The 144,179-nt window shown below is 41.2% G+C and overlaps 1 long non-coding RNA gene and 3 pseudogenes across 4 annotated transcripts; all 4 read left to right on the top strand.

Annotated features, from left to right (window-relative positions):
- The first annotated feature begins 16,162 nt into the window (after positions 1-16,162).
- Positions 16,163-39,325, top strand: LOC149124639 (uncharacterized). Of its 4 annotated transcripts, none has more exons than XR_016213347.1 (5): positions 16,163-16,681; positions 24,342-24,571; positions 26,842-26,917; positions 38,570-38,633; positions 39,140-39,325. It is a non-coding gene; the product is annotated as an uncharacterized LOC149124639 (long non-coding RNA). The 4 variants fall into 4 exon arrangements; XR_016213344.1 differs by lacking the exons at positions 38,570-38,633; positions 39,140-39,325 and adding exons at positions 28,621-28,731; positions 30,372-30,785 and having other exon boundaries at positions 16,173-16,681; XR_016213345.1 differs by lacking the exons at positions 24,342-24,571; positions 38,570-38,633; positions 39,140-39,325 and adding exons at positions 28,621-28,731; positions 30,372-30,785 and having other exon boundaries at positions 16,167-16,681.
- A 32,794-nt stretch (positions 39,326-72,119) lies between these two features.
- LOC138843830 (zinc finger CCHC-type and RNA-binding motif-containing protein 1 pseudogene) lies at positions 72,120-73,953 on the top strand (annotated as a pseudogene).
- A 4,927-nt stretch (positions 73,954-78,880) lies between these two features.
- Positions 78,881-87,628, top strand: LOC100354319 (pre-rRNA 2'-O-ribose RNA methyltransferase FTSJ3-like; annotated as a pseudogene).
- A 120-nt stretch (positions 87,629-87,748) lies between these two features.
- On the top strand, positions 87,749-134,569 carry LOC149124638 (M-phase-specific PLK1-interacting protein pseudogene; annotated as a pseudogene).
- The last annotated feature ends 9,610 nt before the right edge of the window (positions 134,570-144,179 follow it).

Raw genomic sequence — 144,179 nt, 5'->3', positions numbered from 1 at the left:
ATGGTCATCTTGCTCTGTGGACACATACCCAGAATGAGGCTTTAAAAGCTGAGGGTAGGCCATGCTCAGTAGGCGGCTGAGTGATAACCTCCATTTTCTTCCAGTTCACGTCCAGTACCACATGTCTTGTTGGGCAGGGGCACGTTGGAGAAGACATAATTTGGTATTTCCAACATGGAACTTTTAGTGTCCTCAGAATTTTTCAGGCGCTTGAAGGGCCGTGTCCTTCAGTCTCACAGGGGTAGCAATCACACAGCTGAGGCAAGTTACCCAGCCACCCAGTCCAGCGGTGTGCTGGTGTGTGCTGGGACTGGCTCACTGTGCCTCTCTCAACTCCACATTAGAACAAAACCTGGGGTCCGGCCTAGGGCACTGTGGGTTAAGCTGCAGCTTGTGACATTGGCATCCCATGTCGGAGTCCTGGCTACTCTGCTTCTGATCCAGATTCCTACTGAAGCACCTGGGAAGGCAGCGGAGGATGGCCAAGTGGTTGGGCCTCTGCCACCCACGTGGAAGGCCAGCCAGGATGGAGCTCCTGGCTCTGGGCTCTGGCCTCATCCAGACCTGGATGTTGTGGCCACTTGGGGGAGAGCGAATCAGCACATGGAAGAGCTCTCTCTCTCTCTCTCTCTCTCTGATTTTCAAATGAATAAATAAATTTTAAAAACAGAAAAAAGAACAACATTGTGAAGGAGAGATGAGAATGAGCGGTTCAGGCATCTGGCAGGAACTAGTCCAGTAGAGGAGACACATATGCGCCTGGCGGGGTTAAGTGACATTGAGGAGGTTGGCAGGCCTGCAGAAGAGTGAGCAAGGAAGATCTGAGGCTGAAGGGTAATAAGGCCGATTGAACATGCTGGCTTTTTGTCTGAGTGAAATGGAAAGCAGGGTTTGAGTAGAGGAGTGAGTTGGCATGTTTACCAGGATTCTCTGCTTCTGTGTTAAGATGAGGCTGTGTAGGGCAGTGGGTGTAGAATCTCGGAAAAGAACAGGGATTTAGTACAGCAGGGATTTAAGCATGCTGCTTAGGCTATCAGAGTGCCTGGGTCACTATCCTCCCTCCACTTCCAATCCGGCTTCTTGTTAATGCACACCCTGGAAGGCAGCAGATGATGGCTCAAATGCTTGGGCCTCTGCCATCTATAAGGGAGAACTGGATTGAGTTTCAGGCTCTTGGCTTCAGCCTGGCCTACCATGGTTGTTCCAGGCATTTGGGTGAGTGAACAAGTCTGTGTGTCTGTTGTGTCTCTCTTCCTTTTAAATAAATAACATTTAAAAGAAGGAAGAAGAGGAGAAGGAGCAGTTAAGAATTCTTGCAATTTTCCAAGTAAGAGATACTTAGAAAATGGCATGGAAAAGTTCGGCAGTGGCAAAGAAGATCAGACCCAAGGTATAATGTGATGGGAAAACCTAAGATTTTCTGATAGGTTTTTTTGCAGGGCATGAGAAAAAGATGAGTCAAAATTGAGTCTACGTACTTTGTCCTGAGCAACTTAAGGATCAAGTTGCTGTTACTGAGATGTGAAGACTATGGGAAGATCTCTGTGGGGAAGATAGGAGTTGAATTTTGGACAGATTGATTTTGAGATGCTTAATAGTTGTGTAAGAGGGGCTATCAATCTGATGTGTGGTTATATGAACTAGAGTTAAGAGAAATAGTTAGACATGAGATAAACTATAAAAGTTCTTCCGCATATATATGATATTCAAAGTGAAGACGTTAGATGAGCTCACCAAGGAGGTGATTCTAGGTCCAAGTACTAAGTTCTGAGTTACTCTAATGTTTAGAGGTAGTGGTGTAAGAAAACATCATCGAGAGAAACAGACAGGAATGCAGATGGCAAATGAAGTCAAACTAAGGAAGAACATGTTATGAAAATAAGGAATCATCAGCTGTTCTAAATGGTGTTGATAGGTCGAGGAGAATGAGGGTATAGAATTGAGTGCCTTAGCAGCATTCAGGTCACTCCTGATCTTGATAGATCCAATTTAATAGTGTCATATCCAGGTTATAAAGTTAGTTTTGTAGCTTTGTCTTTTTATGAACTTCTTAAACAGAGCAAATATGATGTCTCACTCATTTCTATGTTTCAGTAAACTCGACTGATATTTGTAAAATGAATGTGTAGGAGCCAGTGTGGTGGCATAGTGGGTTGGGCCACTGCCTGCAATGCTGGCATCCCATATGGATGCCAGTTCAGGCCCTGGCTGCTCCACTTCCAGTCCAGCTCCTGCTAATGCACCTAAGAAGGTAGCAGAGGATAGTCCAAGTGCTTGGGACCCTGAATCCACATGAGAGACCTTGAGGAAGCTCCTGGCTCCTGATCTCTCCCTGCCAGGACTTGAACTAGCACCCATATAGGATGCCAATGCTGTAGGCCACAGCTGTAAGCCACTGAGCCACAGCACCAGCCCCTGTCTAATGCAATTTTGTGGTAAAGACTAAATAAGAAATTACAAGGAGGTTTGATAAAGGTAAGAGAAGGTAAAGATCCCCTTTGGCAGTGTTTCCCAGGGTTCTATCCTAGATCCTGCTTTCTCCAGCCTCAATGTGTTCCCCGTCATTTAATGCACTCTTTTTTTTTTTTTTTTGACAGGCAGAGTTAGACAGTGAGAGAGAGAGAGAGAGACAGAGAGAAGGGTCTTCCTTTTCCGTTGGTTCACCCCCCAGATGGCTGCTACAGCCAGCGCGCTGTGCTGATCTGAAGCCAGGATCCAGGAGCTTCCTCCTGGTCTTCCATGTGGGTGTAGGGCCCAAGCACTTGGGCCATCCTACACTGCCTTCCTGGGCCACAGCAGAGAACTGGACTGGAAGAGGAGCAACCGGGACAGAATCTGGCGCCCCAACCGGGACTAGAACCCGGGGTGCCAGCTCCGCAGGCAGAGGATTAGCCAAGTGAACCACGGCACAAGCCTTAATGCACTCTTTTGGGTTCAATTAATGAGCCTTAAATAGAAATCTCCAGGTCAAGTCCCTCTAAACGGCATGTACTAGATTTCTCCTTTGAGGGATCTTGCAATCACCTTTATGGTCAACCTGTCAAAAACAGAATCATTAACTCCCCATACTCCAGCACACACCCACACCCTGGTTTTGGTGTTTTGGGCCACTGTTTCCTGTGGCACCATTGAGCCACCGATTCACCCAGAAACCAGAGCTTTAGCCTGGGCTTCTTACTGGACCTCACCCAATTTTTAGCAACATGTCATTTGTTTTATTATTGTCGTCTCCTAAATATCTCATGAATCCCATCAATTACCTCTCTTACCACTGAAATAACCACTAAATAACAACTGTTAAAATGTATTAGATTTCTGTTATGCACCAGTCCCTATAAAGTGTGCTTTAAATGTGCTTTATCGTTCCATCCTTAGAACAGTGTGATTGGGTAAGCTCGAAGGACCTCAAGTGTTATTCCCATCCTTACAGACAAGGAAGTTGAGATATAGAAAGGCTAAGAGCTTCATAGAAGTTCTCATGGATGGCAGGTGAACCAGCTTTGTGGTATAGAGCTGGATCATTGACCATTCACTGAGCCATTAGTGTCGACAGATATAGTCTTTCTGGATGTTTACAACAGCATCCAACCATACCCTTCTCTAAGCTTCCCTTCATCCCAGAACACAACATTCTTTCCACTTAAAATCCTTAGCTGCTCTGCATTATTTGCAGGATAAATCTGAAGTGTGTAAGGCTGCTTTGGACATCATTCTTCAGGACTTCACTTCTTAAGACTTCTTAGGGTCTTTCCTCCCTTCCCCACCCACCAGAAAGCCCTAGATAATCTTTTTGTTCAAAATAAAAATTTTTTAATAATAAAATAATTTTTCTTATTTAATATACCTCACTCTCTAAACTTTCCCCTCCTCAAGCTTCTCTACTGTGGATATTTTTTTCTCTCTACTCTTTAATTAGCAAATGATAATTACATACATGTTTATGGAATATGATATTTTGATACATGTATATAATGACACAAAATTAAATCAAGCTTAAAATATTTATCAACTCATACTTACTTTTTTGTGCTGGGAACAATTAAAATCTACTCTATTATGGATCTTCAAGTATGCAATACATTGCCATCAATTATAGTCACTGTGCTGTACATCTCCTGGCTAACTGAAACTTTGGACTGCTTGATCAATGTCTTCCCATCCATAATCCTTAGGTCCTGGTAACCATCATTGTATTCTCTCCAAATTCAGTTTCTTAGATTCCACATAAAACTGAGATCACTTGATATTTATCTTCCTGTGTCTGGATTATTTTATTTAGCATAGTGTCTTCCAAGTTCACCTATGTTATCACAAATGACTGGATTTCCTTTTTTTTTTCTAAAAAGATTTATTTGTTAACTTGATAAGCAGAGTTACAGACAGAGAGAGGGAGAGACAGAGAGAGAGAGATCTTTCATCTGCTGGTTCACTCCCCAAATGGCCACACCAACCAGAGCTGGGCCAATCCGAAGCCAGGAGCCATGAGCTTCTTCTGGGTCTCCCACATGGGTGCAGGGGCCCAAGCATTTCCACCATCTTCTACTGCTTTCCCAGGCCATCATCAGGGATTTTGATGGGAAGCTCGAACCAGCACCCATATGGGATACCAACGCCACAGGCAGATGCTTAACCTACTATGGCACAGTACTGGCCCCAGGATTTTCTTCTTTTTACAGGCAGTATAGTGTTCCATTGTCTATTGTACATTTTCCTTCTTCATCTCCGTTCATGTTGACGGATGTTTGGGTTGAATCCGTATCTTGGCAATATGCTATAATGAGCATGGTTGTGCAGATATCTCTTTGAGAGTCTGATTTCATTTCCTTTGGATGTATTTTCAGTAGTGGGATAGTTGGATCATATGGTATTCCTATTTTGAGTTTTGTATTGTTTTCCATAGTAGCTACACAAATTCACACTCTCACCAATGCTGTGCAAGGTTTTTCTTTTTTCGACATCCTTGCCAATACTTGCTATCTTTCATCTTTTTTTTTTTTTTACAGGCAGAGTGGACAGTGAGAGAGAGAGACAGCGAGAAAGGTCTTCCTTTGCCGTTGGTTCACCCTCCAATGGCTGCTGCGGCCGGTGCGCTGTGGCTGGTGTACCACGCTGATCTGATGGCAGGAGCCAGGTACTTATCCTGGTCTCCCATGGGGTGCAGGGCCCAAGTATTTGGGCCATCCTCCACTGCACTCCCTGGCCACAGCAGAGAGCTGGCCTGGAAGAGGGGCAAGCGGGACAGAATCCGGCGCCCTGACCGGGACTAGAACCCGGTGTGCCGGCGCCGCAAGGCGGAGGATTAGCCTAGTGAGCCGCGGCGCCGGCCATCTTTCATCTTTTTGATACTAGCCAATTACAATGAGTGTGAGGTGAAACCTTATTGTGGTTTAAATTTGCATTTCCCTGATAATTAGTGATGTTGCAGGCTTCCCATATACCTGTTGATCATTTGTATGTCTTCTTTTGAGAAATACCTTTTTCCAGTTTTTATGTTGAATCACTTTCTTCTTACTGTTGATTTAATCAAGTTTCTTTCGTATTTTGGTTATTAACCCATTGTCAGATATACAATTTGTAAATACATTCTCCCCATTCAGAAACCATCTCTTCACTGTATAGTTCCTTTTGCTATGAGGAAGCAGTTTCATTCAATGCCAATCTGTTTATCTATTTTTGCTTTTGTTGCCTGTGCTTTTGGAGTCATATTTAAAAAATATTGCCCAAGCTAATGTCTTAGAGTTTTTCCGATGATTATCTTCTAGTAGAACTAGAGTTTCAGTTCTCACATTCCAGTATTTATTTGAGTCATTTTTTATATATTTTATGAAATAAGAGTATAGTTTCATTCTTTTGCATGTAGATTTCCAGTGTGCCCAGCACCATTTATTGAAGAGACTGTCTTTCTTTTGTATGTTCTTGGCACCTTTATGGAAAATCAGTTGACCATGACTCTGCTGGTTTATTTCTGGCTGAAACTGTTTCCACAAACACGTGTTATGTTATCTCTGGGTCTTCTCACAGGTTTCCTCTGTCTGAGAAATCTCCACATGACTGACCCACCTCTGTCGCTTCTCCTACCTTCCTCCTCCGTCTCTCCCCCCAGGATTATCACACGTCATCAGCTAAGTCTCCATTCAGGTGTCCCATCTTCTCAGGAGGCTCCTTGGTTCCCCAGTCTCGGTGAGATGTGTGGTAGGCAGAATAATGGCTCCCCAACATGGCCGTGTAGTAAGGCTCAACGCCTGTGGATATAGTACCTTACTTGGTGAAAAGGACTTCGCACGTGTGATTAAACTGAGGATACTGAGGTAGGGAGATCTTTTGGAATTATCTGGATTGACCCAGTAGTGACAAGAATCCCGGTAAGGAGGAGTCAGGTAGTCAGACTCAGAGAAGGAAATTGATGATGGAAGTCTCTGAAAGCTGGAAAAGGCAAGAAAACGTGTTCTTTCCCAGAGCCTCCGAAGGAACACAGCCCTGCAGACATCCTGATTTAGCGCCTGTAAGAGCCATTTTTGAGTTCTAAATTCCAACATATAAGATAATATGCTCATGTGGCTTTAAGCCACCGAATTCATTGCAGAAGCATCAGGAAACTCACACAGAGGGCTTTCTCTGCACGTCCACACTCTCCTCTCCCTTTTATGTGCTGACACTCTGCAGAGTCTGTTTAATAACTTCCTTACTTGTTCATCTCCAGTAGCCCATAAGGTTTGTAAAAGAATTTACAGAATCAATCTTACGTTTATTCCCTGCTTTAAACATTTATTTGCTTATTTATATTTGAAAGAGAGAGAGAGGGAAAGAGAGACAGGGGGAAGGAAGGAGGGAGGAAGGGAGAGAGAGAGACAGAGAGACAGAGAGAGAAACTGACTGATTTTGCACCACTGGTTCTCTCCCCAAATGCCTTCAACAGCCAGGGCTAGGCCAGGACAAAGTTAAGACCCAGTAACTCCATCTGGATCTCCTATGGCAGTAGCAGGGACCCAAGCACCTGAGTTACCATCTGTTGTTGCCCAGGGTGGATATTAGCAGGAAGCTAATAGTGAGTCTCCAACTAGACACACTAATTTGGGATGAAGGCATCCCAAGCAGTAGCTTAACCTACTGCACTGCAATGCAACTTACGTTCTCAAGAAGCACCTTTACTCTTTTTTTTTTCTGTTAAGCCATTTTATTTATGTTTCGCTGCACCTCTACATTTTTAAACTTTTATTAAATAAATATAAATTTCCAAAGTACAACTTTTGGATTATAGCGGCTTTTTCCCCCCATAACTACCCTCCCACCCACAAACCATCCCATCTCCCACTCCCTCTCCCATCCCATTCTTCAAGATTCATTTTCAATTATCTTTATGTACAGAAGATCAATTTAGTATATACTAAGTGAAGATTTCAACAGTTTGCAGCCACACAGAAACACAAAGTATAAAGTACTGTTTGAGTACTAGTTACACCATTAATTCACATAGTACAACACATTAAGGACAGAGATCCTACATGGGGAACAGGTGCACAGTGATCCCATTGTTGATTTAACAATTACACTCTTATTTATGATGTCAGTAATCACCTGAGGCTCTTGTCATGAGCCTGCCAAGGCTATGGAAGCCTCTTGAGTTTGCCAACTCCGATCTTATTTAGACAAGGCCATAGTCAAAGTGGAGGTTCTCTCCTCTCTTCAGAGAAAGTCACCTCCTTCTTTGATGGCCTGTTCTTTTCTGTGGGATCTCACTCACAGAGATCTTTCATTTAGGTCATTTTTTTTGCCAGAGTGTCTTGATTTTCCATGCCTGAAATATTCTCATGGGCTTTTTAGCCAGATCCGAATGCCTTAAGGGCTGATTCTGAGGCCAGAGTGCTGTTTAGGACATCTGCCATTCCATGAGACTGCTGTGTGTCCTGCTTATGTTGGATTATTCTCTCCTTTTTAATTCTATCAGTTAACAACTTTACTCTAAGAATTAGCTTAATATCTGTTGGATAAATCCTTGTCGCATGTGTGGAAATGCTGTAATTGATTTTCTGTGTTTCTCAGAGAATACATTGTGAAAAGGGTAAGAACAGTATTTTTTTTGGTCTGCCTTGATCTTAGGTATACACAATTATTTCCCAAAGGTCATGGAAAAAAATGGAATTAAAAGCTAAGTTTCTTTGAGAGCAAACATTTTTGAAATTCATGTGTAATCTTTTTGTAAATGTGCATTTCTATGAACTTTTTGAAGACCCCTTGTATTTATTGTATGAAGATCTGCATTATTGCTTTTTTCCCCATGGGACAGTTAGATTTGCTTGGCTTTGAGTGCCTGAAAATGGCCTGTAACAAAGCCATTTCTTGTCTTTGCATCCCTGGAGGCATAGATCCATTTTTATAAGAAGCTTAAAATAAAGACTTTTCTTTCCTTCTAGCCTCTTCTCTCAGAGCCCTTAGGTGAGTGCCCACTAGTTGTGACCGGCTGCCATGATGGGAGCATTTTGGATGTTTCTTAAAGATCAGACAGTCCCAGTTGTTAGCAGGGACCTGCAGCGTCAGAATCTCCAGGAGAGGCTGGTGGTCCCTGGATGCAGATTCAGGAGTCTCAACCCCGCAGCCACATGTGGTGCAGCTATCGCTTTCACCACTAGATGTCAGGCTTGACACTCTACCTTGGAGTTGCCACAGGGAAAATTTGGTAATTACCACTCACCCCCTCCCACACCAAGGAAAATTCAGTATGGTTGGGGTCAAGTGATAGGATGGGTACTTTCAATGCATTATCCCATTAGATCTCACAAACCTACTGCAAGTTAGGAATCGTTAACCCCAATTTACAGATAGAGAAACTGAGACCTAGTGGGATACCGGTAAGGGTTGAAGTGGGATAGCTGCAAAATTTTGTCCTTCCTTTTCACTGTGCTGCCTTCCTCTGGTTTGTTTTGACAACCAGCTACTTGCATGGTGGAAGAGTTTGGTAAATATTGCAGTGTTCGTTTGATACATCAGCACACAAACAACTTGAGCTTAGAAAGCGCAGAACCAGGTGAAATATTTAGATTCTATTCAAAGTGATTTTATTATAATAATTTATCACTGTTTTGATTTTAGTTTTCATTTGTGAGCAGGAGAAATAAAAAAAGGGTGGCCAGCAGCGCGGCTCACTAGGCTAATCCTCCACCTGCAGTGCTGGCACCCCGGGTTCTAGTCCCGGTTGGGCGCCGTTTCCGTCCCAGTTGCTCCTCTTCCAGTCCAGCTCTCTGCTGTGGCCTGGGAAGGCAGTGGAGGATGGCCCAAGTGCTTTGGAGGAAGCACCTGGCTCCTGGCTTTGGATCGGTGCAGCGCGTCGGCCATGGCAGCCATTTGGGGGGTGAACCAGTGGTAGGAAGACCTTTCTCTCTCTGTCTCTCTCACTGACTAACTCTGCCTGTCAAAAAAAAATTTAAAAAAGGGTAAAAGTGGTGTCTTTAAATTTTTATAGTCTTTGGAGATGAATGGGGAAAGTCTGATGATGGACTTACTGAAAAGATCATCATATTCAGGATAACTGCAGTGGCCATCTGTAGAGTGTGACCTTGTGAGACCAGAGGAATAAGGCCTCTTGAGAGCTGTGGATCTAAAATCGTATTCCTCCAAAGCCAGGAATGTCATCGGCATGAGGTGCCTATGTCTCTCTTGTGTGGGGGAAGATTTTGAAGCCTGTACATAGTTTTATTTACTTATTTACTTATTTTTTAAAGATTTATTTATTTATTTGTAAGAGTTACACACAGAGAGAAGGAGAGGCAGAAAGAGAGAGAGAAAGACAGAGAGAGAGAGAGAGAGAGGTCTTCCATCTGCTGGTTCACTCCCCAACTGGCTGCAACAGCTGGAGCTGCGCCGATCTGAAGCCAGGAGCCAGGAGCTTCTTCCAGGTCTTCCACGCGGGTGCAGGGGCCCAAGGCCTTGGGCCACCCTCTACTGCTTTCCCAGGCCATAGCAGAGAGCTGGATCGGAAGTGGAGCAGCCAGATGTTGAACTGGTGCCCATATGGGATACTGGCACTGCAGGTGGCGGCTTTACCCACTATGCCACAGTGCCAGCCCCTAATTCTATTTTGTACCACCGTTTTGACATGCCTATATGTATGGTGTATATGTGTGAAATGAAAGGAGCCAAGGAAAGATTGAAGAGAGAGGCTGTTAGGCCTGTTGGCCAGCTTCAGTGGAGGACACCAAAATGGGATTGACTTTGGATAAATGGTTCCTGCCATCATTAAATACCAGTCCCTATCAAGGAGTTGTACAGTTTGGCACACGTTCCCTCGGACTTACTGCTAAGGGTAAAGCTAAAAACTTGCCATGGGATTCAAAATCCCATTAAGTTGGCAGGTACCAATGCCATCTTACTAGTTAAAGTGATCAGTTTAAGTTCATAGCTGATCATAAAGATAGGATTAAATGTCAAAGGGATCACATAAACAAGACTAGTGTCTGCTAATAATAACTGATAGAATTAAAAAGGAGAGAACGATCCAACATGGGAAGCAGGACACACAGCAGACTCAGAATGACAAATGCCCTAAAAAGCACTCTGGCCTAAGCCGGCGCCGCGGCTCACTAGGCTAATCCTCCGCCTAGCGGCGCCGGCACACCAGGTTCTAGTCCTGGTCGGGGCGCCGGATTCTGTCCCGGTTGCCCCTCTTCCAGGCCAGCCCTCTGCTGTGGCCAGGGAGTGCAGTGGAGGATGGCCCAAGTGCTTGGGCCCTGCACCCCATGGGAGACCAGGAAAAGCACCTGGCTCCTGGCTCCTGCCATTGGATCAGCGCGGTGCGCCGGTGCGCCGGCCGCAGCGGACCAGCCGCGGCGGCCATTGGAGGGTGAACCAACGGCAAAGGAAGACCTTTCTCTCTGTCTCTCTCTCTCTCACTGTCCACTCTGCCTGTCAAAAAAACCAAAACAACAACAACAACAAAAAAACCACTCTGGCCTCAGAATCAGCCCTTCACGCATTTGGATCTGGCTAAAAAGCCCATGAGAGCATTTCAGGCATGGAAAGCCAAGAAACTGGGCAATAAATGACCTACATGAAAGATCTCTGTGAGTGAGATCCCGGTTGGAAGAAGGGGCCATCAAAGAAGGAGGTGCCTTTCTCTGAAGGGAGGAGAGAACTTCTTCTTTTTTTTTGACAGGCAGAGTTAGAGAGAGAGAAACAGAGAGAAAGGTCTTCCTTCCATTGGTTCACCCCCCAAATGGCCGCCACGGCCGGCACGCTGCGCCAGTCCAAAGCCAGGAGCCAGGTGCTTCCTCCTGGTCTCCCATGGGGTGCAGGGCCCAAGCACTTGGGCCATCCTCCACTGCCTTCCTGGGCCACAGCAGAGAGCTGGACTAGAGGAGAAGCAATTGGGACAGAACCAGCACAGAACCTGGGGTACCGGCACTGCAGGTGGAGGATTAGCCTAGTGAGCTGTGGCACCGACCAGAGTGTCAATTGTTAAATCAACAACAGGAGTCATTGTGTACTTGCTCCCCATGTAGGACCTCTGTCCTTAATGTGTTATACTATGAGAATTAAGGGTAAAACTAGTATTCGAACAGTACTTTATACTTTGTGTGTCTGTGTGGGTGCAATCTGTTGAAATCTTTACTTTGTATAGAGTTGATCTTCTGTATATAAAGATAATTTCAATGAATCTTTTTTAAAAATTTATTTTTATTTTTATTTTTTTTTGACAGGCAGAGTGGACAGTGAGAGAGAAAGACAGAGAGAAAGGTCTTCCTTTGCTGTTGGTTCACCCTCCAATGGCCGCTGCGGCCAGCATGCTGCGGCCGGCGCACCACACCGATCCGATGGCAGGAGCCAGGTACTTCTCCTGGTCTCCCATGGGGTGCAGGGCCCAAGCACTTGGGCCATCCTCCACTGCACTCCCTGGCCACAGCAGAGAGCTGGCCTGGAAGAGGGGCAACCGGGACAGAATCCAGCGCCCCGACCGGGACTAGAACCTGGTGTGCCGGCGCCGCAAGGCGGAGGATTAGCCTAGTGAGCCATGGCGCCGGCTTCAATGAATCTTAATGAAGAATGGAATGGGAGAGGGAGTAGGAGGTGGGACAGTTTGGGATTGGGAGAGTGGGTATGGAGGGTAGAACTGCTATAATCCAAAAGTTGTACATATGAAATTTACATTCATTAAATAGAATCTTTCTATTAAAAATTTACATATTATCTTTTTTTTCTAATTTACAAGGATAATGTGTTATAGCTACACACTATAGGATTTTTTTAACCATGGGATATAATATCTACTGGTCTCATTTTTTCCTATTGTAACAGTCTGTTATATATTCTAAAACTCTGGGCAAATTTCATAACCTTTTGTAATATTGTTGTTTCATTTCATAAAATAAAGAGTTTAATCCAGAAAAAAAAAAAAAAACAGATCCTATCGACCTAGGGGTAGTCCCAGACTGATAATCAACTGTAGGATTTTGAGGATTTCCACCTGCATTAGCAGTATACATAGATTAAACCAAGCACTTCAAATTTATTCTTTTTTTAAGATTTTATTTATTTGAAAGTCAGAGTTACAGAGAGACAGAGGCAGAGAGAGAGAGAGAGAGAGAGAGAGAAAGTCTTCCATTCGCTGGTTCACTCCCCAATTGTCTCCCATGGCTGGAGCTGTGCCAATCCGAAGCCAGGAGCTAGGAGCTTCTTCCGGGTCTCCCATGCAGGTGCAGGGGCCCACAGGCTTGGGCCATCTTCTACTGTCTTCCCAGACCATAGCATGAGCTGGATCAAAAGTGGAGCAGCCGGGACTCCAACCGGCACCCTTATGGGATGCCGGCACTGCAGGCGATGGCTTTACCTGCTATACCACAGCACCGGCTCCCAAATTTATTCTTAAGACATTTCAGTTAAGGACAAAATGTTTATGTTTCTCAAGAAAGAAAACAAGGGTCTGGCGTGGTGGCGTAGCGGGTAAAGCTGCCGCCTGCAATGCCAGCATCCCGTATGGGCACCAGTTCAAATCCCAGCTGCTCCACTTCCAATTCAGCTCTCTGTTATAGCCTGGGAAAGCAGTGGAAGATGGCACAAGTCTGTGGGCCCCTGTGCCCGCAAGGGAGACCCGGAAGAAGCTCCTGGCTTCGAGTCGGCCCAGCTCTGGCCGTTGTGGCCATTTGGGGGAGTGAACCAGTGGATGGAGCATCTCTCTGTCTCTCTCTGCCTCTCCATCTCTCCGTGTAACTGACTTTCAAATAAATAAATAAATCTTTTAAAAAAATGAAAACAAAACACCAAAGCAGTTACCTTGAAAATGCAAACACTGTTGAAGTAAGAGAGATCCAGGTAGAAGTAGTCTCTCACCTATTCCATTCCTGTTCTTCCTGTTAAAAGCCAACGGGAGGTGTTAACACAAACGATGGGCTAAAAATGAAGAATTCTTCCTTTGTAGCAAGCCCATCCTAAGGGATGTGATTATGTGACACAGGACACCCCTAGGCTCCAGATTGTGGCTGGTGGGTTTATGTGCTCCGTGCTCTACATTCCCTAAATCTCCCTCCTGCCACTCTACCCAGATTTTAGAGATTTTAGGACTGAGTTTCTGTAATGAGTAACTTGTTACTCCAGGTAGTTGGTTCCAGAAAGAAGAGCAATGTCCAGTCCACCTTAATCCTAGCGGAATTTTTTAAACTGCTCAGGATCAAATGGTTAAAAAGAAAAAAAAAAAAAAGAAAAAACTCTATGTCAAGTATAATATAAGACTAGAAACACAGTCACAGTTGGAACAAATTAGAACCACATTTTCACCACCAGGCTCCAATAACCAAAATAAATAACCATTCTCCTCTTCCATGACCATGTTTCTCTCTGGAGTATTTGAAAGCCCCCTCCCCTGCTGCAGTGTTCCTGTTATTTGGCCTCCAAGGGAGGCCATGACAAGGTTCCATGGAGCTCTGCTGGTCCCTCCGCCCCTTTCTCCCTGTAAACCCCCCAGCTCCAGCTCACCCCTTCTTGGGGTATCGTGCCTCTGAGGGGCTAAAGGTGATGATAGCACCTCCAGCACATCAGCCACCTGTGAGCAAAGTTTATAGCTTCCTTGAAGGCCTTAGGGCAAAGCGGGGCAGAACCAAGGCCTTTGTATCTTAAACCATGGAATCTCACCAACAGTTCTGTTCATGTTTTCCAGCATCTTCATGTTTTGGAGTGTTTCCGTTCTGCGTGTGCATGTTCTTGCCTATTTGGCTGTTTCTTCTAACAGGGTCGAGGCCTGTTCTGGCCGCTGATGTGTGCCATGCAGGGGCTGACGGGCCTTCCCTGCGTGTTCTTTCTCCTCCTCTGGAAAGTTGCTGTCTTCACAACACCTTGTTCTCCTTTTATTTATGGAACTTGCCTCTAAGGATAATGAAAGGTCCCTGTTTCTCTGCCCCCACCCCCACCCTTGCCCTGAATATGCATTCCACAGAGGCCCAGAGCTACAACACTGCCTGGCATGTAACAGGCACTCAATAAACACTTCTTGAAAATTGAGGAAGTTGCCTATTCCAGCTGTGGTGGGGTTGGAGGCAGGAGGGACGCAGGCTCTCCTCCAGGCCATAGGGGCCGCACAACCACAGCCCTGACATATAAATTCTTCTGGAGGGTTTGCTATTCCAGTTCCCAGAGTCACCCAGGGTGGTCACTGGGTCAGTAGGTTAACCAGCACCCTTCTCTCTCCGAGGGCCAGAAGCCCTGCAGAGGAACTGGAAACACTCAGCTTGCCGAGTTGGGGGCTGCAGAAGCTTTAATGAATGAAAGCTGTTAGCCCATTTTCACCCAAGACCCCAGTTGTTAGATATCTGTTTACTCTTCCTCCCCAAGACTTTTGGAAAAGGGAAGAAACTCTTTAACACATATAGGTGGGATAAAAAGGAGAGGCCAAGATGTAGGTCTTTTGAAAGTAAGGTGGATTTTCTAAGTAGTAAATAAACAGGACTAATCATTTCTAGTTTAAAAGCACTGAGTTCAAGGAGAATGGAGCACATAGAAGTCTCACTATTTGAACTCAGAAAGTGCTACCTCATTGACTTATCAAGTTTTAAACCCAACAGATTTGCCTTTGAAGAAACAAGCTATTACTGTCTCATGACAAATGTTTTCATTCCACCTCATTTTTTTTCTCATAAGCTGCAAAGTTTCTTTGTATTTAGATGGGTTTCTGGATACAGATTTTTGGGTGAATGTAGGGAATTCTTAAATTTTTTTTATCCAAACTGCTGTTCAGTGTTTCTTTTGTAAGCATGTCTTGAGCTAGGCCACTGAGTTTTCTTTGTTAAGCTAAAGCAGTTTCACTGACTACCTAATTAGCTTTACAGTAGTGGGAATACCAAAGGTTACCATGATACCAAGGGACAAAGAGCTCAGAAAGTCCTGACAGACCTCTTGCCTGGTTACCATTTGGGCTAGAGCCAGCCCTGACTGTGATCAACGAGTAAATCAACAGTAAATCTGCAACTTATTTAGGATTGCTTCTGTGAAGATGATCTGTGCAAATCTCAGAAGTTCCTTTGTACCAAAGTTCTACACAGGTCGCCCCTGTCTTCCTAGCCAGGTTGTTTTCTTGCCAGGAGGTGGTCAAGATCCCAGTAATCCCTGGGGGATGCCCAAGGAAACCTTGAAAAACCTTGGGAGGGTGGTTGACCAGATAGATGTGCTGGCGTCACAGTTTGTAGGGTGGGAAAATCAACTGTGTATTTCTGTAGGCTGTATTGGGTTTGAGGACAACCCCATGATACACACCTTTCTGCAGTATTTTGTTTACATGCCAATGACACTGTTCGAAATATCCATAACCAGAGCCACCAGGAGACTGAAGGACAAGTTTAAATTTTGTATCACACAGTCGGAGTGTCCTGGAGGGAAGAGACTTTATTTCTGAGTGCATGTTTTTCTGTGTCCTGCATCTGGATGTTAATCCTTACTGTGCTTAAGCAAACCCTGTCTGACTCTAATTAATGCCTTATGTTTATTTGAGGCTTTTTCCCTTGAGGAGATACAATTATTGTATTTGATATGTTCATGCACTGATAATATTGGTATCTGTCCAACTGCCCTCTTCCAAAACAAGCAGCTGTAGTTTTTACTGTGTTTTACCATCCATAAGAAAAAGACAGGATCCCGTGTCTACCTTTGCCATTAGATGCCTGTGTCCTAACTCAGAGCACCTGGGTTCCGGTCCTTGCTCTTTCTCTGACTCCAGCTTTCTGCTACTGCGGATCCTGGGAAGTAACCAGTGATGGATCAAAAAATTGGTTCTGCCATCTACATGGGAGACCTTGATTGAATTCCTAGCTCCTTTTGGCCCCAGCCCACCATTGGCCACTGGGGGCATTTGGAGAGGGAGACAGCAGATAGGAGCACTTCCTGTCTTTTTGTCTCTTAAATAGGCAAACAAACAAACAAATAAAAAACAAGAACAGGAAGGAGAAGGGAAATATTTTTATGTAATGAAACAGGTGCCAGACAGGAGTTAGGAAAAAATGACATGACTCCTGCAAGCCAGGAGCAGCACAACTTGGGAAGCAGGAGTTCACATCTTGAATTCACGGTTTCCTCACCTGTAAGCTATGAAGGGTAAGCCAGGTGGTCACAGTCTCCTTAAACTCAGCGTCGAGGCTTTGCACAGCTGCAGTGAGAGCGTAGCATTCCACACATAAGGATTTTGTGCTTACTGTGATAGTGCTTCCAAAAGGTAAGGGGTAGAGAAAGAGAACTGAGAGACTAAAACAATAAAAATAGCTTGTAATGACATAAATAAGCTGAAGGAAATTAATGTTGAATTGAAAAAGTGAGCTTTTTTGTTCTTAGCCCTTGTTCATACTCCTGTGGAACTGTGGTCTTCCTGCTTTTTACTTGTTGAATGATACAGTTATGGTGAATTAAGCCCGTGATTAATGAGTAGGTTAAAGTTATGTCTTTGCAAAAGTTAATGAAAAGAAAAGAAAGGAGGGAAGAAGGGGCTTGGGAAATAGAGAGGGAGAGGAGGAGGGAAGAAAGTATGGTTATTGAAACTACACCTATGAAATCCATGAAATCCATTCTCTTTATATTAATAATAAAAAAAGCCTGCTGGTGTATGGATAGGCAAAAAAGTGAAGGAGGACAAATGCTTTTTGAAATGAAGACAATATTTACATAAAACACAAATCTAGCCAGTGTTTTCTTTAAATTGTTCCGTGATCCAGAGGGCTTCAGCAATGAGAGCTGCATGGCCAGATTCATCTCCATACTTAAAGGCTAATAAGCTGTTTACATTTGTAATTAATTTGTAATGGGAAACTTTCTACAGTGTACATTTTTCTGTCTTAGGCCACAGAATAGACTAAGTGGAATATGACTTCTCATTGTGATTACTATTCTGGGAATAGAAGTGTCAGTCACTTCCCAGTTTGTGTCCCAGTTCTTCATTGTGGTCCACGTTTAGCTACCATATAGACCCAGATGTCGACAGAGTGTATTGCACTGTGGGCTGGTGTAGGACACAACTGTGGCCCTGAAATGTGTGAGGTGGTTGTTGTTGGATACCAGCTTGTATCACAGTCATTACCTCCATCTTGTACAGGTGGCCTGAGGCTCCAACAGCTGGGTGAAGTCCTGAGGATTTCAACAGAATTGCCTCTGGACCACTAATGACCTAATTAAAGCAATCTTTCCAATAACTGATATTAGGCTCCTTTATCTGCAAGCATTGCTCAAAACACTGTTAATCAGATCCTGGCTTATAGGCTGCTTCTCAGTGTGGCCAGCCCTTCTCTCTCATTGTGGCTCAGAGTGACTGTTAGCACTGTCTGCTCTGGGGGCAAAAAATGCCCCAACACAATGGGCAATCAGCAGCCTCCTTTGCTCTGGTCAGTAACTCGACCAGTAGTAATGCGTTAGTCTAATCTTCAGGTATTTGGCTCAAAAACTGAGTTTATCTGCCACCGTCTTTTCAAGAGCCTTTTTGCTAAAAATGGAATTAAAATGATTGCAAAAACACATCTCTAACATGTCAGGCATTACTGTAGTCTTCTATATATTCTGGATGTGTTGGCTTATGAAATAGTCATACAACAGTTGCTCCACAGACCCCAGCACCCCAAATACAGAAACACTTCCCCTGTATCTAATGGGCTCCGATTACAATTGTTGGGCCAGGCCGGGAAGGTGCAAAGAGTAATGGACAACAGCACAATACCACAGTGCCTCTCCTTATGGTGGAGCCTGGTACCCATGGGAACTGTTTGCTGCTCTGCTTAAGAAACCAAGAAACCAACCAGCAAAAATAGCAAGCACAAGTCAGAGTTTATTAGAAGCAGATTTGGGGTTATTTCATAACATCTTAGATCTAGGTCTGCTTCAACTTTGACATAAGACCAATAGACTCATTATATTAATAACAAGTTCAAGGAAATATTGATTAGAATAGGAATGCTTCTCTTTGACTTTGTTGATTTCTATTGTGCATGCATCAGTACAATACTGGAGTTCTTTCAAATTTGTTGTTTAAATCTTTCTATCATTGTTATTTGGTGTGTGTATGTGTACCTCAGCATTATCTCTATGAATTAATTTCAAATTTATTGCATCTTCCTTCTTGCTGTTTTCCATTTTTATTGATCTATTTATTTGTCCAGAGTACTGTATAAGAATCTATTCACATATATTTTATATTATAGCTGCCTTTTTCAGGTGCTAGCATTTTCTGAGAAGATTGCTATTTGCATTTATAGGATCACATAAAAGATGCAGGCTCTTATTCATGAGTAAATTTGCTGTACTTTATAATTATTAATGTCAGTGTATTTCTTTTTTAACCACAGGGTTTTATTCCTTTTGCCCAGAATGTGAATATGACCGCATGTACAGATTATGATTTTTGTATTGGTTCCAATAAGAAGTATACCATATTTAATGAGTAAAATGTTTCAATACCTATGTGTGATAATAAGAATTTAATTCCTTCCCCCCTCAAATTCTTCATAAGATCTAGAAGTATCTTGTATTTAGTCATGTGTTATATGTGTTGGTCAGTATGTGTAAGGATAAGTGTTACTGCCTTGGCTTTCATTTCTTCAAGCTTGTTTAGCATCTTCTGAGGAGTCTTCTGTGAGATATACCTGCACGTCACCAGCAGAGTCATTCCTAGCTCCAGCTGGCACACCTTGACAACTAATACCCAAATGAGCTTATAAACCATATGGTTGTGTGGGTTTTCCCAGCCTACAAAGGGCAGCTTCCCCTTTTTTGCCACCAGGTTTCTGTCAGTTTTTCCTTAACTAGGTATCTTACAAGGATGATACCCTTGGGTTGGTGTCGTGGTACAGCAGGTTAAACCTCTGTCTGCGATACCAGCATCCTATATATGAGTATTGGTTCAAGTCCTGGCTGCTATGTTTCTCATCCAGCTTTCTAGTAATGTTCCTGAGAAAACAGCAGAAGATGACCCAAGTACTTGAGACCCTGCCACCGACATGGGAGACCAGAATGGAGTTTCTGGCTTCTGGCTTTGGCCTGGCCCAGCCCTGGCCATTGCGGCCATTTGGGGGAGTGAACCAGCAGATGGGAAGATCTCTCTATCTCTCCTTCTCCCTTTGTCACTCTGCCTTTCAAATAAATAAATAAATAGCCACTTTTTAAAAAAGAAAAGAATGATATCCTTGTAAGCTTAGCATCTCAAGTGAATTCGCATTTGAACTATGACCCAAAAAAGTGAAAGAGGGCCATTCATCCTGGACATTTTTGACACAGCAGCTGCAATACGTGATGACTATTTGCACTTAGTGCTGTGAGATTCCTGGTTCAGGACAGGTGTTTGATCTGGTGGTTGAGATAGCCACGCCCCACATCCAAGTGCCTGGCTCTGCTGTTAACAGGCTGCTGTTAACGTGTGCCTTGGGAGCCAGCAGGTGATGGCTCAGGTGGCAGAGGCCATACCACCCATGTGGGAGATCCGGGTTTGGTTTCCAGTTTCTGGATGCCCCTTATTCAGCTCTGACCATTGTGCTTATTTGGGGAATGAACCAGCAAATGAGTGCATTCGCTCTCTTTTTGCCTAGTAAATCAATCAATTGATAAATAAGAACAATTTTTAAATTCTGGTTTAGACTCACTCTCATTTAGCACGTTTTTGTGTTTTCCTTTAAAACCATTTTTAGTTCAGATTCAAATTCAGGAACACTCAGAAATGGGAAGCAGTGGTTTGTTTTGATGATGTTCGTATAACACAGTGCAGCAATGTCTTATTTATGACTTGAGATTTACACCACCATCTAATTCCAAAAGAGATTTGATGTGGTACACGGAGACATTGACTTTGCTCTTATCTGAGGGCCTTACAATCTAATTTATGGTGGTTGTTTTGCCTCATACATCTGCCTTTTCTTGGCGTCTGGTGATTAATGTCTGTAAGTGTGAGAAAACTTATACCGAAGGTATAAAACATCCTCTCATCTGTGAGATCTTGGCAGGTGCTGAGAAAATTGCAAGAAGAAATCATTGGAAATTGCACACTAGGCGCAAAATTGTCAAATGGCTATTTTAATTTTAAAGAGGAGCTCCAGTGGAAAGATTACTTCTAAGAAGGCATTTCCACAGAGAGTTGTCAGTGCCTCCCACTTTGCATTCTCTGTGTTTGTGACCCCTAATTGCTGGTGTCACTTTGAGGACAGGACGTACTGTTGGCACCAAAAAGGCAGGTGACACCATTCCGTGTCTGCTTTAGGGACAAGGTGGCTTGTTTGCATATTTGTGTTGATTGCACAGTGCCACATGGAAAACTCTGTACAAAAAGAAGGCACACAGGGTAGGCATTGGTTCACAAGGCTACTTGTATGTTAATCTTGCTTTCCAATTTGGTTTCTCACCTCCCACATAGGAAAGAAACTAAGGAAGAGAAGTGGGGGGAGGGACAGGAAGCCGGAGGGAGACCAGGCTGGGAGAAGCAAGAGCTGAAGCAGACATCAGTGTTGTATTTTATTAGGTGTGCGAGGAACACACACGAGTAAGCAGTTGGCTGATGATTGCTTTTTCAATGCAATTGACTGGCTGTCTTGGCTCAGTCATTTCCTTTGACAAATTGTGAAGCAATTGAATCTGTCTTCAGTAGTCAATTCCCTTCATGTGCACCCCCACCCCCATCGTCAGTGCTGTTCTGCTTTCTCCAGATACTCTTCGAGGGACTTCTCCCCGAGCCAGGGTGGGAGGCGCAGAGTAAGAGCCCTAGAAACAAAGAGAAGTGGGCTGTGCCGGGTGTGGGGTCTGCTAGAGGCTGCTGTCCCAGGTAGAGGTTGGGGAAGCACAGCCTTCAGCTCCTTGCTGGAGGGGCAGCTGGTGCTGGGTTCCGGGGCACTGCTACAGCCTCCTTCTGTGCAGTACTGGGAAGTGTGCATTAACTGGGGATTCCCAATCAGATTCATGTACGTCATTTTCCTGGCTCCGCAGTGCCCTAAGTACATTGTGATCTCTCTGGGTAAGGCCCAGGAACCTGAATTTTTAACAATCTCCTGAAGTGATGCAGGTGGATCTTAAGGCTGACCCCCCTGGACATTCTTCTTTCTTCCTTTCCTTCTTTTGTCCCCAGCTTCCTTTATTTTTTTTTTTCCCCAGAAACCTTTTAGGAATACAAACTTCACGCATTTCATAAATACAATTTTAGGAATATAGTGATTCTTTTAATTGTATCCGCCCTCCCACCCACACTCTCACCCCTCTTCCTCCTCTCTCCCCTGTTCCTGTTCTTATTTTTTACTAAGATCTATTTTCAATTAACTTTATACACATACAGTTAACTCTATTCTAAGTAAAGAGTTCAACAAATTGTATGGAAAAAAACTGTTCCTCAACAGTTGAGACAAGGGCTGTTCAAAGTCATTGCATCTTGAAGTATTCATTTCACTTCTATACATTATCTTTTGGGTGCTCTATTAGTTATCACAGATCAGGGAGAACATATGGTATCTGCCCTTGTAGGACTGGCTTACTTCACCAAGTATGATGTTTTCCAGATTCATCCATTTTGTCGCAAATGAAAGGATTTTTTTACAGCTGTGTAGTATTCCATGGTGTACGTGTCCCATAATTTCTTTATCCAGTGTTCAGCTGACAGGCATTAGGGTTGATTCTATATCTTAGCTGTTGTAAACTGAGCTGCAGCTTTCATATGCTGATTTCATTTCCCTTGGGCAAATTCCCAGGAGTGGGTTGGTTGGGTCACGTGGTGGGTCTATGTTCTGATTTCTGAGGAATCTCCGTTCTGTCTTCCACAATGGCTGTAGCAGTTTACTTTCCCACCAACAGTGGATTAGTGTACTTTTATCCCCCACATCCTTACCAGCATTTGTTGTTTGCTGATTTCTGTATGAAAGTCATTCTAACGGGGGTGAGATGAAACCGCATTGTGGTTTTGATTTGCATTTCCCTGATGGCTAGTGGCCCTGAGCATTTTTTCATGTTGAACATTCATCTTGATTCCCTGTTACTTATCATTCCACACTAACATTCTGCTGTTTGAAGGCCACATGGTCTGTCTCAGTTTGTTCCCCCTAAAGAGGAGCCCTGGGCCGCAGGTGTCCAACAGGAACTCTCCGAGGGCCGCATCCTCATCAGCCCTGAAATCCACAGGCGTCTTCCTCAGCACACTGTGTTTTGGCAGGCGCTGTGTGCAGGTGTGGAGGGGTCACGTCTCAATCCCTGCAGAGCTGGGAGCAAGGCCGTGAGGCTCCACTGTCGGCCAGTCCAAACGCAGCCTAACATGGGTCCCTGCTGCTGGGCACCAAGCAGCACCACAGACACGTGGGAAGGGGAGAACGAGGCTCCCCACTGCTGGACCAGCAGGCACATTCCTTGGCCAGGGACCCGCATGAGACAGGCAGTAAGATGAAGAATCAGGTCAGCCTGCTGCAGGGAGAACATTCTGGATGTCATCAACATTGCCAGGCAGCTAGGGAAGGAGCGGGCTTGGTCAGATCACGCCAGGAGTCTGAAAGGACCTGCGGCAGAGGGAGTGCAGAAACTCTCACAGTGACCTGTGCTTCTGGACACCTGGAGCATTCTAGGGGCACAGGAATCATCTGCCACCCTGAGAAAGCCTGTTGACATCAAGTGCTGGAAACGTGGCCAGCTGTCTGGGAAGCGTCAGGTCCTTCTTTGACGATCTCTCCTTTCCTATGACTCACTAAAAGCAAGATGTAAACAGATCTCTGTGGGCCTCGGTTTTCTCGTCTGTACCATGTGGGCGTTGAACTTGGTCATTCCTACAGTATTTTCCAGCTCCTTGTTTCTATGGAAACAAAACAAAATAAGTAACAGGGGAAAAAAACGAAAAGACATTGTCAAACAAGATAGTTACAAGAGGAGATAGAATTTTCCAGTGTGTGTGTGGGGGGGTGTTAAAAGTTGCTAAGGGGTGGAAGGAAGGCTTGGCCACAGAGGGAATGAGTGCAGCAGATCAGATATGGGACAAGAAGGGGAAGATGCCTCCAGGGTCCAGGGCACACATTTCTGTTTGGCATCATGGGGAGCCAGGAGGAAGTGGGTGCCCTGCTTGAGAGCCTTGGAGGTCAAAGTACAAACAAACCTACTCAATGCAACCAGCGCTACGAATATCCTCCCTGTAAAATGCCTGAAACTCCTCAATCTACCTTCATAGGCCCACGATTGCTTAAGTAGTTCTGTGAAAATGGTGCCCATGTAGGAGTGGATTAAGGAATAGTCTCTTTGCTCAAACCCCCAGCAACACCGAGCATCAGCATGACAAATGGCAAGTACACTGTTGGCAGTATTTTCAAAGATCTGAGTAGTTTGAAAGAAGCTTCAACACGCATGTTCTGTCTGGCAGCCTCAAGTCCCACCTTGTCCCCTTGGTTCCCCCACATGCTTCTAGCATCTTAGCAGAGAGCTCCTTTCAGGGGGAGCCACTGCTGTGAGGCCTGCCAGGTGGGAGGGTGGTGGCTTCAGCACACAGAACCAGCTGAGATGCCGTTTTGCTGGGTCCTGTTTCCCACAGACCCAGCTGCTGAGTCAGAAATGGAGCAGCCTCCCAAGGTGGTCTGTACAACCTGTCCTTTGGGGCTTGGGCTGGAGAAAGCGGATCAGCACTGCCCGGGGCTGGGGACTTTGTAAAGAAAGGAGGTGCATTGGACAGCCCCACTGGTCTGGCACCCTGGTGGAGCCTTCTGGCAGCATCACAACATGCTGGATGGCACCCACCCATGTGAGGACAGGTCATATGGTGAGACCAGGAGAGTCAGGAGCCATGCATGCTCTTCATTTTTAACCACCTGCTTTCAGGGGAACCAGCTGGGGTCCTCTGAGAACTGCATGAACAGCACCCTATGACCTAATCAGCTCACACTAGGTCCCTCCTCTTAAAGGTCCCAACCTCAACATCACCACACTGGGAACCAAGATTCCAGCACGTGAAGCTCTAGAGGACACACTCAGACCATCTCCAAACCACAGGAAGCACCAACACTCTCTTCACACAAAGTGGTGAAAATCCTCGTCATTCTCAAGCTCACTTCTCTACAACTGACTCAGAGTGAATGCTCCTTCACTGAGAGATTTGCTCCTTTCTATGTTGGTGTTGAAGATCTTCGAACAGGTGATGCCATTGGAACACAAGGGTGTGGTCATGGAGTTGCTCAGAGCTGCAGTCCTCGTCCCAGATGTTTTCTTCCTGTCTTCTGACTGTGGTCTCTAAAATGGGTGTGAGCAGAGGGGGATGGGCCCATCGCTTCTTCTCACTGGCTTAGAATCCTTCGTCTAGAATAGTGGGGCTACAGAATTACACTTTTACAGACTGTTTACACCTTAATGTACAGAAAACGGGACACTTTTCTCTTGGAAAGCTTTGAGCAGAGATGGTTGTTAAACTATGGTGGGGAGGGCTTATGTAAACTCAGATGCACCTGTCACAGACGTTAGACTGTCTTGGAGAGGAAAAGCTAAGATCTAGAACTTACCTTCTCCCTGATGTGACCTGAAAACCAGGCAGTGAGCTTTCTACTACTGTCCACAGGCTTCTTTTCATCTTTCTATCCTGTCTGGAATAAATCTAGTCTATTTTGATGATTACATTTTTCATCCCCAAGTTTGTAGTTGACTCTTTTGAATGGCTGCTGTACTCATTTCTGCTCGTGTTTGTTTTATGGATTCTTTCTGCTATAAAGGAACTTTGCTTCATTTATCTTTTTTGAACACAGCCTACTTATTTAAAGGTTTTCCCAAAACTATTCTGTGACATTAAGTCTGGAGTAAATCTGCATGTTGATCTCTGATTTTGTGGCTGTCTCTTTTAGTGCTAGGTTTTTGTGACACATCTGTCTCTCTCAGTCAAGCAGATTTGCAGTTGCTTCCTGCAGGTGCTGTAAGCCTCTGAAATCACAGGGTTTCAGAGCATTCTTGGGCTGCCTGCTGCACTGTGCTATGGGGACAGTAGATCCCCTCCCCCTGCAGGTCACTTGGTCCACTGTCTCACACTCAGATGAAGCTCGGGGCTGCTTCCTTAGATCCTCAGCTCCCACAAAACCATAGCTCCAGAGGGACCTTTGCTGTGCTGTTTCTTCTTTGTTGTTTAGTCTCTTTTCAGCATGGGAGAGAGCCCCTCCTCAGTGTTTATCTATGAACCATCCTGTTATGCCTTCTTGCATTTCACAAACTGTGTTAGTTCTTGGTGTGTGCAGTTATTGTTCTCAGTTCATCGTGAGCAGGTGTGTATAGCAGGGGCAGGGGAGAGGGCAGAGCTCCTGATTTTTAGGTCCTTTTAATTTAATCAAAGTTTTTTTATATTCAAATGACTGTAATGTAGATAGTGCACATGTCTTCTGATCCAAAAATCAGGAGTCATGGGCTGATTGTAATCAAGCAACTAAAACATTTTAGTGTGTTTTGCTCTTTGTAAAATTGTGACAGTAATAGCATCTGCCACTCTGAGCCATTTTGAGGATTACATCATATAATCCGAGTCAAGCACTTAGCTCAGTGTCTGACACAGAGTCTTCAATGACATTAGCTACCATTATCTAAAAAAGCACTATGCCAGCTTCAGGCAGCACGCACACACACACACACACTGTAAAATAATCATAGAAAAATGGAATTAAAAGGTTATTTTGGTGCAAAAATTTTACATGAACTTTGTGTATGTATATATGTGTGTGAGTGCGTGCATGGGTGTGAGCTTGTGTGCTTGTGTGTGTGTTCATTCATACCAGGATCCTGGAAGCAAATTTCTTTTTTTTCCTTCAGAAAAACTTTTTATTGTAATTTTGTAGAAAAATAATATTTATTGTTTTGAAAGGCAGAGTTACAGAGAAGTAGAGGGAGAGAGAGACAGAGAGAGAGAGAGAGAGAGAGAGAGAGAGAGGTCTTCCATCCGCTGGTTCACTCCCCAGATGGCTGCAGTGGCCGGAGTTGTGCCAATCCAAAGCCAGGGGCCAGGAGCTTCTTCTGGGTCTCCCATGCGAGTGCAGGGGCCCAAGGATTTGGGCCATCTTCTATCGCTTTCCCAGGACATAGCAGAGAGCTGGATCAGAAGTGGAGCAGCTGAGACTCGAACCAGCACCCATATGGGATGCCGGCACTGCAGGCGGCGGCTCTACCTGCTACGTCACAGTGCCAGCCCTTTTATTGTTCTTTATTTGCTTGGTTGTTACTTCTATTATATTAGATAGCAAATAAAGGGGAGAGCATATTGACTCTTATAGTTCAATACATAGACCCACTTGTAATTAATCCATTGTGTAAATATGCTCCCTTTGAGGCAAAATGTTTTTATTAAGGATTTTTTGCTCCCTAACTTCTTGTTACTGCACTCTGGTCTAATGGGCTTCTCTGTTTCCTTTTGCCACCGCTGTCCCTGGGCATCCTCAGCCCTGCCCTGGAGGGATTTTTCTGGCAGAAGGATGTGTCCATGTTATGCCCGAGGGATGATTCTGCTCTGAAGAAGGTAAGAACTTATCATGCCGTTTCGAATGCAACCAGAGGTGGGTTTGCCAGGGCTCAGATACAGGTGACAAAGGGGGTGACAGAGGGTAGAAAAGGGAGGAAGGAAGAAAACCAAGGGAGAGGGACTTGTGGATGCCCATCCAAGAAGGCCCCCATATGTCTGAAAAGTGACTCAGTGAGAAATGTGGAGAGATTTTGTCCCATCTGTTGGACTCTGAGAATACTCCTGGTTGACATAAGCATAGCAGGGATCTTTCTGGAATGGACTACACTTGGATCCCCTGCTGAAATGGCTGAATTGGGCCCATTGTTATCAGGATAGAAACCTGGTTCAAAGTGTGATGTTCGGGGGTACCAGATGTGCTAGATCACAGTTGACAAAGCTAATTGTGAAGCCTGTAGAGAAAGCAGCACCTATCCCAACAATTCCGTGACCTACACATGGATTTTTTGGTCCAAGCAGTGTCCCAGGGATGACTTTATCCATGATTAAAGGCAACAGAAAGACAGGACAGGCTGCATATCCCATGTCTGGAATGCTTGAGGCCTGGAGGTTTCAGATTTTGGAATATTTGCATATATAAAAACAGATGTTCCACCTAACAATGTTTTGGTTAATAATGAATAGAATTTACCATGGTGGTCCCCTTCAATTATATGGCCTGATGCTTTCACAGTCAACTTAGTTTGTGTAAGCACTCTCTGTGATTTTCACAACATGGCAACATTGCAGACACATTTCCCAGAATGTATCCCTATTATTAAATGATGGGTGAGTCTTCATAATGAGATACACTGGGCATAGAATTCAAATATAAGCATGAAATTCTTTTGTGTTTCACATGTACCTTATGCACATAACCTGAAGATAATTTCATATAATATTTTAAGTATTTGTGCATGAAACAGTTTCATGGTGTGGAATTTTCCACTTGTAGAGTTAGATTGGCACTAAAACTTTTGGATTTGGAGAATTTTGGCTTTTTGGATCAGTGATGTTCAACTTGTACTTAAAACTGAGTCTTTTCTGGAAAAACCAAAGATGAGTGGAGGTAAATGCCAGGTAAATTCTAGGCAAGTCATTGAATGTGAGAAAGCTTAAGGGTTATTCTCTCCTAACCATAGAGGTCCTAGAGTGGTTGTGCTAAAGAGATTTTTTAAAGTAAATTCAGCATAAAGTTGGAATGACATTGCATCAAATAGTGGGAAACATTACTTACACATTCCTGTTTTCATAACCACAAGCAGGATGTTGACTGGTGGCTCATTTTGGTGATTATTTGGGAAAGCATTGATGTGCACATATAGCCAGGTGCCACTGGGATCATATCTAACATGTCAGGATCATTTGGGTAACACAGGGAAAAATAAAACAAAACAAAACCTTGAACACAGTCAAAGATTTGGAATGGATTTAAAGAGGAAGATGTCAGCAGCCACCTTCGTTGGTTCGTAACCCCAAAGCCACAGCACACTTTTTTTGTTTTTTTGTTTTTAATGTGCTGAAACTTGTGTAAGTGGAAACAGTGCTCCTGAGCGGCCCCTTTATTTCAGCAGAAGCCAGGCAGTGCTGAGATTCACTTTTCTTTTCTTGTTTCTGTTTGATGGTGGGAAATGCAGTTTAATGTTTCTCAGGTCTTTTTCTCAGCAACTTAAAATAATTATTGAATTGTATTTGAGACACTGAAATCTTTTCATACTTAGGTTCGGTTTAATAATTGGATTCCGGGACCATCTAGCCTGCACATTCCACTATCTTTACAATAATATCTCTGTCATAAGACATTATGCAGAAAATATATTTATGCCTAAAATGTAAGTACAACTAGTATGAGTTGTTCAGCAAAACTATTAATTCAACAGTGTGTGTTATAATATTCTCAGCTAAAACATTTTGCTTCCCTACAATAATATGTACTTGATGTTGTAAGCTTATTTTCTAGCTTTAAAATTTAACATTTTTAACATTTGTATATATTATAATATATACATATAGACTATTTTTTCTTGAAAACAGAAATATTCATATCACAAAGTGAGGGATTCATGTTAATGATTATAACATGGGGAAAGAAGGACATATTGCCATTGTACGTGGCATGATTGTGAAGCAATATTTATAGCAATATACCAAATGATATGACATCTATACAGTTTTTATACTCTCTGTATAGTTACTTCCACACAAGAGAAAATGTGATATTTTTCAATATTCCTCTTAGGTGTGGTGTGGGGTAGATGGGAGGTTTAACAACTCTGGGTTTTACTGAATGACCAACTTGAGTAGTTTTTGAGTACACTCAACCTCCGAGCATCAGGCTCTTCCCAAGACTGCCCCAGGTGTGCAGTGGTTTCCTTGTTCCCCAAATACTGAAGTGGGGAGTTTATTATTGGTCATTGTGTTGGGATCTGGAAAAAATTTCATTTCCTCCAAAACCTGTCTTTTTCACCACACTACAAATCCGAAAATCTAGAAGGTGGTTGATTGCTTTCTAAGTGTTGAGTGGGTGACACCTCCTTGCCTGGGTAGATCTGGGTTCTTCTTGATAGCGGGTGGCCCAGGCTCACTGGGGGTAGGGGTGGGGTGGTGGTCTGGGCAGTTCATGTGTTCAGTGTTATGTTTCTCTGCAGCAGTCTTTAAGTAATTTAAGACTCGCTCAAAATGAAGCATGGCCATTTCACGTAGTCTGAAATGATGGAGGGAAACTGGAGAATCATTGAAGTTCATGTTTAGAGAAATGGACCTGAGGTCAAGAAATTCCTGGCTTTTCCAAACCCAAACCCAAATGCCAACCCAAACCCAAACCCCAACCCAAACCCAACCTGAGAACAACATTGAGACACTTTTGGCCAAAACCAGGCCAAGAACACCCATATCTGGCATGGCTTAGATTTTGCTGTCAAATTCAGTCTGTTTTTTCCATATTACCTCAAATGCTGATGCAATGTCAATGTTGAACCAAATTTTTAAATAGGATGTCAAAGGCTTCCTGTGGGAAAGAAAATAATTTTCTACTTAATACCATGTGGTTCAAATTACAAAATTCATTGAATGAGGATTTGTTTACTTTTCACTATCCAAGTGCCATGATCCACTCAAAACTGCAATTTGCTTTCTTAATTTCCTCAGTCTTCCCCTCACAGCTCCATTTTACATCCACTGTTCTTGTTCCTAGTTTTTCAGTGATTCCCTAAATTCTTACTGTCTGTCAGTTTTTGAATATTAGGACGTTTTGATAGTCACTTTCTCCTTGGTTTGTTGGATTCTTCGTTCCTTGTCTTGTCCCTGTGTTGAATGCTCCATGCCCTTCTTTCATAATATATCATTGGGATCTATTGCGTTTTAATATTTTCCAACTCTTTTTGAGACACTGTTTGCTATCTCATGTTTTCAGAATGCTATTTTTACCAGTTCTCAAGTATTGCCAAAGTGAATCAATTAACATTTTCTCTAGACTTCATCTTGGAAATAAAAAGATAAACAAATTTCTCCATGCTTAAAAAAAATGGAACAGAAGATCATCCTCATGTTCATCTTGTCAGTTCAGATTTGGGAGTTGAAATAATGTCTGTTGAGGAAACTTATGGACCAAAGAAGACTATTAAGAAAAAACCTCAAGAGAGACTTTTATAATGAGAACAATCTTGGATAGGCAGATTATTAGAGAAATATTTCTTTACTGACTTAGACTAAATGAAAACCCTGACTTCAAGTAATATTGTCTTGTCTCAATGGGTGAAAGTGGAAGATTCTTGAATGCATTTGAACAAGCATGCATTTTTATGCTCCTATGTGAACATCTCGTGTCTGCTTGCAAATGTCATTGAACATAATTATTAAAATGTATGTTGAAAGAATGGAGATCACATTTCATGAAGATCCCACATGTTCCTCTGTGATAAGATCTCCCTTGCTTTTGTATCCTTGGAAAATCCTCTGCCTTAGAGCAATTAACCAAGCCATATATAGCAACTAACCCAAGAATAAATGCTGAAATGAAATAAAAATACTGCAAAGTAACAACATTAATGAGACTATGAAACATGGTATGCTATTTTTTTCTCTAGAGTATTCTCATTTTAATAACAGGAGTTCCAAATCAATTTCTTTTTCCACTGAGAGTACCTGGAACCTATGAAGTTAGATACTGGAAATGGGGATGATCTTTTTCAAAAGTTATGTTTTGTATTATCTATTCAAAGAGACTCAACAGAGTCAGATACTATGGTGAAATTCTTATTTTTAAGGTTTATTTATTTATTTGAAAGTCAGAGTTACAGAGGGAGAAGGAGGCAGAGAGAGATAGAGAGCAAGAGGTCTTCCATCTGCCGGTTCACTCCCCAAATGGCAGCAATGGCTAGAGCTGAGCCGATCCAAAGCCAGGAGCCAGGAGCTTCTTTCAGGTCTCCCACACGGGTGCAGGGGCCCACGGACTTGGGCCATCTTCCACTGCTCTCTCAGGTGACAGCAGAGAGTTGGATCAAAGTGGAGCAGCCGAGACTTGAACCAGTGCCCATATGGAATGCCAGCACTACAGACAGTGGCTTTACCCACTATGCCACAGCACAGGCCCCTGTGGTGAAATTCTTCCAGTTATTTTGGAGATATTTTGTTTGCTTTCTTGTAAGACTAGTACCATTTCATCTGTCTAAATACAATACTTCCTGGAAAAAATGGGCTTAGAGATATTTCCATAATTAAAAACACCTATAGGTATTTGAAAATCCTTAGTACATATTATATCCCCCATCCCAGTTTTTTTTTTTTATTTCATTTTAAAAAAATATTAAATCCTCCTTTAAGATGAATTTTTAAAGTAATTAAGGGGCTGACATTGTGGCGCAGCAGGTTAAGCTGCCACCTGCTGCCATTGGCCTCCCATATCAGAGCATGGGTTCAAGTCCCAGCTGCTCCACTTCTGATCCAGCTCTTTGCTAATGTGCCTGGGAAGGCAGCAGAGGTTGGCCCAAATGCCTGAACCCCTGATACTCGTGTGGGAGACCTGGATGGTGTTCCTGGCTCCTGGCTTTGGCCTGGCCCAGCCCTGGCCATTGGGGAGCTATGGGGAGTAAACTAGTGGATGGAAAGACTCTCCTCTCCTCCGTTACTCTGCTTTTCAAATAAATAAATCTAAAAAAAATAATTAAGACATGGATTCTCTTTGTGACAAATTCATACATTATGGATTAAAGTTGTGTCTGTTAACCTTCCACTTCCAGCTCTCACCCTTTCTAGAGCTAACAGCTGTTACCAGATAGAATTTCATATCTTTTACTTCTCCTGTGCATTTCCATCCACATCTAAGTTTGTATTTGCAGCCACATAGTCATTTGATCCATTGGACCCTCTAAGCATAATGGCTAATGCCCACACATGTTTTCACTGCCTATTAGATATTTAAATCCTAAACCTTTTTATTGCCTCTAAAGTAAGGAAAGAAAGCTATACATTAAAAAATAATGCTTAAAACTCTACTAAATTTAATAATTTTAAATTTAGTATTCATAAACAAGTCATTCTATTTGCAAATAATGGGTGGGTTAGATTTTTTTCTTATTTCTCAAAGTAAATAACTTATTTGTAATCAAATCTTTTCAAAAACAGAAGTACAACAAGCACTCCTAACTTTTACAACAAAAATTTATGAAAGAGGTCCTAAATTAGGTGGATTAGTGCCTTCAAAATATAAGATTGTATAGAGTCTACAACCTTTCAAAATAGCTCTAGGGAAATATACAATACACTTTTGTATAAGTGTTTTTTTAATTTAGTTGCTCAAATGTCTTACAGATTTTCAATGTGAGTGGATACATATATACCTCCTTGCTTTATAACTGAGTGTTAATATTTCATAATATTATTGAGAAGTATGGGGACTACTGGTATAGTTATCAGTGGGAATTAGTGGTGTATCAGTCATTTTCATCACTATAATTAAATACTTGAGGCTTAACTTTACAAATAAACCTATTTTTATTTTGGCTTCTGGTTCTGGAGGCTCACAGTCAAAGATTGGACAGACCCCATTGGTTGTTCTCCAGTGATGGTACTCTTGCTGTCAGAGTCCCAAGGTGGTAAATGGTCTCTATGGTGAGAGACATGGCCTCCCTCTCCTTACAAAGCAATCCGGATACAATCATGGATGCTCCGCCCAAATGACTTAATCCAACTGCTTTCCAAAGGTTGCACCTTTTATTATCCAAAGGCTTCTTCCCTTTTATTATCATTAACATGATATTTTGGATTTTAAAGATTTGCATGAACTCAGGGGCCAAATCATATTTAGACCACAGCAAGTGAATCATTGGTATTTAATGCTTATTGAGCAGAAGCCAAAACTGAGGACTATTTAGTTTACAAATAAAAGCTTTGAAAAATGAAGCAGGTATCATAGCACACAACAGAAATCCTGGGGGAAAGTGAAATGGAATATTAAGTCACTCAGTCACACACTTACACTATCAGTTCATCTTGCTGAGATTCTAATACATGCTTTCCATTATTCTAGGCATTGGGCATATAGTGATGTAGAGGTGGCTCCCATCTTCATGGAATTTATATTCTAGTGAGAGGACAGACACTATGCACTAATGCATAATGGATATTGTTATCATTAAAAATTTTAAAAAAAATTTAAAAGGCAGAGAGACACACACAGACAGATGAGAGAGATCGCAGATTGGCTGTTTCACTCCCCATGTGCCTGGTAAGACCAGGAGCCAGGAACTCGATCCAGGTCATCTATGTGGATAGTGGAAGTCATCACCTGTTGCCTCTGTGCGTAAGCTGGAAGGTGGAATCTGGAGCAGAGCCAGGACTCCGATCCAGGTACTCCAATAGTCAATGCATGCAGGTTTCCCACTGGTGTCGTCACTGCTGCACCAAATGCTCATCCCCGTGAAGGTTATTATTACAGGAAAACAGAGGATGCACTGATCCATTTTAGAAGATTATTTATTTATTTAATTTATTTGAAAGGCAGAGAGAGAGATAGAGAGAGAGAGAGAGAGAGAGAGAGATTCCATCTGTTGATTCAAACCCCAAATGCCTAAAGCAGGCCAAGCCAGGAGTCCATAACTCAATTTGGATCTCCTGTGTGGGTCACAAGTGAAAAAATGTTAAAATGGACTTGGGGGCTTAGAAGGATTTTGCCCTCCAACGTGGAGGTGTGAGTCTGTATTGGGTAAAATACAGCATCACACACTGAGGGACTAGCCCAGTGCAAGTCTTAGAAGCAAGAGGAAGTGTGGCCAAATACTTCAGAGGGTAACCAGGAAAAAATAGAAGCAGGAGAGATGGGCAGACATCAGAGGCTGAAGCTTTGAAATCCAGAGGCTTGTTTTTACTTCAAAAACTAGTGCGAACTCATTGCAGTGTTTTGAAGGAGGCCGTGGAGTGATCAACTTTGCCTCTTAGGGAGCAACTGGGGTGGTTGTGTGGTGGATACACTGGCGAAGAGCCAGCCTGGAGTCAGGGACATCAGAGTGGGGGTTGTTGTAATAAGTTAGACGAAAAGAGGGCCGGCGCCGCGGCTCACTAGGCTAATCCTCCGCCTTGCGGCGCCGGCACACCGGGTTCTAGTCCCGGTTGGGGTGCCGGATTCTGTCCCAGTTGCCCCTCTTCCAGGCCAGCTCTCTGCTGTGGCCAGGGAGTGCAGTGGAGGATGGCCCAAGTGCTTGGGCCCTGCACCCCATGGGAGACCAGGATAAGTACCTGGCTCCTGCCATCGGATCAGCGTGGTGCGCTGGCCACAGCGCGCCAGCCGCAGTGGCCACTGGAGGATGAACCAAAGGCAAAGGAAGACCTTTCTCTCTGTCTCTCTCTCTCACTGTCCACTCTGCCTGTCAAAAAAATAAATAAATAAATAAATAAGTTAGACGAAAAGAGAAAACCTGGGCTAGGGTGATGGAGAGAAACTCACTGATTCAAGAGACAATAAAGAGGCAGAGTGGAAGACTGGTTATGGAGAATGAGAGATGCCTGAATCTAGCCCTGTTGGTTAAGGTTGTCATCTATTTCACAGTAGGTATACGTTAGAGAATAGTATAGGAACCCAGACCTTTGTATTTAAGTAAGAATAGTAAAGAACATGTGCTTTTATTTCATGGACATTTGATCATTTTCAATAATTTTTGTCACTTATTTTATTTATTAATTTTTAAATATTTATTTATTTGAAAGGCAGAATAACAGAGAGGCAGAGGTCGAGAGAAAGAGAGGTGTTCCATCCACTGGCTCACTGTCCAGATGGCCACAATGGCCAGAGCTGAGCTGATCCAAACCCAGGAGCCAGGAGCTTCTTATGGGTCTCTACACAGGTGCAGGGGCCCAAGGACTTGGACCATCTACCACTGCTTTCCCAGGCCATAGCAGAGAGCTGGATTGGAAATGGAGCAGCCAGGACTCAAACTGGTGCTCATATGGGATGCACTGCAGGCAGTGGCTTTACCCATAAGACCATAGTGCCGGACCCGAAAATGTTTTAATGTAGGAATCTAAATCAAGGATTCTGAGATATTTTGTAAAGGTATAGAACAATTATTTTTAAGTTTAAGATCTATTAAGGAGTGAGCATTTTATGTACTCACTAAAAGGTTATGAGGCCTTAAAGTTAGCTGTTCTGTGTATATTTTCAGAAAAATCAATGTTTTAATTTATATTTTATTATGAATGGGACATACGGTTTTAACAAAGTTTTGAAAATAATGATGTTTTCATGAAAACTAAAAATTCCCATAAGCAGTTTCTGAATTCTGTACGATTTTAGTGTGAAGTTATGGTAAATTTTTGGCTTTTGTTTATAAAAAGATAGTCCAACAGAGTGTTACAAACAAAGGGAAATCTTTAAGCCTCAAGACAAAACAATTAAGGAGAGAACCAACAATGTTGTCCATAACAGTCACAGAAGCCTACAACTGACCAGATTCAGCCTCTATGTGGTTACTTTTCTGTCCTGTAACATCTAGAGTAGAAGTTTCATGAATCTTTGTTTTTTCATTACAACTTCTGAAATTTTAGTTAATTCTCTTTGTCAGGAACCTGTGTTTATAAATATTTGTTAAAGCTGTTTTGGATTGTAAATGGTTGTAGTCTGGAACCAGGGCTGTGGATGACAAAAGACTTAAAATCACCCTAATGAAAATTTGAATAACAGTTCAGTGATTAACAAGGAGGCTTAATTATATCTATAACTATATTTAATTTTGTAAGAAAGTACTATAGTGTTTGATAATAGCTTCCCCTACCCCTGCCACCCAGGTGATTATGGGAGCCTTCAGATAATAGTGACTTAGAGCCAAGCCCTTATGTAACAAAGTTGTGGGTAGCTAGTCAAGCAGTTGGGCCTGTTGCTTATGAGGAAATTGGTTGCCACTGAAGCATTACAGATATGTCATTTATCATTTTAAATTAAAAAATTTATATAGCTAGATTTGAATTTCTCACTTCATAATTGTGAAATCCTTCTTAAATATATTTTTAATTTTTGAAAATTTATTTGAAAGGCAGAGTTAGAAAGGGGCAGACACACACACAGACATACATGCACACAGAGACAGAGAGAGAGAGGGTGGGAGCTTAATCTTCCATCTCCTGGTTCACTCCCTAAATGGCTACAACAACCAGGTCAGGGCAGGCCAAACGCAAGAGCCAGGAACTCCATCTGGGTCTCCACATGGGTGGCAGGGGCCTACACATGTGGGCCATCTTCTGCTTTCTTCCCTAGTTATTAGCAGGGAGCTGGATCAGAAGTGGAGGCGTCAGGACTCAAAAACAGTGCTCATTGGGATCCTAGTGTCATGGGTGGCAGCTTAACCTGGTAAGCTACAATGACGGCCCCAATAGTTCAGTTCTTTGAACAAAATTCTGTGTTAAGGGAGTTTATCACTATGTGGGTAAGTTACATATTTTGACATCACATATGTAAAGTTACCTGATTCCATTATAGTCCTCTGAGTTTGAAAGGGCAAAAGAGAGATCTAGTCCAAGAAACGTTTGGTGACCTGCATAGCATGATGTGGAATCAGGGCATCTGGCTTGTGTTTGGAGAATCCTTTCTAGCTCAGTGCTCTTGTGTCTCCGGTTACCTACAAAGCTACGTGAGTGTCGGTGATGTCAACGGCCAGACAGAGCGGCTAGGAGGGCATCCGAGAGCACTCAGGTCAGCAGAGAGAAACCAGGATGCTGAAAGTGCACGTTGGTCATTCATCGAAAGACACCAAATAGGATCATAGAAACCTCGATGTGTCTGAAATGGTCACGTTTCACTCTGAGATGCTGTGTACCCAAACTGCTTGATCTCAAGAAAGGGCAAGAATCAGCGAGAGAGGAGTCTCTGTGCACACAGTGCCTTGGCCCAGAGCAGGATCTCACAGGTAGGGGAGCAGGAGACGTCAGCACACTGGACCAGCCAGTCAAATAGGAACATGGTCAACTTCTAAACTCCCTTCTGGGGAAGGCTGCTTCTGACAGCCAGCTTTCTCCATTCCACACTGGGCCAACGAGAGACCTTGCCGATGAATGTCCTTCTGGGGCAATGTGTGACGAATCAGGCAGTTTGACAAAATTCGGTTTTTACAAAACAGTTCTATCCACATAGTTGGGTGTGTGTGGGGGCTGGTTGAGGGAGGAGAGATGATTGAATATTTTTGGTCATTTTGATTTTTTTAGAGGTAAGAAATGCAGGTAAGATATTTGACTGAATTTCTTCTCTTTAGAACAGACTGACTCTAGCACAAGAAATAGGTGATATACTACATGTTCTGAACAAAATAATTTTTGTGAAAAAGTCCTTTTTCATATACATGCTTCTTAGTATTACTTACAAAAATTTCTAATTATATACTACTCTTTCTTTTTAAAATATTCATTGATTTGAGAGAGAGAGATTTCCCATCTGATGGTTCACTCCCCAGATATCCACAATGACTAAGGTTGGGCCAGGCCCAAACCAGGAACCAGGAGCCCAGTGGGGGTTTCCCACAAGGAAGACAGGGGCCCAAGTACTTGTACTATCACCTGCTGCCTCCCAGCGGGCACATTAAAGGGAAGCTGGCGTTGGGAGCAGAACTGCAAGTGTGCCAAGTGATATCTTAAATGCTATGCTGAACAACCACCACTACACACTGCCATCTTAAGAATTATCTCAAACATGCAGGCAAAATAGGACATGGAAGTTTGAGGGAAGGAACTTCCTTCTGCTTGCCTCCCCCTTCCTGTTGTCCTGGGAAGATGCTTCAGATAAGCTTGGTGGTAATTTTGATTAGAGAGCATTTCACGGTCAATTTAGAGTACATGAGCAAATTTGCTTTTTGGATTTTAAAAATACCAAACCAATTATACAGGCTTTTAAAGCTGCCAGTACACGTATCTGCCAGCAGCACACATGTGCATTTTCTCTCCTTCACCCTGGTAGGTCCTGGATTAAAATATAGGGTTCCGCCCATTTGGCTCTGAGGTGATTTAGCATTTGGTGCTACACAGCAAAGGGGGCCCCATGTTGCACAGGAAAGATGGGGAGACTGTGTTCAGTTAATTCACACAGAGCTTCTAGAAGTGTTCCTTTGAGCCTGGTCATGAGCTTCCCACAGCAAGATTTGTTTTCAAAATAAATTAATTTTCACCATTTTAATATTGGGCTATTTTATATTAAAGTCTAGATGCCCAGCCTCGAGAAAAATCGTAAGACCTGGTTACATTGGATTTCCATTCCTGCCAGGTAATATTGAATATATTTGGGTAAGGCCTGTGCTCTTTGCTTTGCCCATAGTCCTCCTCATTCTGGGTTGCCTCCCTGGGTATTCTTTATTAACAGTGGTACTCGTACAATTGTGTTGCAATTCTCACACCCAGCCTGCCTCTTCTCTTTTATGTTCCCTGCTTATATCTATCGGCATTTAAATTTGTGAACCTTGTTGTAGTGTTTCTAATTTTAAAACCATGATTTGTCTTTAACTGATCCACTTTTACCTACAAAGCATTAAGTCTGCGTCCTATAGACTTTGCATTTGAGTTTGAAAGGAAGGCATGATTATTCATTCATTCATTCAGTGCTTCTTGAGTACCTGCCTTGTTTGAAGCATTGTGCCAGACGCTGGGGTACAATGATACTTAGAACAATCCCGGGGCCGGTGCTGTGGCGCAGTGGGTTAAAGCCCTGGTTTGAAGTGCCAGCATCCCATATGGGTGCTGGTTCAAGTTCTGGCTGCTCCGCTTTCAATCCAGCTCTCTGCTATGGCCTGAGGAAGCAGTAGAAGATGGCCCAAGTCCTTGGGCCCCTGCACCTATGTGGGAGACCCAGAAAAAACTCCTGGCTCCTGGCTTCGGATCAGCACAGCTCTGGCCATTGCGGCCATCTGGGGAGTGAACCAGCAGATGGAAGACCTCTCTCTTTGTCTTGACCTCTCTCTGTAACTCTTTCTTTCAAATAAATAAAATAAATATTAAAAAAAAATCTCAGACCTGCCTTCATGATTTTACAGTCTGGTGTGGTACAGAAATAATATCATCATCATCATCATCATCATCATTTATACTAATGTTATAACTAAGGACCAATGCAAGCATAACAATAGTGAAATTTGCCATGACAGAAACAGATATTTGGTATAACAGTTAAGATGCTCATGGGTACCTTGATGCTCATGGGTATCTTAGTCTGATTTTGACTGCTGGCTCTGGCTCCTGACTCCATCTGAGTGCTGATGTAGACCCTGGGAAGTAGTAGTGATGGCTCAAGTCATCAGGTTCCTGCCTCCAATGTGGGAGACCTAGACCAAGTTCCCAGCTCCCAACTTTGGTCCTCTGGCTAGTGTGGGCCTCTGGGGGAATGAATCAGAGAATGGAAGTATTCCCTGTCTCATTCTCTCTCTTTCTCTGTCTCTCAAAAATAAAAATAGTAGCAGGCATGTAGCACAGTAGGTTAAGTCATTGAAACACCTACCTGATTTAAGCCTCAGCTTCTCTGTGCTTCAAATGCAGCTTCCTGATAACTGCCTGGGTGGCAGCAAATGGTTTACCAAGTACTTGGGTTAGATCTGGTGGGAGTTCCAGGCTCCTGGCTTCAGCCTGGGTCAGTCCTGGCTATTATGAGCATTTGGAGAGTAATCCAGCAGATGGAAGATTGATCTCTCTCGTATTTCAGGCATAGAAAGCCAATACACTCTGGTAAAAAAAAAAATCTAAATGAAAGATCTCTATGAGTGAGATCCCAGTGGAAAGAACAGGTCTTCAAAGAAGGAGGTACCTTTCTCTGAAGGGAGGAGAGAACTTCCACTTTGACTATGACCTTGTCTAAATAAGATAAGAGTCGGAGAACTCAAGGGGCTTCCATAGCCTTGGCAACTCATGACTGGTGCATAGGGAGATTACTGATGCCATAGACAGGAGTGTCAATTTGTAAAGTCAACAACAGGAGTCACTGTGCACTTACTCCTCATGTAGGATCTCTGTCCTTAATGTGCTGTACATCGAGATTTAATGCTATAACGAGTACTCAAACAGTATTTTTCACTTTGTGTTTCTATGTGGGTGCAAACTGTTGAAATCTTTACTTAATGTATACTAAACTGATCTTCTGTATATATAGAAAATTGAAAATGAATCGTGATATGAATGGAAGGGAAGAGAGAGCGGGAAAGGGGAGGGTTGCGGGTGGGAGGGAAGTCATCAGGGGGTGGGAGGAAGCCAATGTAGTCCATAAGCTGTACTTTGGAAATCTATATTCATTAAATAAAAGTTAAAAAAAAAGATTGATCTCTCTCTCCATCTTTCCATCTTTCTCTGTTACTCTGCCTTTCAAAGAAAATAAATTACTCTTCTAAAAAATAGAAAGATTTTTCTATGAGAAAGTAAATGGTCACAATGAGAAAATAGAAGATGCCTTAATTTATATACCAAAATCAAAGAATTTTTTATATTTCTAAAATGTAACAGGTATTCCCTGTTCTTGGGATGGGTGGGCAATATAATGTTCTGAAGTGTATCTTTGTTGCAACCACCACATAAGAATTCCAAGGGAGCAATTGCTGTCTGAGATTAGATTCAACTCTGAACTGTGGACCACCGTTTGATGACTGTGAAGTTATACCATGACGTCACTGAGCTTTGAGACTATAGGAGCATCAGTCACTGAGACATTGGGTACGTCCATCAGTCCCCCTGGGCCTCACCTAGGTTCCCATCCAGGTCTCAATTCTTACCACCCAGGAATGAAAGGGCTAATAGTGCATGACAAAGTGTTCAGCATATCACACGGTGTGATCTTAGCTGCCTTTGTGGGTATGAGTTTGTCTTTGATAGATGGGTTAAGTCTGGTCAAGTGAGCTTTACAACTCTAGGTCTTGAAGGAATCTGAGGATTTAGTTTAAGAGACCTAAGAAAGTATTCTAGGTTGGGGATGCACAACAAAGACAGGGGTATAAAACATAGGCCATGGTAATTAAAGGAGTAGGCAGATCATAGGGGACCATATGGTGAGAAGGTTGGCACGAGAGAAGCCAGAGAGATCAAGGGAAACCCAGAGGTGGAAGCGATTGGCTCCAGAGCAGAGAGAAGGATCAAAGTAATGTGTTAGGTAGATTAGTTAGGTCATTATGCAGATCCCACTCCTGTTTCCCAACAACTACCTCTAATGCCATAGACTAACAGTTTTCAAAGCAACCACTTGGCATCTGAGCAGAGGGAACAAATCCCTAGTAGCCTTCTAGTCTTAAAGGCATTAGTCACAGCCTAGAGGGCATTGAGCTGTGATAAATAAAATGGTGACTGAAATAATGCTATGAGTACAAGGAGCTTTATAGACTTTTTAAAAAGTCAGTGGCTGAAAATTTTTCATCCAGTCTACAGTCCGAGTTGATCCAAGGCAATTTGTCATTGTCAGCTGTTCTTCTCTTTGTTGTCTAAGGAAACACAGAGTCAGCCAGGCACAGATTAGGGAAGACAGTAGAAGTAGGGTGAATTGCTTTTCATGCTCTCTGACCTACAATAAAATTTACTGGACTGCTTGCAAATGGTGAGTTGGGCATCCTTTTCCAGGATCGTTTGGTTCAAGAAATTTGAGATTGAGTTTGCTAAAGTCTCTCAATCTCTCTCTCTCGTTTAAAAAAATGAGAACTAGAGTCTTAATCACTATGCTGGCAGAGTAGAATTGGATTTCTGGGTTAAGATGATTGAAAGCGGCTGGTGCCGCGGCTCACTTGGCTAATCCTCCGCCTGCGGCGCCGGCACCCCAGGTTCTAGCCATGGTTGGGACGCTGGATTCTGTCCTGGTTGCTCCTCTTCCAGTCCAGCTCTCTGCTGTGGCCCGGGAAGGTAGTGGAGGATGACCCAAGTGCTTGGGCCCTGCACCCACATGGGAGACCAGGAGAAGCACCTGGCTCCTGGCTTCGGATCGGTGCAGCGTGCCGGCCATAGCGGCCATTTGGGGGGTGAACCAGCAGAAGGAAGACCTTTCTCTCTGTTTCTCTCTCTCTCTCATTGTCTAACTCTGCCTGTCAAAAAAAAAAAAAAAAAAAGATGATTGAAAGCATGAGGCTGAAGCCACTGCCTGCCAGGCTCCCCAGCTACATCCCCGAGTGTTCCAAAGCATGAACCTGGACAGCCATGGCTTTTATCAGATTCTCCCAGTATTTGCAGAAGCAGGTTGTGAAAATTATCTATGTTTTCTAGATTTGAAAATTATTAACTCATTGGGTTGCTAGCTATCAGACTCCCGATGCAATATAGAAATTCCTTGGAAAATTAGTGAGGGCCTATCCCATGCCTTGTTGTGCTCCTTTTGAGAAATTCCTTCCCAGCCTTTCCTTGTTTGTCTTAACGAACAAAGTGAGTCCTGTCCCAGCTTTGTAGATGGTCCAGAGAGTGCTGACTTCATGGTGACCTCCGAAAGCAAAGGAAAATGCAGGTCACTCTAAGGTTCCAAAGAACCTATAGATATTTTTGCCAGGAAAATGTGAGATAAATGACCATACATCTGAATTGTTTAGAGCAATTGTTTTGAACTTTGAAAATACTTATGATGTGGGTGGTAGAAAATCAATTGCAGTTTATCAAGTTAAAGTGGGGGAATTGCTCTAAGCAGAAATGCTTGGTGCCTCTAAAAAATGAAATTGGATTCCACCTACACATTGGAGGTGTGTCCCACCTGCCATGGCACACAGGATAAATGTTTGTCCTGTGAAGGTAGAATTTTTGTAGATAAAATCACATTTTAAATGGAACAGGGGAGATCCTATTTAGAAAGCTCAACCATTCAGTCTACCATCTATTATTAACTCTGAAGTGATCGTTTTATACAAAAAGAAACCGATCCAAATCAGACATGCTGCTCCTGGTCTTGCTGAAAGTGTATGTCTGTTTTTTATTGCCTTTGCTTAACCTGTCTGCAGCGACTCCCATTTCCCTGTTTCGGTTAGGACAACAGCGGCAACAGACTTCTCACCCCTGTAACAGAAAGCGAGAATTGCCACTAAATGCACGCGAGTCCTTCATTTATTGTATCTGAGTGGTCTTCTAGATTGGAAGACCACGAACACTGTGGAAACCATGGTAACACATTGATTTTTTTTTTCTAAATACTCACTTCCCTTTCTACTTCACCATCTTTGAGGAAAGCTATCTCTTTATGTCTAATGAAGTCATTTCTATTCGCTGGAAGCATCACCTCCTTTTTGTAAATTTGCCCAATGCCTGGGCTGGTTAACTGTTCTGATCTGTAATCCTAAGGTATTAGCACTTCATTGTAGCAACTGCTGTAGTTACACTAGAACATCTTGGTCCCCTCCACTATACTTTGAGATCCATGGGGGCAGTGGGCCTTGTTTTATTCACCTTGTGTCTATAGTGCCTGAAATATAGTCAAAACTTAACAAATGTCTATTGAAAGAAATGATTTTATAAATGCAGTAGTTAATCCTTTTATAAAATGAAGGGCTATTTTGGTTTTGCAAATATCCATAGCCTGATCCATTTGGCTTATGAGTCAACTTTTTTTTAAAATATTCATTTTATTTATTCATTTATTTATTTGAAAGGCAGAGTGACAGAGGCAGAGACAGAAAGATATGAGTGGATATTTGTCTCTTAGGTTTTCATTAATTGTGGTGTAGCACCGTGTCAAATGTAGTTTCAGGGAGAGCAATAGGAAAACCATCTCAGATACTGCATGCCTGACACAGTGATTTATCCATCACAATGTCAAACTACTATGGAAAGTGCTGGTAAGGAAAATGAAAACCCCAGGCTCCAACCTATTTTGTGATTAATTTTCCACCTCTGTCTTGTGAAGACTGTGCAGATAACAATAAAATTGTCTGGTTTGAGGATGTGTGCTTGGCCCTGTGTGTGTGAGGGAGGGGGGCACAGTGGTTAAGATGGTGCTTGTGACGGCTGCATCCTTACTAGAGTGCCTGGGTTTCGGTCGCAGCTGCATTTCCAGCTCCCTGGTGATGCACACCCTGGGAGGCGGCAGATGGGGACTCAAGTACCTGGGCCCCCCCCACCTGCACAGGAGACCCAGATTGGGTTCTGGGCTCCTGGCTTCAGCCAGGCCCAGCCCTCGCTGTTGTGGAAATTTGGGGAATGAACCGGAATATGGAAGATTAGATTTCTCTTTTTTTCTCTCACTTTCAAATAAAATAAACAAGTTAAAAATATTTTAAAAAATTCTCTAAATTTGTCCTCCCCACCCCTAGAGGACATGCCATTATTCAGAGCACTGTGCAGAAGGTTGGAGGTACTTCCGAGAAGGATGAGGTTACTATTATTTGGGTAAACATTCTTAAGTCTTTCCTATGTCCCTTCGGAATTCCTAATCATAATGCAGTCTTCCTCAGGGGAAAGAGTCCATGTTCCATTGTTTTAATAGCCTCCTTTCACATCCGAAGACAGCCAACACAGGCTTCATTTCATGTTGACAAATATCTACATTCACAGGAAATCTTTACCACATTTTCAGCTTTCTCTCCATTCTCCCTCCCACCCTTCCCAAAGTGATATATGGATAGTACTTAACCTAAAGACCTTTCTTTTCTTGTTCCTTCCCTCCTCCTCCCTCCTCCCTCCCTTCCTTGCTTCCACACTTTCTTCTCTCTCTCTCTTCAAAAAAATTTAAAATTTATTTTCATTTTATTTGAAAGGCAGAGAGAGAGAGAAAGAGAGAGAGACAGAGAGAGAAAGAAGAGACCAGTCTTCCATTTGCTGGTTACTCTGCTAATGCCTTCATTAGCCAGGGCTTGGCAGGTCTGAAACCAGACCTCAGTATGGGTCTCCCATCTGGGTGGGAGGGACCAAGCACTTGAGTCATCACCACTGCCTCCCACATGTGCGTAGGCAGGAAGATGGAGTCAGGAACTGAACCCAGACACTCTGATTTGAGGTATGGATGCCCCATCCAGTGTCTTAACCACTGCACTAAATACATTCCCCTCTATATATCCTTTTATTTAGAAAATGTTATAGCACCTCTTAAAATTAATTCTGTGTCCCACATTGTCACAAATAGAGTCCTGTGATGCTGTAGCTCAAATCCAGGTGCTGCTTGGGGTCAGGTTGTGGGGCAATGTGTTAAGCACCACCTGTGATGTTAGTATCCCACATGGGCTCCAGTTCATGTCCCAGCTGCCCCACTTTTCATCCAATTCCCTGCTGGTGTGCCTGGGAAAAGTAGTGGAAGATGACCCAGGTGCCTGGGCTCTTACACTCACATAGGAGACCTGGAAGAAAATTCTGGGTTTGGCCTGGTCATTGTGGCCATTTGGGGAGTGAACCAGTAGATGGAAAATCTGTCTGTCTCTTATTCCCTCTCTTTATCTGTAACTTTGCCTTTCAAATAATTTTTTTTGACAGGCAGAGTGGACAATGAGAGAGAGAGACAGAGAGAAAGGTCTTCCTTTTTCTGTTGGGTCACCCTCCAATGGCCTCCGCGGCTGGCGTGCTGAGGCCGGGGCCACCGCACTGATCCGAAGCCAGGAGCCAGGTGCTTCTCCTGGTCTCCCAAGTGGGTGCAGGGCCCAAGCACTTGGGCCATCCTCCACTGCACTCCAGGCCACAGCAGAGAGCTGGACTGGAAGAGGAGCAACTGGGACAGAATCCGGTGCCCCGACCGGGACTAGAACCCAGTGTGCCAGCACCGCAGGTGGAGGATTAGCCTATTGAGCCACGGCGCCGGCCTCAAATACATTTTTAAAATCTTAAAAAGAATCCTACTTATGCAAGTGTTATGGTAAGTCAGGACTTTGAATTTCTTGAACTGACTCTGCCCTGACCATGCTGTTTTGTTCATTACTTTGCATCTTTGCTTCAGTTTCCTAGTAGATAAAATGGGAAAAATAAGAGTGCTCTGCCACCATCATGAAGATCATTAGCTGGGATGGAAACACATTTTGGGAAGAACAAGGTACTACTCTGGAAATGTGCTTCCTTCCTTCCACATGTACAGAATCAAGATACTCAGCCTGTAGTGGATCAGGTGTCTGGAGAAAAGGGGCCTTGATTTTTAGTGTTTGCTGATTTGCTATGTGTAAATACTCTCACCATAGTTGTTCAAGCCATCAATGGCTTACCATTTCATTCAAAAAATCCATAGATATTTAAGAATATATTCTTGAGACAAGTTGACTTCAGCACACTAGTGCACAATATTTCAGATTCTGAAGTCAGATACTTCAAGAACTTCATGGAAATATTAAAAGGTTAGTTTGTTTGAAAACCATGCATAGCTTTTTCATATTAATTTTCAGTGGAAATTTAGAAAAACTCCTTCATATGTATGATGTCAATGTTGTTTGTGACCAAAATAAATGTCTTCTAACTCTATTTTCCATGTCTTTGAAGTCCTCTTGCATTAGATTAAATCATTGTAAAATAGCATAACAAAACAGCACATCAGCCATTTGCTAGGTGATATGTGAAGAGGCCTCCTGAACCCTACAGAAATCCTTTCATTACTATAACTAAACAACCTTCTTGATTTGCATGCCATGGTTATGGAAAAAAACATGGCCACACATTAAGCTTTAAAAATACGCACATATCTTTCTATTTTATAGTCAACACAATGAGAATTCTTGTGGCCATCCAATTAGAACTAAGAGGCTGCAGCACTGCCTCCTCAGTTAATTATTTTACATCTTAAATGAAGTGCAGAAAAAGTGATCACAATGATCACTATAGCTAATGTTTAATGAATGCTGCTCTTCTCTTCCTCACATAAAAATTGCCCATGACACACAGCAGAAAAGCCAAGGTCAGGTGCTCAGGAGCAAGGGGAAGAGTGGAGATGCAATCTTGGGCAGGCTTGTATCAGCCTGGGCTCTTTGCCACCAAAGGTAGGTAGCTCTGATTTCCCTGGGAGTTATCCTCAGCATTGCATGGATGTGAGTTCATTTTTTCCATGTTTTTAAGCCTGTTCTACAAAAGGGAACAGCCAGTTGCATTCACTGCAATTCAGTTACATCCAATTTCCATTCTTGAGGTTACAACAGGAAGAAGCCCTCTTGTAAAATTTTGTTCATTAACAGAGGAAGCTAAATGGTTCATTTTTTTAAGATTTATTTTTTATTTATTTGAAAGGCAGAGAGAGGGAGAGGGAGAGAGAGAGAGAGAGAGAGAGAGAGAGAAAGAAAGAGAAATCAAAAAGATATTCCATCTGTTGGTTCACTCCTCAAATGGGTGCAATGGCCAGGGCTACGTTAGGCGGTAGCCAGAAGCCAGGAGTCTTTCTGGGTCTCCCATATGGGTGCAGGGGCCCAAGTAGTTGGGCCATCATCTGCTGTTTTCCCAGGTGCTTTAACAGGGAGCTGGATCATAAGTGGAGCAGCCAGGACTCAAACTGGTACCCATATGGGATGCCAGCATCACAGGCCAAGACTTAATGTACTATGCCACAATGCCTGCCCTGTTAACTGGATTCTATTAAGTACACAGATATTCATTGGATTTTAATTTAGACCATTTTCCCATATGTTGACTACATATGATCTAAATGGATATGTAGCAAGATAGAGTATATCTAAATGGATATGTAGCAAGATAGCATATTTTTCCAAAATAGTTGAAGTAAACAGTACAATCCAACTCCATTGTATTAAAGTTAATTCCTCCTGCTTCTTTGCTATCTACACAGTGCTGCTGTCTCTGGCCCTACACAAAGTTTGCCTTGGAACTTTTGTTTTCATAGTACTGTGACTGCTAAAAATAGATCTTTCCTTTTTTTTTTCTTTAGCCACACCAGGTAAAGGCTAAAGTTTAATGTTTAATGTTCAATGCCTGCCAGATTGAGAAGGCGCAAGGATGCTGCTGTGTCTTTGGGCGAGAAGACTGGTTTTTAAGTGAACGGTGGCTTACAGAGCTTAAGCCCAGAGAGCTGTGGATTGAAGATAAGGTTTAGAGCAAACCAAAAGTCCCTTGAGTCTTAAGTTGTTTTTCAGTTCTCCCAAGAAAACAGCTAGGAAAGCTGCCTAAACAGATGACATGCAGAAGCGTTTCATTTCATGGGCTGCTACAAAGGGGGAATTCTGTTGTGAGGAGCTGTTTATTGTCATTGCGTCTCCTGCCCTGCTTGGAGCTTTTCTGTATAAACATGGAAGGAACTGGGAAGGTTGGAGTACCGGGAAGTCTCTGGGAGGACCCTGTTCATAATCTTTGTTCTGCAACTCTTCCCCAAAACTTCTTCCTCAGAGCACCCCAGTGAAAATGGCCCCTGCATATGTTCTGATTGGATATAAAACATGTTGTAAAGGGCCCGTCTGCACGTAGCCGTAGTTCCAGAAGCTTGATGTGACCTATCAGAATCTGCATTGCTCAAACAAGCCATAGCAGGGTTAGATTCTACCGGTGTTCTAGAACCTGCCTCTTTCTAGATGATGATGGTATCTGCTCCCCTTTCCTCTTTCTCTTTTAATGATAACTTTTTTTTTTTTTTTTACTTTTTGACAGGCAGAGTGGACAGTGAGAGAGAGAGACAGAGAGAAAAGTCTTCCTTTTTCTGTTGGTTCACCCCCCAGTGGCCGCTGCAGCCGGCGCACTGCGGCCGGCACACCACACTGATCCGAAGGCAGGAGCCAGGTGCTTCTCCTGGTCTCCCATGTGGGTTCAGGGCCCAAGGACCTGGACCATCCTCCACTGCCTTCCTGGGCCACAGCAGAGAGCTGGACAGGAAGAGGAGCGACTGGGACAGAATCATGCGCCCCGACTGGGACTAGAACCCGGTATGCCGGCGCCGCAGGTGGAGGATTAGCCTATTGAGCCTTGGTGCCGGGCAATGATAACATTTTGAAAGTATAACATTCCTTAAATTATTTTTGGAAGTAAACATTTACAAGAATAATCTGTTAGTATCCAGTTCAGTCTATGCCATAGATGTTTCTTGATTTAGGCTTTGAGTTCCAGAAAACCTTGATTAGTTGAAAGTGCTACATGAACACTAAAAGAAAGTTAAGTAGCCTACTACTACAAAAGCATGCTTAATTGGAGTCCTTCTGGCTTAGTTTAGTACAAAGGCAATTTAAATAGTACATCAGCTGGAATCAAAGTTGTATATTGGGGGCCAGCACTGTGGTGCAGCAGGTTAAAGCCCTGGCCTGAAGTGCCTGCATCCCATATGACCACCAGTTCTAGCCCTGGCTGCTGCTTTTCTGATCCAGCTCTCTGCTATGGCCTGGGAAAGCAGTAGAAGATGGCCCAAGTCCTTGGGCCCCAGCACCCATGTGGGAGACTCCAAAGAAACTCCTTGCTCCTGGCTTTGGATGGGCGCAGCTCTGGCCGTTGCCCCCATTTGGGGAGTGAAGCAGCAGATGAAAGACCTCTCTCTCTGCCTCTCCTCCTATCTCTGTAACTCTGTATTTCAAATAAATAAAATAAATCTTTAAAAATGTTGTATATTATACAGCTGCTAAACAATGAGGGTTCTTAAATATTTATTTATTTGAAAGGCAGTGAGAGCTAGAGCAAGAGAGGGAGAGAGAGCAAGAGCAAGAGAGCTCTTCCATTCGCTGGTTCACTCCCCAAATGACCAGGACAAGGAGCCAGGAACTCCATTGGGGTTCCCCGTGTAGGGGGCAAGGACTCAAGTATATGAGTTATCATCTACTCCTGCCCAGGTGCATTAGCAGGAAGCTGGATTGAAAGTGGCACAGCCGGAACATGAACCAGCACCCATAAGGGATGTCAGCCTTGCAGGCGGAGGCTTAGCCTACTATGCAGCAGTGCTGGCCCCCCAAGCAAGGAATTTTAAAACATTCCTAGTCATACAAGAGGTTTTCATGTGGTGGATCCTTAGTATAGTTTTCATTTATTTCAATTTTTCACTATTTCAGCTTCCTCATTTTAATTGATGTAAGTGGAAATCTATCTAAAGACTTCCTTTAAAAGTTGAACCCATTGCTCACTAGACCTTTTGTAGCACTGTCACGCTGGGGAACATTCTCCCTGAGCTCCTCAGTGGGTTCATTATTTCTCACATCCCATGGCTCCCTTTTTGCCTTTGTTCTTCTTCCCAGAAAAGGTGTGTGGGAGGTTATATTCTGAGACCCTTGCTATCTAGACATGTCTGTTTATCTGAACCCTCACTGAACGTTTGGGTAGTATAGACATCTAGGTTTGCAATCATTTTTCTTCAGGACTTAAACACCATTGTTCCATTTTCTTATGGCATTGAGTGTTGGTAATGAAACATCTCATTCCTGTCTGAGACTCATTTTCTGTGTTTTTCATTGTGGAAATTTTTTTTTAACTTTTATTTAATGAATATAAATTTCCAAAGTACGATTTATGGATTACAATGGCTTCCCCCACATACCGTCCCTCCCATCCACTGCCCTCCCCTTTCCCACTCCCTCTCCCCTTCCATTCACATCAAGATTCATTTTCGATTATCTTAATATACAGAAGATCAGCTTAGTATACATTAAGTAAGGATTTCAACAGTTTGCTCCCACACAGAAACATAAAGTGAAAAATAATAGATGATTTTTTTAAATGATGATGAAATCAGATCAGACCTATTGTCATGTTTAATCCCAGTGAGAGTCAAGTTGGGAGTTGATAATTTCTTTTTTTTTTTTTTTTTTTAACAGAGGATCAGTTTAGTATACATTAAGTAAAGATTTCAACAGTTTGCACCCCCATAGAAACACAAAGTGAAATATATTGTTTGGGTACTCGTTATAGCATTAAATCTCAATGTACAGCACATTAAGGACAGAGATCCTACATGAGGAGTAAGTGCACAGTGACTCCTGTTGTTGACTTTACCAATTGACACTCCTGTCTATGGCATCAGTAATCTCCCTATGCTCAAGTCATGAGTTTCCAAGGCTATGGAAGCCCTCTGAGTTCTCCGACTCTTATCTTGTTTAGACAAGGTCATAGTCAAAGTGGAAGTTCTCTCCTCCCTTCAGAGAAAGGTACCTCCTTCTTTGAAGACCTGTTCTTTCCACTGGGATCTCACTCACAGAGATCTTTTGCCAGAGTGTCTTGGCTTTCCATGCCTGAAATACTCTCATGGGCTTTTCAGCCAGATCCGAATGCCTTTCGGGCTGATTCTGAGGCCAGAGTGCTATTTAGGACATCCGCCATTCTATGAGTCTGCTGAGTATCTCACTTCCCATGTTGGATCACTCTCCCCTTTATTTATTCCATCGGTTAGTGTTAGCAGGTACTAGACTTGTTTATGTGCTCCCTTTGACTCTTAGTCCTTTCATTATGATCAATTGTGAACTGAAATTGATCACTTGGAATAGTGAGATGGCATTGGTACATGCCACCTTGATGGGATTGAATTGGAATCCCCTGGCATGTTTTTAACTCTACCATTTGGGGCAAGTCAGCTTGAGCATGTCCCAAATTATACATCTCTTCCCTCTCTTATTCCCACTCTTATGTTTAACAGGAATCACATTTCAGTTAATTTTTAACACTTAAGAATAACTGTGTATTAATTACAGAATTAAACCAGTCATATTAAGTAGAACAGACAAAAAAACTACTAAGAGGGATAATGTATTAAGTTGTTCATTAACAGTCAGGGCTATGCTGATCAAGTCACCGTTTCCCATAGTGTCCATTTCACTTCAGGAGGTTTCCTTTTTGGTGTTAAGTCAGTTGTCACCGATCAGGGAGAACATATGGTAATTGTCCCTTTGGGATTGGCTTATTTCACTCAGCATGATGTGCTCCAGATTCCTCCATTTTGTGGCAAATGACTGGATTTCGTTGTTTCTTACTGCGGTATAGTATTCTAAAGAGTACATGTCCCATAATTTCTTTATCCAGTCTACCGTTGATGGGCATTTAGGCTGGTTCCAGGTCTTAGCTATTGTGAATTGAGCTGCAATAAACATTAATGTGCAGACAGCTTGTTTGTTTGCCAATTTAAATTCCTTTGGGTAAATTCCAAGGAGTGGGATGGCTGGGTTGAATGGCAGGGTTATATTCAGGTTTCTGAGGAATCTCCAGACTGATTTCCATAGTGGCTTGACCAGTTTGCATTCCCACCAACAGTGGGTTAGTGTCCCTTTTTCCCCACATCCTCGCCAGCATCTGTTGTTGGTAGATTTCTGAATGTGAGCCATTCTAACCGGGGTGAGGTGAAACCTCATTGTGGTTTTGATTTGCATTTCCCTGATTGCTAATGACCTTGAACATTTTTTCATGTGCCTATTGGCCATTTGGATTTCCTCTTTTGAAAAATGTCTATTGAGGTCCTTGGCCCATCTCTTAATTGGGTTGTTGGTTTTGTTTTTGTGGAGTTTCTTGTTCTCTTTGTAGATTCTGGTTATTAACCCTGTATCTGTTGCATAGTTTGCAAATATTTTTTCCCATTCTGTCGGTTGTCTCTTCACTCTCCTGTTTCTTTTGCTGTACAGAAACTTCTCAGTTTGATGCAATCCCAATAGTTAATTTTGGCTTTGACTGCCTGTGCCTCCTGGGTCTTTTCCAGAAACTCTTTGCCTGTGCCAATATCTTGAAGGGTTTCTCCAATGTTCTCTAGTAACTTGATGGTGTCAGGTCGTAGACTTAAGTCTTTAATCCATGTTGAGTGGATTTTTGTGTAAGGTGTAAGGTAGGGGTCTTGCTTCATGCTTCTGCACGTGGAAATCCAGTTTTCCCAGCACCATTTATTGAATAGACTGTCCTTGCTCCAGGAATTAGTTTTAGATCCTTGATCCAATATAAGTTGGCTGTAGATGTTTGGATTGATTTCTGGTGTTTCAATTCTGTTCCATTGGTCTATCCATCTGTTTCTGTACCAGTACCATGCTGTTTTGATTACAACTGCCCTGTAGTATGTCCTGAAATCTGGTATTGTGATGCCTCTGGCTTTGTTTTTGTTGTACAAGATTGCTTTAGCTATTCGAGGTCTCTTGTGCCTCCATATAAATTTCAGCACCAATTTTTCCAGATCTGAGAAGAAGGTCTTTGGTATCTTGATTGGGATTGCATTGAATCTATAAATTGCTTTTGGGAGAATGGACATTTTGATGATGTTGATTCTTCCAATCCATGAGCATGGAAGATTTTTCCATTTCTTGGTATCCTCTTCTATTTCTTTCTTTAAGGTTTTGTAATTTTCATCGTAGAGATCTTTAACGTCCTTGGTTAAGTTTATTCCAAGGTATTTGATTGTTTTTGTAGCTATTGTGAATGGGATTGATCTTAGAAGTTCTTCCTCAGCCATGGCATTGTCTGTGTATACAAAGGCTGTTGATTTTTGTGCATTGATTTTATATCCTGCCACTTTGCCAAAATCTTCTATGAGTTCCAACAGTCTCTTAGTAGAGTTCTTTGGGTCCCCTAAATAAAGAATCATGTCATCTGCAAAGAGGGATAGTTTGAGTTCTTCCTTCCCAATTTGTATCCCTTTAATTTCTTTTTCTTGCCTAATAGCTCTGGCTAGAACCTCCAGAACTATATTGAATAGCAGTAGTGAGAGTGGACATCCCTGTCTGGTCCCAGATCTCAGTGGAAATGCTTCCAACTTTTCCCCATTCAATAGGATGTTGGCCGTGGGTTTTTCATAGATTGCTTTGATTGTATTGAGGAATGTTCCTTCCAAACCCAGTTTGCTTAGAGTTTTCATCATGAACGGGTGTTGTATTTTATCAAATGCTTTCTCGGCATCCATTGAGATAATCATATGGTTTTTCTTCTGCAGTCTGTTAATGTGGTGTATCACATTGATTGTCTTGCGCACATTAAACCATCCCTGCATACCAGGGATAAATCCCACTTGGTCTGGGTGGATGATCTTTCTGATGTGTTGTTGCATTCTATTGGCCAGAATTTTATTGAGGATTTTTGCATCTATGTTCATCAGGGATATTGGTCTGTAATTCTCTTCCAGTGCTGCATCTTTTTCCGGCTTAGGAATTAAGGTGATGCTGGCTTCATAGAAAGAATTTGGGAGGATTCCCTCTTCTTCAATTGTTCTGAATAGTTTGAGAAGAATTGGAGTTAGTTCTTCTTTAAATGTCTGGTAGAATTCAGCAGTGCATCCATCTGGTCCTGGGCTTTTCTTTGTTGGGAGGGCCTTTATTACTGTTTCAATTTCTGTCTCAGTTATGGGTCTGTTTAGGTTTTCGATGTCTTCCTGGTTCAATTTAGGTAGGTTGCATGTGTCCAGGAATCTATCCATTTCTGATAGGTTTCCCTGTTTGCTGGCATACAAGTCCTTGTAGTAATTTCTGATGATTCTTTTTATTTCTGTGGTGTCTGTTGTTACGTTTCCTTTTTCATCTCTGATTTTATTGATTTGGGTCTTTTCTCTTCTTTTTTTAGTTAGTAGGGCCAATGGGGTGTCAATTTTGTTTATTTTTTCAAAAAACCAGCTCCTTGTTTGGCTGATTTTTTGGAATGTTTTTCTTGATTCAATCCTGTTGATTTCTTCTCTGATTTTAATTATTTCTCTTCTCCTACTAGATTTGGGTCTGGTTTGCTGTAGGTTTTCTAGATCCTTGAGGTGAATAGAAAGCTCATCTATTTGGTGCCTTTCCAATTTCTTGATGTAGGCACCTATTGATATAAACTTTCCTCTTAACACTGCTTTTGCTGCATCCCATAAGTTTTGGTATGTTGTGCTGTTATCCTCATTTACTTCCAGAAAGTTTTTGATTTCTCTTTTGATTTCTTCTATGACCCATTGTTCATTCAGGAGCATGTTGTTCAATCTCCATGTGTTTGCTTATGCTCTAGGGATTCCTGAGTTGCTAATTTCCAACTTCATTCCTTTATGGTCTGAGAAGCTGCATGGTATGATTCTAATTCTTTTGAATTTGCTGAGACTTGCTTTATGGCCTAGTATGTGGTCAATCCTAGAGAAGGTTCCATGTACTGCTGAGAAGAATGTAAAATCTTTAGCTGTAGGATTGAAAGTTCTGTATATATCTGTTAGATCCATTTGGGCTATAGTGTCGTTTAAATCTACTGTATCCTTGTTGATCTTCTGTCCTATTGATCTGTCTATTTCTGAGAGTGGAGTATTGAAGTCCCCCAGTACTATTGTATTGGGGTCTAAGTCTCCCTTTAAGTCCGTTAACAAATCTTTTAGATAAACCGGTGCCCTCTAGTTAGGTGCATATACATTGATAATTGTTATATCTTCCTGTTGAATTGATCCCTTAATCATGATATAGTGTCCCTCTTTGTCTCTCTTAACGGTTTTTGTGGTAAAGTTTATGTTGTCTGATATTAAAATGGCTACGCCCGCTCTTTTTTCATTTCTGTTGGCATGGTATATGTTTTTCCAGCCTTTCACTTTCAGTCTGTATGGATCTTTGTTGGAAAGATGTGTTTCTTGTAAGCAGCAAATAGATGGGTTTTGTTCCTTAACCCAATCAGCCAATCGGTGTCTTTTAACTGGACAGTTCAGGCCATTCACGTTCAATGTGACTAATGATAAGTGGTAACTTTGCCCTGCCATTTGCCAAAGATAAGTTCTAATATATGCTTTGAATTCCCTGTAATCTTTTGCTGTTAGCTTTCCTTCCTTGGTTTCCTTCCTTTACCTTCTTTCATATTGATGACCGTGTTTCTTTGTTTCTGTGTGTAACACATCTTTAAGCATCTTTTGCAGGGCTGGACGAGTGGCAACAAATTCTTTCAATTTCTGTTTGCTATGAAAAGTCTTTATTTCACCTTCATTCACAAATGATAGCTTTGCAGGATATAATATTCTGGGCTGGCAGTTGTTCTCTCTTAGTACCTGGGCTATATCTCGCCATTCCCTCCTAGCTTGTAGAGTTTCTGATGAGAAGTCAGCTGTGAGTCTGATTGGAGATCCTCTGAGAGTAATCTGATGTTTCTCTCTTGCACATTTTAGGATCTTTTCTTTATGTTTCACTGTGGAGAGTTTAATTACAACGTGTCGTGGTGAGGATCTCTTTTGGTCGTGTTTATTAGGGGTTCTGTGAGCTTCCTGTACTAGGATTTCTCTGTCCTTCTCCAAACCTGGGAAATTTTCTGCTAATATCTCACTAAAAAGGCAATCTAATCCTTTCTCCCTCTCCATGCCTTCAGGAACTCCTAGAACACGAATGTTGGGTTTTTTAATAGTATCCTGAAGATTCCCGACAATATGTTTTAGATTCCTAATTTCCTCTTCTTTTCTTTGGTCTGACTGTATCCTTTCCTGTTCTCTGTCTTCTAAGTCCGATATTCTCTCTTCTGCTTCACCCATTCTGTTTGTAAGGCTCTCTATTGTGTTTTTCATTTGATCTATTGAATTCTTCACTTCAGTCACTATCCCAGTTTCCTGTTGTACTAGTTGTTTTGTTTCATTTTGATTCCTCCTTAATATTTCATTTTCACGAGAGAGATTTTCTATCTTGTCCATTAAGGATTTGTGTAGTTCCAGAATTTGTTTTTGAGAGCTTATTAATGTTCTTATCAATTTTTTGAGATCTGCTTCTTGCATTTCTTCTATGTCATCATCCTCAAAATCTTGAATTGGGGTGTCTTTTTCATTTGAGGGCTTCATGGTGACTTCCTTGTTTTTATTACCTTGGTTTTTGCGTTTGTTATTTGGCATATTGGAGATATTTGGTTTCTTCACTGTGGTGCTTTTTCTTGTTATACTATGACTCTAGATTAAGTGGACTATCTGTTTTTGATGGAGCCTTAGGGCTTGAGATGGGTGTGGCCTGAGAGCTCTCTTTGGTGTGCCAAAGGTGACACTCCCAGGTTAGGCGTGGTAAACCTCTCTCTCTCTCTTTCTTTTTTTTTTTTTTGATTCAAAAGGGAAGTTATTCTGCACAGCTGAACGAAGTTGGAGGTAGTTAGCAGGCAAATGATATACCCACAGGAGCCAGAGATCGGAAGCTCTTTCCCAAGGACCACACAGGGAATCTGTTCGGCCCTCAGAGTGGGCTCAAATTCTCCTTCAGTCTCCTACTGGGTTGCCAAGTTACGGAATTGTAGCGTCTCTGGAGAGTGCTCACGTGAATTCCGTGAGTTCTCTCCCCAACCGTCTCTTTTTTCACAGTCTCAGTTCAGTAGCACCACAAATTTACTAGGTCCTAATCTCCTGTTAATTCGCCCCGCCCAGAGTCAGGTTTTTCTGCTAGGCTCAGGGCTGGTGCAGACCTGAGGTCGCTCTGCTTATGACGTATGTCCAAGATGGCGCCTGCTCTTTGTCTTGCTCGCCCTTGAGAGGTGAGCGGAGAGAGAGAAACCCGTGTCCATACCAGTCACCTTTTTTTTTTTTTCCTCTCTCTCTCTTCCAGTTAGCCTGGTGAAATTCCCCCCCCCCCCCCCGCCGGGGGTCGTTCCCTCTAGTCTCCTCTCTCCGCTTGCCTGCCGGTGTCTCGGGCTATTGAGGTTCGGCTCACCTCGCGTTCCAGCGCTGGTGTGTTGAGTCTGCCACTGGTGTCCCGAACTGTGGGCTCCCACGCTCTCCACGCAGGTCCGCTCCCCTTCCAGCGCCGATGTGTGGACTTGGAGCCCTGGACGTCCCAAGTCTCCCCGCTGTTGTCTGTGTGGCACGCACTCCCCTTCGAGCACTGGCGCGCAGACCCTGCGGCTTGGGCGGCTCGGTCCCACGGCTCAGTCCCGTGGCTCCTCATTGTGGAAATTTTAGGGCCTTCTCCTTTGCCGTAGTATTTTAGACATTTTCTGATAATATATCCAGAGGGTGTGGATTTTTTTCATCACATCTTAGATCTCTGTTGATTCCCAAAACAGGAAGAAGGACTTCTGCTTCTTTTCCACACTGAGAAAATTTTTACTCTTTTTATTTATTTATTTTTAAAAGATTTATTTATTTATTTCAGAGGCCAGGTTTATGGACATAGAAGGAGAGACCAAGAGAGAGAAAATATCTTCCATCTGCTAGTTCACTTCTCAAATGACCACAATGATTAAGGCTGGCCAGACCAAATCCAGGAGCCAGGAATTCCATCCAGATCTCCCAAATGGGTGGCAGGGGTCTATGTACTTCAACCATTTCCACTGCTTTCCCAGACACATTAGCAGGGAGCTGAATTGGAAGCATGGCCATGGGGACTTGAACTGGCACTTCAGTTTGAAATGCTCATATAGCAAGCTGAGGCTAAGCCACAACACTGGCCCCAAATTCAGTGATTTTTCACAGATAGTTGCTGTATGGCCACCATCGCCAGTCTAGAATATTTTCATCACCCCCAAAAGATCCCTACTGCTCATTTGCAGTCAATCCCACTCCCACCCTGATATCCAGACAACAAACATGTGGCGTGATTTCTGTCTAAGTATTTGTGTTTTCTGGACTTGTCATATAATGGAATCAATAATATAATATGTAATCTTTTGTATAAGGTTTCTTTTACTAGCATGTTTTTCAGATTAATCCATGTTGTAGCAAATATTAGCAGTTGAGTTTTAGTAATTGCTGAATTGTAGTCCATTGTATAGATACACTATTTTGTTGTTCATTCATCAGCTGAAAGGCATTTGAATTGCATCCCGTGTTGGGCTGTGATGAATAGTGAATAATGTCAGAACAATCGCATTGAATGGACCAACATTTACATTTGTTCTGAGAAGCCATACAGGAGTAAAATTACTGGCTCACATGGAAAAGTTATGTTTAACATTATAAGAAACTGTCAAACTGTTTCCCAAAACTACTTTCTCTTACATTCTTATCAGCAATGTACAGTCACGTACCACATAATGACATTTCAGTCATGCATCAGGTATATATGATGGTGGCCTGATAAGATCTAATAGAGCTGAAAAATCCCTATCACCTGGTGACATTGTAGTTATTGGAATGTCATAACACAATACATTACTCATGTATCTGTAATGATGCTCATGCAAACAAACCTATGGTACTGTGGATCATACAAGGTAAAGCACATATAATTATATATGATACATAGTGCTTGATAAGGGCAATATGTTAATATCTTACTGGTTTGGGTACTTACTATATCGTACTTTTTATTTTATTAAAGTGTATTCCTACTTATGAAGAAAGTTTGCTGTAAAACAATATTCCTTTTAAGGTCAGAAGCAACTTCATGGTTTAGGTACCCTCTATGATGTTCAGCCAACCACAAAATCACCTAACAAACACATTTCCCTGAATATATTCCATTATTATACACAGATTACTCTTTTTACTCAGTTCTGTATTTTTAATTATGATAGTGGGAGCAAAGTTGTATTTCACTGTGGTCATAATTTGCATTTCTCTAATGATTGATGATTTTGAATATATTTTTATGTGCTTATTAGCTATTCAGATGTCTTCTCTGGTGCAAGATCTATTCAAATCTTTTGCCCATTTAACATTACATTGCTTGCCTTCTTAGTATAGAATTGTAAAAGTTCATGATATACACTGACTATGAAACTTTTTTATGAAATATGTAATATGCAAATGTTTTCTCCTGATCTTTGATTTGTCTATTCATATTTAAAATGAGGAACACATTTAAAATATTTTAATGAAATGCATATTATCAATTATTTCTTGCCTAAGGATCATATTTTAGTGTTGGATATAAGAACTTTTTACCTAGCCAATAAAATCCCTTGAAATCTTTCCCCAAAATCAACTGACCATGGAAGTAAGGGTTGACGCCTGGATTGGACTCATAATTGTGGTCCATTAATCTCACATATACTTATCTTTGTACTAGCTGCAAACTGTCTTGATTTCTTTAGGTTTATAGAAAGATTTCAAATAGGAGAGTATGTCTTCCAGGTTTGTTCTTTATATATGTTTTTTCACCATCTAGATCCTTTGAATTTCCGTATAAATTTTAGGATACACTGGTCAAGCAGCCTGCTGCGATTTTGGTTGGGATTGGGTTGAATTTATACATTTATTTGAAGGGATTTCCATGTTAACATTGTTTCTTTTTTTTTTTTTTTGCTCTTTTCTTATTTATTTATTTATTTATTTTAACTTTTATTTAATGAATATAAATTTCCAAAGTACAGCTTATCGATTACAATGGCTTCCCCCCCATAACTTCCCTCCCACCTGCAACCCTCCCCTTTCATTCTCCCTCCCCCCTTCCATTCATATCAAGATTCATTTTCAATTCTCTTTATATACAGAAGATCAGTTGAGCATACATTAAGTAAAGATTTCAACAGTTTGCACCCACATAGAAACACAAAGTGAAAAATACTGTTTGAGTACTAGTTATAGCATTAAATCACAATGTACAGCATATTAACGACAGAGATCCTACATGAGGAGTAAGTACACAGTGACTCCTGTTGTTGACTTAACAAATTGACACTCTTGTTTATGGCATCAGTAATCACCCTAGGCTCTGTCATGAGTTGCCAAGGCTATGGAAGCCTTTTGAGTTAACCGACTCTGATCATATTTAGACAAGGTCATAGTCAAAGTGGAAGTTCTCTCCTCCCTTCAGAGAAAGGTACCTCCTTCTTTGATGACCCATTCTTTCCACTGGGATCTCAATTGCGGAGATCTTTCATTTAGTTAGTTGGTTTTTTTTTTTTTTTGCCAGAGTGTTTTGGCTTTCCATGCCAGTAATACTCTCATGGGCTTTTCAGCCAGATCCACGTGCCTTAAGGGCTGATTCTGAGTGCTGTTTAGGACATCTGCCATTCTATGGGTCTGCTGTGTATCTCACTTCCCATGTTGGATCGTTCTCTCCCTTTTTTATTCTATCAGCTAGTATTTGCAGACACTATTCTTGTTTATGTGATCCCTTTGGTTCTTAGTCCTATCATTACGATCAATTGTGAACAGAAATTGATCAATGGGACTAGTGAGATGGCATTGGTACATGCCACCTTGATAGGATTGAATTGGAATCCCCTGGTATGTTTCTAACTCTACCGTTTGAGGTAAGTCAGCTTGAGCATGTCCCGAATTGCACATCTCTTCCCTCTCTTATTCCCACTCTTATATTTAACAGCAATCACTTTTCAGTCAAGTTTCAGCACTTAAGAATAACTGTGTATTGATTACAGTATTCAACCAAAAGTATTAAGTAGAGCAAACAAAAAAAAATACTAAGAGGGATAACGTATTAAGTTGTTCATCAACAGGCAGGGCAAGGGCTGATCAAGTCACCGTTTTGCATAGTGTTCATTTCACTTTAACAGGTTTCCTTTTTGGTGCTCAGTTAGTTGTCACCGATCAGGGAGAACATATGGTATGATCTGGAAAAAATGATGCTGAAATTCATATGGAGACAAAAGAGACCTCGAATAGCTAAAGCAATCTTGTATAACAAAAACAAAGCCGGAGGCATCTCAATACCAGATTTCAGGACATACTACAGGGCAGTTGTAATCAAAACAGCATGGTACTGGTACAGAAACAGATGGATAGACCAATGGAACAGAATTGAAACACCAGAAATCAATCCAAACATCTACAGCCAACTTATATTGGATCAAGGATCTAAAACCAATTCCTGGAGCAAGGACAGTCTATTCAATAAATGGTGCTGGGAAAATTGGATTTCCACGTGCAGAAACATGAAGCAAGACCCCTACCTTTCACCTTACACAAAAATCCACTCAACATGGATTAAAGACTTAAATCTACGACCTGACACCATCAAATTACTAGAGAGCATCGGAAAAACCCTGCAAGATATAGGTACCGGCAAAGACTTCTTGGAAAATACCCCGGAAGCACAGGCAGTTAAAACCAAAATCAACTATTGGGATTGCATCAAACTGAGAAGTTTCTGTACTGCAAAAGAAACAGTCAGGAAAGTGAAGAGACAACCGACAGAATGGGAAAAAATATTTGCAAACTATGCAACAGATAAAGGGTTGATAACCAGAATCTACAAAGAAATCAAGAAACTCCACAACATCAAAACAAACAACCCACTTAAGAGATGGGCCAAGGACCTCAATAGACATTTTTCAAAAGAGGAAATCCAAATGGCCAACAGGCACATGAAAAAATGTTCAAGGTCATTAGCAATCAGGGAAATGCAAATCAAAAGCACAATGAGGTTTCACCTCACCCCGGATAGAATGGCTCACATACAGAAATCTACCAACAACAGATGATGGCGAGGATGTGGGGAAAAAGGGACACTAACCCACTGTTGGTGGGAATGCAAACTGGTCAAGCCACTATGGAAGTCAGTCTGGAGGTTCCTCAGAAACCTGAATATAACCCTGCCATTCAACCCAGCCATCCCACTCCTTGGAATTTACCCAAAGGAAATTAAATTGGCAAACAAACAAGCTGTCTGCACATTAATGTTTATTGCAGCTCCATTCACAATAGCTAAGACCTGGAATCAACTTAAATGCCCATCAACAGTAGACTGGATAACGAAATTATGGGACATGTACTCTATACAATACTATACAGCAGTCAAAAACAATGAAACCTGGTCATTTACAACGAGATGGAGGAATTTGGAAAACATCATGCTGAGTGAATTAAGCCAGTCCCAAAGGGACAAATATCATATGTTCTCCCTGATCAGCGACAACTAACTGAGCACCAAAGGGGAAACTTGTTGAAGTGAAATGGACACTATGAGAAACAGTGACTTGATCAGCTCTTGTCCTGACTGTTGATGTACAATGTAATACTTTATCCATTTTAGTATTTTTTTGTTCTAGTACTATTGGTTGAACTCTGTGATTAACACACAATTATTCTTAGGTGTTTAAATTTTAACTGAAAAGTGATCCCTATTAGGAATTTGGAAAGCATTATGCTGTGTGAAATAAGCCAGTCCGAATGGGACAAATACCATATGTTCTCCCTGATCGGTGACAACATCGTTTCTTTGAATATTTATTTCTGACGTTTTATCTCTGTACTTTCCTCTGAAACGTGCCTTATATGTATGTTAATATGATATTTCCCCATAAGTCTCTGAGATTCTCTGTTCATTTTCTTCATTCTTTTTCCCCCTCTGAATTACAAATGGAATACAAATGGAATAGTTATCTACCTACAAATTTTCTTTTTTTGAGACTTATTTATTTATTTGAAAGTCAGATTACAGAGGGACTTTCCATCTGTTGGTTCACCCTGAGATGGCCACAATGGCTGGGGCTGAGCCAGACTGAAGCCAGAAGCCAGGAGCTTCATCCAGGTCTCCCACGTGGGTGGCAGGGGCTTAAGCACTTGGACCACCTACTGTTGCTTTCATAGGCCATTTGCATGGATCTGGATCAGACTTGGAGCATCCAGGACTGGAAATGGCACCCCATATTTGCTGCTGGCATCATAGGAGGTGGCTTTACCTGCTATGCCACAATGCTGGTCCCCTCTATAAATTTTCTAATTCATTCCTATGGAAACTTAAATTATGCTATTGAGGCTACTCTAGTTATATTTTTTTCTTATTCTATTTTATGTTTTGAAATTATATTTGGTTCTTCTTTTATTGTTTATAAAATTTAGATGATCTAACTGGTGAATCATTGTTATCATAGTTTTAAAATTCTTTTAATTTTATTTATTTGAGAGAGAGAGAGAGAAAGGGGGAGAGAGAGAGAGAGAGATCCTATTTGCTGGTTCAGTCCTCAAATGCCCTCAGTGATCAAGGGCTGACGAGTCATACTGGGGGCTGGGAAGTTCTCCCATGTGGGTGGCAGGAATAGACCTGAGCCATCTCTGCTGCCTTCAAAGTATGTATTAGTAGGAAGCTAACTTAAGGAGCCAGAGTTGGGAATAAAGCCCATCCCAATGGGGGATGCAGGTAAGTCAACTGGCACCTTAATTTCTAGGATAACCAGCATCTCAACTGCTTAAGATGCTCATCTCTCCATTACTTCTATGTTTATTTATCTCACTTGAAAGGCAGAGTGACAGAGAAGGAGGGAGAATGGGAGATCTTTCATCTACTGGTTCACTCCCCAAATGTCTGTAACATCCAGGGCAAGGCCAGGCTGAAGCTAGGAATCTGAACTACACTGAGGGTTCCTATGTGGGTGGCAGAGACTCAAGCATTAAACTATGGCGGTTGCACTTCATTATATTTTTTAAAGATTTATTTATTTGTTTGATAATCAGGGTTATACAGAGAGAGAAGGAGAGGCTAGGCAATGAGAGTGAGAGAGAGAGGTCTTACATCCGCTGGTTCACTCCCCAATTGGCCACAATGCCCAGAGCTGTGCCGATCCAAAGCCAGGAGCCAGGAGCTGCTTCTGGGAGTCCCACACAGGTGCAGGGGCCCAAGCACTTGTACCACCTTCTGCTGCTTTAGCAGAGAGCTGGATCAGAAGTGGAGCAGCCGGGTCCTGAGCCAGCACCCGTATGGAATACCGCACTGCAGGTGATGGCTTTACACGCTACACCACAGTGCCAGCCCCATTCAGGATGTATTAGCAGGAAGCTGGGTCAGAAGCAGGAGCACCAGGACTCAAATGGCACTCTGGAATGGGATGTGGGCATCTTAACCTGCTGCACCACATGCTTACTCCATCCTTTACTTTTTTAAACAGTTTCATGTGGTTCTTTGAGAATGATTGTTTTCCTTGTATTGTTTGTTAAATTTAATATTTGAGTTCCTCAGAGGTGGTTTACATTGACTTCTAATATTTCTTTTCCTGAGAATAGTTCACATTTTCTTGTATCTTTGCTTGTCGTTTTTGTTGTTGTTGTTGTGGTCGTTTAAAACTAGACATTCTATATAATATATTATAGGAGCTCTAGGCTCTGAGTTCTGTCTCCTCCCTCCCTTGAGAAAGTTTTTTCATTTGGTAACAGTCTGAGACCAAATTTCTGAGGTCCTTCTTCTCTGCAGTGTGCAGATGTTGCTATGATTGCTCGTTTTTAAATTCTTATTTTTATTTGTAAACCTTGTTTCCTCAGAGTTGGTATCAGCCCAGCTTAAAGGTCTCCCAGTGAACGACTGTGTCCCAACCTCTTGAGGCAGTAAAGCTTCCATCTTCTGCCTTATGGGATTCAGAGACACATTCATAATGAAAGTGATTTACCTGGTCCACTCCTAATTTTAATTTTTAGCAATCTCCCTGTGGCATCTCCTCTGGGTATGTGCATGGCTTCATATCCATCCAGGAAAGCACCAATGTCTGGTGCTACCTTCAATTTCTCCTACATCCACAGACGTCTATGCACCTGAAGGGAACTTTTGGATTCTGCAGTGATATGTGATATGTGCGAGCTTATCAAGGTGATGGATAACTATATCACTCACCAGATCCTGGTGCCCAGTGCTAAGCTGCAAGCCATTCTTTTTTTTTTTTTTTTTTTAAGATTTATTGTATTTATTTGAATGACAGAGTTACAGAGAGAGGAGGAGAGGCAGAGAGAGAGAGAGAGGTCTTCCATCCACTGGTTCACTCCCCAGATGACCATAATGGCTGGAGCTGTGCTGATCCGAAGCCAGGAGCTTCTTCCGGGTCTCCAACACAGGTACAGGGGCCTAAGGACTTGGGCCATTTCTACTGCTATCCCAGGCCATAGCAGAAAGCTGGATCTGAAGTGGAGCAGCTGGGACTAGAACCAGTGCCCATATGGGATGCTGGTGCTTCAGGCCAGGGCTTTAACCGGCTGGGTTACTGCACTGGTCCCTAATGGCCATTCTGATACTGTTGCTCATCCAGCCAGTCCCTCAAACTCCAGCTGGGCTGGATACACTGTTGGCCTTCCCCATCCATTTGCCAACCTGCTTAGAGTATAAGGATTTCCCAGACTCCAAGTCAACTGAGTGTTCTCTGCAGTTCTGCTTGTTTGGGCAACTTTCCCTTCCTGGCAGAACTGCCATCATGACCAGTCATAAATTCCCACCGGTATGATGTACTGCACAGTGTTTTTCTTGAATACACGCTTATTAATTTGTCACATTTTCAGTGGAGTTTCAGGTTCTGAAATGCTCACTTTGGGCAACTTTGTCCACTGTTGTGGTTGTTTTTATGGGGGATGGTGTTAGCTGAGTTTCTTGCTCTCCTATTTTACAAGTCCACCCCCAATATATTAAATATCATTAAAGACATTAATTTCAGAGTTTAAAAAAGTGATCTCAATGATCTATTTCTTCTAGGGCCATATTGTATGTTCATATGTCACTTTATTTATTTATTTATTTATTTATTTTTTGACTGGCAGAGTGGACAGTGAGAGAGAGAGACAGAGAGAAAGGTCTTCCTTTGCTGTTGGTTCACCCTCCAATGGCCGCTGCGGCTGGCGCGCTGCGGCCAGCGCACCGCGCTGATCCAATGGCAGGAGCCAGGTGCTTCTCCTGGTCTCCCATGGGGTGCAGGACCCATGTACTTGGGCCATCCTCCACTCACTCCCTGGCCACAGCAGAGAGCTGGCCTGGAAGAGGGGTAACCGGGACAGAATCCAGCTCCCCGACCGGGACTAGTACCATGTGTGCCGGCACCACAAGGCGGAGGATTAGCCTAGTGAGCCGTGGCGCCAGCCCGTATGTCACTTTCTATTTCTGCCTTTCTGGCAATCTTTTGTCACCAAGGCTACGTTTAAACAGTGGAACTGGAGCCACTGCCTCCCTTCCTCTTGAATATTTGTTCCAGGGCCACTTGTCCTTCCTCCCGTCTGTGTCCCCTGACCATATATTATCCTCACTGAGGCAGGAAGCCTTCATTTGCTGCACCCCTCTCCCTCCTTGGGTTGGAGAGACTCAGGCCCACCTTTAGTCTTCCCTGTAATACCTTAATTAACTAATTAATTATTAATTAATGTCCAGGCCAGAGACAGGGATCCAGAGGCACGGTGGAGCTTCCAGTTCAATGCTTTGTTCTGGAGACTGACTTTAGTTCCTCCAGCACAGGCAGTCTGGTCTCCAGGGAGCAATCTGATGACAGGGACTAGCCAGGTCTTGAAGTGTTAACCCAGGCTATGGACCATACTCTGAGGTCTGGGTTTGGCATGTTGTAGTCCCTGTTATGGAGTGGGGTCAAATTACAGACGTTACCATCTGGGCAGTGTGCTGTGACTTCTTGCTTCCCCACCTCCATTCAATGTTTGTTCTTTATCATAGAACAAGAAGGACGACCTAGTCCCTCCTGTGCCTCCTACCACTCGGGAGTTTCCTGTTATCCCCAAATGTGAACCGTGAGGCGTGTGCCATTTTTCTTCCCCAAAAGCCATGGTCTGTTTTGGTCATTGCACCAATCTCTACCGGGAAAGAATCTCAGCCTTATAAAGGATGGCAGAGAGGAAGGCTGCCTCAGCTCTGCGTGTTTTCCATGAAAGTAGGCAAAACTTAGTGGCTCAGAGCAGGGCAGGCACAAAGTGGCAGGAGCATTAGCATAACTGTGCCAGTTGGTCTTGTCCCCAGATCCTGTGGTTGACATGACAGATCCAGGTAGAAACTCCTCTTGGAAGAGGAGTGCACAGCCATAGAGGAAGCATTTAGAGCTCAGAACATTTTTTAGCAAGCAGCAAACAAGTAAGTCCTTGTTCCCAAGGAAGCAAGTAGTTACATAGTAATCAAGCCATGATTGCCTCCTCTTATTAGTTGTCTATTCCACTAGCTACAGAAAGTGCTCAGGTTCGAGGGAGGGAGTGTTCTTACAGTTTAGCAGAAGCAGCAGTAGTGCAGGAATGCTCAGTATTTACAGCAAATGATAGCACTGGAGCCGGTGAAACTGGTTGAATTTACCACAGATTTGTAAAATCAGAGCTGACAGCATTTCCTAAAGGATTCTACTATCATTTTAAAATTTTGATATTAAGACTATATTCACCTCATAAATCAAGTTGGTTGTCTCACTGATTTATGTTTAGTGCTTAGATTAGCACCTGGTGGAGAATAAAAGTTCAGTAAATATTTTATGACTGACAGAAATCAAATTAAGTATCACCCTTATTATTATTATTTTTTTGCCAGGCAGAGTTAGACAGTGAGAAAGAGAGACACAGAGAGAGTTATAGACAGTGAGAGAGAGACAGAGAAAGGTCTTCCTTCTGTTGGTTCACTCCCCTAATGGCCGCTTTGGACGGTGAAGCCAGGAGCCAGGTGCTTCCCATGTGGATGCAGGGACCCAAGCACTTGGGCCATCCTCCACTGCCTTCCTGGGCCACAGAAGAGAGCTGGACTGGAAGAGGAGCAGCCGGGACAGAACTGGTGCCCCGACCAGGACTAGAACCCAGGGTGCCAGCGCCACAGGTGGAGGATTAGCCTAGTGAGCCATGGCACCAGCCAGTATCACCCTTATTATTATCTAAATATTATTTCCAGTGGAGCCATGTAGTGTCCTATGATTATATTTTTACATGAACCAATGTTCTTTTACTTGGTTTAAGCACTGCCTCATTTTTTTGTTTGCTCAAGCAACTAGACACTGTCACTAATTCATCCCTGGATGCTCTGTCAGAAATTTTACTGCTGTTCAAAGATATTGAAACCTGTGATGTAATCTTTCAAATATATTTTCTTCCTCTCTCCCTCCCTCCCTCCTTCCTTTCTTCTTTCCTTCCTTCCTTCCTTTTTCTTTCCTTCTTCTGGATGTCTCATGTGGGTGCAGGGGTCCAAGGACTTGGGCCATCTTCTACTGCTTTCCCAGGCCATAACAGAGAGCTGGATTAGAAGAAGAGCAGCCAGGACTAGAACCAGCGCCCACTTGGTATGCTGGCACTGCAGGCAGTGGATTTACCTGCTGCGCCACAGTGCTAGTCTCTCATCTCTTTGTTTTTTTTTTTTTTTTTTTTTTTTTTTTTGTTGTTGTTGTTGTTGTTGTTGTTGTTCTACCCTCCCCCTCAACACATTCCAAGAGATTCTGCAGGTGCTTCAGGCCAAGGCATTAGTGTGCCACAGCACTAGCCCCTGAATATAGTGGTTCTTTTCCCCCATACCCACCCTCCCCTACCAACTCTCATCCCACCTCCCTGTCCCTCACCCATCTCCTTCTTCATTATGGTTCATTTTTAGTTTGATTTTATATACAGAGGAGCAACCCCATGTTTAGCATAGATTTCAAATGTTTGTACCCATGCACACACACAACATATAGTGCACAGTTTGGGAACAAAATTTGTAGTTGATTTCCATAATAAGGAGAGAGGTCCTACCTGGTGAGTAAGTGCACAGTGACTTCTGTTGGGTAGAACAACTTTTAAATAGCTTCTAAGGCCTGACACAGAAGACATTCTTTATGAATGTATTCCACTACATGTTGATTCAACAGTTCAAATTAGTTTTTCTCAATAAACCTTTACTGGCTGGTGACACAGTTGTTCTTCAAGGAGAAATACCTTGACCAAGAGAAGAGGCGTTATGGTTTTTGAAAATAGGAGATTTTTACTTTAAGATACTTTGATGCTATAGTCTAAAGACATGTGCTCTTGAATGGACTGAGTGTTCTTTATAGACATGGTCAAGAAAATACAGCCAAAGAAAGGAAGAACTGTACACCTCAGAGGCGTGGCCAGGGTGTTGGCAACCAGGAGTGATTGCAACAGACCAACTTCTGCAGGAGGGGCCCTTCTCAGGGTCCCCCTGGTTTATCTTAAAGGACTCAGGGATAGGAGAATTGTGGGATGAACATGGCAATCCCAAAGGCACGTATGTTTTATTGTCACAGCCGTCAACATGAGTGACACTAGTCAGGGCACAAATTTCCATGAACTTCAGCTTCCTCATTCCCTAACAAAACAATATAAGCATGACCTGGTAATGAACATGAATTTTGAAGTTAGGCATAAGATAGCTGGAGACTGGCTGTGCTACTGTTAACTAAAGATTTAAGTGTGAGTAAACCTTGTGTTTTGTTTTTGTTTTTTTTTTTTTTTTGTCTGCTTTTAATTTTTGCCTTTTAGTTGTGAGCTAAGCATACAAAAGTATCACCCTTGTAGAGTTGATGGACTGAAATAATTTATTCCATTTGAAACACTTAGCTGAAATCTGTGCTTAACCTGGAGTTGGTCCTCTGTATATAAAATCAAACTAAAAATGAACCATAATGAAGAAGGGGATGGGAGAGGGAGAGGGAGGTGGGGTGGGACTCAGGGTGGGAGGGTGGGTATGGGGGAAAGAACCACTATATTCCTAAAGTTGTACCTATGAAAAATGTATTCATTAATTAAAAACTGAAAAAAAGGAAAAAAAAAACACAGCCCTACTGCTTGGACAAAGTAAGCCCTCTTGAATGTTACTGTTATTGATAAAACTATAATTATATAGTTACATTATATATAACAATATATAGTTATAATTATATAGTACATTAACATATTTTCTATAATCATTACCATTAATATTTACATTAGTTTAACCATATAAAAATTTTAAGTATATTTGAGAGGTGGAGAGAAAGAGTAAGAGACAGATAGAGAGATCCCCTCTGCTAGTTTACTCCAAATGCCTTGAAAGGACTGGGCTGGGCTGGGCCAGAGCCAGGAGCTGGGATTGCAATCTAGTTCTACCAGAAGCATTGTGGAAACCCAACTACTTCAGCCACCATTATTGCCTCCCAGGGTCTGCACTGGTGGAAAGTTGGAGCCAGAACTGAAACTGGAAGTTGAACCCAGGCACTGCTTGTAAGATCCAAGAATCTTAACCACTAGACTAAACACCTGCCCCCTCGACTATATTTTTCTTGTGTCATCAATATGTTTAAAGATTGGTTGCAATAATAATACTATAAAATAAACACTCATCAGAGGTGATCAATAGCAAGTATCTGAGTAATTATATAGGTTATTTTCCATTATTCATAAAACATTAAAATTAAAATTAAACTATTTTAACCAGGCATTCTCAAAGTCATATGTATTTTCACTCATGTGCTTAAAGAGAGGAGACAATTTGTGTTAAATCTTTCTCAAACTCACCAAAACTTGGTTTTTCTTCCTTTGTTGGACATGCAGGAGACATATTTTCCAGCTACTTTTGATGGGGCCATATGAGTTGTTCAGTTAAATGATAAATGAGAGCAAGCAAGGAGTCACGATTAAGGCAATGACAAGGCCCTGGAGCCAATTCTCTTTGTGTCTGTTCCTCATGTTAGAATGGAGGAACCAGAGAATCTAAGCAACTTGGATGACTGAATCATTGCAGGAAGGGAAACTGATCTGGAGAGGCGGCCAGGTCTAATGCGCACTTTCTAAAAGTGAAAAACTTCTATGATGAAGGCATTGAGATAACAAAGTTGTTTGTTACAGCTGCATAGCCCAAGGGATCCTCACTAATCTACTGTTCTAAGGTTGAAGCTACTCTTCAGTTTCCAGACCTTTTATTCAGAGAGTTAAGCAGTTGTAATTAGTCAGAGGTCACCCAATTAGGGGCACAACTTGGACTAACATCCTGTTTCCAGGGTTTCTTTCTGCTACATTCTTCTGCCTATTGATGTTCCATAGCCTACATCTAATATACAGAAAACAAAGTAAGTAAGTAAAGCACAAGACATGTCCCATTGTGGGTCATTTAACAAATGATAACTGATGTTTTGATTCTCCATTCTATATCTATTGCTTCACACTTCTGTCTGTGCCAAACATGTTGATTAACGCCCTTTAATTCTGAACTAGCATTAAACTAGGAATTGATAATGTGTTTCAATTTAGGAGCAATTACATTTTTATAGCTTAGATGCTGGCACAGAATCTATACTTCACTCCATTTACATCCATTTAACACAAAAGAAATGCCTATCCATTTTTCAGAGAATGACAGGAAATGCATTCACATTTTGTTTGCAACTGGGAATTTTGAGAGTTTATATTAAGCCAGACCCTTGTGAATTACATTGTCATCATCCCTTTTTTTCTCCATTCTCCTGTCCTTGTGTTGTCCCTCCCCTACATCCTATATAGCAATTATCTGGGACTTTGGAAGGAATTCTACCACACCACTGCAAACTCCTCGTGGCACATCAAGGCAACCTCTGACCTCAGCATAACTCAGGACAACAGAAGGCTTCAAACTACCACTGGAAACATAGAACCTTAGGTTTACCATGGGCCTTAGAGCTCCACTATTCCAGAGCATCCCAAATTCTTGTGCAAAGAAATGCCTGAAAATTACCTGGTGTGCTTCTCAGAAGGATTGCTTCTTAGCCTCACCCTTAACTTACTGAATGAATTTCAGGATTTTAGTGGGACAGAAAAATTTTAAAATTTTGAAAACATTATTTTCATCACAGTCACCCCTAAACTCAAGGTTATTTTTCCTTCCAGATCATTTCAATATATTGTCCAGTTTGGGAACATTTCAGTTCCTACCTGAATTCTGGAATCACCTCCACAGATCTTCTGTATTATAGTTATTGCTCCCAATTTTATATCAGTTCCCACTGTCTTCACACTCAATCCCCTTCTTCGCAGTTTCATTTGATCTACAGAGATCCAACACAAGAGTGCTATTTTGATTCCTAATATGTGGAACTGGAGAAGGGCCTGGCAGCATCAAGAATATGTATATGGGTTTCTCAGCCCCTGCTCTTGCTAGGACCTGCAATGCCCATGCCGCTGCAAGGGGGCAGGAAGAGTAATGGAAGCAGGGGGTGGCCCTTGGCCCCGTCTGCAAAAATGAGGAGTGGATTGGCCTCAGATAAGAGCACAGTGTGTATCTCCAACTTATCTTTTTCTATGACAAACAACGACTTGTACTGGATATTTTTCAATGGCAAATATGGCAAACTTGTGAAGGCCACTAGAATGAAAGAAAAGGTACCAGGGAGAGTAAAGGGGTTGCAATTATTTTGTTTTTGGATAAAGACAGTGCATAACTGCACCAGAACAATAAAAAACAAACAGTTATTAGGGAGAGTGATAAAAGCACGCATTGCAACCCACAACAGAAGAGCAGCTGAGTTCATCAAAGACAAAACTACTTTGATAAATCCAAACCCTATGGATGGGGGGAAGTGGACACTTACGTCGCACTTGTCCTACAAGTTTGCTTGCAGAATGTGAACCTCCAAAGAAGAAAGAAAAGAAGAAGAAATGTCCTGAAGCAGCAGAAGAAATCACAGAAGTAGGAGAAAGTGAAGATGAAGGGGAAGACCCTGCTGTGGACAGCGTCAGCCAGGTGGTTGCCTTGCCGGCAGCAAGGCAAAACTGAAAAACCAAAAATTGGAAATGCACTTCAAGGGCTCCCTCACCAACAGATAGCTCAAGGAGCCTGAGGATAAATAAAAGCTCATATGTCAGTGATGAGGAAGAGCTGAGTGAATAACACTGTGTTTATTGGTAAATACATTAAAAAAAAAAGTCTAGAAGCACAAAGTTCAGCTGAGGACTACGGTTAGTTTCAGAATTTAAGCATAAGAATTCTTAACACCAGATAGCTTTTTTATTTTGTTTACTAGAAAATAGTTCATAGGAAATTTAAAAATATTTATAAAGTGTCACATTCCTATCTCGCCTGAGCGCAGTGTAGTTGGAACATCCCTAATCTGAAATCTTAAATAGTACAAAGTCTGAAACATTTTCAACACCAGTACAGGTCTCAAGTAGGATGTTCCATACAATGGAACTCTGTTTCATGACAACATTATTACACAACCTGTATAAAATTGTCTTCAGGCTATGTATATAATGTTTATAGAAAACAAAGATGAAATTCATGTTTAGGCTCAGATCAAATCCCAAAGATGTCTCATTATGTATACACAACAACTCCAAAATAATAAAAATTAAAAATCCTGGAATCTAAAGTAGTCTGGTCCCAAGTATTTCAGATAAGAGATATACAACCTGTACTAAAAATCAGTATTTGCTCATAATAATCTTGAAAAGAGTGAATTTTAATAAAAATAAGAAAGCAGTACAATTATGGTAATACTATTGTCATCCCATGAGAAAAAGATGTTAAAGGGATTTTAGATGTTCATTATAAGATTTTATTTGTCTTATTGGTTTACATGTCTTTTGAAGTTTAGTCTTCAAAACAAATATCATAAAATGCTAATCAACTTTTTTAAAGATTTACTTTATTTATTTGAAAGAGTTAAAGAGAGAGGTAGAGACAGAGGTTTTCCATCTGCTGGTTCACTCCCCAGATGGCCACAATGGCTGGAGCTTCACCAATCTGAAGCCAGGAACTGGGAGCTTCTTCTGGGTCTCCCATGTGGATGTAGGGGCCCAAAGTCTTGGGCCATCTTCTACTGCTATCCCAAGCCATAGCAGAGAGCTGGATCAGAAGAGGAGCAGCCAGGACTAGAACTGGCGCCCATATGGGATGCTGGTGCTTCAGGACAGGGCTTTAACCCACTGTACTACAGCGCCATGCCCAGCTAGTAAACTTTTTAAAAATAAGTTTTTCTTAAAATTATATATGAAGGATACTTCAAAGAATTAATTGAGGCCGGCGCCGCGGCTCAATAGGCTAATCCTCCAACTAGCGGCACCGGCACACTGGGTTCTAGTTCTGGTTGGGGCGCCGGATTCTGTCCCAGTTGCCCCTCTTCCAGGCCAGCTCTCTGCTGTGGCCCGGGAAGGCAGTGGAGGATAGCCCAAGTACATGGGCCCTGCACCCCATGGGAGACTAAGAGAAGCACCTGGCTCCTGGCTTTGGATCAGCATGGTGTGCTGGCCACAGCGTGCCAGGAATGGCGGCCATTGGAGGGTGAACCAACGGCAAAGGAAGACCTTTCTCTCTGTCTCTCTCTCTCTCACTATCCACTCTGCCTGTCAAAAAAAAATTAATTAAAATGGAGTTAAAAGGTAAATTTATTTGGTGCAAAAATTTTTTGAAATCCATGCTTAGAGGGATTTTCAACAAATTCATGGAAAATGCATATTTATGAAAAAACTATGCATGGATTTCGAATTATTTTTTGCACCAAAGCAAACCAGTTCTTATTTCAGTTTTTCTACAAACACTTTGCCTTGTATTATACCATGGAGATCATCCTTTAAATTGCTATTGGTAATGCTTATTGAATAAATATTACTTTTTTTCTTAGGAGCATATTTTCACTTTTAATAATCACCAAGTCCTACTTTTAAAACCTGTAGCTGCAATGTTTTGAAATTAAGGTCATGCTAAACATCTGGAACACTTTTATTGAATTTTTAGAAGACTGAAATAATCCTCCAGAGCTGAATTATAAAGAATTGTTCCTTGGAAATTCATCAGCAGCAAGTAGAATATATTGGAAATATTTTCTGCAGCCTTATTCATAATAGCCCCAGACTGGAAACATACCAAATGTCTATCAATAGGAGAGTGGATAACAAATTGTTATATTTAAACACCAGAATTCTACTCAGCTATAAAAAGGAGCAAACTAATGAATGACACCTGCAATGACATGGATCAATCTCAAACGATTATGTTAAGGAAATAAAAAGCCGTTCCAGCTGTATAAATTACAAGAAGAGGCACAAGAATTTCTAGCAAAAGAAAGCAGAAACTTGTTACCTTGGCACGAGGAAGAATAGACGGAGGCAAACACAAGAAATCTTTCTGAGATAAAGGAAAAGTTCTGAATCTCAATTTTGGGTGGTGCTTACCTGAGATCTATACTTGGTAAATCTCATGAAACCAAACACGTAAGATGCAAGCATTATATGTGTATTACACCCCAACTATAGCAGCAACAATAGCAGCAACAGTGGCTCATACAAACTTGGAAAAACCTGCATCATAATAGTGACAATAGAACCTTCTGGAATTTTCATCCCAAAATATAGTTTGGATGAGACAATGTACAGGTCATAAAGGCCTTCTACACTATCTCCCTTTCCTGGAAAGAAAGTAGTTTTGCATAGAGTTAAGGGAGAGTATTAGTAGGCCTACACTGTTACCTGGTTTCTACTAGAAATATTAGTAAGAACAGACTACGAGACCTTCATGGATTTACCAGTTACCTTGATGAGCTCGACAGTTCTAGGAACACTAGGGTACAATCCAACTATGGGAACCATATTGTACAGCTGGGGCATGGTGGAATATGCCTACTAGAGTTAACTATTCCTCCTGATCTACTACCCACAGGAACTGGTTAGGCTTCCCATGTTGCCTACAAAGACATGGGTGGGTGTTTTAGCTAGTCTCTTTTTTTATTTATTTTTATTTATTTATTTTTTGACAGGCAGAGTGGACAGTGAGAGAGAGAGACAGAGAGAAAGGTCTTCCTTTGCCGTTGGTTCACCCTCCAATGGCCGCCACGGCCGGCGTGCTGCGGCCAACGCACCACGCTGATCCGATGGCAGGAGCCAGGTTCTTCTCCTGGTCTCCCATGGGGTGCAGGGCCCAAGTACTTGGGCCATCCTCCACTGCACTCCCTGGCCACAGCAGAGAGCTGGCCTGGAAGAGGGGCAACTGGGACATAATCTGGCACCCCAACGGGGACTAGAACCCAGTGTGCGGGTGCCACAAGGTGGAGGATTAGCCTAGTGAGCCGCGGCGCTGGCCTAGCTAGTCTCTTAATGACTTCCACTTGGTTATGACGTGAATATGGGATAATACCTTGATTGCATGGTTTGGGACCTCCATGTGTACACTTGTCCTGTAACTCTATAGTCCCCTCCCATTCCGATGCTGAGTTTAGTCATGAAACTTGGCTTGACTAATGAGAGAGTAGAAAATTTGATACAAGCTGGAGGTGTGAAAAGGCACTTCCAGATTTCTAATTGATCTCTTGGGCCCCTTGTCCTGCCAAAAGCCTGTTGAAGAATGGCTGAGCTCTTCTGGCTAACAGCCCATCAATTTCTAGATTCAGAGTCACCTGGCTGACTTGGAGTTGACCACAGATGCATGAGAGAGCCCAGTGAAAACCGGAATTGACCAACTGAGCACAGCCTCCATTTTCTCACAATATCATGTGCTAATTGCAGTTATCATTTTAAGGCAATGAGTCTGGAGTGATTTATTATGTAGCAATAGCTAACTGATACCCAGTGCCAAGGAAGCATTCCCCCTCTCTTTAAGTAAAGAAGAAGAAAAGTCATTATGCCAATACAGATATTGTGATTCCAAAGAATCACAAAGACCACCTCATTTTGAAATACATTTAACAAAAGAAAGGCTAAAAATCTTAGAAAACATTCAGGTTATATTTCTCAACACAAATTTTCTTCAGTGGAGACAATTAGTCATAAATGAAGAATAATCCAAAAGTTCAAAGGACATGGGAAACAGTCACTGAATTGTAAATGGGCATGACACAAATCATAGATTTGATACTGAAAAAGATCAAACTTTGGATAAGAAAATGTCCTTATAGTAATAGAGTAAAAATATATAGAGAAAAGAAGCTTCAATGTAAAAGATCCAAAGTACAGATTTCAAGAAAAAGGAATTTAAGATCTAGAAATAGTAATCAAATAGAAGCATTTTTTTGTCTTCCACAAATAAATGAAACCTAAATCTAAAAACTTCATGGTATGAAAAAGAAAAACAAAAGTTACATTTGTGGTAGACTTTTCAGATTAAAGGAAGGCTCTAGAAGTAATTAAGAGAAAACATCGAAATTTACCCACAAGGAGAAACAAATCAAGTTGGACTCAGAGTGTTTCTCAAAATCAATGAATTAAAGAGGAGTCCATTGATGTGGTAAAATTCATTATTGTCTTATTTTAAGAAACTGCTGCAGCCACTCCAACCTCAGCAACAACCACCCTGATCAGTCAGCAGTCATCAGCATCAAGGCAAGACCTCCCTTGCGGCAAGCATTTGGCACAGTGGTTAAGTCATTGCTTGGGCTGCCGGTGTTCTCTATCAGAGTCCCTCTGAGTTTCAACTCTGTTTCCGACCCTGCTAATGCAAACTCTGGGAGGCAGCAGATGATGGCTCAAGTACTTGAGACACTGCTGCCCATGGAGGAGGTTTGGGTTGAGTTTAGGGCTTTGGGCTTATACCTGACCTAGCTCTGGCTGTTGTAGGCATTTAGGAAATAAACTAGGGGGTGGAAGATCTTTGTCTGCCTGTCTCTCTTTCTTTGTCTTTCAAATAAATATATAAATAATACAATAACTACGAAGACCTTCCATTGGCAAAAAATTGCAATTCACTGAAGCCTCAGATAATCATTAGCATTCCTTAATGATAAAGTATTTTTAATTCATTTATTTTCATTTTATTTGAAAGGCACAGTGGGAGAAAGAGAGAAAGAAGATTGCTTCTGTTTGCTAGTTCACTCCTCAAATGCCCACAGTAGCCAGTTTTGGACCATGTAGAAACAAGAGCCTGGGACTGAATCCAGGTGTCCCACATGGGTTTTAAGGACCCAAATCACCTGCTTCTTCTAAGACATGCATTAACTGGCCTCTGAAATCTGGAACGAAGCTCTGAGATTTAAACCCAATCACTTTGATATTAGATGTGGGTTCCCAAGCAGGGTCTTAAATACTGCTCCAGAAACCCACTTGGTAATGAAGTAATTTTAAATTAAGGTATGTCCATTGTGTTTTTAAAATATAATGCTATTGCACACTTAACAGAGTACAGTTTAGTATAAATATAACCTTTATATGTAATAGAATATAAAAAATTCATGTGACTCACTTTATTGTGATCGTGATATTTGCTTTCTACTGATGTTCTGGAACCAATCTGCAATTTCTCCAAAGTAGGCTTATAGGTATATGATAAGAAAGTGCCTAATGAAGTATGGAGACATGAAAGTCCCAAGATGTATGTTGGGCAAGCTGGAAACCCAGGAGAGTTGATGGTGTAAGTTGTGATCTGAATCTGTGGGTAGGAGGCTACGTCCTAAGACAGTCAGTTCTAAGGCAGTCAGATAGAGACTTCCTTTCTCAGCCTTTTTGTCCTATTCAAGACTTCAGTGGATTTTGTGAGGTCTGCCTACATGGGGAGGGTAATCTTTAGTCTGTCTATGGATCCAAATGTTAATCTCATCCAGAACTGTCCTCACAGACATACCCAGAGTAATATTTAACAAAATATCTGAGGTCTAGTTGACATGTAAAATTAACTGTTACAATATTTTTCTTCTAAAGCACGAGATTGATAGATTGATAAAATTGTGTGTAATGCAAGTAAATTTGAAATAAATATGCTTGTGGTACAAAGGTACGTTATAATTATTGTTAGGAATAACATTCTATGTAGGAACTTGAAGGGGGAAAGAAATATAAAATCCAGGAAGATTATTAAAATTAAAAAGGGTACAGAAGTGTATCTACATTCCAAGATAGGCAGCCTCAAATCAATAGATTTCCCGTAGCTGTATTGCCGTGGCCTGAATGTGTCCATCAAAACTCCCCTATTGAAAACAATCCCAAATGCAACAATGGTGGGAGGGGAGGCTTTCGGGAGGTGTTTAAGCCATGAGGGTTTCCTCCCATGAGAAAGTGAGTGCTGCTCTAAGGGCCAGTATGAATAGGTTTGCTTGCGCTCTTTTGCTTTTCTGCCTTCCACCTTGAGGATGCAGCAAGAAAGCATGCAACAGGGGCTGGTGCTTGATTTTTAAGTCCTCTGCCTGCAAAACTGAAAGACATTTCTGCTCTTAGTGAAGTACCCAGCTCCCGGTGTTCTGTCAGAGCAGTACAAAGTGGACTAACACATGTGTATTAGCAACTAATTAAAACTGCAATAATAGAAAAGGTGATTTTCACAAAACACTAAATTCCTCAGAATAACCTAACAAGAACTCCATGGGCCTTACATAATTTAAAATAAAATATTAGTGAAAACCATTTAAGAACATATAAATAAATAATATATATTTATTCTTATAAATATGTTTATTTTATATTTATAGAAGATATAAATATTCTTGATTGAGGAATTCTCATTGTGAACCTAATAAACTATGGCATCTAACTCCAAAGTCCATTAGGAAGGATAAAGAAAAGCTATGAAATTTTGAAATATGAACAGGGCATTTTTTTCCTGAAAGTTATCAAATGTTCTATGTGACGGCACACCATGTGCTGGCTCACTCAATGCTGATTTCAATTGCTTTTGTCTTGTCTTCTACTCACAGAGGCTGTGAAAGCCAAACACACGTCCAATACCCTCCAAACTCCTGTGATTTCATAGATTTTCTCGAAGCTTAAGATGATCCCACGGCACAGATACTGCCTGTTCCAAAATGAGTGTGTGATAGCTAGAATTGCAGTGGTCATTGCTAAGATTTGTGAAGGCAAAAAGCAAGATGGATTGAGAGTATCTGCTGGTATCTTTAGCAGTTGATTCAGCCCTGGACTCTTATTGAGTGAAAAAAATTATTTTCCTTGTTGCAGGGATTTCTATTACAGTTAAATGCAATACACATTGATATAGTACAAAATTAAAATTATGTACTACATATATAAGACAAGACACATAAAGCTGTTGGGCAGAAGAGAAATCCAGAAGCACGATTTGTGATACATTCTGAGATAATAAAGTCTAATAGGATATGCAGAGGAGGATTAATTATATGAATTATTTCCTTCAGGTTAATGTAGAGCTTCATGTGATATACACTAAGTTCCAGATCAAAGAGTCACCCATAAAATGCAAGACTCTAAATAAAAATATATTTAAAAGCAATCAAATTATTTAAAAGATTGATTTATTTATTAGAAAGGCAGAGTTACAGAGAGAGAATGAGAAGACTTCTATTTTCTGATTCACTTCTCAAATGGCTTTAATAGCCAGGGTTGGGCCAGGCCAAAACCAGGAGCCAGGAGCTTCATCCTAGTCTCCCATGTGGATGGCAGGGGCCATCTTCCACATTAGCAGGGAGCTCAATCAGAAATGGAGCAGTCAGCACTTGAACTGGTGTTTACGTCGGATGTCAGCATTGTAGATGTAGGCTTAATCTACTGTGCCACAACACCTACCTAACAATTGCACTTTGAAACAAAGTGAATTCAAAAATTTTAATCTGATCTCAAAGTAGAGAAAGAATTTCCCAAGTGTACACTTATTGAAAGAAGTTCTAAGGAAGATGTTGATTTACTTGACTTCATAAGCATTTATATTTTGTATGCATACACAAAAAAGTGTAAAAGTAAAATAAGATAATGAAAAACATTTGCTTCAAATATGAAAAGTAAAGGCTATTTTTCTTAATTTGTAGGGATGTAGGGATGCTCACACATTAAAAACAAAACAAAACAGGAGCAGGCCTTTAGCCTAGCAATTCAGAGATCTGCATCCCATGTCAACAGTGCCTAAGTTCAATTCCCAGCTTTGGGTCTTGATTCTGTCCTGCTAAAGCAGACCCTGGGAGGCAGCACTCATGGCTCAAGTAATTAGGTTTCTACTGTCCATGTGGGAGACCTGGACTGCATTCCTGGCTCCTGGCCCTGATGTCTCTGTCTCAGTCTTTCTCTCCCCATCCCCTGCCTACCTCTCAAATTACAGAGGAGGAGGAGAAAAAGCAGAAACCAGAGGGAGAAATGAGCAGAGGACATTTCCAGGACAATTTGCGGAAGGAGAAATGCAGATGGCCAATCAGCATTAAACCTGTTGAAAATCATTAATAACCAAAGACACTCAAGATGAAACAAAATAATGAGACACTTTGAGTTTAGCTCATCAAAGAATGTATGAAGAGAAAATAATCAGAAATGGGAATCAAAATTTATGAACAGATACATTCACCTTGATTGCCATCACAGTTACGTATTTTCACATATATTTGAATTGCAGATTATTGCTTTTAATGCCTTAAATTATTATAGGCTCATACTTCAAGCAAAAGTTATTTTTATGCAGCATATTGTCTGTCATGCACTTGGTGGGTCAGGCAGTAGGCAATGGTATATTAAATGCTGTAGAAATTGATTTCAGTCTTGGGATTTTCAAAGCTAGGAGAAGCAGCATGTCCAATTTGAGCTTGGTGCAGGACTTCTACTCAGGCTGAATACCTATGTGTTAAAAACTGTGACTGATGACCAGAAGGAACTCCATACTCCAGGTGAGGAAAAACCTGGATTCAATTTAACCAAAAAGGAAGTGAAGAAAAATCTTGATACTTACAGTATACCTCAACATCATGTTTTCATTTTTATGAGGGACAAAGAAATAACAATCAGAAATAGAAATGATGAAAATTATCATGTTGCTCTACTGTAAGTGATAGCCACTGATGGCTCAGAGCAATTCATAGCAGTATTTAGATTAAGTGAAACCAAAGCTTAGATGAATGAGTTAAATGTGTAGTGCAAAAAAGGAATTCAGATGTTTATTTTGGTGTGAAAAATTTTGAAATCCATGTGTAATATTTCCATAATACACATTTTTCAAGAACCTTTTGAAGGCTCTGTGTGCACACACACACATGTGTGTGTGTTTATGTGTATGCATGTTGTCAGTTAACAAATTAAAAGTATACATTTGTTCAGTAAATATGTTATTCATTCATATTGTGTCTTAGAATAAAAGCTTGTGAAGTGTGTTTGCTGTAGGGGTGGGAAAATGGGAAGCAGAATATAGTTGTCCAGGAAGAGACATCTCCCACTTCCTCATTCTACTCAGATTGAGTGACTCTTCCCCATTCTACCATGGGCAAGAGGGCAAATTCAGCAAGTGCACAGGAGGGGGAGGGTTCCTGATGCTTCCTCACAAGCCCATTTGACACTGATGGCTCTGTGTTTGGATATGATTTTCTGGCCCATGGTGGCCACGTCAGGGCAAAGATTTCTGTTTCAGTGACGATCAGCCCCTGCTATGGATCTTTCAGCAGCCATTTCACCATGTCCAGGCTACCAGGCCCCAAGCTTCTCGCCATGAAGCTACAGAGATCTTTGTAGTCTGCTTGGAATTCCTGGGTCCTGATAAGTTTGACAATAAATTCTTCAGCCCCAGGCTTACCTTCAAGGAGGTTCAAATGCAGGCTAGGTCTTACTGAGTTGGTTACTAAGAAGAAGCCAAGGTTTAAGGCTATGTGGAAGCTGAGTTCATTCTTTATCACCACAACTCCATCACTGACTTTTTTTGAGCTGCCAACCCTGTTAACTTCCTTCCATCTAGCCAGTGAAATCTTGCTAGATGATGATGTGTTGGTACAGCATCCAGATACCACTGAGGAAAAAGAGGCATGCGACCAGGACATCAAAGTGCTGGGGCATGAGGAACTCAGGTACTTTATGAATTGGAGAACAAAGCTTTGGCAAGATATGACCAAGAAGCTTAAAGAGCAAGCAAAGGCACTGGACACAAGCCTGAACTCAGGAGAGGAGGAAGAAGGTGATGATAAGGAGGAGCCAACACCTGGGACCATAAGAAAGTCATTTGAGGAGAAACATGAGGTGAGGAGGAGAAAGAGGAGCAACTTGTGGGGAGCAACTCGGACTAGACTAAGTTACTGGAATTAAGACTTATTCTATGCATCTGCTCTCCCACAATATGGCACTGGGAGAGGAGGAAACAGCTTCTACACAGCTGCCTCCAGTTCAACCAATAAACTGTAGGACCTGCTCCTGATTGGAGGAGAGCAGCATACTCGGCGTGTGGGTAGCAGAGTTGGGATTGGTGGAAGAGGACTATAAAGGAGGAGAGAGACAACATGCACCAGGAACATCTATCTGAAGGAACACCTGTGCAGCCCCCGAGAGAGCCGGCCGGCAGTGTGCCGCTCCCCCGCGGAAGTGGGGAAAGTGGCAGGGGGAACCGCCCTTCCACAGAGGTGGAAGGGATGGTAGCCAACCCGGGAAGAACCAGCAGCAAACCCGGGGAGGGCCGAGCAGACAAAAGAACAGCGCAGGGTCCTGTGTCGTTCCTCCACGAAGAGGGGGAGTGACATAATGGTGCCATGACTCGGATATGAAGCCTAGGCAGGGTTTAGTGTCATTCCTCCATGAAGAGGGGGAGCGACATAATGGTGCCGTGACTCGGATAGGAAACCTAGGAGGGAAGAAGCGGGAAGAAGTGGGAAAATACCGGAGAGAGAGACTAGTAAAGAGCCTAGGGAAAAGCCGGACGGAAAAGGTGCCGGAAGAAGCTATCGAAAGCCTAGGCATAGACTCGGATATGGACTGTGGGAAAGAAGTTAGGATTGAAAGCTAGGATTGAAAGTGAAAGTGAAACCAGATGCGGACTATGGCGGGGAAGCTAGGAGATTGAAAGCGAAAGTGAAACCTAGAAGAAACTTAGACTCGGATACGGACTGTGGGGAGAAGCCAGGAGAAATGAGAGGGGAATATTGTTGGAAGAAAACTTAGGGAAACATACCGGGTAGAGAAAAATGTTAGGGAGGATGAAGCTGCGGGGGCAGGCCGAGGCGGAGACGTAAGCTATCTTGGGATTGTCAAGTCAGCCTGGGGAACAAAAGGCGAAAATCTAAAAAACCAGAGGCGGAGACGTGGGCCAGGTTGGAATCCATCAGATTAGCCCGGGGAGCAAAAGATGGGAAGCCAAACCGTAAGGTGGAAACGTAGGCTAGGTTGAATTCGCCAGGTTAGCCCAGGGAACTTAGACTGAATACCGGTGGTGGAAACGTGAGCTAGGCTGTGTGACTCGCGGAAGCCGCCGCGCAGAGAGAGTGCGCGGGGCACGAACTGGGAGAGCGCCTGAGGCACAAGTAGTAGGAAACGCGGGGCTAGCGCGAAGGCTGTGGTGCGGGCGCAAAGGGCGCGGAGACCGCGGAGCTGGGAAACCGCCGCGGGCGAGGCGCCGAGAAGCAGCCTCGGGGCGGGTGCTGGCATGCATGCCACAGGGATAAGAGAAACAGAAGTTTAGAAGTAAAATGAGAGAAATAGGAATGCTGGCAGATAGAAGTAAAATGGGAGAAATAGGAATGCCCGGAGATAGAGAAAAATAAGGCCTCCCCACAACACGGCAATGAGAGAGCTTGGATTCGGTCTGCCTGATTAGTAAGACGATAAGCACCTGTGGGCGGCTGCAGGTCACCGAAGATAGGCATTATCAACACCAATAAGTCTCCCCACAAGACGGCAATGAGAGGGCTTGGATTCGGTTTGCCTGATTGGTAGGGCTTGTAAGCACCTGCAGGCAGTTCTAGCAGAGCAGAGCATGCGCTGCAGGGCACCGAACACAGGCACGCATTAGCACCTAAAAACCTCCTCACAACATGGCGAAGAGAGGACCCGGATTCGGTTTGCCTGATTGGTAGGGCTTGTAAGCACCTGTGGGCAACTCTAGCAAGCAGAGCAGAGTGTGTGCCGTGGGGCACCGAAGACAGGCGCGTATCAACGCCAAAAAATAAAAAGAAAGGGGGATCTGTGGGGAGCAACTGGGAGCAACTCAGACTAGACTGTTACTGGAATTAAGACTTATTCTATGCATCTGCTCTCCCACAATATGGCGCTGGGAGAGGAGGAAACAGCTTCTACACAGCTGCCTCCAGTTCAACCAATAAACAGCAGGAGCTGCTCCTGATTGGAGGAGAGCAGCGTACTCGGCGTGTGGGTAGCAGAGTTGGGATTGGTGAAGAGGACTATAAAGGAGGAGAGAGACAACATGCATAGGGAACATCTATCTGAAGGAACACCTGTGCAGCCCCCGAGAGAGCCGGCCAGCAGTGTGCCGCTCCCCCGCGGAAGTGGGGAAAGTGGCAGGGGGAACCGCCCTTCCACGGAGGTGGAAGGGACGGTAGCCAACCCGGGAAGAACCAGCAGCAAACCCGGGAAGGGCCGAGCAGACAAAAGAACAGCGCAGGGTCCTGTGTCGTTCCTCCATGAAGAGGGGGAGTGACATAATGGTGCCGTGACTCGGATATGAAGCCTAGGCAGGGTTTAGTGTCGTTCCTCCATGAAGAGGGGGAGCAACACAACTGAACTGGATTTTGGCAGAGATGAAGGCCAGGGAGGTGGTAGAATTAAAGAGGAGGAGAAAGAAGCTGCTGCATGAGCAGAGAAGGCAGTGGGAGGATGTGGAGGTGACGATGGGTCTTCCTGGGGTTTCCATTGCGGATGAGGGGGAGACTGGCATGTTCTCCATGTGGACCATCTGGAACCACCACCTGTTAGGGGAAGTGACACAAGGGGATGTGAGCACTGAGAACACATTCCTGTCTAATCTGCCAAGGGATGTCACCTATGTGTCAGATGAGGAGGAGGAGGCTGATGTATCTCTGGACAGTGACCTGGATCCAGGGTTGTGCAATTTGCTGAAGAAGCAGATAATAAAGAAGAGGACAAAGAGACTCTGCTGCTGCTGTCATTGGAGGAAGAGGTGGTACTGCTGGAAGAACAGGCTACCCGTGGTCTCAGGATGGCTTCAGTGGGATTGAGGATGATGCGGTTGAGGCCCTGCGGATCAGCTAGGCTCAGCTGGTGTACCAGAGCCACCACCACCAGCAACACCCAGCACCTTCATTTGAAGATGGAAGGACAGTCTTCCCCATTCCAGGATAAGGCAACTAGAGGTTCCTTCGAGGAGAGAAATTGCCACCATCCTGGAGGGGAGGAAAGATGACAGCTGACACAGTGATAGCATAGCAGTGATCATGAAGAGAGATGGCAACCATCCTGTGGTTAGAAGCAAATCCATGCCCCCCCCCCACAATCCCATAATATATAGTGCCTGTCAAAGACCCAGGGAAACATCAGATACTGGGCCATGAAAGTCTTGATCCAGGTGCTGTTATTGCTTCTTCCTAAATGGCTGAAAGAGACATCGTAGGGAATTTCTTCAACTGGTTTGCATTTAATGAGGATGAGAGGGAGCTGCAGGAGTGGTTTTTGCAGGAGCAAAAGCAGCACCAGGTAGGGCAATTGCCTGCTGACAAGAAGGAAGTGAAGCAGTACTGGAAACAGCGGCAGGTGATCAATGCGTGTCTCATTAAGAAAGTGGTTGAGGCCAAGGTTAAAAGAAACAGAGGTGGCCGGCGCCGTGGCTCAATAGGCTAATCCTCCACCTTGCGGCGCCGGCACACCGGGTTCTAGTCCCGGTCGGGGCGCCGGATTCTATCCCGGTTGCCCCTCTTCCAGGCCAGCTCTCTGCTATGGCCAGGGAGTGCAGTGGAGGATGGCCCAGGTGCTTGGGCCCTGCACCCCATGGGAGACCAGGAAAAGCACCTGGCTCCTGGCTCCTGCCATAGGATCAGCGCGGTGCGCCGGCTGCAGCGGCGGCCATTGGCGGGTGAACCAACGGCAAAGGAAGACCTTTCTCTCTCTGTCTCTCTCACTGTCCACTCTGCCTGTCAAAAAAAAAAAAAAAAAAAAAAGAAACAGAGGATGCTGAAGAAGCTGGAGCAGCCCAAGAAGAAGACAGAAGCAGTAGTGAATGTGGGGGTATGGAGCGAGGCATCTCAGAACAAGAGAAAGTGGCACAGCTGTGAAGTCTCTACAAGAAGGCTGGGCCTAGCAGGAGACAAGTCAAGTTCCAAAGAAGGTGTGGGTTGCAGGATGTTCCAGCTAGCCAGAGCTGGGGACCACTTCTAGGGGTGGATTCGAGGATGAAGCAGGACAAGAGAACACAGCGACATAGGGTGCAGAAGAGAAAACACAAGTGGGAGTGAGCTGACTAGCAAAAGGACTAGGAGCAGGATGTGGCATGGCTCACTCCACGTCCTCGCTGCTGGCCACGCCCTCACGTCACAGCTGTCTAAGGAGACAATGAGGTAGCTGCATAGAGCACCATGGTGGTCCTCAATGAGGAAGCTATCATCATGCCTGAAGAAGCTGTCTTGTCAGTTCTGTGAAACCATGATCCTTCTGAGAAGAGTGTGAGATACTGAATGAATATAGTCAAAGTGATTGGTGTAACTAAGCAGTTAGTAAAGTTTAGGTGAGCAGGAACTCTTGTATCTCTGCAAAATAATGCTGTTTCTTTGTTGGCTTGATACACTCACCTTCCCAGGATGCAACTGTTGCATCTGGGACCAAGGCACATGCTCACCCCTCACCCCAGGTGTGTATCAGATTGAGGTATCACTCTATTCCTTAAAAAAAAAGGTGGAAGGCAGGTAAGAGCTCTTTTTCTATAAGCAGACTTCTGTTTTCTCTCTTCCCGCCACGGACTGGAAAGACCTGTCCTACTCTCTTAGAGGTACTGTTTTTCAGTTTTTTAAAATTTCTGTTCTTTACAGGCAACTCTTGGCCAACTGATGTTGGATCTTTTTCCTTGGGTGAGGTTGGCTCATACTCCTGCCAGAATGTACATTTATTCCCTCACTGCTAAATAAATTCTGTCCCTATTTGCACACAATACTAGCCTCTTCCTAATATTTCTGTCTCTGCAGGAGGCAAGAACCTTGGTTGGACATTAATATATTCATTGCCCACATCAAAGGCTTTTTTAAATTATAAGATTGTCTCTTTAGGCATGTGGGTCTCTCAAGCTTTCCTGCATCCTATGCTATTAGCTGAATAAAACCAAGATGATAGCCAGAAAAAAATAAAGCTCTAAGAAATATGATACACAGAGACAAGCTGCTTGAAAGAAACAACAAAATGTTAAATATTGTTATCTCTGAATTATGGAATTTCGACTACTTCAGGTTTTCTTTTTTTTCTGTCTTTCCCAATTTTCCATAGTAAATTTATTTCTTTTATAGAACCAAGGTGAAGCAAACTGGTTTTATTTTGAGTGGTTGAATTCTACCTACACACCCTTTAATGCTGACTTTTAATCTGAATGTAGGAAAATTCCTAAATGACCTTATTGCAGTTACTAGTGGGCCTTATTTATTTGCCCAGACCAAGTCCACAGCTCTGTTTTTTGTTTACTGGTTTATAGTTTATAATTTCCCAACTCAGATCAGTTGCTTTCCCTCTTTGCATTTCCAATAGATCCCTGTTTACCATAATCCTATATTGGTCTTAGTCTTCAGCCTGCTCCACAATATTCTTTTATTTATTTATTTATTTTTTGACAGGCAGAGTTTGACAGTGAGAGAGAGACAGAGAAAAAGGTCTTCCTTCCATTGGTTCACCCTCCAATGGCTGCCGCACTGATCTGAAGCCAGGAGCCAGGTGCTTCCTCCTGGTTTCCCATGTGGGTGCAGGGCCCAAGCACTTGGGCCATCCTCCACTGCCTTCCCAGGCCACAGCAGAGAGCTGGATTGGAAGAGGAGCAGCCGGAACTAGAACTGGGCACCTATATGGGATGCTGGCGCCGCAGGCGGAGGATTAGCCTAGTGAGCCATGGCGCCGGCCCCAACACAATATTCTTTCTACTTTAACCTTATGATATTTTACCTTCTCTACATCAAAATACGTGTTCTGAGTTTTTTATGCAAGACTTCTTAGGTGGCATCATCTCTTTTAAAATCAACTTCTGGTCTCTACATTCATGGAAATAGAGCTATATAAGTGTACCTCAAAAAAGTTCATGAAAAAATGGACTTGGACTCCTGTGCAAAATTTTTGAAATCCATGAATATGAGTTTTTCGTAATATGTGTTTTCATGACCTTTTTGCATGGATTTCAGACTTTTTTACATTAAGGCAAACATTCTTTAATTTCATTTCTGATTAAATTTTAAAGTACCCTTATTTATATTCACCATCTGCCATTGGTGTGGAAGTAAGAACACCTTATGGTGTGGGGGCTTAGCTCTGATTCTCTAACTCAGTGGGTCTGAGTGCAGTTTAATTGATTTTGGGTTGTGTTTTTTAAAGGACCTTAGGTGAATGGATTGTACCTGGAGTTGAGAATTAGTGAACTGGTTAACCTTGACCCACATTCTACTGTGATCCTTTTCATATTTTGGTGTGCACAGAAATCGTCTGGAGATGTTCTTAAAATGCAGATTCTGAGTCATCCAAGCTGGGACCAGGCCTGAGGCTCTGAATTTCTAGCAATCTCCTGGGTGATGACACTGTCCACATTCCACACTTAGAAATACCCCCATGTATTTAGTGGCCTTACCTCATTTTTCAGCTCCCACTGATGGATCCATTCAGTGGTGACCTCCAACCATGGCTCCAAGTGAGCTCCAAGTAAGCCTGTCCATATGCTACCATAGTAGCATAGAACAGAAATGTAGAAGTTAAAGTACACATGGCTATGAAAGTATATGACTATGTGGAAAAGCAGCAGTGTTTATTCATGCCAAATAGGGTTGAATGATAGCTTATTTAGTCACTGGTTGAGTCATTCAAAAATACTGATTGAAGACCTGCCTCGTGCCAGACACTGTGTCAGCTTGTGTCTAATTTAATTACTTATAAGATTCTCTATGCTTTGCCATCCAGAGCATATTGATAGTGTGCTCTGAAAGTCAAATTATGAATAATGGCATGCATTGATTTGCTTACTATTATTTGTCTTTACTTAGCTTTATTTTATTTGCTTGGCAGGACCAAAGGCTCCTCACAGGGGCGTCCCAGGAGATTGGAAGATGATATAAGCGCCTTTCATATTAATCCAATATCAGAAATGTAGTAGTGTGGGGCTTATGGAACACAGCACTGCCACTGATGTACTTCAGCTCCCTCCTTAGGCTTTCTAATTAGAATACCATGGAATTCCTTGCGTCTTAGTCCAACTTTATGCAAGAGGAATGTGGCCAATTCTTCTGTCTGTTTGGACTGGGTCACATTGTCCTAGGTTGCTCTCTAGCCTGTGGACAGGCTCACTTAGTGGGTCCACAAATGGGAGGAGAAAGAGTGGTGAGGTCAGCAACATGTGAGGGTACATCAAGACATTTGTGTCGAATGTGCCTTTTTAAAAATTCAATTTCCATGAACTTTTTGAGATAGTCTTATATTTGTAAAACTTAAATATCTTGTATTTTTACAAAGATAAGTCATTTCAACTTCTTTCAAGTGAACCCTAAGAAACTGAAGAAATCCCAAAGTTTTATTTATAGTCGTATTGTATACAAAAAGCAGTGTCTCAAAAGCATTTAGTTTCTCAAATGATTTTCAAAAACTCTGGGAAATGAGTTAGTAATTGCCTAAAGACTTCCGGAGATTCCCAAGTTTCTCTTATGGGTAATGTCAACAAAGTTTAATTTATTGTGAAGCTTTAAATGAAAACTATACAATAACATTCATAGGAAAAAAATGCCTAATCAGAAAGTCCTCAGCATGTGAACCTTTTAAAATACAAGAAAGACCAAGGAAAGTCTTTTTTCGTTTTTAAAAAAGATCTTGATTTATTTATTTGAAAGGGGGTGGGGAGAAGCATCTTCTGTCCCCTGGTTCACTCCACAAATGACAATAGCCAGGGCTGGGCAAGACCGAAGCCAGGAGCCTGGAGCTCAATGCGGGTCCCCCGAGTGGGTGGCAGGGAATCAAGCACGTGAGCCATCACCTTCTGCCTCCCTGGGTGTGCATTATCAGAAAGCTGGAGCTGAAAGTGTAGCTGTGAGTTGAGCCCAGGCACTCAATTAGGAGATGCAGGTGTCCCAAGTGGTGTCTTAACTGCTATGCCAAATGACCACCCCAAAAGTCTTCTTGTAAATTGAGAAATTCTGGACCCAATTCTAACAAAAGACAATTGAGAAAATGTCTGTTTAAATATCTTCCTCTTGAAAAAAAAAAAAAAAGGAGAAGGAGGGACGGAAGGCACAAGAAAAATATCATTGAATTCTTGGAGTCATATACATGAAATTCATGAGGTCTGTTCTCTATATATTAATAAATCAAGAAATGCATAAAAGTAAATACCTTCCTCTTAATACAAAACAAAGACATGTTCTATACGTTTGAAGAAGAAATCAATGTAACTTTAAATTCAATCAAAGAACTCTTTAACTTAGGGAAGATCTTCTGTATCTTATCCCCAGGGTACCATATAAAAAAATCTTGGAGTAAAGAACTTGAAAACAGTAAGAAAAAAGGAAAAAATAAAGAGAGATCTGCATAGAAATGTGAAAGCATGTGTGGTTAGCATCACAGAACAGAGTTTCAGTTTTGAAAGGGCTCTACTGCCTGTATTTCCTCTTCAACATCTGAGCCAAATGGTCCTACGATGTTGAAGCCCGCTAGAGTATAAGAAAAGCACTCTGGCTATAGAATATGGATTGAATTAAGAAGTGGAAAGTTTATGAGCATGCATAACTTAGGAAATGATCCATAACTTAGGAATTGACGAAGTTAACTATGGCATTCAGGGAGTTGCAGGCCTGGGCAGGGGCTGGGCAGTGAACCTGGCAGGGAAGGAGGAAGAGTATGAAGCAGACAGTAAAAAGTGAGAAACAACTGAGTTTAACAACTGATTGCAACCAAATTTCCGAGAGAAGGCGGGACAAGGATGGGTCCGAACTTTGAATGTGAGTGATTGGAAGACAGAGATGGCGGTATCTCAGCTGTTGGTGCTGGGAGACGTGATGAGGTGTTTGGGAACAAGCTGAGCATGAGCTTGAGAGGTATCCAGGTGATAGTATCCACTGGTCATTTTTCTATTTTCAGCCAGAAGATTGTCATTTTTCTCCTGTAGTCATTGGTGTGACTCACAGAAGGCCTTATTTTTAGAAATGGGGCACAGTAGTATGGATAGTTATGGGATTTAGCAGTCTAACATAATATGCTTAAAAGGGTAGAAAAATGACCAAAATTATCACTGACAGTCAATCAGTCAAAACCATTATTTTCATACCTTTGCATATTTTGGTCAAATGATTTTTTAAAAAGACATTTATTTGTTTATTTGAGAGGTAGAGAGAAAGAGAGAGAGAGAGATGGTCCATCTTCTGGTTCACTCTCCAGATGGTCACAATGGCCATAGCTGGGACGATCCGAAGCCAGGAGCTTCTTCCTGGCCTCCCACATGGGTGCAGGGGCCCGTTTAAACACTTGGTTTATCTTCCACTGCTTTCCCAGGCCATTAGTATAGAGCTGGATTGGAAGAGGAGCAGTTGGGACATGAACTGGCACCCATTAGGGATAATGGCACCGCAGGCAGAGGCTTAACCTACTATGCCACATGGCTAGCCCGTGGCCAAGTGATTTGCTGTGTTTTTGTGGCTCAGAGCAATTACCCACTTACCACTAATAAACAGAGAAGCAAAAATCTTATTGACAATGAATTCACTGAGAAAGCAATATAGGTAAAAAAGAAAATGAATATATAAGGAAATAAATACTTTGTTATAACTAAGGAACCTATAAAATCAATTAACATAAAATTAATAGGAAAGTTACAATAAATTTTAAAATTTAAGTTATATATTCTTTAAAAATTTTTTTTAAAGATTTGTTTATTCATTTATTTGAAAGGCAAACCAGCTGAGAGAGAGAAGGGTAAGCAGAGAGATTCCATCTGTTGGTTCACTCCCCAAATGGCTGCAACAGCCAGGTCTTGCTAAAGCCAGGAGCTAGGAACTCTATCTAGTCTCCCACGATGGTGGGAGCCCAAGCTCTTAGGCCACCCTTCACTACCTTCCTGGGTGCATTATTAGGAAGCTGGATTAGAAGCAGAGAGGCCAGATCTAAGATTAGCACCAATATGGGCTGCTGGCGTGGCTTAACCCACAGCACCATACCTTTGGTGCCAAGTTATATATTCTTAATTCTCAGAGGAATCACTATTAACAAGTGATGAATAACTTCTATGTCAAAATGAATGATAATTTACAAAGCAGTATAATGCCTGCTATCTCAGGTGAGTATCTGAAATTTGTGTGATGATAGGATCATTTTACAACATGACGACTTTAGAACTCAGAAAGTCTAGTTAATTTGTTCAAGGTTGACCAACTCATGAAAACTGGATTTTCCTTTCAAGAATTCTGTTTTCTGAGTTCAAAATTCTCTTCATTATACAGTTTTGAATGACAAAAATATTTCAAAAATATACTTTCATGGGAGATAATTTCTTTTTTTAAAGTAATATTTACTTTCAATATGTGCCTTTATACAATAGCTTTGTTTTCCAAATATATTGCATTACATTTAGCTAATCATCAATAAGGTTTTCTTTTTTTTAACTTTTATTTAATGAATATAAATTTCCAAAGTACAGAATATGGATTACAATGGCTTCCCCCCCATAACGTCCCTCCAACCTGCAACCCTCCCCTTATCCACTCCCTCTCCCCTTCCATTCACATCAAGATTCATTTTCGATTCTCTTTACAGATCAGTTTAGCATACATTAAGTAAAGATTTCAACAGTTTGCTAATTTCTAAGTTATTTTTTTGTAAGGCAGAGTGAACAGTGAGAGAGAGAGACAGAGAGAAAGGTCTTCCTTTTCCATTGGTTCACCCCCCCAATGGCTGCTGCAGCTGGTGCATCACCCTGATCCGAAGCCAGGAGCCAGGTGCTTCTCCTGGTCTCCCTTGGGGTACAGGGTCCAAGCGCTTGGGCCATCCTCCACTGCCTTCCCGGGCCACAGCAGAGAGCTGGCCTGGAAGAGGAGCAACCGGGACAGAATCCGGTGCCCTGACCTGGACTAGAACCCGGTGTTTCGGCCCCACAGGTGGAGGACTAGCCTATTAAGCTGTGGCGCCGGCCTCTAAGTTATTTTAATCATTAACATGGAAGTCTGTCTTTTGGATGACAACATTTTGGTTTATAATTTTGATATATTAATCAAGGCCTATGGTCTAATTCAGAAAGAGTGTCAGTTTTTTTAACAAAAATAATTTAGTATAGGAGATTAGCTAATCCTCTATTGTACTGGAGGATCAAAAAGGCATTGCAAAAATAATGATCACAGGGAGTAGCTACCATCCTTGGGACTGGGAGAATAAAGCGTAGTTGGTGGTTGTACTGGTGTGCATGAAGGTGGTACGTTGCTCAGGAGATATTGGCATGCCTCTGGCAGTGTCTATTAGAGGAGTTTGCAAAGAATACTTTCTTGGTGTTACTAGTGTTATTTAATTTTTTTTGACAGGCAGAGTTAGACAGTGAGAGAGAGAGACAGAGAGAAAGGTCTTCCTTCCTTTGGTTCACCCCCAAATGGCTGCTACAGCCGGCGCTGCGCTGATCTGAAGCCAGGAGCCAGGTGTTTCCTCCTGGTCTCTCATGCGGGTGCAGGGCCCAAGCACTTGGGCCATCCTCCACTGCCTTCCCGGGCCACAGCAGAGAGCTGGACTAGAAGAGAAGCTACCGGGACAGAACCCGGCTCCCTGACCGGGACTAGAACCCCGGGGTGCTGGCGCCACATGCGTAAGATTAGCCAAGTGAGCCATGGCGCTGGCCGTTTAATTTGTTTTTACCAAATGCCATTAAAAATCTTTACAGAGATTTAGGCTATTCTGAAAAACAGTAGAAGGAAATTCCATCAGATAAATGTGCAGCAATGGATGGTGGGCTGTTGGAATGAACTCCCATGCTACAGACATTAAGAAGACAATTAACTATATAGAATTTAAAGACAGTAATAAAACTAGTTCAAAGTCAGTTTGCTTATTACAACAATGTACTAACTATTCTAACAACTGGCAGTGATGAAATAGTCTTCTGGGTGAACCACTGTCCCCTCCATTTCCTTGTGTATGTGACTAAAATAAGTTGCTGTAGCTTCTAGGAGAATATATTTAAGTGACTTTTTTTGCAAGTCTTTGATTCTGCAAGTAGTCTGGTGAATGAAGAATGGTAGCTCCTTGACTTTCCAACCATTCAGGCAAGCAGCAGTGATTTCAGTGGCAATATTGAAGGAAAACTACGAGGGTCACATTCAGGTGGTAGATAGTTCAGCACACGGGCTGAGGGTTGTAGTTGACTAGACAAGAGAACTCCATCCCCCTCTTCTGTTGGTAGTCACTAGCTATGGTGCAGCAGTAAAGCCCCTGCCTGTTCTACTACTGGAAAAGATAAAGAATGGGCAAATGCCAAGCCCTCATGTTCATCAGTGATTCCTGCTATTGATGTGGCTCTATTCCATGAGGTCATTCTGAGCCCCAGGTCACTGCTCCCGTCTTACTGCTTCACCATCCCCAAGGGTATTGAGCTCATGTCTGGGGGTCATTGAGTCACGAATTTGTTCCTGTTTTAGCCCATAGAATGTGGAAGGTATTGAGTTTATTAAAATATTTAATGCTTGAAAGACAAAGAGAGAGAGGGGGCAGGGAGGGAGGGAGGGACGGAGGAAGGGAGGGAGAGAGAGAGAGAGAGAGAGAGAGACCCCTTACATCATCTGCTGCCTTCCCAGGCACATTAGCAGGAAGATGGACTGAAAGCTAAGCAGCCAGGAATCAAAGAGGGAGCTCTATTATGAGAGGCTGGCATCACAAGCAATGGGTTAATTCACTGCACCACAGTACTGGCCTCAAGGGCAAGTGATTTTTAAGACAAGTGACTCACTCTGAAGAAGCGTATATCACTTTCACTCATTCTACAATCTAAAATATTCCCTAGGAGAACTAAGCATAATATATTATTTAGTTTTCATCAACATAACAAAATATTTCAAGCATCTAAATTTATAAAGAAAAAAAGATTTATTTAGCTTGTTGTTTTGGAGTTTGAAAAGTCAATACCAGGCAGACCCATTAATCTATCCTTTGGTGAGGGTAGCAGATGGTACAAATCATGGCAGGAGTGCATATGTATGCAAAAGCTTACATCAACAAAGGGAAGGTCGGAATGAAACACACACACACACACACACACACACACAGACACACACACACGGGTCCCATGATCCCTTCCAATGGCACATCTCTAGTGTCCTAAGAACCTCCTAGTAGGCTCAACCTCCTAAAGCTTCTGCCACCTTCAGTCAGCAGCACCATGGGGACTAAGCCTCTATTCATGGACCTTTGAGGGGTACCTAAACCAATATCCAAGCACAGCATATAATCTCACAACACTAACAGAAATGAGTTTAAATATATACCCTGTATCCAACAAACAAGAGGATGATTCAAGCAAAAAAGTTTCCTCAGTGTTCTCTCCACTCTTTATATTTCATTGCCTGCTGAAGAAAACTGAACTTACAGACTTCATCAGCACAAAACACCCTGAAGAGCAAACAGGACCTTGAACAAAAAGAACAAAACTGGGGGCACCAGAGTTCCTGATTTCAAGACATACAGCTGTTGCAACCAAAATAGCATAGTTCTGGTATAAATATAGACACATAGACTAATGGGACAGAGGAGAGATCCCAGAAATGAATATACACAGCTACAGGTAACTGATTTTTAACAAGGATTTGAATGGACATTTTGTGAAATAATAAATACAAATGGCCAAAAAATACAACAAGAGGGAGGGAGGGAGGTAAATATGGTTATCTTCTTAGAGTTATACCTATGAAATACATGGAATCTGTTGTTTATATTAATAAAAATTTTTTAATTTAAAATTTTAATTTAAAATTGTTTTAGTTCAATATCAGTAGTCATCAGGAACATGGAAACCAAAAAAAAAATGTAGTATCACCTCACTGCAGTTAAAATGACTATTAATTTTTAATCTTGATTTTAAGTTTTTTAAGTTACACAAGTTTTATGTATTTCATATATACAGATTTAGGAACATAGTGACACTTCCCTCCATCCTCTGTCCTGCCCAAATAAAAAAGCTGTCTGCACCTTAATGTTTATTGCAGCTCAATTCACAATAGCTAAGACCTGGAATCAACTTAAATGCCCATCAACAATAGACTGGATAACGAAATTATGGGACATGTACTCTATAGAATACTATACAGCAGTAAAAAATAATGAAATCTGGTCATTTGCAACAAAATGGAGGAATCTGGAAAACATAATGCTGAGTGAAATAAGCCAGTCCCAAAGGGACAAATGTCAGATGTTCTCCCTGATCGGTGACAACTAACCAACCACAAAAAAGGAAACCTGTTGAAGTGAGATGGACACTATGAGAAACAGTGACTTGATCAGCCCTTGTCCTGACTGTTGATGAACAACTTACTATTGGTTGAACTCTTTAATTAACACACAATTATTCTTAGGTGTTGAAATTCAACTGAAAAGTGATCCCTGTTAAATATAAAAGTGGGAATAAGAGAGGGAGGAGTTGTACAATTTGGGACATGCTCAATCGGACTTGCCTCAAATGGTAGTGTTAGAAACATACCAGGGGATCCCAATAAAATCCCATCAAGGTGGCATGTACCAATGCCATCTCACTAGTCCCAGTGATCAGTTTCAGTTCACATTTGATCATAATGAAAGGATTAAGAGTCAAAGGGATCACATAAACAAGACTTGTGTCTGCTAATACTAATTGAAAGAATTAAAAAGGAGAGAACGATCCAACACGGGAAGTGGGATACACAGCAGACTCATAGAATGGCAGATGTCCTAAACAGCACTCTGGCCTCAGAATCAGGCCTTAAGGCATTTGGATCTGGCTGAAGAGCCCATGAGAGTATTTTAGGAATGGATTGCCGAGACACTCTGGCAAAAAACAAACAAACAAACAAAACCTAAATGAAAGATCTCTGCGAGTGAGATCCCAGTGTAAAGAACGGGCCATCAAAGAAGGTGCCTTTCTCTGAAGGGAGGAGAGAACTTCCACTTTGACTATGACCTTGTTTAAATAAGATTGAAGTCAGCGAACTCAAGAGGCTTCCATAGCCTTGGAAACTCATGACTAGAGCCTAGGGAGATTTCTGATGCCATAAACAAGAGTGTCAAATTGTTAATTCAACAACAGGAGTCACTGTGCACTTACTCCTCATGTAGGATCTCTGTCCTTAATGTGTTGTACAATGTGAATTAATGCTATAACTAATACTCAAACAGTATTTTACACTTTGTGTTTCGGTGTGGGTGCAAACTGTTGAAATCTTTAATTAATATATTCTAAATTGATCTTCTGTATATAAAGAGAATCAAAAATGAATCTTGATGTGAATGGAAGGGGAGAGGGAGCAGGAGATGGGAGGGAAGTTATGGGGGGGGAAGGCCACTGTAATACATAAGCTGTACTTTGGAAATTTATGTTTGCTAAATAAAAGTTTAAAAAAAACTTCATCAATGAATCAATGACAAACTAATCCTGCATATCTTACGTAAGGTAAGCTGAGAAGTATATTCTAGCTATGTGGCCATGGGTTCCACTTAAACCTAATTAATGTTGGAGAAAGGAAGAACAAATTTTAGGGTACAGTTAGCAGCTGCCACAGTGTGTATTCACATATTTTTATCTCTCAGCTAAAAAGATAAGCGCCCATAGCTAAGACAGCAAGTTTTAATCCCCACTTCTAGAGCTTGTGTGATTGACAGATTAGTAAATATCTATTCACACAGATGTAATGAGATCATAATATTCTGATGAAATCAGAACTCTGTATTTGCATTTTATCTCAACACAACTTTTTTGCCAGATAATATAAAGCTGATTTCTTCATCCAGGTGCAAGAACAATGCAAACTATTAAAATACAGCTCAACACATAGACGGTCTGTGTGGGGAGCAACCCGGACTGGACTGAGTTACTGGAATTAAGACTTATTCTATGCATCTGCTCTCCCACAATATGGCGCTGGGAGAGGAGGAAACAGCTTCTACGCAGCTGCCTCTTGCCAACTTGAGTGATGACCTCCAGGAGCTGATCCTGCTCCTGATTGGAGGAGAGCAGCGTACTTGGCGTGTGGGCAGCCGAGTTAGGATTGGTGGAAGAGGACTATAAAGGAGGAGAGAGACGGCATGCACCAGGAACATCTAAGGGGAACATCTAAGGGGAACACCTGTGCAGCCCCCGAGAGAGCCGGCCGGCGGTGTGCCGCTCCCCCGCGGAAGTGGGGAATGTGGCAGGGGGAACCGCCCTTCCACGGAGGTGGAAGGGTCGGTAGCCAACCCGGGAAGAACCAGCAGCAAACCCGGGGAGGGCCGAGCAGACAAAAGAACAGCGCAGGGTCCTGTGTCGTTCCTCCACGAAGAGGGGGAGCGACAGTCTGTATTTCAACAACACAAATACTATTCATTTAAACACTTAAATTTCCATGGTGACTTTTTAGCCCAAGGTCTAGATAAATCAAGCACATACATTTTATGGAATAACATTGTATAAAAGCCCGAGTGACAAGTCTTCTTTTCCTGGAGCAATTCAGTCAAGTATTCAATGATTGGTATAATTACTGAGGGTAGTCGCCATCTTTGATACAAGTTAGCATTTTGGTCATTAATGTTAAATCAGTAAACAATTGCTCAAGCTTATTGTTGGCACTGGATGTTATCACTAAGTATATAGCAGTTCACTAGTAGGCATGTTATTGAATATACTACCAGGCAGGAATTGCCAAAATTTTCTGGGGCCTTCATTCCTATTGCTTTGGCTTTTACTCTATTTCTATTACTGGCCAGAAGTGAAATTGGTATTGCAATTGTCTGCATATGCTGGTTCATAGAAAATTAAGGAATTATTTCCTCCAAGTAAAAGGGATTATTGGAAACTCATGACTGGAGCATAGGGAGATTACTGATGCCATAGACAGGAGTGTCAATTGGTAAAGTCAACAACAGGAGTCACTGTGCACTTACTCCTCATGTAGGATCTCTGTCCTTAATGTGCTGTACATTGAGATTTAATGCTATAACGAGTACTCAAACAATATATTTCACTTTGTGTTTCTATGGGGGTGCAAACTGTTGAAATCCTTACTTAATGCATAGTAAACTGATCCTCTGTAAAAAAAAAAAAAAAAGAAATTATCAATTCCCAACTTGACTCTCACTGGGATTAAACATGACAATAGGTCTGCTCTGATTTCATCATCATTTAAAAAAAATCATCTATTATTTTTCACTTTATGTTTCTGTGTGGGAGCAAACTGTTGAAATCCTTACTTGATGTACACTAAGCTGATCTTCTGTATATTAAGATAATCAAAAATGAATCTTGATGTGAATGGAAGGGGAGAGGGAGTGGGAAAGGGGAGGGTTGTGGGTGGGAGGGACGGTATGGGGGGGAAGCCATTGTAATCCATAAGTCGTACTTTGGAAATTTATATGCATTAAATAAAAGTTTAAAAAAAAAAAAAGAAAAATATAATTACAGATGCAGGTGTTTGGGTAGTAGTTAAGACACAGCTTGGGACATTTATATCCAGTATCAGAGTGCCTGGATTTGAATGCCAGCTTTGCTCCTGATTCCAGCTTCTGATAATGCACACCCTAGGAGGGAGCAGGAGATGGCTGAAATCGTTGGGTTCCTGTCCCTCCTGTGGGAGACCTATTCTGACTTCTCAGCTGCTGGCTTCCACCTGGCCCAGCACCAACTGTTACAGGCATCTGGGGAGTGAACCAACGGATAGGATATGTCTCTGTTTCTCTGCCTTTCAAAAATAATTTTTAAAAAGCTTGAATTACTAGAGTCCATTTTATTTGAAAATGTTGATATAATACTATTTTCCTAAATGGAAGAGCACACCCTAACAAAAGCCCAGACTACATGTCTTACTACTTATTACCAGATCTTTTTATTACTATGTAGAGGTCTGGTTGACTGCTATATAAAGATGGATAGGTGTTACAGCAAAACGGGAGAAATGCAATTTACAAATTAGGTAACATTTGGGAATATTTGATACAAACATCAGAAATTGATTTTGCTCACTAAAATGTGGCTGCTTCTAGGGGGAGAGATTAACATACAAGTCTTGGACTTACAGCATTGCTATAGCTTTTAGAAGTATTAGAGGGCATCTAGTTAAATATCTCCCCAAGGCTCCTGTCACTTCCTTATCATGCCTGACAGATTATCTTTTTATTGACTGCTATTAGAATGCTTCTGGTGAGGCGTGACCCACTTCATTCCATCCTTCAGTTGATGGACAGCTCTAAATTGTCTCTTAATTACCTTTCTTATTCTCCCAGGCCTTCTCTGAAACAACAGAGCATAAATCTGTTCTCATTTCTATGTGATTATCAGTTAAATATTGAGGAGTATAATTTTCCTCCTGAGACTTTTCAGGCTGGAAAAAAAACCCTAACTGTTTCAGTCCCCATTGATTAAATGGTTTCCTGTCCCACTGTGTCCTGATGACCTTCCTCTGGTCACACTTGTGCTTTTCAAAAACCTGTTGTGATCAATCCAGAGAACAGAGTTCAGTAAAATAATCTTTTAGGTATTGCGGTGTTCTATGAAAAGAATGTGGCATTAAGGTTTTCACCTCCTTTACCACTTTATGTGGTCTTATTTTAATGGCATGGAGGAGGCCTTTCATGTCAAAAAATGACCTTTTAAGGAGTCTATGCTACCATCAGTGAATGTTTTTGTTCCTTTGACATTGAAGTGTTTTTCTTCTTCCTCAAGACATTTCTAGAGTCCCTGCATAGAATGTAAATCTTTCTCAATCAGAATTAGTTCAGACCTACAAGGAGTATGAGGGTAAGAGAAGCTGAGTGACAGAGTAAGAGCACAACAGAGCAATCTTTGGTGTTGGGTGTACTCATGAACGTGTTAGCCAAAGTCTCCCCCAAAATGCAGGATCTCGTACTTGAGTTCAGGTGCTAGCTATAACTCCTCCTGTAGCCTTTACAGGTGACGGAAGTGGAAATAAAAGTGAAGGAATATTGGGAAACCTGTTGTCTTAAACTTTGTCGGTAGCAAAGGTGGTATGTCACTCTCAACATTCTAGCTATTATGTTTTGTGGAAATAAGGAACTGTTTTAGGATATGTGCAGGTGGATTGGATGTAATGATGGCCAACATCCTGTAAGAACCCAGTGGCTGTCACTGATGTTGCAGCAGACCTCTGCTAGTGGCCCCACCATCCTTGTCTTCTGTGATCCCTTCCCCTGGAGTGTGGGAGGGACCTGCGACTTGCTTCTAAGTGACTGAACTATGCAAAGTTGATAGGATTTACTGATTCTATATATGGTATTATGTTATATAACAGAGTGCCCACACTGATGGATTTTCTCTTATTTTCTTCCTAACTGAGAAGAAGCAAGATACCTTGTTGTTAAGTAAGGAACTGGGGGTGGTCTGTGGCTATAGACAGAAAAAAATGAAGTCCTTAGTTCTACAACTCGAAAGGAAGTGACTTCTGCTAACAAGTACAGAGACTTCCCCAGCTGAGCTTCTGATGAGATTGTAACCCCAGCCTACTCTTTGAGTGTACTCTTATGAAATCTTAAGATGAAGCCCAGCTAAATTGTATCCAGGCTCATGACACAAAATCTGTGAGATGAAAATAGGGTGTTCAAAAAGTTCATGTAAATGTACATTATGAAAGAATTATACATGTTTTAAAATATTTTCTACCAAAATGAACTTATGTTTTAATTTTATTTTCCATGAACAATATTTTAAAAAGTTATTTATCTATTTATTTGAAAGGCAAAGCAACAGAGAGTGGAAGAGAAATACAGAGATCTTCCACTTTCTGGCTCACTCCCCAAATGGTCACATCAGCCAGATCAGGGCCAGACTGAAGCCAGGAGCCATGAATTCCATCCTCATCTCCCACGTGGGTGTAGGGACCCAAGTACTTGTTCCATTCTCTGCTACCTTCTCAGGTGCATTAGCTGGAAGCTGGGTCTGAAGCTGAGTAGCTGGGACTCAAACCAGCACTCTAATATGGGATGGTGTCATTGTAAGCAGCAGCTCAACCCACTGCTCCACAATGCCAACCCCTCTATTAACATTTTGAAGTACACTCACACAATTATGTGTTATTTTAAGCTAATCATTTGTGATAATTTATTAGACAGCAATATATAAGTAAAAAAAAAACCTATGTTAGCTGCTTAAATAGTTTAAATAATTTATTCAAGTCTGTATCACTAATGAGAAGCCGAGATGGAGTTTGGACCCAGGAAGTTAGAGGAAGAGCCCAGGATTTTAACTGATAATCTAATATGTCAAAAATTTTTACAAATAGTATAGAAAGGTTGGTTAAGTTTCAAATAAATTAAAAGATTATTAATTCTCTAAGAAGGAATCATTTCTAGGGCATATATTGATTAAATTTTGTTCACTTTTAATATGTTTGTAACTAATATTCAGGAGGGTGGGCTTAAAATTTTGTAATATTGAGTTTTTTAAAATTTTTTTCTATCAGACATTATCTACAATAAGATCCAAGAGCCTAATAATTGGCATTGAAGAACACTTCCAGAGTAATGAAATGGAAGCTAGACCCAAATGTAACTACCAGATGTTTCAGAATGAAATACCTGAATCACGCAAGTAATAAAGTTTTCATGAAGGTTGCACATTAAGGAACCATACGTTGAAAGCCTAATACAGATCCCCACTGTGCACACAATGAAAGGCAATTCCCTGGTCTACTGTAACATAGATCTACATCATTCTGCTCAATTACTTGTCTATTAAATTCTCTTTTCCTGACCACTAGTGGATTCAAAATGTCCAGTGCTTCTCTGTGTCTGTGTCTCTACTCATAGTATATCCTAGTGAAAGTATCTTCCCCTTCATCTTTCCCTCTATAATTTGCCTTTTTATTTTCATTTTAATTAATTGTTAACATATTCAATATGATTTGAAGATACAAGTCTAAGAACATAATGATATTCTACTTCTCCTATCTCTCTCCCCTCTCTTCCATCCTCCTTCTTTCTACCTTTTTGTCTTTTGTCTATATTTATGTCTTTTGTCTTCTACCTTTTTGTCTTTATTTTTGAGTTAACATATTTTAAGTATACAGTAAAAAGGCTTAATACTTCCTAAGAGAATAAGTTTAACAAATAGAAAGCCAAAAGATCCCAGTTTAGTGGGAATATAGACAATGGATATAAATAATAATTGAATGTATAAATGATGGTTTCACCTGCATACAGTTTTTTTGGTCAATTAGTAATTTAATTTCTTTCAATGAAATGCAACCAATGAAAATATAGCATCAAAATACTTCCTGTGTTGTTAAATAATTAACTTCAGTTATATTTCGAGCCATTTCATCTTAATAGTTTATGCACAGTAATAATTTTACACAAATTGGAATGCATATAATCATACATTTCATTTTTTGTACTCTATTACCAAAGCTCAGGGAAAACATGATATTTGTCTTTTTGGGACTGGCTTATTTCACTAAGTATAATGGCTTCTAGTTGTGTCCATTTTATTATGAAATAAAGGGTTTCATACATTTTTACAATTAAGTAATATTCCATATTGTATATGTACCACATTATCTTAACCCAGTCATTGATTGATACAAAATTTTAGCTATTGTGAATTGAGATACAATAAACATGGAGGTACAGATAACTCTTTCATGCACTGATTTAATTTTCCTTGGATAAATTCCCAGGAGTGGGATGGCTGGGTCATATGGTTGATCTAATTTTAGCCTTTTGAGGATCTCCATACTGTCTTCCACAATGGCTGTACTAGCTTGCATTCCAACCAATAGTGGATTAGGGAACATTTTTCTCCACATCCTTGCCAGCATTTATTGTTTGTTGATTTCTGTATGAGATCCATTCAAACTGGGGTAAAGTAAAAACCTCATTGTGGTTTTGATTTGCATTTCTCTAATGGCTAGTGATCTTGAACATTTTTTCATGTGTCTGTTGGCCATTTGAATTTCCTCTTCAGAAAGATGCATGTTCAACTCCTTTGCCCATTTCTTAGCTGGATTGCTTAATTTGTTCTTGTTGAGTTTCCTGAGCTCTTTATAGATTCTGCATATTAATCCTTTATCAGTTTCATAGTTTGCAAATATTTTCTCCCATTCTGTGGTGGACTCTTGACTTTGTAAAGTGTTTCCTTTGCAGTGCAGAGGCTTCCTAGCTTGATATAATCTCATTTGTCTATTTTTGCTTTGATTGCCTGTGCTTCTGGGGACTTTTCCAAGAAGGCTTTTCCTATGCCAATGTCTTGCAGTTTCCTAGGAATTTGGTAGTATCAGGTCATAGAGTTAGATCCTTGAATTAACTTGAGTTGATTTTTGTGTAAGATGTAAGGTAGGAGTCTTTTTCCATACTTCTGCATGCAGATATCCAATTTTCCCAGCACCATTTGTTGAAAAGACTTCTTTCTCCAGGGATTTTTTTTGCTCCTTTCAAATATTATTTGGTTGTGGGTGCTTGGCTTGATTTCTGTGGGTTCTGTTGTGTTCCATTGGTCTACATGTCTATTTTGAGCCCGTACCAGGCTGTTTTAATAAGAACTGCCTTGTTGTATGTCTGGTACTGTGATGACTACAGCTTTGTTATTGTTGTATAAGAGTGCTTTAGCTATTCATGGTCTCTCGTGTTTCCATATGAATTTTAGCATCATTTTTTCTAGATCTGAGAAGAATGTTGTTGGTATTTTGATTGGAATCACATTGAATCTGTAAATAACTTTCAGTAATATGGGCATTTTGATGATATTAATTCTTCCAATCCATGAACATGGAAGAATTTTCCATTTTTTGTGTCTTCTTCTATTTCTTTCTTTAATGTTTGTAATTTTTTTTGAAAAAATCTATTTATTTATATTTGAAAGTCAGAGTTACATAGAGGCAGAGGCAGAGAGAAAGAGAGAGAGAGGGAGAGAGAGAGAGAGAGAGAGAGAGAAAGTCTTCCATCTGCTGGTTCACTCACTAAATGGCCATAATGGCCAGAGCTTCACTCATCTAAAGCCAAGAGCCAGGAGCTTCTTCTGGGGCTCCCACATGGGTGCAGTGGCTCAAGGACTTGGGCCATCTTCCACTGCTTTCCCAGGCTGTAGCAGAGAGTTAGACCAGAAGTGGAGCAGGCAGGCCTAGAACCGGAACCCATATGAGATGCTGGCACTGCAACCAGAGCTTTACCTGCTATGCCGGCCCCAATGTTTTGTAACTTTTATCAAATAGATCTTTGACCACCTTAGTTGAATTTATTCCATGGTATTTGAAATTTTTAGCTGTTGTGAATGGGACTTGTATTCCAAGTTTTTTCTCAGCCATGGTATTGTCTGTGTATATTAAGCCTATTGATTTTTGTGTGTTAATCTTTATATCCTGCAACTTTTCCAAGCTATTTATTTACTTATTTTTATTTTTTTAATTTATTTGACAGGTAGAGTGAGAGAGAGTGACAGAGAGAAAGGTCTTCCTTCCATTGGTTCACTCCCCATATGGCCGCCATGGACGGCGCTGTGCTGATCTGAAGCCAGGAGCCAGGTGCTTCTTCCTGGTCTCCCATGCAGATGCAGGGCCCAAGCACTTAGGCCATCCTCCACTACCCTCCTGGGCCACAACAGAGAGCTGGACTGGAAGAAGAGTAACCAGGACTAGAACCCAGCACCCATATGGGATGCCGGCGCCACAGGTAGAGGATTAAGCAAGTGAGCCACGGCGCCAGCCCCAACTTTACCAAACTCGCTAATGAATTCCAGTAGTCTCTTAGTGGAGTATTTTGGATCCCCTATATATAGAATCATGTCATCTGCAAATAGGGATAGTTTGTTTCCTCTTTTCCAATTTGTATCCCTTTGATTTTTTTTTTCTTGCCTAATGGCTCTGGCTAAAACTTGTGAGTGTAGCACATCCTTAAGCATCTTTTGTAAGGCTGGACGAGTGATGACAAATTCTTTCCATTTCTGTTTGTTATGCAAGGTATTTATTTCTCATTCATTCATCATTGAAAGCTTTGCATGGTTCAGTATTCTTGATTGACAGTTTTTTCTCTTTAAGACTTGGAGTATGTCTCTCCTTTTTCCCTTAGCCTGTAGGGTTTCTGATGAGAAATCACCTGTGAGTCATATGGAGATTTTCTGTTGCAAATTTTAAAATCTTTTCTTTACGTTTTACTATTGAAAATTTCATTATAATGTATCATGGTGAAGATGTTTTCTTATCACATCTATTAGGAGTTCTATGTGCTTCCTGTACTTGGATGTCCCTTTCTTTGTCCAAATTAGGGATGTTTTCCGTAATTATTTCACTGAATAGGCCTTCTAATCCATTCTCTCTTTACACACCTTCAGGAACTCCTAAGACTTCTCTGTTGGATCATTTGATAGTATCCCATATATCTCCAACAGTGTTATTTTTTTTTAAAGATTTATTTATTTATTTGAAAGTCAGAGTTACATAGAGAGAGGATGCAGAGGGAGAGACAGAGGTCCTCCAACTGCTGGTTCACTCCCCAATTGCCACAACAGCCGGAGCTGCGCCGATCCGAAGCCAGGACCCAGGAGATTTTTCTAGGTTTCCCATGCAGGTGCAGGGGCCCAAGGACTTGGGCCACTTTCTACTGCTTTCTCAGGCCATAGCAGAAAGTTGGATCGGAAGTGGAGCAGCCGGGTCTCGAACTGGTGTCCACCTGGGATGTCAGTGCTTCAGGCCAGGGCGTTAACCTGCTGAGACACAGTGCCGGCCCCATCCAACAGTGTTTTCCACTTTTCTAATTTCTTCTTTTTTTTTTGGTCTGACTGAGATACTTCCAAAGATTCAGGCATGGAAGATCTCCTCTGTTGTCAGTTTGGGGGAGATTATAATCACATCTGTTTGCATAATCACAACCTTACCTCCTCTCGTGCAAGGTGACCCATGCTCAGGGCTAGCCTAGAGTGCGTACAGTCCTCACTGATGCTGGCATGTGAATGCACAAAGGATCTGTGCAGTGTGAACGTGGAATCCTCAGTGACAACCCACCACAAGCAGTCACGGAGTCTGAGCCTGACGAGACACAGTGATTACCGCAAGACAAAGCTACACCCCACACCCTGTCATGCAGTCATTTGATTCCCCAGTCACAGCACTCCAGGCTCCCACAGTCACGGAGTGCAGAGCATTCACTCTGCCACGCAAGCCGGCCCCATCCACAGAGAGAGCTGAGTCATGTTCAGAGCCAGCGGCCTGGTAGTTCAAGCCCCTAACCTGTGATAGGCTGAGAGGATGGGGGCACCTCACAATCCTAAGTATGTGTCAACCCTCCCAGACAGACTCAAAAGCAATGGGAAACACAGATTTATCCCGATGGTAAAGTCCGCTGGTCATGTGTCAGCCATGCCAGCCTGTACTGTTGTCAAGATAAAGCCTTCTCCCCTCTGGTTCTTGGCACCCTTGTTGGGGGAATAGGGAGAAAGCATCGTGGTTTTCCTTTGCTGGATTAGGGGGGTACGCTGCACCTTGCTGGGTAAATAAGCCAGACTGAGACAGCACGGTCCACAAGGCTCTCCTTCAGGCAATGTCACCTGTGGTGCTGGCTGTCACAGTCTGCCCTCACCTGGCTGTCAGAACCTAGGGTCTCCTCTAACCTCCTGTCGCAGTTGTGTATGGTGTTCCTGCATGTCCAAACTTTCCACACTGCTCCATGCTGTTCCTCTTCTTCCTGTAGAATTTCCTCTGCAAACTTCTCTCCAACTCTTCCCCTGGGAATACTCTTTCTCGCTTTGTTTCTGCTATCTTCCCCTGGTCAGAACCGGTACAGCTTTTCCCTATTCAGCCATCTTGGAATATCTGCCTCTATAACTTTAACTCTTTTTTTTGTTATTGTTTTACATTGTATTCCATTTTGCTTTTTTAATATATATTTTATGTTATTTATAAAAGAGGAACAAATTTTATGTATTTCACATATACAGTTTAAAAAGCATAATGATACTTCCCACCCTACCCTTCCTTACTCAATTTCACCCTTCTCTTCCTTTCTTATTTTTCTTTTAAGTTTTACAATGAGGTACTTTAAATTTACTTTACAGTCACAAGTTTAATCCTCTACTAAATAAAGAACTAAATAATCCTCTACTAAATAAAGTAAGTAGAAAAACTGCTGTTTCTCAAGAGTATTGATAAGGGCTATAAACAATAATCAAATCTCAAAATGTCAATTTTCTTCATTACATATTTTTGAACTCTGTATATACCATAAATCTTGGAAAACATGATATTTGCCTTTGTAAGACTAGCTTATTTCACTAAGCATAATGGTCTCCAATTGCATCCATTTTGTTGCCAAAGGCAGGATTTCTTTTCTTTTTTTTTTTTTTAATACATGAGGGAGTACTACTCAACTCATTCTTTAAAACATTACCTTGTTGTTAAAATCTCAGCATAAAAACCCCTGCCTGAAATGATTGCTCTCTGCTGGTGTTTATTTTCCATGTGAATCTATCATACTCGTTGATGATATATCAGCATTCAATTAAACTCCTCAAATACTTATGGAATTTCCAGGTACAGTGGCAATTTCTATAAAGAAAACAGTGAGTAAGACACCAATCTTGCCTTTAAATGGTCATTTTTGAATAGATTATAGCTATTTGAATCACAACTACCTCTCTAAGTTTCCAAACTACATTTATAAAATCTAAGTTAGGTTAAAACTTAATTAGAAGAATTAACATTTATTTGAAAAATAAATTTGATTTTTAAACAAAAATAAACAGCTTTATAGAAAAGGAAATTAGGCTCAGGACTCTAAAGTTGAGATTGTAAGGTTAACACCCTCGAAGTAAATAAAATGGAAAAGCAAAATATTGTATGCTGGGACACAAAATTTGAGCAGATTATGATTACGGCATAACATCAATTGAGGAAATAAGTTATGGAAAGAAAACACATTTTTTATTAAAGATGATAAAATAGAAATAAGGATGTGTCATCATCATCATATTTCAAGTGTTTTTAATGTAGCCAAAGATAGCAGCAGGTGGTTTTTTGAATCTTGTGAGTTGTTTCTACATGTCATATGAAAAAAAATTAAGGAGACTGTATCATATTTAAGCCCCATTATAAATATTATTGATACTTAATTATCCCAATGAATAGAAAGTCTAGAAATGCATGCAAATATAGGAATTGATACATGTAGAAAAGCATTATCTTGAATCAATGAGGAAAATACAAGCTTTTCCAAAACAGATTTTTGAAAAAGCAGGTGACTGTCTGCAATAAACTCAAGTTGATTTCCGCATTTTCTGCATATAAGGCTGAACTCCAATGGGTGAGAGATTTACATGTAGAAATTGAAATAATGCTTTCTGCTTGGGGGAAATGGAGTCGTTGTATTTCTCCCTATTCCTTGTGCTCTAAAGCCCCTCAAGTTTTGTATATAAATCTAAATGTAAGAAGACTCTGAAAGGTGGAGAGAAGATGTAGATCAGATAGAGACCACAGGACTGAAGGAATGAAAAGGATGTAAATTTCATGGGTTTTTTTTTTTTTTTGCATTATTTATTACAGGACAAAGAGGCTGACAACCCAGAGACACTAGTGAGTACAGAAAAGATAATACCTTACCAAAGCTCCTCCTCAAAAGCCAAAGAAACAGACCAAAGATTTTAGATACTAAACACCACAGACATGGCTCCATTCCCACCCTTGCTGCCAAAGGGAGAGTGGGGAGCAGAGACTTCTCCTCTTGTCCCGTCATAATAAGTTTCCCCACGATTCCCACAAGCTGGGTAGTGTCAGAGCAAGCTAAATAGGCTCCTGGGGCTTTCATCTTCCCTCCATGGTACTGAGGCATCTTCTCCACCCCCAACAGCATCTGTTGGGGACCTTGGGGAGACTAGCATTCCACCTCTGCCCAACAGTACTAAAGTCTTCCTCCCCTACTCACAGGGGCAGTGCTGCAGGAGGTGTAGTTGAGAGTGAGGAGATTCACAACTGCCCATTCCCCTGTGATGTCAGTGGAGGCCATGTGGACCGCAGGAAAAAGGCATTTCTACCCTTCCCAGTCAGGGTGATGTCAGCAGAGACCTTTCAGGGAGTGGAAACTCCCACCTCTCAACAGCAGTAATGAGGAAGACTCTCACCTATTTGGGGAGCAGAGGCATCGAACATGAAACTAGGATACATGGTTACTGACTATGGTGTGTGCGTATAAAAATACGTTATATATTATCTATTCCTATACTAGAGTAGTTCAAAAAGTTCAGGGGAAAATAGAATTAAAAGATGAGTTCACTTTGGTGAAAAGATATTGGAAATACACATGTAGTTTCTTCATAAGGTATATTTCCATAATTTTTGAAGACTTCTTGTACTGTGTTACAAATATAAATACATAATGTAATAACTGGGATATCTTAAAAATGATGTAGAATAAAGCACCCAAAAGTAATAAGTCTAAATGTAATTCTAAAATATTTTCAAATAATAGAAAGTCAAGAAAAAGAGAATAGGGAAACAAAATTTGCATAAAACAAAAAGAAAGAATGAAATAAAATACAAGAAACTTTTGGCTGAAGTTCAGACATGCAGTTAACTTAAAAGATATTATTTCCATGCCTAAAATGAAAAAAAAAAAACTGGGAAAACTTAAAATCAATGACTTTTTGCACCTATCACAGAATTGATGTCACAGGAAAAGCTGCTACTTCAAAATATGGAGAAATAGGGGCCAGTGTCACAGTGTAGTAGGTGAAGCCACCTCTAGTATCCTGTGGGCACTTGTTTGAGTCCCAGCTGCTCCACTTCTGATGCTAATGGCCTGGGAAGGCAAAGGAAGATGGCCCAAGTGCTTGGTTCCCTGCACCCATGTGGGAGACCTGAAAGTAGCTCCTGGCTTCAGCCTGGCCCAGCCCTGGCTGTTGCACCCATCTGGGGAGTGAACCAGTGGGTGGAAGACTCTCTCTCTCTCTCTCTCTCTCTCTCTCTCTCTCTGTAGCTTTGCCTTTCAAATGAAAAGTCTTTAAAAAACATGGGAACATAGACAAATCCAGAGTCATAGGAATGGGCCCACGAGGGCCCACAGATACTACAAATCAGCCTTCCTTTACCCATGGCTTTGCTTTCTCTGGTTTCAGTTAACTATGACTGACTACAGTCTGAAAATCATGGAAAATTCAAGAAATAAACAATTCATTATCTTTCAATTGGATGCCACTCTGAGTAGTGTGGTGAAATCTCATACCACTGTGCCCCATCTCACCAGAAGAGTGAACTTTCCCCTTGTCCATCAGGTATAACTACCCACCTGCTAGCCACTTGGTAGCCATTTTGATTATCAGATGGCTTGTTGCTATCCTGTAGTTCCTGTGTTCCTGTAACCCTATTTACTTAATAATGCCCCCAAAGCAGAAAAGCAATGATGCTTGCCACTCAGATATGCCAAAGAGAAGTTGTAAAGAGTTCCTACTAAATGAGAAGGTAAAAGTACATTATTTTAGAGATACACAGAGAGATAAATGCATATATATATATATATATATAGAAAGTATTTACATAGCTTTAATTGTAGTAAGCTGTCATTATTCTTTCTATTACTAATTATTGTTGCTAATCTCTTACTATGCCTAATTTATAAATTAAATTTTATCAGGAGTATGTGTGTATAGGAAAAATAACATCTAATATTTGTGTTATATGTGGTTTCAGACATCTACTGGGGGTTTTAGGACTTATCTTCCTCAAATAATGGGGGACTACTATACTTACTAGACAAACATTTAAGTCAACTGTCTTAAGTATATTCAAGAACTAGAGGAAACCATGAACAAAGAGCTAAGGGAATACAAGGGAATAACGTGTAAACAGATAGAAAATATCAAGAAAAGGGAGGGACATCATAAGAAGGAACCAAACAAAATCTGGAGCTTAATAAACTGATATGAAAAACCTACTAGAGCATTTCAACAGCAGATCTGAGCAGGAAGAAGAAAGAACTTTCAAACTTGAAGATATAATAATTTAAATTTTCCATTGTGAGGAATAGCAAGCAAAAAGAATGAAAATGACAAAACCTAAGAATTCTGGGGAACACCTTTCAGCATAACCGTATACTTATGAAGACAGTTTCAGTGAGAGAGGAAAGAGACAAAGGAACAGAAAGGATATTTGAAAAAAAAATATGGCTGAAAAAGTCTCAAATTTGATAAAAGAGATGATTCCACACATTTGATGATCTCAACAAATTCCAGAAGAATCAATGCAGAGGTCCACACAGACACACACTATAATTAAATTGTTAAAGACAGAGACATATGACAATTTTTTAGAGATAAAGAGAAAGGCATATTGCAGGAACTCATCACATCAGAAGCATCCTCAGTACATCAGATTTTTCATCAAGTAACCGTAGAGGCCAGAAGTGAATGGGATGACATTTTTAAAGTGCAAAAGAAAAAAGCCTGTCAACTAAGAATTCAATATCTGTCAAAATTGTCCTTTGGGAATGAAGTAGAAATTGAGACATTTCCAGCAAACAAAAGCTGAAGGAGTTCATTTCTAGTAGACCTTCCCTACAAAAAAATGCTACAAGGACTCCTTCAGGCAGAAATGACAGAGCACCAGACTGTAATTTGATGTTTCCCAAGGAGATAAAGAACTCCAATAAAGATAACTACATAAATACAAAAGCTAGCATTACTGTACTTTTGGTTTGTAGCCCTTCTTTTTTATTTTCTATATGATTTAAATGACAATTACATAAACCAATAATTATGAAGCTGTAGTAATGGGCCCAAAATGCATAAAACTGTAATTTGTCATGCTAGCAACATAAGGGAGGTGCAGTGAATAGGAGCAGAGAATTTTTTAAAAAATGCCATTTAAGCTAAGTTCTCAGTTAAAACTATATTGCTATAAACTTAGTATATTAATTGTATTTATGATAGTTACTAAGAAAAAATATCTATAAACTATGCATAAAAGGAAATGGGATGGGGGCCTATAGAGGATTCATTACAAAAATAATAAAATACAAAAGAAGGTGGTGTTGGAATAAATGGGAAATATAATGACATAAAATACATGGAAAACAAATAAAATGACAGAAGTCCATGTTTATGAATAATTATTTTAAGTGTAAATGGATTAAACTCTTCAATCAAAAGGAAGTATTGGCAGAATGTATTACAATATGTGATTTAACTATTTGCTGTTGACAAAGAGACTCACTTTATATTCAAAGACACAGAAAAGTTGAAAATGAAAGGATGAACAGATTCCATGCAAACGGTAACAGAAAGGGAGCAGAAGTGGTGCTATCTTTTTGAATATTTTTACTCCCCCATAAAATTTCATGCTGAAATATAATCCCAAAGTAACAACACAAGCAAGTGTGGTCTGTGGTAGGTGACTGAGTCATGAAAGTTCCACTCTCAGCAATGCAATTAAGTGTCCTGATAAAAGGGCTTCATTGCTCTTGCCGTTCCACCCTTTGCAATGTGCACAGCATCCTCTCCAAGAGATGCAACATCAAGGCGCCATCTTGGAAGCATGGGATAACCAAACCTGCCAATGCCCCCGATTCGTACTTCCCAGGTTCTAGAATTTTTAGAAAATATATTTCTGTCTTTTATAAATTGCCAAACTTTTGTAGCAGCATAAATGGACTAAGGCAGGTCACTGTCCTAACATCACACAAAATAACCATTCAGTTAAAAACTGTTACAAGGAGCAAAATTGAACATTATATATTGATAAAGTGACCAGTTTATCAAGAAGATATAACAATTATAAATATATGTATGCCCAGCAACCAAATCCCAAAAATATATAAAGTGAACATTGACAAATTGAGGGAGAAATAAACAGTTCCATAATAATAGTTGGGAACTTCAATATCCCACCTTAAATAGAGTCTAGAACACCTAAACAGATCAGGAGACAGAAACCTCTATTAATCAACTACGCATAATGAACATCTATAGTTACTCCACTCAACAACAACAGAGTACATATTCTTTGCAAGAGGACATGGACCATTCTCCAAATAAATTTTAGCAATATCATGCAGAGTATCTTCTCCAAACATAATGGAATGATACTGGAGATCAATAATAGAAGGAAAACTAAGTGGAAACAAAACAACACTGTCTCAAACAACCAGTGGGAGATCAATGAAAAATGAGATGTGATACACTAAACTTATGGACCACAATAAAAGCAGTGTTCAGAAGGAAAGTTATTGCTATAACGGTCTACATTAAAAAAAGAAGACTTCATAAATAATAGTGTCAATTGTTAAAGCAATAATGGGAGTCACTGTGCACCTACTCCCCATGTAGGATCTCTGTCCTTAATGTGTTGTACTGTGCTAATTAATGGTAAAACTACTACTCAAACAGTACTATATACTTTGTGTGTCTTCTGGGTGCAGTCTGTTGAAATCTTTACTTAGTATATACTAAGTTGATCTTCTGTATATAAAGATAATTAAAAATGAATCTTGATGGGAATGGAATGGGAGAGGGAGCAGGAGAGGGGAGGGTTGTGGGTAGGAGGGAGGTTATAGGGGGAAAAGCTGCTATAATCCAAGAGTTGTACTTCAGAAATTTATATTTATTAAATAAAAGTTGGAGAAAAATATAGAAAAAAAAGAAAAAAGGGAAAAATGAAATCTTATGTATGTTAATCTACCTTTTAATAAAAATACAAATAAATAGCAAAAAAAAAAAGACTTCAAGTCAACAATCTGACTTTACTCCTCAGAAACCAGAAAAAGAGGGGCCAGCAAAACATGTGACAACAGTAATGTGTGTTGGGAGAGATGTATCACTTCAATCAGTCGCTGAGAAATCTCATCTCCTCTAACAGCTGCAATTACTGTCTAAACACTCATGTCACCAAAATCAAGCTTGGTATCCTCTCCACCTATAGGTTCCTAAATAAAAATATTACTTGGTTGTTTTATCAGTCACAGTAGGGTAGGTCAATGGTTGGCAAACTGCAGTGAATCCTACAGTCTATTTTTGCATGGCCCCTGAGATAAAATTAGATTTTACATTTTTAAAATGAGTTATTTACTTGAAAGGTGGGGGAGGGGGGGAGACACACACACACACACACACACACACACAGATCTTCCATCTGCTTGTTCACTCTCCAGATGGCTGCAATGGCCAGTGCTGGGCCAGTCCAAAGCCAGGAGCCCGGAGTTTTATCTGGGTCTTTCACATGGATAGCAGGGGCTGAGCTACTTGGGCCATCTTCTGCTGCTTTCCTAGGCCATTAGTAGGGAACTGGATTGGAAGTGAAATGGCCAGGACAGGAACCAGCACCCTTAGGAGATGCCAGCATCACAGGCATAAGCCCCTAGATTTTACATTTTTAAGGATGTTTAAAAGTGGGAGAGGGGAGGGTTGTGGGTGGGAGGGAAGTTATTGGGGGGGGGGAAGCCATTGTAATCCATAAGCTGTACTTTGGAAATTTATAATCATTAAATAAAAGTTAAAAAAAAAAAAGCAAGCAATAAATGGACAAAACCAAAAAAGCGCATGTACCCAAGAATGCATGCATGACCCATGACACCTAAAATATTTACCATTTGGCTCCCTCTGGACAGTCTGTGATCTCCAGGGCTATTGTTATATATTAGAAATAAACCATTCTCAAATCCTAGCAGTTTGTAAGACAAGAGTCCACATTTCCTTTAGGGTTTAGCTCAGTGGTGGGTCCAGCTGGGCCCAGCTCTCATCATTCAATAAGTCTTCTTCATCCTGGCATGCAGGCTGCAAAAGCAATCCTTGGCTGGCAGAGGCAGCCTGGCAAAGCCTGAACCACATGATAACTGGGGCTTGCTTTGCCTCAGCTGTGGTGCACGTCCCTCCCACTCACTTTCAATGGATCAATCCAGACGTGTGCTCAAACTTTATGCTGCGATGGCAGGAAATAGAGTTGGAGCTTGGCAAGCATGAGTGTGTATCCACAGATTCAGCTAACTTCATTTGAAAAAAAAAAAAACTCAAGAGTTTGCAAAAGCAAAAATTGAATTTGCCATATACTGAGCACTCCAACCAAATGTACAGAAATGAAGTGTTGTGTAGACACACCCTGATGGATCCTCTCACCGTTTCACAAATGTCCAGTTTCTTTCTAGTACTCTTCCAGGCACAGTTCTCATTCATGTAGCCTTAGGGTGGTTGTGGCTGTACCGAACATGTACAGAATTCTTTTTGTTGTCATTATTCCCCAATAATACAGGTTAACACCTATACAGTGTTCACATTGTATTGGGTATTTTTTTTTTTTTTTTTTGACAGGCAGAGTGGACAGTGAGAGAGAGAGACAGAGAGAAAGGTCTTCCTTTTCCCGTTGGTTCACCCTCCAATGGCCGCCACTGCTGGCGCGCTGCAGCCGGCGCACTGCGCTGATCCGAAGGCAGGAGCCAGGTGCTTCTCCTGGTCTCCCATGGGGTGCAGGGCCCAAGCACTTGGGCCATCCTCCACTGCACTCCCTGGCCACAGCAGAGAGCTGGCCTGGAAGAGGGGCAACCGGGACAGAATCTGGCGTCCCGACCAGGACTAGAACCCAGTGTGCTGGCGCCGCAGGCGGAGGATTAGCCTATTGAGTCGCGGCCCCGGCCTGTATTGGGTATTATAAGAAAACTACAAATGAATTAGATATTCAGCAGGATGTGCACAGATGTACAAAAATGATACCATTTTACGCCATGGACTTGAACATCCAAGGGTTGTGATATTGTTGGAGGATCCTGGGGCCAATTCCCTGCAGATACTGGGGCTCATTGTATACTCTGCTCCTCCCAGTGGTATCACCAGAAAGGGCCCTTTACAAATGGGCTCAAGAAAAAGAGCATTGAATAACTGAAAACACCTGTACAACCATCACTAGAAATAAGTAAAGATGCGATGTTCTCAAGTTGTCTTAGTTTGTGGGTGAAGGGTAAATGCAGTGATTGTCTTTAAACGTCAATAAACTAGATATGCCTGTTGTGACATGCAGGGCAGCCACTAAACAAATGGAAACAGACAAAAAGTTCCAACTAAATACAGGAAAAATCTTAAATATCAAAATTTAATAAAGCAAAAAACAGTCAAAAATAATAATGAAACAGAATGTACAAAAGATAGAATCTACTTGTCACCAAGTTTCAGTACTTAAATGGAAGTGCGCTACACATTCCAGTTAAAGAATAATCTCCAATGCAGGCACTGTGACTCGGTGGGTTAAGCTCCTGCTTGGCATGCCCGCGTGTCATAGTGGAGTGGTGGAGAGCCAGTTCCAGGCCTGGCCACTCTGTTTCCCGCCCACCTTCCTGCTAACACATATCCTGAGAAGCAGCAGCAGGTGGGGGTCTAGTGTGTGAATCCCTGCTATTCACGTTGGGGACCTGACGGGGTCCCCATTCTTGGCTTTGCAGGCATTTTGGGCATGAATCAGTGGATGGAAGGCATCTGTCTGTCTGTCCCTCTGTCTTTCAAATAAAATGAAAATAGAAAAAGAAAAAGATAAGCCTATAATCTAACAGACAGTGTGTGCCTGGGCCCCTACCACGCATATGGGAGACTAGGATGGAGTTCCTGGCTTTTGGCTTTGGTCTGGCCCCGCCCTGGCTGTTGAAATCATTTAGGGAACAAACCATCAGTTGGAAAAATCTCTCCTGCTATGTTGCCCTGCCTTTCAAATTAATTAATTAATTAATTTTATAAGGATAAGTTTATTTTGATGCAAAATATTTTGAAATCCAGGCATAGTTTTTTCATGAACTTTTTGAAGACCTTTTGTATCCCAGGATTTAAAAATATTTTTCTTCCAAAATAAACTTATCTTTTAATTCCTTTTCTGTGAGCTTTTGTAAATATCCTCATACTTGCTTGTTTCTACACTATGTTTAATATGCATTTTCTTACCCTCACAACAACCCTAAGAGGTTTGCCATCCCAGGTTACAATGGAAAAATAGAGACCCTTTCTCTCTCTCTTTTTTTTTTTTTTTTTTTTTTGACAGGCAGAGTGGACAGTGAGAGAGAGACAGAGAGAAAGGTCTTCCTTTGCCATTAGTTCACCCTCCAATGGCCGCCGCAGGTGGCATGCTGTGGCCGGTGCACCGCGCTGATCTGATGGCAGGAGCCAGGTACTTATCCTGGTCTCTCATGGGATGCAGGGCCCAAGCACTTGGGCCATCCTCCACTGTACTCCCTGGCCACAGCAGAGAGCTGGCCTGGAAGAGGGGCAACCGGGACAGAATCCGGCGCCCCGACCGGGACTAGAACCCAGTGTGCCAGCGCCGCTAGGTGGAGGATTAGCCTAGTGAGCCGCGGCGCCGGCCAACAGAGACCCTTTCTCAAATTCACTAGGTAAATATATATAATATATGTAGGTAAATATATATAAGTAAATATAAATATAAATAAGTGAAGTATAAATAAGTAAATACAAATAAGCTATCATTGCAAGCTTCATTACTGCCACTGGGTTTGCTGCTGTTGAATCCTCTGTATCCATGGTTCTCAAACCTGAGCGTGTGTCCGCATCCCGTGGAAAACTTGCTCACACATGGACTGGTGGGTCCCTTCCTCAGAGCTTCTGACTCAGTAGGTTTGGGGTGGGGGAGCTGAGATCTGTATTTCTATCAAGTTCCCAGAAGATGTTGCTGCATCTTTGAGATGCACACTTTGAGAACAGCTGCTTTGCAGGATGCTTCCATGGAGGACTGCACGTGGGCTGTGGTTCAGATGAGTGATTGGACCTTGAACTTCAGTTTAGGATTGGCCTCCACGCATCTTGTATTTTCACTTCTCAGACATTATTGCCAGTAAATTGTTATGTAAGTCGGCAGTGCTCCCTAAATGTATATGGCGGCGGAGCAGTCCTTACTGTTCACCACAAGCAGCCCCCTCCCCCTTCTCAAGGTTTTGCAGTCCAGTCCTCTCCCCCAGGCTCACTACCAGTTCACCCCTAACTACACTCCAGGCCTGCTGTGGGTATCTGGCCCTTTCCCATGGCCCCTGCGACTTCTCTGATTCTTCTCAGTGAGGAGGCATCAGAAATATTTCAACAGGGGCCACAGTGTTGCTTTCTTAGTGATTTATTTCTAACGAGTCAGCAAAAGCTTTTCTGGTCTCTACACTTTTGCTAACTCCACCACTCACTCTGACACCTTGCCACCCACTTTTCTACATTTTCTTCTCTGCGCTGAGAAATAGAGAAGTGATATCAAAAAGATTTATTGAGCTAAGCTCTGCATGTTGTAACCTTTGCCTCTGGAAATTTCAAATCAGCTTCCTAGCTGTGTGCATCTTAAAGGAGACCGTTCCTTTTGTTGTGTGAATACTTCACTTGTATTTTACACAGGTTGCCTGCAAAGCCGGTTTCAGAACTATTCATTTACACTTACACATCAGAAAGGCTTGCTTTTGAGATAAATGATGTCTGCTCAATATTGTATGATTTAGCTAACAACCACACTGAGTGTTTCAACTGGTTTACATAATTCAATTCTTGTAACTCCTCTGTGAAGTAGGTATTAATGCTATGCCTATTTTAGAGATGAAAGAAATGAGGCAGCCAGCTCACTAGGCTAATCCTCCACCTTGCGGCGCCGGCACACCGGGTTCTAGTCCCGGTCGGGGCGCCAGATTCTGTCCCGGCTGCCCCTCTTCCAAGCCAGCTCTCTGCTGTGGCCAGGGAGTGCAGTGGAGGATGGCCCAAGTACTTGGGCCCTGCACCCCATGGGAAACCAGGATAAGTACCTGGCTCCTGCCATCGGATCAGCACGGTGCACCAGCCACAGCGCACCACCTGTGGCGGCCATTGGAGGGTAAACCAACAGCAAAGGAAGGCCTTTCTCTCTGTCTCTCTCTCTCTCACTGTCCAGTCTGCCTGTCAAAAAAAAAAAAAAATGTGGCTTAGAAAGGTTAAATAGCCAAGGTTACACAGCTAAGCAACAGAAAAAATTAAAACTCAATTAAAATCCAAGTATGTTTTAGTCTGGTACTCTCAACTACTTCCTATTATGTGCCTGCTCAGTGTAGCAAAGCTGGACAATCACTAAGGGCACACTGGCTCCAAATCCTAGACTATCTGTAAATTGTATTCTCTTTCCAGTCCCCTTCTTTGCCATTGCTGTAAGAAAAGGATTCTTCCACCCACAAGCAAAGATGTGGATGTGGAGCACAGTTCAGTAGACAATGGCTCTCCCAGGACAGTCAGATGTGGTCACCTCCTTTCCCCAATATTCTCTGAAGACTTCATTTGACCATGATAGCAGACTGGCTGGTTTCAAATCCCTTCTGCATCATCTGGGTGGGTGGCCTTTGGTTTTCCACTCTGAGCAGCATCTTCCTGCACAGTGCATGTGCTAGGGCATCTCTCCACAGCATCTTCTTTTGTCGTGTATTCTTTAGTTCCCAAGATTCAGCTTTATGGAGCCAACTAGCAGAGAAAATCAGCACTTGGAAAGAATCTAGGAAAAGGAGGTGGCTTTCTTTGCTGTGGGTTTCAACAAATTTTCCCATGATTTGTTTCAATTCTTAAAAGTCTCCTTTCATTGTGTGTTTATTTTCCAAGTTTCCATTTTTAAGATATGACACTCATTTGGATGAAAAAGTAAAATTGGTTCCATGCTCCCTTTCTGCTACCATAAAAGTAAATGGAGGATGGAGGAAAATAGGCCAACGTTATTATCAAAACTGAGAAAATGCATTGTATCAGGCTATTTTGCATGAACTTGTACTTCTAAATTATTTTTAATGATTTATTAAAGGTCATCACCATCCTGGCTTCTGTTGATATAATTCAGTTTTTCTTTCTTTTGGACTTTATATAAATTGAATCTATGACAGGTAAATCCATTCGTGTTTGATTTCTTTCACTCAAAGGTTTATTTGTGAAATGTATTCAAGTTGTGTATAGCAGTAATGCGTTCATTCTCACTACTGTGTAGCATTCTGTTAATTATGATGCCATAATCTATTTATTAGTCTTTGGTGTATGCTGGTAGGGCTATTTTCTGTTTGAGGCACTTGCTAGTAGTACTGCTGTGAGCATTCTTGTACAAGTGCTTGGTGCGTTTATGAATGTGTATGCGAGACCTGCAGGATATATACCAGGAAAGGAATTAGAAGTTTACAGAGAATCTGTGTGTTCCACCTTATTAAATAAAGCTTAACTGATTTCCAGAATAGCTGGACCAGCTTATACTCCCAAAAGCAGTGTATGAGGATTCCTTTTGTTCCAGCAATTAGTATTGGTGTCCCCATATGTATGAAGGTCCTGTCCCTTTAATAAGAAGCAAAAATATACTGAATATTCTTGTTGACTAAAGAAAGATCAACCTTTTGAAGTTTGATCTTCTCAGTAATTTCAGAGAATCCTCAGAGAGTAGGTATGTCCTATGAATACATTGTTCTAGACAATTGCTTCATGCCCTGTGGGACACTGTATGCCCACAGGCCCTGCACAGGAACCATAGTGAATGATACTCTTCCAGAAGCAGCCTTGGTGAGGATGGTGCAAGAGATAAGTGCAGGGGGGTGAGGCATGAGTGACACGTTCTAAACCTGTAATACCAGTTGTCTAGACTAAGAGTTACAGGATTGTTGCTGAGTGTAAGCAATAGGAAACAATGCTAGAGGTGATCATATCAATACCGCGCCATTAAATTTGAGCAAGAGGTGCCCAGCGCTTCTGTTCCAGCTGTCCTCATGCTGTGCTGGATACCATAGAGTAAAGAAAGTGCAAGACATGACTGTCTTTTCTGCTATGTTCCAGGTACCTACCACCTCAGAATGCCCTTTCCACGCAGCCCCAAGTCTTCTCTCACAGTGTGCTGATCTGTTTTTTTGCACCCATTGAACTGAATCAGATAGATATTACCTGTGGGTGTGTGCATAGGCCCAGACAGCCTAAGGATGGCTGTTTGTAGGGAGTGAGGATGGCATTTGGAGATGAGGACTGGGGTGTCCCCAAGCATGTGTGCAAATCCCTTTACCCTTCTGGACTGAACTGAGTGTGAGAAGACAGAGGGCAGCCCTGGAGGAGCTGCGAGATTGGAATAGCTCTTTCTGCATTGCTGTGTCTGTATAGAAATCTGAAGATTTGGAGAATTTTAAAACAAAATCTGCCCTTCCAAGTCATTAGGAAGGCATGCTTGTAAAAGTTGGAGGAAGAAATGTTTTGTTTAACAGTTTTTTAGCTTGTTGTATTATGGCTTTTAGGTTTTGAGACAAATGGTGAGTGCCTACCCTTGAACTCTAGGCCTGGGCCCTGCAAAGGACAGTGGGATTTCAACCTCTATACCTCAGTTGCCTGTTCCAGCTTGACTGTAGCTTCCAACTTTGATATTTTTAAAATATTTATTTATTTGAAAATTAGGGTGAGCGAGATCGATCTTCCATCTACTGTTTCACTCCACAGAGGGCTGCAACAGCTGGGGATGTGCCAGGCCAATGCCAGGAGCCAGGAGCTTCTTTCAGATTTTCCCATGTGGGTGGCAGGGGCGCAAACATTTAGTCCATCTTCTGCTTCCTCCTAGGCCTTAGCAGGGAGCTGGATTGGAAGTGGAACAGCCAGGGTGCTGACCTTGCAAGTGGTGGCTTAGTCTGCTGCGCCACAATGCTGGCCCCCCTGATTCGTACTTTGCATTAATTTATTACTTCAGATCTGGTTTTCCTCCCAACCTATGCCTAAGTGAAAGTGGTAGCTGAACTCCTCAACCTGCACTTCAAATCTCCAGGATTCTTCAGTGTCTCTTAATGATTGATACTGAGCAGTATCTTTTTCTTCCTCTCCCTGCACCTAATCACAAAAGGGTTTATTCCACGCTTTCTGATTAGTCAAAGAAATATCTTAGATTCTAAGATGAATAATGATCTACCTCTTTAATGACTTGCATAGTTGGGAGACAAAACAAGTCACATGACCAAAAGTCTTTCCCAAATCACCCCTCTTAATAAACACAGGATTACATTTAATAGCTTGAAAGTGAAATATCTGAGGTGATGCAAAATCTGAAACATTTTGAGTACTGACACTTAACCACAAGTTGAAAATTGCACATCTGATTTTAATGTATTGAGGTCAAGACAGGTGCTCTAAAGCTAATGTATTAGATTGCCTTCAGGCTATATGTACTAGTTGTAAAAAATAGATTTTGTGTTGAGGCTTTGGTCTCATCCCAAGGTATTTCATCATGTAGAAGTATATGCAAATATTCTAAATTTCAAAAAAAAAAAAAACCCTCAAAAAACCCAATCCAAAACACTCCTAATTTTAAGCATTTTGGATAAGTAATATTCAGCTTGTACTTTAAAGCTCGATTTTTATTACTCAGTGAATTTGAAAGTTGCAGAAAATTCCTTAATTAACTTTCAGGGAGATTCATGCTTAAGGGAAAATGTGGAACATTCATATAAATGAAGTTTCGGCTCCACAATCTCATCTAACTCTGCAAATAAGTAATCTCCCACTAGCATCAGGCACCTATAACAAACAAGACACAGAGTAAAGCATCAACAAAACGATCTCACAATACACTAATTTTCCTCTTAAAATGAAGCATTTGTGAATTATTTATGTGTTAGCATAGAACATTATTTTGATCTGATGGCAGAATTCGTGCTGATGAGAGAACAGCTTTGAATGCTCAGGTGACTGTTTCACTGCAGGAGTGATTCTGCAACAAAGAATGGAGGTGGTGGGGCGGGGGAGAGAAGCCTGGGGGTAGAGGGGGAGGCAGGAGGTTCCAGGAGCAGTTATGCAGGAGGAAGTGTGAAGAGAGAAAGAGGTGTGGTAAGCTGGTGAGTGGTCAGGGCATGGAAGAAAGTCAGTCAGTGAGAACCTCCCCAAGGTGGGAATGAAGAGAATGGCTTTGATGTAAGAGGGCAGTTATGAAAGGATCAAAGGAGTAAGTTCCTATATTACACAGCACAGTAGATCACAATAACCTCATATATAATGTGTGAACAGAGGGAAGGGTGGAAGAGGCCTCCAGCTTCTAAAAAACGCCAAAGAAGGGTAAATGCTGATTACCTTGTTTTGATCATTACACATTATATTGAAATGTCACACTGTAGCCTATAAATGTGTAAAATTATTGTTAGTAACTTTTTTAGTTTTTAAAAACGTTCAAATGAAAATGGAATTAAAAATATGAGTTTTTTTTGTTGCAAAAAATTTTTGCAACATGCCTGCTTTCTCTATAATACACATTTTGTACATATTACAAAAAAAATTTTTGTACCAAGATTTTTTGCACCAAAATATACTCATGATTTTAATTAGATTTTTTAAACTTTTGAAGTGCCCTAATACTTAAGACTGAGATTTAATTTCCAGTTATTGCTTGCCTGCCCTCTACAAAATATAATTACATCTAATGAAAGATCTCTGCACAACACTGTTTCAAGTAGTAGTATTTATAGGAATGAAGAAGAGAAAACTATGCATATTTAGGTCAGTGCAAGATGAAAAGCAAACTCCAATCACAAGAGGAAAAAAGCAAATGAAGTGGGAAATTCTACAGACATAAAAATAAGAATAACATATGACTTAAAGACATGTAATCTCTTGAATTCCTGGTAGCATTGGTGATGCCTTTTCCGATCATTTGTGGGACAGATTTTGAGCTTTTTTAATGTAAATATTGAGGCTGGAGGATTTGGGGACATTCATGTGTTGGCACATGGGCCATCTTTACAAATTGTAGCTGTCTGTATGTTACAGGGAGACCAATTACCTATTTTTATAGAATACAGTACTTACAGCATTGATTAGAAATGATTTGATTCTTTATAGAACAATTTGAAAAATAATAGGCTCATAGATTAAAGGATGTGATAAATCAAATATGGACTTCCGTCAACAAGTATTTTTAATTTTCTCTGTCCTTAGCTTCATGGCTGTGCTGTAAAAGATATAAAGGATATGTCACACTCAATTCTTGTTGTTCAAGAGGTTACACATAATTAAGTCACAGTAAACATGACAAGGGCTGGGTGCCTATGCTGGTGAGGTAAAGGCAGCAGCAGGTGCTCAGAGGAAGATGAGATATAAGCATCCAAAAAGCTGAGCTACACCATGAGGGAGGACTAAGGGACAGGAGGCTGGAAGAAGCTGCATTCTTCCTGGTTAAGGTAGCAGTGCATGCATAGGCAGAGATGCAGGAATCCAATATGGCATGAGGAGTGTCATGTGTACCCTGGGATCCAGATGCTCCTCCCTAGAGGGAATCCTGAGATACTGTTACTTACGGGGCAGGGAAGAAAACGAGGGCTTTGAAAGACCATGCCATGATCTATGCTAAGCAATGGGTAGCCACTGTATATTATTGAGGCACACAAAGAAATTTTATAAGTGGCATTTTTAGATTTATTTATTTGAAAGGCAGAGTGACAGAAAGAGAAAGAGAGAGAGAGAGAGAGAGATCCTCCATCTGCTATGTCACTTCCCAGATGGCCACAACAGCCAGATTAGGGCCACATTAAAGCCAGGAACCTGGAACTCCATCCTGGTCTCTCCCATGAGAGTGGCAGGTGCCCAAGCTAAAGCCGATCTTCTAATTGTCTTCCCAGGAACATTAGCAGGATGCTGGACCTCAAGCAGAACAGCCAGGACTTGAACCAGAACTCCAATTTGGGGTGCTGGTGGGGCAAGAGGTAATATAACCCTCTAGGCCACAACACCAGCCCTAGAAAATGGCATTTTTAGAAAGCTTTGCCTGAGGGTAAGTTGTAGATTGGCCACAGAAGTCAGAAACCTAAGGGAGGAAGGAAACAGTACCTGATATTCAGTCCCAAGTGACATGTACCTGGACCAAGATTGTGGGACCACAGTGTAGTCAGAGAAGCCCAAGGGATTGTTTATGTTTGTAGCCCAGCTCTATTTAGTATGAAATCTGTGAAAGCCTGCCCCAGATGAAATGACACCATTTAAACAGAGATCCAGCTATCACTATCATCCTACATCCAACTTGTATTTTAGAAACTTTGCTTTGAGTAATCTCTTTACTCAACCTAATAATAGAAGCTCCTCTAAAAAAATTACTTCTCATTTTTGGTAGCTTTCCTGTTCTCATTTTTGGTAGCTTTCGTGTTCATGCATTCTTATAAGCTTGAGCTAGCCAACCAATTTCTTAGAGAGCTGATGCATTAAAGACCTTCACAGGAAAGGTGAAGATGAGATTCCATTGCTCTTCTCTGTCATTTCTGTGGTCACAGAGTGTACAAGACAAGGATAGCACACTGTGTGCAATACCAGGCACGCTGCAGCAAAATGGCTCAGGACCGGCAGGGCTGGTGACAGCCTTTTTGATTTTGCAGTGATATTTAAAGTTTGATGAATGCATACAAAATGCATAACTGGTATTGTCTAAGTGGTTGTGGCATAATTTATACTCTGACTGTGAAACCCAATAAGCTGATAAATCCAGGCCAATGGCAACAAAATACCAGATGTTGGGCCATTCTGCAAACTAAGTACATGGGCCTCAGTGAATTTATGGTCTCCCTTTTTCTGACTCCTTTCTCTCATCTTGAAGATTAGTTCCTCTCTTCAACTCTGTCCTGCAAAATGTGCACGCCAAAGCTGCCTCACAAACCTTCTTCACCATTAATCCTCAGATTAATTTCAGCATTTGAAAATGCAAAGCTGCCAGAACTTTCAAAAAATACGACTTTGCTGTCTGTTTTATTAATCACTAGTATCTTTGTCTCCAGAGATAAGTGCAACATTAATCAGAAATTCAGGGAAACAATTTCTGTGTTGATTTAAGTGGTTTTCTGGGGTCACTTTTAAAAAGTATAAAACATTTGCTCATTATTTTGTATGCACAAAGTTACTAAAAGGTCACTTCGCATTTTATGATCTTGTAATTCAAGCTATAGTTGTAGTCCTTAATTAAAGAGGGATTGGGAAACATAGCAGCTACACATTGATGGGGGAAAAAGACTTTAATTATGTTTATATGAAATTGTCTCATAAATGCAAACAGTGCAAAGACCAAAGCAGGAAAAAGAAAAATATTTTCAAATGTATCCAGGGCACCAACGTCTCATAGAGCAAATGTTTAACACATAAATAAATGAAAGAAAAACCTCCAGGAGTTATTAGCTGTAGACTTATAAGTTTTAAATTTCACGAAGCTGAGCCTCGGGATGTTAATTTTAACATTTCAGCCACCAAGCCTACAATTCAGGTGTTATTACTTGATGGATAACATGAAACAGTGGGATTTTCTGTAAGTGTATTTGCTGCAGTAAAGGTAATTTAACACATTTAATTGCACTCAAATAGCTAAGCATAAGCAATTATCACTGATTACTGGTAGAGTTTCTCTTTCATTTCTAATGAGGAGGACGGAGAGGATGGCTTATCTCTAGGCACCAATTTAATTTGAAGGTCAGTGGTTGTTGTTTGGGTTCTGCCTCAGAGATCTGGTGGCTTTCACTTTCCCTAATGTTCATTCTAGGGATGTTTTTCTTATCACCATACTGAGCCCTCTGAGGAGAGGCTGTCCTGTGCTGTTTTTCTGTCCCTAACACCATGCAGTGAGAGGGCTCCCAGGAGTCAGCGATAAGCCCCTTGCATAGAACTGGGAAAGGCAGGAGATTTAGCTTCTGTGGACTTTGAATTTTTCGAAATCCATCAGGATTTCAAAGCGTCGCTGATGAGATGTTCTATATTAGCGTTCCTGGCTGCAGCTACCACAATGCCCAGTATGTAGTCAAATTTCCCTGAAAGAAGAGGCCAGGGCAGATTTTGAAGTGTATTTGGTTTGTGGGCCATTCTTTCCTTTTCTTTCTACACATAGGAGGAAGACACTCTAATCTATGCTTAGAATAACCTAATACTTAAAAACATCAATGGTTACAATGACAAATAGTATTGTCTATTGTGCTGCAGTGCAGAATTTTAGAAACTGCAAGGGATCATAGATCTCTGCCAAACGTTCCAAGTGATTCACCATTAGGTTGTTTTCTCTCTCTGTGTAGTTCTCACTTTAACTAACTCCCCTGCCTGTTGGCAGACCACCACCATAACACCAACGTTAAACTATCCATTTACAAGTTCACGAGTCAAGAAGATGGAAGATTTTTAATTATAATTATCTTCACGGGTAGAACTGTTTGCTGCATTTTGTGTTCTGAAAAAGTTTCAAGAAAGGTATGAAATATAAAGCAGGAGAGGTAGAATAGTAGAGTAGATAACAGCCAGAAAATTTAGGCTCAAATACAGTTCTGCTAGGTGACCCAGGAATTAATGAACTTCTCTGTGGCCTGAGTACTTCACTTGAAAATGGGGTTAAAAAGGCAACTATTTAACTCCAGGATGTTGTGAGGATTGGACACACACACACACAGTGGATAGATAGTGCCAGTCACATAATAAATTGTATATCAGATATTTAGCATTAATCTTTACAAAAAGCATGGGTCCTAGGAAGTTTAAATGACTCACCAGGAACTGCCCAATTTCATGAATGTGAGTATATTGTTCCAGAAAATAATACAAAATACACAGGAAAAAGAAAAAACAGTTTACAAATCTTTATTTATTACATTTTAATATTTAAAATTAGAGATACTGGTGGCATATTGAATTGGGGAAGAAAAAATTCCTGACCATGACTTAGGACAGTGGTTTCAGTCTAGGTTGGTATAAGAATCATTTGGTGGAGATTATTTACTCATTTTGAGAGCCCAGGACTCGACTCTTGCAGACTCTCCAAGTGATTCTGATGCCAAATCGAGATACAAAGGAGATGCAGCAAATGAAGGGGATTGTAGGTCCTGGGGCAGGTTGGGAGTTGAATAGGTAACTGGGCAGTTAGAACCATAGAGAATTTCCTCACCTGTAGTAAGCCATGTACTAGAGAGAACTATTCAAGTCAGATCACCTTGTTACTGACTGTTTCTCTTCTGGGCTCATGTGAAAAGGTGTTTCATTCAATTAAAGCCCTGGATAGTAATTCATTCATCAACCTAAGCACTGCTTTTCATACTGTTAACAAATAGTACCACTTTTTTTTAATGATTCTATAAGCTACTTGTCTACTTGTATAACTATCTGCCTACCTATACATTCTTTTTTAAAATACCATTATTTAAGCTATACAAACTTCATGTATTTCATAAATACAAATTTAGGAATATAGCGATTCTTCCCACCCTACCCTCCGTCCCACCCATATTCCCTATACATTCTGAGTTTTTCAACGGTGGATATTTCAGCATGTTAAGAAAAAATAAGCCGACATTGATTCTTGTTTGTTAAACCACGTTGGTAGGACAAAGTAGTGAACAAGGAAAAGATTCAATTTGATGGGAGAGTTAAATTCAAACTTTGTGGAAAAATGACAGTTTCAAAGCCTGACAAGATTTCTGGATCTTCTTAAGTGAAACTGATGAGATTGAAATACATTGTCCCATTTCTTGGGACCAGTCCCCATGCAAGTGGAAAGTGGATTTTCCTGAAAACTTGATTTAACTTAAAACTACCTAATAAAAACAAGAAATGGTGAAGAAAACTTGACATCACACATTTATTTTCTGTACATGAGAGAAAATAGGCCATAATTTGCAAAGATCTGAAGGTATAGTTGCTGTATCTTTTGATATCACTCCAAAATAGATATATTCCACTCACAGTACTCAGTGTTCACTATTTCAGCTAATTTTTTTTATGTCTCTAACCAATGACTCCATTATCATATTCTCAACAAGCTTTTGGTTTCTCTCCAATTGGTGATGTTATTTGGAACTTTTATATATATGTATATTAAACTGTTTTGAAGATTTAAATTATTTAAAATCACATATGTTGGATTATTCCCAAGCTACTTATTTTATGACATTGATTTATCTCTTTGTTTTTGCATCAATATTAAGCATGGTAACTGTATTTCCAAAATACATTTTAGTATCTGGCAAGAGGATTTCTCTAGTTTTCCTCTTCTTTTTCAAAATGTACTCATGCTTTTAACTTATTTGTTAACCTATTATTACTTTAAAAACTTATCAATTTTTTTTCTCTTTAGACATGTATTAATGATGATTATTCATATTTACATGCTACAGTACGACACTTCAAAGCCTGTACAAAGTGTGTACTGATCAAAGCAGAGTCATCTATTTTTCCCCTTATTTGATATTACTTGATGATTGGGGACTTGAAGCTTCCTCCCTTTTATTTGTTTACATAAAATATACTAAGTTATTGTGGACAATAGTCTCCCCGCTGTGCTGTGTAACACTAGGAACTTATTCCTTCAGTCTGAGTGTAATTGGAGTATCCAAATTCCTTCTATCACCTCTACTGTTCCCAGCCTCTGGTAATCACCATTATGTGTTCAGACTGACTTGTATTTAGCTTCCACATAAAAGAGAGAACATGTGATATTTGTCTTTCTGTGTCTGGCTTATTTCATTTAACATTATGTCCTCCAGTTTTATCCATTATGCTGCAAATGGTGGGATTTCACTGTTTATAGGTGAATGAATAGTACTCCACTGTGTGTGTGTGTGTGTGTAAAAAACATTTTTTTGCTCATTCATTTGATGACAGGCACCTTGGTTGATCCCATGTATTGGCTATTGTGAACAGTGCTTCCATAAACAGGCTGGAGCAGATATCTCTTTGATACAGAATTCATCGGATTTGGATATATACCCAGGAGTGGGATTGCTGGACCATGTTGCAGTTTTATTTCTAGGTTTTAAAGAAATCTCCATGCTGTTTTCTATAGTGGATATATTCCCTCATACATAGAAGCTAAAAAAAATACCCTCAGTCTGAACACAGAATAGCAATTACTAGAGGCTGGGATTGGTAAGCAGGAGATGGAGAGAGTTTGGATAACAGGTACCAAATCCAAGTCAGATATAAGAAATAAGTTCCTAGCATTCCATAAACAAGGTGGGGAGACTATACTTCTTATCAGTTAATAGTGGGGAGACTATAGTTCTTAAATAGCAACAGTTACCCTTTCTCTACATCCTTACCAGAATTTGTTAGCTTTCTTTCTGATGACAGCTATTCTAATAGAAATGAGGTGATATCTCATTGTGGTTTTGATTTGCATTTACCTAATGGTTAGTGATACTGAGGATTTTTACCATATATTTGTTGGCCATTTGTACTTATTGTTTTGAGAACTGTTGTTAAGGCCATTTACCCATTTATTAACTGGACTGGTTGGTTGTGGTTGTTGAGTTTTTGAGTTCCTGGTGTGTTCTGGAAATTATTCTTTTGTCTGATAAGTAGTTTGCAAATTTATTCTCCCACTCTGTTGGATGTCTCTTTCCTCTACTGAGTGTTCCCTTTGCTGTACAGAAGCTTCTGAGTTTGACATAATCCTTTTGTCTAGTTTTGCCTTTGTTTGCACTTTTGATGTCTTCTCCAAAATATCATTTCCTATACCAATGTCTGGAAGTGCTTCCTCCACTTTTTTCCTAGAAATTTCAGTTTCAGATCTTGCATTTTGGTCTTTGTTCCATCTTAGGTTGATTTTTACATACAGTAAGAGGCATGGATCTAAATTCATCCTTCCACATAGCTATGTCGAGATTTGACAACACAATTTCTTATAAAGGCTATTCTTTTTCCTTTTTTTAAAAAAAGATTTATTTATTTTATTTGAAAGTCAGAGTTACACAGAGAGAGAGGGAGAGTAAGAGAGAGAGAAGGAGAGTAAGAGAGAGAGAGAGAGAGAGAGAGAAATGGCCAGAGAGAGCTACATTGATCTGAAGCCAGGAGCTTCCTCCAGATCTCCCACGTGGGTGCAGGGGCCTAAGGACTTGGGCTATCTTATACTGCTTTCCCAGGCCATAGCGTAGAGCTGGATCAGAAATGGAGCAGCAGCAGCCAGGACTTGAACTGGCACACATATGGGATGCCCGCACTGCAGGTGGCAGCTTTACCTGCTGTGCCACAGTGTCAGCCCCATAAGGCTATTCTTTTTTTAATGAAAGTACTTGGCAGCTTTGCAAAAAATCCATGGATTAATTTGTGAGTTTTCTGTTCTGTTACATTGATTTAGGTGTCTTTTTTTAGATGTCAGTCATGCTGTTTTAGATACTATGGCTTTGTAGTATGCTTTGAAGTTGGGTACTGTGATGCATCCAATTTTATTTATTTGTTATTTAGACAGAATTGCTCTGGCTATTTGGGTTCTTTTGTGATTCCATGTAAATTTTAAGATTTTTTTTCTAATTCTCTTAAGAACATCATTGGTATTTTGTTAGGGATTGCATTGAATCTGTAGATTGCTATAGGAAGCATGCACATTTTAATATTAATTCTTTCAATCCAAGAATAAGGAATATTGTTCCACTTCTTGTTTGGATCAATGTTTTTATAATTTTCATTGTAGATATATTTCACTTCTTTGATAACAATTATTCCCAAATATTTAAATATTTCATAGCTATTATGATTGGGATTTCTTTCTTGCTTCTCCTTTCAGCAAAATCATTACTGGTGTATTCAATTGCTAGTTTAGCAGTTACTTTGGGAACGTGAAGCATTCAGCTTCAGCTGCTGATCTGTACCTGCAGAACTTTCCACCCCTGACTCAGACCTGGGTGCAGGAAGTTGGGATAGCAAAAGCAGCTTCTTGAGTCTTCCATGCATGGGTGGCCTATAGCCACTCTCACCTCAGAGCGGTACAGGAGCCCGCACCACATGCTGACATGCGGGTCCCAACCTACACCTTAAGGGAGCAGCCACTCTCCGGGACACGGCGGCAGCTTCTCAGGGGGCCGGTTCAGGTCTCTGTCTCCTGGTGGCTATCCTGGCTCCTATTCCAAGTCTGCCGCATGGTCCCACAGCTATTGGACTACTCCCCAGGACCGCATCAGACCCACTCTCAGAGTTCTCCAAGGACATCCACACCACTTGGATCAGGGCATGGTAGAGAAAAAAGTGTCTAATGACTTGGAAAATTATTTCAAGCCTTCAATGCTTGAAGACCCTAGGGTGGGCCTAGAATTAGTATCTGCAGTGGATATAAGCCATCAGTGCAAAAAGCAATACTCAAACATTCACAGACACATAAGGAAGATACTTTTGTTAATATTTGTGAAATTCATCTGGAAGCTTCAAGTGTCAGGAACATCTTGGACAAAACTTTTACTTGTGAAATTAAGTTGAACTCAAAGAAGATGACTTTGAATAATTATAGTGCCTTCCTGTATTTTTCATCATATCAAGCATTATTGGTATAAGAGCAGGATAATTTTCAGTATTTAGGTCTCTGGAAGTACCTACCACATTTTAGAGGATTTACAGCTTCCATATACTTAATATTCTTGGTTAAATAATAGACATTTGTCTTTTAATGCTTTTCCAGTGTTTTAAAAAATAACATTTTGTATTTCTAAAAAAAAGGTTAGTTTAATGGATGCAACTGGAGACTATTATGCTTAGTAAAATAAGCCATTCCCCAAAAGACAAATACGTTTTCCCTGGCTTGTGGTTACTAGTATACAGATTATGAAAATGTCAGGTATATGTGTGAAATTGACATTTTGAGATTTGATTATTGTTTTTAGCCCTTGTCTATACTTTTGAGGAACAATCATTTTTTTACTTGTTGAATTCTTTATTTAGTGAAGGGTTAAGCTTGGGAGTATAACGTAAATTGAAAGTATGTCACTGTAAAAATTAAAAGAAAAATAAGAAAAGAAGGAGAACGGAGGGTGGGAGAGGGAGGGAATGGTAGAGAATATCATTATGCTCTTAAAACTATATATATGAAATTTATCCCTTTATATACATAAAAATGTAAACAAAATTTAAAATGTTACTGTTTTTGTATATTGGTTTTGATTTTTGTGACTTTATTGAATTGGTATATCAGTTCTAACAGCTTTTGGGTGGGAATGTTGATTTTTTTTCCATGCAAAAAAATCATGTCATCTGCAAATGTAGATATTTTAACTCCCTTCTTTCCAATTTTGAATCTCTATTTTTTTCTCCTCCTTAATTGCTATTGCAAATATTTCCAATACTATATTGAATAAGATGAGTGAAAGTGGACACCTTTGTCTTATTCCACATTTCAGGGGAGATGATTTCAGCATTTTCTTCATTCAGTATGATATTGACTGTCCTTTATGTACCCCCTATATCAGCAGGAATTTAGAAATAATAAGGATCAGAGGAGAAATAAATGAAATTGAAACTAAAAAATACAAAAGATCAGCAAAACAAAAAGTTGGTTTTATGAGATGACAAAATAGATAAACCTATAGCCAAATAAACAAAGGAAAAAACTCAAGTAAATAAAAGTAAAGGTGAAAAAGGGGACATTACAACTGATACCACTAAAATACAAAGCTTCATAAGAAACGACTATGACAAACTATATGCTAATAAATGGGAAAACCTTGAAGAAATGGATAAATTCCTGAATTAATAAAACTTAGCAAGATTAATTGAAGAAGATATAGACAACCTAAACAGATCTATAAGAAGAAATGAGATTGAAGCAGTAATTAAAAGTCTTCCATCAGGGAAAAGTCCTGAACCAACATTCAAAGAGGAAGTAACTCCAATATTCTTCAAACTATTCCAAATATATTGAACAGGATGGAACTCTGCCAAACTCTTTTTAAAAGGCCAGAATTACTTTGATACCCAAACAAAAGACAGGAAACAGAAAGAAAACTACAGACCTATATCCTAAATGAATATGGATGCAAAATTCTCAACAAGATACCTGCTAAGTGAATACAAAACCATATCAAAAAATCATATATCACAGTCAAGTGGGATTTATCCCTGAAATGCAAGTGTGGTTCAACATTTGCAAATCAATAAATGTCCTAATTCACAGTACATAAATAGAATGAAGAATACTAAACTATGTGGTTATCTCAATAGATGCAGAGAAAGCATTTGATAAGATTCAACACACCTTCACGATCAAACCCCTCCACAAATTAGGTATAGAAGGAACATTTCTCAAAATTGTGTAGACTGTATATCACAAGCCAATACCCAACATTATACTGACTGTAGAAAAACTGAAAGCATTTCCCCTCAGATCTGGAACAAGACAATAATGTCCACTTTTGCAACTGTTATTCAACACAGTACTGGAAATTTTAGTGAGAGCAATTAGGGAGGAGAAGGAAATGAAGGACATGACAATTGGAAAAGAGGAAGTCAAATTACCCATGTTTGTAGATTACATGATATTGTACATGGAAAAACCTGAACAAGCCACCAAAAATATGTTATAATTGATAAACCAATTCAGTAAAGTTGCAGGTTATAAAATAAACCTAAAAAGCAATAGCTTTTGTATGCTAATGATGAACTCACAGAAAGAGAACTCAACAAAGAAATCCCATTCACAATAGCCACAAAAAAATCAAATAGGACTAAATTTAACCAAAGATGTGAAAATTATCTACAATGTAAATTATTGAACAGTGATGAAAGAAATCATCAAAGACACACACATACAAAATAGAAAGATGATCCTTGCTCATAGATTAAAAGAATCAATGTCATCAAAATATCTATACTACCTAAAGCAATTTACAGATCCAGTACAATCCCTATCAAATACCAATGACATTATTTACAGAGTTAGAAGAAGCAATCCTACAATTCATATGGAATCACACAGGACCCTGAATAATCAAAGCAATCCTGAGCAAGAAAAACCAAGCTGGAGGCATCACAGAACCTGATTTCAAAGCATACAACAAAGCTATTGTAATTAAAACAGCTTAGTAATTCATAGATCAATGGAATAGAATAGAGTCCAGAAATTAATCCACATACATACACAGCCAACTGATTTTTGACAAAAGTGCTTAGACCACACAGTGGACTAAGGATAGTCTCTTCAACAAATTTAAATATGTTTAAATATGTAGAAAAATGAAATTAGATTCATATCTTTCACCATATACAAAAATTGACTGAAGATGGATCAAAGACTTAGATTTAAGGCCTGAGACTTGGAAGTTGCTGGAAGAATATGTTGGGGAAACACTCCAAGACATTGGTGTAGGGGATGACTTCTTAGAGCAGACCTCCACAACACAGGCAACAAAAGCAAAACTGAGCAAATGGGACTATATCAAACTCAGAAGAGACAGCCAACAGAATGGGAAAAACTATTTGCAAACCACCTATCTGAAAAAAGATTAATATCTTGAAAATATCAGCAACTTAAAAAACTCAACAACAATAACAAAATCCAGTTGAGAAAGGGGCAAAGGACTTCAATAGACAATTCTTAAAAGAAGAAATACAAATGGCCAAGAAATATATGAAAAATGTTCCACATTACTAGCTATTGGGGAATTGCAAATCAAAATCACAATGAGATATCACCTCATACTGACAGAATGGCTAAAATCCAAAACACAGAGAGTAACAAATGCTGGAGAGGATGTGGACAAAGAGGAATGCTTGTACACTGTTGGTGGAGGAAATGTAAATTAGTGCAGCCACATTGAAAACAGTGTGGAGATTTCTTAAAAAACAAAAAATAGACCTGTCTTCTGATTCAGCAATCCTTTTACTGGGTATATACCTAAAAGACTTGAACACAGTGTATCAATAAATACTTGCACCACCATGTTTATAGCAGCATTGTTCACAATAGCCAAAATTTGGAATCAGTGAAGGTGCCCATCATCAAATGAACGAATAAAGAATATGTAGTTTATATATTCAATGGAATACTATTCACCTATTAAAAAACTGAATTAAATTCTATTGTTTTCAGCAAAATGGATGCAACTGGAGGACATCATGTTGAGTGAAATAAACCAGACCCAGGAATACCACATGTTCTCCCATATGTATGAGAGCTAAAATTTAAGAACAAAAATGAAAAATGAAAGATTTCTGTGTGTCAGCATTGCTGCAAATATAATTTTGTATAACTTTTATACCTTTGTCAAAACAATAGTTAGGAATATTATACTACTATAGTTTCAGTGATCTGTGATTACTTTAAAATTTATGGTATATGAGTGAAAGGGACATTTTTCCATTTAATTACTATTCTTAGCCATTGTCTATATTCCCAGTCAACTGGGGTCTTTTTGCTTTTTTGTTGTTATTGTGTTGTTAAATTTCTTATTTCATGAAGGATTAACTCTTTTTACTGTAATGTAAATTTAAAATATGTTATCTCAAATACTAAAAGAAAGAAAGGAGTAGGAAGGAGGGTGTGAAGAGAGAGAGAGTAAGGGAGGGACAGAGGAGGAAGGTAATATTATGTTCTTAGAATTGTATCTACAAAGCACATTGAATATGTTAAAATCCAACTTGACCTCTCACTGTCCACTCTGCCTGTCCAAAAAAATAAAAAAATAAAAACTAACTTGACCTAAATTTCTTTTGATTAAAATACAGATTTTTCTTCTTTTATAAAATTTTCATTTTTAAAAAATCTATTGTTAGAATTTAAAGGGAATAATCTGTCCAATGAAAGCTTGAAGGAACTAGACCATGAAATTCTCTGGGTTCAGTATCTTTTGATTTATGTTTTCATAGTTATTAGTCTATACACACTTAGTATTTGAATAAATTTAAGTTTAGTCTATTACAGAAAATGTTGGCCTATTTATTTGCTTTTGGTATGATTTTTCTTTTTTTTATGGATTTTATTTGTTTATTTGAGAGGTCGCGTTACAGAGAGAGAGAGAGGGAGGGAGAAACAGAGAGAAAGATTTTCCATACACTGTTCACTCCCCAAATTATTGCAATGCCTGGAGCTAGGCCGATCAGAAGCCAGGAGCCAGAAGTTTCTTTTGGGCCTCCCATGTGGGTTCAGGGGCCTAAACACTTGGGATATCTTCCACTGCTTTCTCAGGCCATAACAGAGAGCTGGATTAGAAGAGGTGCAGCCAGGACACAAACCAGTGCCCATATGGGATAATGGCATTGCAGGCAAAGGCTTAGCCTACTATGCTATGCCACAGTGCCACCCCAATGATTTTTATTCTAATTTCCAAAAATCTGGCTGAAATAAGAAATGAATGTGAAGAGCTTACCTCTGTTAACATAATTAAACATCTAGTGGGAGGAACAGCTATTTTCTAGTACATCATCTGTGGCAGGAATAGCCTTGGGAAATGATGTAACTCTTACACCCAAGTAGAGATGCAGCTGACACACATCTCAAAGACTCAAGGAAATGGGACAGCAGAATCCAAGGAGTAAAAAGCTGCCATACTCATAAACCATGCTTGTCTCTCCCCGAAGAAATAAAGCTTTGCCATTTACAGTTGAAGTAACTCATAGAGAAGCATTAGGGCACCATTGTACAATGGCTACCTCATTACCAACATAAGGAGAAGTTGGATGTATTATGAAGAAAATAGAATGTGTTTTGGTTGTACAGTAGCCACTTGTTATCCATGGGAAGTATTTACAATACCCTCAGTAGATGCTTGACAGGGTTGATAGCACCAAACCCTATATAGACTGTGTTTTTCCCCATACATACATAGCTGTGATAAAGTATAATTTATGTTAGACACAGTAGTAGATTTATAACAGTAGCTAAACATAATATAGGACAATTGTAACAATATGCTTAATATAAGGTTTTTAAAACCTGATGTGTTTATTTCTGGAATTCTCCATATGATGGTTTCAGACACCATTGCCTGTGGGTAACTGAGACTTGGAAAGCAAAACCACAGCAAGCTGGGACTACTATGCTCCTTTAGGGATCAGAGTGCCCGCCCCTCCTCGCGTCCTGTCAGCATTCCACTCACAGCTCAATCTTGGCTGCAGCGACCGTGATGTTTATTATTCTCTCTAACATCTCAGTTGACATGAAATAAAGTTTTCCCCTTGGCCTATGGCATGTAGAGCGATTCACTTTCTAAATGGCCTGAACTGACTGACCTCTGCTGTTTGCTCAGCACTTGGAGCTACATTCAGAAAGGTTTGTCGTGATAGTCATGACGAATTTGCTCCCTATTATGATATGCTGAAAATTCTAGCATGGGAAAACTTCAGTTCAATGGAAGTTTTGCTCCCACCTGATTGAAACTGACTGGCACTTGGGGAAGCCATTGGTCTTCTGGTTCAATTTCCTGTCCTTGCATTAAACAAGCTTCCAAATGGACGACATGCTCCAGAACTCCCTTAACCCTGTAATGCCTTCTCTGTTGTTAGTGATGATTTGGCCAAGGATGGTCATCACCCTCCCTTTTGACTTCAGCTGGCTGGCTCACCATCAATGCTCATGATTGATGCTTCTGTCTTCTCCAGCGCTTCCAGCATTTCCCAATCAGGACTTGTTTGGGGATTGTATCTTTGAAGCCTCTCTTAGTTCACTAGACTTCTCAGTGATGTATCCTTTTGTTTCCAGATGCATGGGAAATGTAACATTCCTTGCTCAGGGCCACTGTGGAGAGAGCCATTGTTGGCACAGGCATTTAACCTAGTCATTAAGATGCCCAGTAAGATGCCCACGTGCTACACCAGAGTGCCTGGCATTCATTCCTGGCTCTAGCTGCTGACTCCAGTTACTTGCTAATGTGGACCCTGGGAAGCAGTAGTAATGGCTCAAATAATTGGGTTCCTGCCACTCATATGAGAAACCTGGGCGGAGTTCCTGGCTCCTGGCTTCAGTCCTGGCCCAGCCCCAGCCATTTGATTGCAGGCATTTGAGGGATGAAGGAATGGAATGGATGGCAGCTGTCTTGAAACCTCTGAAATAAATAAATAATTCATTTTTAAAAAGCTGTAGTTTTAGCATCCCAGATCAATAGATGGTTTAAAAAATCATCAGTCTAGGGGTCCTGTAAATTATGGATGAATTATAATTAAATTCATAAGCCACTCCTCATCCCATACAATTTTTTTAGAGATTTACTTATTTATTTGAAAATCAGATACAGAGTGAAAGGAGAGACAGAAATTTCTTCCATCTGCTGGTTCAGTCCCTAACTGGCTGCGATGGCCAGGAGCCAGGAGCTTCATTCCAGTCTCCCATGTATGTGGCAGGGGCCCAAGCACTTAGTCATATTCCACTGCTTTTCCCAGGACATTATCGGGGAGCTGGATCAGAAGTAAAGCAGTCAGGATTCAAAGCAGCACCCATATAGGATGCTGGCATCACAGGCAGTGGCTTTATCTGCCATACCACAGTGCCAGTCCTGCCCCCATAAAACTTTAAATGTTGACACTTGGGACCAAATGTTTGCCACAACTCTAAGAATTTCCAGAGGGATTCAGGGCCTGTTTCTTCATTGCCTACTATTAATCAGCATGATTCGTGCTTTTAAAGAGCCTGCTGTTGCAAACTTACATTAAATCATTTATCTGGAAATATATTTTAACCTCCTTCAGTTTCAAATCATCTGTCTAATTTATAGACTGATAACATACTTTATACTTTCATTTAAAATGTCCTCACAACTGAGGTCTTTGACATAGTCTCCAAGTGACAGTGAAGTGACCACAGAAGGAATGTGATGTTTCACCATAGAGAGGGCTGGCACTTCAACTCCAGTCTTGCTCCTGCCATTTATCAGGCCATGTCATTTGGGAATTGACCTTTTATTAATCATGAACTTCCATGGCTGTAAGATATAATGGTGATAACAATACCTACCTGCCCAAGGTTATATCTTGCTCTTTTTTAAAACAAGAGTTATTAAAGAGAAGAGATTTTATGCATTCCATAGATACAGTTCCAAGAAGGCAACCACACTTCCCCCAAGTCCCTTGATCCCCCAAATCTCCCTCCCTCCCTCCCCTCTCCTCATTAGCTTTTGCAAAGGCAGAATTTTAATCCATTCTATATTCATAGGCTTAATTTGCCACTAACCATAATATTCAACAAGTAAAAAGTGGGAATACTGTAGTTCCACGGGAGTATAAACAAGGGCTAAAAGTGACAATCTTTTGCCAGAATTACAAAGATTACTAAAATTACCATTCATTCGATACATTTATTGGTATTCTATATTAGCTTATATTGTATTTATCAGAGAAAACATCACATTTGTTTTCTTGAGATATGCTTATTTCAGTAAGCATAATGTTTTCCAGTTGCATCCATTTTATGGCAAAAGACCTTACCTTTCCTCTTACCCATGCTCCAACCCTTCTTCCCCCTCCCTCTTCTATTCCCAATCTTAGTTTTTACAAAGATCTATTTTCAGTTCATTTAATACTTATAAGTTTAACCCTACACTAATGAAGGTGTTCAACAAGTAGTATTAAGAAAAAAATACTGTTCCTCAACGGAATAGATAAGGCCTATAAACATTGAGTCCCAAATGTCCATTTTACTCCAATTCATTATATTTTAGGTAATCTATTACCTCGGATCATGGAAAACATATGGTGTATGTGTTTTGGGGACTGGCTTATATTACTAAGTATAATGGCTTCCAGTTGCATATATTTTGTTGTAAAAGACAGGATTTCCACTTTTTTCTATTTGACATATTGACTTCTTCACTTCTAATATTTCAGATTGATTTCTGTTCAAAATCTCTCTCAGCAAAGTCTTTCATCCACATATTGTATGAATTTCTGTATCTCACCATTTCCCTGTGTTTCTGAATAATCTTATGATCAGTCTTTTGAAATCATTTTCACACATTTCATCAATCTCTTCATTTCACATTCTAATATTGAGTTGTTACTGTGTTCCTTTGGGGATTCATGTTGTCTTCCTTGTTTTTGTTTCTTGTATATCTGCATTTATTTTTAAACATTTGTGGAAACACTTGTTGATTTTCTCCTCTGATGGCTTTTACCTTTGTTCTATGCCTCTGTGACTTAGTGGAATGTCTGCTCCTTCAGTGAACGTTCTGAGGCTTGTACTGGGAGGAGCCCAGGAGCTCCAGCCAGTGCTCAAGGGTGGGGCTAGATCTCAGAGTGACACCCAAGTTGGACATGGTAGATCTCCTGTATCGTCAACATGGGATAGGATGGGATCATGCCTATTAGCATAATTGCAACCTCACCCCCTCTCTTCCTAGATGATCAATGCCCATGATTAGCCCACAGTGGGTACAACCCTATCTTTGCAGGTGCAGTAACCACACAAAGAGTATGTGAAGTCCTTTTGCAACGACCCAGCTCCAGCTATCAGGAACCTCTGAGCCTCTGAAGCCAGAAACATTGATTGCCCAGAGACCCAGCTACACTCCATGTCCTTTCATGCAGTCACATAATTCCCCCTTTCATAGCTCACAAGGCTCCCATGGTCACAGGGTGCAGGGGATCCACTCTCAGACCCACAAGCCTGCCCCGTACGTGGAGAGAACAGAGGCATTCAGAGAACCAGCTGCCTGTGGGTGCTCCGCCTCTGCAGTTGGAGCCCAAAAGTCCATGATAGGGTGGGGAGATGGTAGCTCCTCACAGTCCTAAGTGGTGCTCAATCTCCTGCCATTCCTACAGGCCACACTCAAAGTTAGTGGGGAACATGGATTTGTCCCTCTGATAAAGTCCCCTAGTCATGTGCAAGAGCACCTCCAGCAGCCTCCACTAGTGTTAACATGGTGCTTCCTCCCTGCTGGTTGCAGGGTGCTCTTGTCAGGGGATGGGGCAAAAGAAATGCGTTTTTCCTTCACTGATCCTGCTAGGGCTCTAGTGTGATCTACAAAGTCCTTCCTCAGGCAACATCACCAGTGACAGGGGCTACCGCAGTCTGCTCTCACCTCTCTCAGAAGCTG

This window comes from Oryctolagus cuniculus, chromosome 9 (assembly GCF_051225735.1).
Source record: "Oryctolagus cuniculus isolate XC-2025 breed Fujian yellow rabbit chromosome 9, ASM5122573v1, whole genome shotgun sequence".
NCBI lineage: Eukaryota > Metazoa > Chordata > Mammalia > Lagomorpha > Leporidae > Oryctolagus > Oryctolagus cuniculus.
Note: the sequence above shows the minus strand (reverse complement) of the source record. Positions and strands in the feature narration are given on the sequence as shown.